Genomic DNA, 122,188 nt, shown 5'->3' on the forward strand with positions numbered 1-122,188 from the left:
GTTGTACTCTGATTTTGTATGTGACAAACTGAATTGTGAATTTCAACATAAAGAGCTCAGGTGCTACAATGACCTTCTTGCCAATCTATGAATTTCTTTAACAAAGACTTGGAGAAAATGACAAGACACTTGAAAGTTGGTCATCTTACACCTTCTGTTTAATCTTCTGAAAGTTCAGAGTCACTATGGTATTCCTCTGAATCACTTTCAAAGTTCACTTCTGTTCCAGTCAGAACTTGTATATAACAGTTCTTTGCGTGCTTTCGTATTCTGTTGATGGCTTGTGTTTTCTTCATGGTTAAGCTCTGTAGACCTTGGATTCCCTCTGTACTCAGGCCCCACATCTCACCTTATATACAGGAAGAAACAACATTATTGCAGACTTTCAGAAACATAATGGTAAATATAATGCATGTGAAGTATAACTTTAAATACATACTTGATGTCCCACTGCAAAGCTGGGATGACATCTCCTTCAGGGTGTCTGCACGGGTGCAAAGAGTTGTCCAATGTTTTTCCATCTCAGCAATGAGAATACTCTTCTCCTCCTCAATTCTCCTTACTGCCATCACCATGTCAAATGCCTTCCTTTTTGTCCTTAGATCTACAGAGTCTGGAATACATAAATCAGCTGATTTAAAAATTAGTATTTAAAAGTTCTTAGATTATCTGAGCAAACATCAATAAAAGATTTTGTGCTACTATGTGACTTATTTCACATCGTCAATAGACTTGTGTACATACCACCGTGTGGAAGCTGCCATGGCCAAATGATGTCATCTGAAAGAATAGTGTCCAAGTCCAGGTTTTCTGCATTAGGTACCATGGAGTTATATTGATCCACCACAGAATTTAAAAGTTTCTTTTCCTCTCTGATCTTTCTGCGTATCCGGGCACGACCTTTGCAGCCATCATTGTCTTTATAAAGACGTTGCGACCTCCTTTTAATACTGGTCACCAGCTCCTCAATTCGTCTGGCCACAGCAGCAACATTAGCATCATTCGGGGATGTTGTTGCTGATGGGAAGAGAAGTAGGAAATATGCTTCTTAATACAGTATAATTTCTGGTATATGGGCCAGTGAGCCTAAAAATCTTTTCTGTAACTGAGTGGCTACCCTACTGGATAATGCTTTGTACCCTACAGGTTGAAGGCTATGTGCATTTGCAACAAACAATAAAAAAGCTTGATGAGAAATTCAAAGGGTTGAAGATGCTAAAATAAGCTTGCGTCTATGACAACACAAAACTAGACTGAAATAACTTTATCTTTGTTTCCCATCAGGTGACACATAGTTTGTACATTAGTGTGTCAATTATAATTAAACGACCATAAAAATGATGCATTAAGCATCAAAATGCATATTATACCTTCTGCCCACTCATTGACATCAGTGATCCAGACCTCCAGTTGATCATCTGTGACTGCCATTTCAGTTTTCATGGCCTCCATATTATGCAACTCTCTTTGCAGGGCTATTGTGGCCTTCAAACACAAACAACAAATGACAATGAAGCAGAGACAGACAAGGGTAATGCCTAGAGCTGTGTATTAATAAGGAATTTAAAGTTATCTTCACTATCAGAAAACAACATACAGCACTCATTTAACATACTGTACATATATTCACAAATACAGGGACTATAATTATATGGCAATTTCATGGAAAGTGGACTTTTTGTCACATTCACAATGTCAATAAAATGCCATGGTATCTGTATGATAATGACTATACCAGGGTTTGTGAAAAATATTCTAACAATACTATGCTTGCTCATGTTCAGTCACATCCATAACCTGTAATTGTCCCTATATGGTATGCAATGATGTGTGTGTGTGTGTGTGTGTGTGTGTGTGTGTGTGTGTGTGTGCTTTTGTTTATATTACATTGTGGGGACCAAATGTCCCCATGATGTAATATAAACCTGAGTTCACCTACATCGTGGGGACCAGCCAGCGGTCCCCACAATGTAAATGGGTTTATAAATCATATAGAATGAGTTTTTGTGAAAAAGTAAAAGTTTGCACAGTTTCCTGTGAGGGTTAGGTTTAGGGGTAGGGGCAGGGTAGGGGGATAGAATGTACAGTTTGTTCAGTGTAAAATGCATTGAAGTCTATGGAAAGTCCCCACAATTCACAAAAACAAACATGCGTGTGTGTGTGTGTGTGTGTGTGTGTGTATTTTTGGATGCAGTATTTCAGTTACAGAAAATTGCAAATTTTCTAGAGGAAAAAATCTCTCAACTAATGCTGTAAACTACACATGAGAGTCAGTTGGTACTACTATACTATAGTATTAAAGGTTAAAATGAACTTATTTATATACAAACACTTAAATTACACTCAATTGTTTTTTTTAAATAATAAATAAAGTTAAGAATTACATAATCTTATTTCTACTTCAATTAATTTTTTAGTTTTTAAATATAAACATTTAAATCGCGGCTGTCATATCCGATTTATTCAAACATGCATTAAATACTGAAGAACATTAAAATGAATATGTAACGGTGCATAGCTATATTTATCAGAATGTTGCTTTCTAGAGTACACTTTTCTAGCTGACTAATGAGTTTGTGGTCAAGTTTTTCTGAGGTAAATGTGACGTTACATTACATTGATTACAAGTCTTTCCGCGGATACAGATTTCAGTAAGTTGTACTGTATATTTTAACATACCTTCAGATGTTCATGTTTATTTCACTGTAACTGGTATTAAAGTGGAGATCACATGCTTCTCTTTAACCGAGGTGCTAAAGCGATCCGTCACGTCACATTAAACAGCGCCAAAACGATATTTATTTTTGAATCTCATAATAAGATGGACGTCATTTGAAATCTGAGACTGTGCTTCATATCGCAGATTATTGCGATTTATTGGATGGGAGGAGCTACATATTCTGCTCATCCATCAACTGAAAACAGACTAGACTAATCGATTCTTGGGATTAAAGAATAGTTTACCCAGCCCTAATATATATATATGTACACACACACACATACTGAAAAATATATCAGCTAAAAAAAAGTCACTACATATAGTTTAGTGTGATGCCACTATATTTTACAAAACACATGTTGCTTTATATATTGCATAAGTGATTTTACCTTTTGATATCGGCGGGCAAGTGTGGAAGCCAAGTTGTTAAACTTTTGCTGATTCCAGCGCATGGCCATGACTGTGAGCATGTCTGTGCGTACTGCAAACAGAACAAAACACTTTATCACTCTTCTTCACAGTAGCGGTAAGAGAAAAACAGTGCACACTTTTTGGGTACCACATACTTTTCAGAAACAATACCCTGCTGTCTTGTGCCATTTAATTGCTGTCCAAGGAAAGGGTTAGTTGGGTAGTGGCACAGGATAGTGGGGAAGTAGCATGGAACAGTGACACAGGACATTACGCAAAAGGCATAGAGCACTGTAGCAGGACAGTAGGTACAGTATGGTAACAACCAACAACAGCACAGTATTTGCTCCAACTGACTCTCCTTATGATTTTCACTTCAAATAAAAATACGATGAAGGTATTGTAATCGATCCACCCATCTGTCTTAAAGATTATACATTCTAAATCTGCTTTGATTGTTCAGATGTTCAGAGTCAGCATGTACCTCATCATCAGGATCAAAATGTACAGTAGTTTGAACACTTCTCATAGCAGTGTGAGAAAGGCGAAGAATTGCAGTCCCTTGCAGATATTTCTTGTATCACTTTATCAAACTAGTGCAGTGTGTGGTTACCTTACCTGCTTTTGCCATGTGTTTTGTGGTAACAGCAATTCTCGATAGGAAGGCGTTGCATTGCTCCACCTCCTCCCCGAGAGTCAAACCAGCCCCCTCCTGGTACGCCCCACTCCATTTTACCTTCAAATAAAAAATAAAATAAATAAATCTAAGTGGCAACAATCTTATGTTTAGGTAAAGAAAATCACATGGACAGTCACATTTTCTTACCTCACATTTGAAGTCGTGGGCTTTGGCATGGAACACTGACAGAAATGGTTTCATTGAGAGCAGATCCTGAAGCTCAGGGCATCTCTCACTCACCCTCTGGAGGTAAGGCCAGTACTTGCATGCAACATCCATAGCAAAGAATTTCACCGGCTTACAAGCCATTTTTTTTTGGAGGTACAAAGGGTAAGCAAAAACCTCCCCCTGAACATATTAAGGGCACAAAGAAGAACACCATGCCGACAAACGGCAAGTTCTAGGCCCTCCTCATCTACTTTGCTGGAGGACTTCTGTGACGTTTCTCGTGCTGCTGACCACTGTCCCCCACAGACACCTCTTCCAGAGACCTAAAATATGGATGATGTTTAACAGTCCAATCAAACTCCTATGTAGGACATGGTATTTTACATGTAAATATAGTGATGTTGTGCAAGTTTACATGGCTGGTCGAGGAATGGACATAGTCTACAAATCTTGCTACATCATCGTCCTTAGCTATGAAGACACCATTAAAGATTGCTTGTTCCTCTGATCTAGATAAAGAGACACATATTGCCTTTTAATATTCATATGATTTTCATTATGATTTTCAGCAAAGTTACTTTCAAAATGATGAACTGTCAATCTAAACACTGTATTTTTTTTTAAGTACCTTGCTGCACTCTTGAATCTATAGTGCTTACGGTTTCCATCAACAGAGACCGCAAGCATGTTTGGGGTGCATGCTGGGCAGTTAAAGTGGTCTTCCCGGATGATTTTGTCCACTTCAAATCGGACAGCCTCCCACTCCAAAAAGCTTTTTCTGAAGCTGTCTGCTATGACCTTTCCAGTCTGTTTCAAAAGAGTACAGTAAAAGAGTACAGTAAAACAGATGATAAAATTAAAGGCTACTCTACATTGAAATAAGATGCTCTAAAATGGATAAACATTGGGATGTGTGTACTACTTTCATGACCTATGATAATAAACTATGAAAAGTACCTAAATTGAAGAACCTGACAGTCTACATCTCTAGCCAAAGAAAAGTTTCCAAATGAACATTTCTGTGATCAGCAAATGATATTGGGGAAAACAGATAAATTCCAAATCTTAGAAGAATGGAGTTAATGCTGTGGTCTTCAGAAGGACCCCTTTTTTCATAAAACACTCACACTACAAACTACACGACAGCATGAGTTGCTAGCTGTTTATACATCTGTGACAAAGGGTCTGAATTTAATACATGAACTTTTCCCTAAACAGTGTAAATGTTCATGTGTACTTGACCTCATACTATAATTGTGAGATTATCACCACAAATACTTACACGGCCAAAGCGGACAGTTCGTTGATCTAGCATTCTAAGAAATGCTTGGCTGGACATCCCAGGTGCTGCCATCTTCAACTCCTCAAAGGAAAATAGGATGTCTGTAGCATACACTGTTGAAAATTGAGAAGTAGCAGGCCAGTAGTCATTATGGACCAGCTCATCCACTCCAGTACTCCATGTGGCCTGACATCCCTCACATTTCAACTCTGGCAAGTTGAGATCATATCGTCCTGGGAAAAGGAAAGAAATATATATGCACACTTAATTCTGACAATGAAGTGGGAACATTTGACTATCAGGAGGACACTAGCGAGGTTTCCATTAATCTTATTTGCATTTGATATTCGCATTAATGAAAATTCAGAATATGCACATCTTAGTTTGATTCCATCAACTGTGTAATGTGAATTAAAAATGGACATTAGACAAATCAACGGACGTGTTCTGACCATCTGTGGGATCAAAATGTCTCCAGGACAACATCTATGGATAGAAACATTGTAAATGTGCATATACTCTAATTAAACTGTTTCCATTCACTTTAATTGAAAAATTAAAATAAACTAGTTTCATCAGTAAAGTGCTCGTAGCCAGTTTTTTTTAATACAAATAGATGGAGAAAAAATAGAAATCGAAAAAATAAAAAGTAAAAAAATAAAAATAAAATATAAATAAAAAGTAAGTGCTAATATTACTGGGACAAGTGTTGACAAAATAGATATGTCTTTAGCAGTTTTTTGAAAGTTGCTAAAGATTCAGCTGCCCGGATAGAGCATGGCAGGTCATTCCACCAGCCAGGAGCAGACCAGTAGAAGGTCCGTGAGAGTGATTTTGTGCCCCTTTGGGATGGCACCACAAGGCACCGTTCAAGTGCAGAATGCAAACTTCTGGAGGGATTTACAAAGAATGATCCTAAAAAGACTAATTATCTTATCCATATATTATCTTTATCTATTATAGTTTCTTGGGGGATGGCCCACAATATTTGAGCATATATTTAATTGCTGTGACAATTTGGCTCCTAAGGATGTCTTGATACAATGTTGCAGTATCGCAAGACACTCATTATGACAGAGGCAAAGAAAAGTTGAATAATTTGTGTGCTCAATCCAAGGAAGCAAAGGAAGTACATCTTGTGCTTTTGTTCTTTTATGGACAAACTCTATATTATCTTTCCATCTTCACAGGTTACCTATCTATACATCCAAAAACAATTGGCTGGGAGGTAAATATACTTTTACTTTTTTAATTCAAAACTTATTACATTTTTCATTTAAATAGGACAGTGAAGAGTGACAGAAAGTGAGAAGTTAGAGATATGGGGTGGGATCACCTCATCTGAGGGTGAAATTCGGCAGTTACTTGAGCAGAAGTGACATCCATCCCCAATGTTCTCCTTACCATTCATTGTAACCAGAGCAATGGGTTTTCCAGTGGTGACACTTAATCTCTGAGGACAGCTACATATTCTCTCTGGCATCTCCAAGGGTACAAGACGCACTTGAAAAAAAAAGAAGCATTTATGAGAATAGTTAGAGGATAGAAGACTAACATACGTATTTACTGTCAGCTTTTAAGACCAGATATTCTTCATGGCTTCATTGACTGATCAGAAATTATTTAGATTTTAGCATTTAGTTTTCCAGGTGATAACTGAAATTAAAACTACAACTTACCACACTGGGTAAGAACATTCTCCACAAAACAGGATGTCGGAGGCAATGGCTGAAAGAAGCCTTCTCTAATTGAGTCCCTGTTGTGGAAGACTTGAGCCTTGTGGATGCTGATGTCACAATGGGCACAGAGGAAGGGCTGTGGTCGACAGTCACAACAATGGATCATCGCTGGACTGGAGTAACATTTCTGGCAGACTGGACTTGCCACATGCTGCTTAGCCACCATGTTGTCCACCAACCGGGGCCTCACTTTCGCCCACCACCCTGAGACAAGACTTTTTCTCACTGACCAATCACTGGAGGCTTGTGCTGGTGTTTCTTTGTCATCTAAATCTTCACCCAGTGAGTGCTTTAGCTCTTGAAGGAAAGACTCTGTTAAAACAATGGACAGTATTAAAAAACAACAGGTTATTAAACAAAAGAGTATATCACTGAACAACAGTCATAACAGCAGTAATAACTGTGCTGTCTATCATACCAACACAAAAATATGGAATGTGTATTACATTCCTATTATTAATGAACATACTGTTTTACAGTGCAGGGACAATATAGGACATACCAGTGTTTATGTGAGAAAAGTCATTGGTCATTTCCACACTGGTTTCTGGAGCCCTGAAAAGGGAACCACCAGTCTTTCCGGTTTGTCTGTGGCTAAGACCTACTGTAGTAAAAAAAAACAAAAAACATCTTTTACAATTAGAAACAAATACATTACCATGACTGCCTTTTAAACATAATGACACAAAGTTTTAGCATTGATTTTCCTTATAGTATGTATAGTAAGTATGTTATATAATAATAATAATCATATATTTTCTGATTCAGACCCATGACTTGTGAAATGTTTATATATCATTCCAAAAGGTAAAAATAGATCTAGAGGTAAAATCTAGATCTTAATTAACATGAATGAAAAGTAAGTCTGACCTGCTTGCTTTCTGGAGAATCTTGGCCTCCCATAAATAATGTTTCCTCTGCTGTCCCTCTTAATCCACTTCACAGATGGCTGGCTGGTGGATCGCTGGATGGATGAAGCTGCCTCCTGTTGAGTGCTGATGACCTCATGCAGCCTTTTGAGTTCATCCATGTCTTCTGCCTGGTTGACAAGACTGTTGACCTCCTCCAAGAGCTGGTTCAGCTTAGGATCTGACATGGTGCACAAGAACAAACAAAAGTGCACAAGGACAAACACACCACTAAAAGGGGAGAGGAGGGAAGGGAAGGGAAGAGAGAGGAATGGAGAGAGAGAGAGAGAAAGCGAGAGAGAACAATACAAAAAAGAGAATGGAGAATAACAATACAAACGTGGCTCTTAAAAGTGCCTTTTGTAGTCAGCTGCTAATTATTATTTGATAAATTGTATTTGAGAACCTGTTGATAAAGAGAAAAATAAATCAGTATAGAATTGATAACTAAACTACACATTACAATATACTAACTAACACACACACTCATTACATCTGAAGATAGAGTATGGATTATATATGTTTACATGTTTATGTCTATAGGTTCTATGCAGACACTTTTATCCAAATTATGATTATAAATATGGCAGTAGACTGTGGCACGACTCATTAGCAACTAGGCTACTTAGTTGCAACAAAGAATATCATATTTAAAATCGGACATGCCTATCACACTATTTTAATTTTGTCACCAATAGTGCCTAACCCGTGGCTAACTTTTATCTATCAATGTGTAGCACCACGTGCACATTTCATTTGGTGCAGTGTTTCATGAGTGTTTCCAACTGGATTTTGTGAGACTGTGGTGGGTGGACATCGGTCCCTCTAGGGGGGTCAGGGGGCATGCCCCCCGTAGGAAAATTTTGTACATTTTAAATTTAAATGCATAAATCTGATGCATTCTGAGAGCAAAATGTAAGTGATTACATCAACGAAGAAATTTGTTCTCTTGTAAACAATTTTGTGCTCTAATAGTAATTTATTTATTTATTCGTGATGGTAGGGCACATTAGTCATGTACACAACATATAGTAGGCTAAATGATAGTTCATAAGTGGTCAAATTGGTTAATTTATTTCTAGAATAATTAGTGGGGGCCTGTATCTATACATCTGTATTTGTGGTACTAAACGTCACTCTTTGATTTATTAAACACAATCCAGAATGCACTGAACACACTTCTCCATTATAGAGAAAAATAGCAAATGAATAAAAATATATAATCATAAGCTGACCCAAAAATAAATAAATAAATAAATAATCTAGGTGACTATATAATTCAGAAGCTATGGAATGGCTTCCGATGAGTTTGAATATAATACACGAAAACTTAATTGGTGCATTTTTGCCGTTTAAAAGAGCGCAATTATCAATCGGTTATTTGAATATCGCGACAGGCCTACTTTGAGACTGTGGCGGGACAAAATGTGGCGGGCCGCCAGTCTAGTTAATGTATGGAAAACACCATCTCAATGCGCTAAAATATTACCAAACACAACAGCTTTATGGCATGAGCTGATTGTTTCTGATATGCAAATATCTAATATGTCTAATTCTATATTAAGTGCAATACTTACGTATGGAAATCGAAAAACGCAATGGTGCTAGGGATCGTCGCATGCAATGATGTTTTACTGCTGAAGTAGTTGATTGGCCAACGTGACGCAAGGTACAGATGCAAGAACAATTATTATTATTATTATTATTATTATTATTATTATTATCATTTTACACAACAGTTAGGTCCGGTCGAAGTAATTATACACACAAATATACATTAACAAATATACCGGGCAAATCGCTTTTTTTTTTTATAAAGAGCGCAAATCTATGTTGACCCCCTGCATGCGTCAAAATCCGACGTTGAGGGTCTGATCCGTTAAAAGTCTATCCTCTGTAGCCTAAAACCTGCTGTATTTTTTATCGCAAGATAATGCCTACATCTAGCCAAGTTATTTGTCATTATGACCACGAAAACCGAAAATTTCCAACACACGCGAGAAATTCGTTGGTTGACCCCCCCCCCCTGCGTCAGAATCCGAAGATAAGGGATTTACATTGAAGTGTATAGGACGGCCATCGACGTTGAAAAGCGACGCAAAAGGGGTACCCTTTGCTTCGGATGTCGACGCTAGGGGGCAATGACCAAACGTCGATATGTGACGATGAGGGGTGAGACCGTGTTGTTTTAAACATGTGCAGTCTGTATAATGAATAAACCCAACTTCATTCTTTATAAATCTAAAATAAATTTTTAAATCTTTATAAATTATAGAATTAGCCGTTAGCCACAGACAATAGCTTAAAACTCATACATAATCAAACGTAAACATCAAAATAAATACTTTACTCACATAATTCGAAGCATGCATACAGCATGCATGACGAACATCTTGTAAAGATCCATTTGAGGGTTATATTAGCTGTGTGAACTTTGTAAATGCACTGTATTATAGTCGAGAGCTCGGGGGCAGGGAGCATGCCATTTAAAGGGGCGGCGCTGCCAAAATCAGTGTATAGTTAATGATGCCCCAAAATAGGCAGTTAAAAAAATTAATTAAAAAACATCTATGGGGTATTTTGAGCTGAAACTTCACAGACACTTTCAGGAGACACCTTAGACGTATATTACATCTTGTGAAAAAGCATTCTTGGGCACCTTTAAATATTTATTGTGCACTTTAGTTAGATACATTTTTATAAAAAATTAGTTCCCTTGCGATACTACGAGTACTGCGTTGTTGTTCTTCTCATTAATTAATAATGATTATTAATAAGACAAGATGCTATGGGGAAAACTCCTTTATCTCTGAAGCCTTTATACAATCACGCAGTGTGAACCGCATGGCCATGGGCACAGTAAGTGCGTGTGATGTCTGGGCAAGTCCCACGCAGAAAGCCGTGCTCACTGAATCGACCTGCTCTACCCTGCGAGGGTATGAGTCCTAACCCTCTTTGCGCTCGCAGATAGTGTTCTTTTCAGAACTTGACTCCACCCCTCGCGCCCTCCTGTTTTCATCCTCCCAGGAGCGTGAGAGGAAAAAACAGCAGGGCAGAGGATCCCAGCGCTCGGATGAGAGTGAGCTCACATTGGCTTAGATCCCGCGTGATGTTCAAGAGAGGAAGAGGAGGAGGCCAAGTCCCGCCGTGGCCAGACCACCCTCCAAAATACTTCGCCCAGTTTTCCTTTCACCCTGTTCAGTTTTGGGACCTCAAGAAAAAGTGTTTGTTGCATAAAAAACAAACATACTCAAAAAGAGAGAAAATTTCCTTTTCCACCCAATACACGCACCACAGTCCCTCACAGCTACTTAGTGCCAGAACCAATTCAGCCCCTCGCCACATGGTTCAAGGCCTGGCAGGCCATCCCCTGAGTGTCAGCTTGGGTTCTGAACAAAATAAAACAAGGTTATGTACTCCAATTCACTCAAAGGGCCTGTTTTTCAATGCCGTGGTCCAAACCTCTGTGGAAAGCAAACTCTCCTTGTTTAGAGTGAACTCTTGGTATTTCTAACTGATGTCATCTTATTGATCTAAGTGATCGATTTATATTCTCTGAGCATATCTGCCATGTATTGTGGTACTTTAAAATCAATTCTAAATGCAACGAAGCCAGTGCATGAATCTGAGGACTGGTGTGATGTGTGTGATACGAGAATACTTTTTATGCACCAAAAAAACAAAATAATGATAATAATGAAGATAAACAATATCTAGTGATGGGCGATCTCAAAAAATGAATCAGTGGTTCAGAGTGTGAATCAAACTACCAAAGTCACATGAACCATTGAAATTTCGAAACAGTTATGACACAATCAAGCCTCGTTTACTGAAATCACATGACTTTCACGCTTTGAACCACTGATTCGAAACAAAAGATTTGTAAAGCTTTGATGCTTCATTGTTTTGAAATCGCCCATCACTAGATATTGTTGAATAAGGTCGTTATTTCGTTTTTTTGGTGCACAAATAGTATTCTCGTCACTTCATAACATAAAGGTTGAACCACTGCAGTCACATGACCTGTTTTAAATAAGTCTTTAGTAGCTTTCTGGACATTGAAAGTGTTAATTGTCTTGCTGGCAATGCAGGCCTCACTGAGCAATCAGATTTAATAAAAAATATGTTAATTTGTGTTCTGAAGATAAACAAAGGTCTTACGGGTGTGAAACGACACAAATGTGAGTAATTAATGGCAGAATTTTCATTTTTGGGTGAACTAACCCATTAATGAAAGAGTCATTTCTCATCTTTTGCATATGCCGACCTTCTTCTGCAATGACTTTGGCAACGTTTTTAAGCAAAGCTCCATGTGAAAAGTCAGGTAATAAACTGATGATCTAATGCTGCTTCCGGAAGCATGTGCATTCAGTGTGTTTTTGACTCTCACACTATTTGTCTCCTTCTAGTTTCACTGGAGCAGTTAAATCACCAACTTCATGTTTATACTCACAGTTGATCAGGAGTCACTGTTTTATCACTGAATTTAAGAGGAGGATCCATGGATCCGTCACTCTTCAGAGACACACAGCTGGGTTCTGCAGATGAAGATCTCTTCCTCTTTCTCTTCTCTCTGTTCTCCATAATGAGAAACTGACTTCAGACCTGCTTATGGAAACACAGAGAACAAACCACACATAATGTTTTAAATACTCCAGTAATTCTAGTGAAAATAAATCTTAATTATACACAGACAGTGACATTCTAGAGAATTTGGTGCTTCAGATTTTGTAGCTTCATTTTCTGGATCTTTTCTTATGATGTCCATAAAGTAATGGTTTACTGACTGTGGAAGAACCAGATCTGAACCCACTGAACCGCTCTGAGATGAACTGATCAGTGATTCAGACCCCATTACCCAACATCACTGTCTGACCTTACTGATGCTCTTTTGTCTTATTGAACATTGATCTTCAACATCATGAGAAAAAGCCTGAATCTCTCCTGTTCAGTGGGTTTGTGTGTTTCTGCTGCTGTAAAGTGACTGACAGATTCTGTGCCAGTGCTCATATCAACTAACTGATAATCACATCTGTTGATGATTATTTTCATTACTGATTTTAGTTGTTAAAGCACTAGTAGGGGAAAAAACAACATAAAGTGGTCCTTATTTAAGTAAATTAAAAGAATTGGCTAAAAAATTATTACTGGTTACAGGCAGAATAACTGCTTAAGGCACACAAACATATCCTGAAGGAAATAAAATTATCAAATGTAAAATAAGGTGTTCTGTTTCAAGTTCAGTCATGAAGTATTGTTTTGTTTGTTGTGGTCATAACATTTAAGAAAGTTTCAGTAAAAGGTAGATTGGTCTAACATAAATCCGAAAAGTAACTGATTAAGTCATTGTTCTTATCACATAGGGGACCAAGAGCCAGTCGTTTAAGTACAAATACATATATGCAACAGCCTATAGTGCATTCATTTTGCAAAATGATCCACTTCAAGTTCATTTTTGTAGCTTACTAATAAGTTTTTGTACACTGGACCGCTTTTTAAGGTAAATTTTTTCAATCTGTTTTATTGACGCCTTTCCACGATTGAAACACTGATTGATCATCATGACATGAGACATTATACCGCTTTCGATAAGGTGAACAGTATCTTTCAACATACCACTGATGTTCACTCATGTTTAATTCGTATTGTAACTAGTCAAGCGAAAGAGATGATCGGTTCACGTGCGCTCTGCTTGTGTGTGTGTGTGTGTTCCTTTTTGGAAAAGGATTATTGTGCCTTTAGTCTTATATATAAACAACAGATAAAGTAATATAAATGTATCTATTTTCTATTTATGTGGTAGTGCATTGCTGCTGAATAAAATTCATAAGTCATCAATATTCAATAGTCTGAAGTTACGTTTGCTGAACTACTAGCTTGAGTAATCAAAATAACATGCAGTGCGATATTTTAAAATATATAGTTGATTGTGTACATACTATAAACAGTGCCGTCTCGTGGTTTCTCTCTCCTTCTGTTTGAAAACCGCAATCTGCTCGAATGAGTGATTGACAGCGCTCTGATCCAATGGCGTTGGTTGACAGCAGGGGGCGGGGCTATCCCGTGCCACTCCTCTAGACACGCCCCTGCTCTTAAGATGAACTTGAGCTTTAAATTTATGATAGAAAGCAGAAAACAGTGTTCAATAATGTGACATGATATCAGAAGCAGATAAATAATCTTACCGTAATGTGATATTTATGACAGTTTTTACATTCTTAAGAATCGAGTCTTTACTTTCGGTTTTACTTTGCTCAGATTGCGCATGCGCAGGAGGTCTCAGGTGTCAACAACAAATAAAACCCCGCCCATCCAACGCTATCTTCTTCTTCTTTTAGTTTTCTGTCGGGTTTCAGTCTCGTTAATTGTGTTTAGCGCCACCTACTGTACTGGAGTGTGTAACATAATGACTCAATCTCTAATTACATTCTACTACACTCTAAAAAAATGCTGGGTTAAAAACAACCCAAGTTGGGTTGAAAATGGACAAACCCAGCGGTTGGGTTAAATGTTTGCCCAACTTGCTGGGTAGTTTTATTTAAACCAACTATTATTTAAAAATTGCTATATGGCTAGTTTAAAATGAACCCAAAATAGTTGGGAAATTAAAAACCAGATGCAATTAGAGACAACAATAATAGACAAAAGGTGAATGTTTATTAATAAGCTTTAATATTTTATTAATATAAATTTAATAGTTTAATAGATTATTTATATATATTTATTAATAAGCAATTTAATAAATGTTTATTGTTTAATAATTATTCATTGAACATTAATAAATGTTCATTTCCAACATACTTTGGGTTAATTTTAATTAAGCAATACAGTAATTTTTAAACAAACTACCCAGCAGGTTGGGCAAACATTTAACCCAACCGCTGGGTTTGTCCATTTTCAACGCAACTTGGGTTGTTTTTAACCCAGCATTTTTTAGAGTGTAATTAGTCCAGAAACTTATAGCCTAATAGCTGATTCCATCTGCTTATCCCTATTTTTGTTAATTTCTTTCCACTTCCTTCCATTGTGTTGTAATTTCTTTCAATTTAATTTTGTCTAAATTTAATAAAATAAAATGATAAATAATAAAATAATTAATATACATGTTTTAGGAAGGGCTTAACTTTGACTTTTTCTCTCTGAACCCGTGAACCAGTGTCTATATGTTTTTTGTTGTTGTTGTTTAAGTGTTATACTTTTGCCACATTTGTATAACGGAGAGTTTTAAGAGTTTTAGTTAATAGTCTCTTATTGACCTGAATAACCCAACTTTGCATAAAAACCCCTACAATTTAATAAACTAACATTATACAGACACTTCATATTTAATGTAAGATGATTTGTTAATTGCATTTACAGTAATAGATTACATTTACACTGTTTTGACCAGCAGGGGTCACCAGTGAGCTTGAGTCTCGAAATAATGAATCATTTTGTGAAGCAGTTGGTTCAATTGATCCCTAAGCAAAGAATATACTCTAACAAGAAGCGACACTCAATAGAAGGTTCCATAGCAGCACCGGCGCCCAGCAGCAGCCCTGCGTTTCCGCCATTCTGGGGTGAAAGCGGTTCATCAGTCTACTAGTTTCTATGGCAATATCAGCTGCTTTGATAAAACAAAACGTACATTAAAGTTGAAATCCAACCTGAATGATGACAACACAGAATAAAATTCTATCACTAGTGATCATCATATCCTTTTTACAGTTTATTTTTGTCTTCCACTTTTTTCACAAAACCGTTGCTCTCTAGAAACCCAGTCAGTTTGGGTTAAAATTATTTAAAAGGGTTATAAACACTGAATTATTACCAACATATGAAATTAAATTAAGGACATGCATCAGAAAAATTGGGAATGTTGGACAATAAATATATGAATATCTTGATTTTGCAGTGTTGTCTAATGTCCGTTAAAGCAAAAGTGTCCAAAAGTGGGAATTATGTGATAACGGACACAGCAATGCAATGTTTCTTGAGTACAAGTAATATCGGATATCATCCAGATCTGCTGTAATTTTCTTGAACTCTTGCCCATTCGCTATTAAACTTATATGAAACACCATGAGAAAGTTAATCACCTAGAGACAAATTGGAAGAGTTCAGTTCAGCATCTAATGAATCATTTCAGCTTTAATATCTTTAATCCACATTAACTCTGTTTCTTATTGTCTTGATTCTTTCACTTTTTCTCGGTTGCTGCATCGCCACGTTCACAATCTTACAGAAGATACAAAACTTGGTTAGTTATTTTGTGCTTCTGTACGTCTCTTTGAACCGGTCATCTTCCAAAAGCAGCACTGTGTTCACCACCACAGTTACAACTTCTTATTTTACCATCTTTACCACATTTACCATACTTGTCTTCCCCTCCACATCTTTGCTTTCCATTGCATCGTCCTGCAGTGTGTCGGGCTGAGATAAACTCCCTAACATCCCTAACTCAAGAAACCCTTTCTTATTTTCTTATATTGTGTTTCCAGTTGAAGCAGTTTATAAAATGAAACAACCAGAGGAGGAATATGAAGAACTGTACTGAAGGGAACAACCTGGAAGACCTGATTCTGGATGAGAAGGTATTTCCCAAGTTCACCTGCAGCGAACAAGAAAACAATGAAGTCTGTTAAGAGCTTCTTCTAACGCTGACATAACTGACACTGTCCAGCTGATCAACGAAAGCACTGATAGGATTGAGAAATCGGTGAGTGGAAATACTGAGTGGAGCAAGAACATTGATGTTGATTTTGCTGAAATGAAAGAGACGGAGAACAAGATGTGTGAGATGTAGGGTCTTTGGAAAAGCCAGTTAAAATGCTTGAACAGCGAATGGATGAGACTGAATCTTACTGCAGACGGTGGAATCTGAGGTTGTTTGGTGTTTCAGAGGATAATGATGAAAATGTGCATCTGCCACCCATCACTTTTACTGAAAATGCATTTTCAGACCCTTTTGGTAATTTTTTTATGTTTAGTTAGTAAGAATGATTTAGTTTTTATGTTGGTTGATATTTATGTGTACAAGCTTAATACAGAGAATGACAAACGTTTTGAGTCTTTAGAAGACATATATTATAGTAGTTTGGGAAGTTTGCACAGCTGTTCTTACTGGTGGGGGATTTTAATATTACTTTAAATGATACGGTTGATCAATGGACTCATAAGCATCTGCATTCATCCAATAATACTCTGAAAACATTTATGCAAAAATATGATTTGGTTGATTCACCCTAGTCAGAATACATATACCTGGAGCACCAAAAACACTCAAATAGTGTGTGAAATTACATCTCTTTCTCTGGTGTCTTCTGATAGACTCTCACCTGAGGAAAAATTGAGACTGACTGATCTGCATTACAAATAATTAGATGGAATAATTACTTCAATGAGCTCACTGTTTCTGTCTAAAATGAATACATTATGTGAGCTAACTGTTATTTGCTGAAATACATTACACACAGTCACCTCTGATAACAGATCACTCTAAACTGTGATGTAGACACATGCATTTTCTGTAAAGCTGCTTTGAAACGATATGTATTGTGAAAACCGCTATACAAATAAATGTGAATTAAATTGAATTGAATGAGATCTACAAACATAAAGCAGGAGGGCCTTTGTCAGGTCCAGAGTTAAGAGATTGGAAAAAGGTCAACAAAATCCCTCATATTTTTTCAGTCTTGAAAGACAGTGTTGTAAATGTAACACAATCCACCAACTGAACATTAATGTTCTCGTCACTGATGATTATCAAGCTCTCTCTCACTTTTCTCATCACTTTTATTCTCATCTTTATAAATCCAGCTAATGCACTGGCTCTGATACTTCCTTTCTGGATTCCCTAAAGAATGTAAATTCAATTACTGCAATAGAAATAGACTGATGTGAATAAGATTTACTCTTAGAAGAAGTAGATGATGCTATAAAACATCTCAAGTGTAACAAGTCACCATGGCAACGATGGCATTGCAGCAGAATTATATAAACATTTTTCTTCTTGACAAAATGTGTTTGTTGAACAGAAAGTGTTTCATGTTCCTCATGAAAGTGCATGACGGACCTCACAGCTACAGACAGACAGCAGTTCATGTGGAGCAGCTGTGAAATCGGCCATCACTAAATAAGTCGTTATTTTGGTGCACCAAAAATATTCTCGTTGCTTTATAATATTAATTCACTGTACTCACATGAACTGATTTAAATATGTTTTTAGTACCTTTATGGATCTTGAGAGAGGAAATGCCCTATGCAGGCCTCACGGAGCCATCGGATTTCAACTAAAATATCTCAATTTGTGTTCCCAAGATTAATTAAGGTCTTAAAGGTGTGGAATGACATGAAGGTGAGTAATAAATTACATTATTTTCATTTTTGGGTGAACTAACCCTTTAATGTAAAATGTGTTTTTGGCAACAGTGCCCATGTTCATGAACTGGAAAAGAAATTTGATCTTTGCATAGTTGTTTGCAGACAGCAATATGTTGCTTGCCAGCATGAAATATTGAATGTTGGTTGCGAATTCCATGTCCAAATATTGTGACCTCTGAAACAGAACTAAAAATAGAGAACCGTGTTTTATAAACTTAAAACTGTCAAACATCTGTCCAAAATTCATTAACCCTTAAATGCATGACTGTTTCGCCAATCATTCTTACATATTCGGGTCGTTATCGACCCGGATCAATATCTAACATGGAAGGATCTCTACCTGTCATGATAATATAAAACTCCTCTGATATTAGAGAAACAATTACAGAAGAATAAAATAAATTGTACTTTGTTACCTTTTGGAGCTTGAAAGGGTTCAGTTTGAGCAGATGTTTTATGCCATCATCACTGTCCTCGTCAGAGCTCATTTCACAGTAAATTCAGCAAATAATGGGCTAGTTTTATGTTTGAGGTCATGAATATGAGCCCATTCGGGATCTCAAACGTATTCTCAAAACTATATAATTTTCAAAATCTTTAAAATCAATATTTTGATCGCTAACAGCTTCATCAGATCCATCCAGTGACAGTTACAGTCATATTTGATTGCGTTCAGTACTTGTTCTGCAGTAAATTGCTGAGCCATTTCATGTTGTTGTTATTATTATTTCGTTTTCTATCTGAATGAGTCATCACTTCAGCATTGTGTATCAGACATTGCCACCTTGTGGAATAAAGGTGAAATGCACGTATTCTGTCATCTAAGATTAAATTATTGTTGTGCAGAAAAATACACATACACTCATAAACACCTGGGGTCGTTTGTGACCCTATACAATTTTTTACAAAAAATTAATACAAAAATAGGCATTCTTTTATAATTTTATGATTTTTTCTTGTTATATTCTTTATAATGAATTGATTGAGGAATACCAAGAAGGTTGATGTCTAACTTTAAAAAATGAACGAGGAGGAAGGTAGTGAATAACGTCCCGGGTCACTAAAGACCCGAGGTATGCATTTAAGGGTTAAACTACTCTCTGAATGAATAGTTACAAGAAAACAACCATCTGTTACAATACAGAAGGGTCGGAGACAGAAGGTAACAGATAATGGTTGTTTATTGACACAGCAGATTAAACTGCAGCAAAGTGAGTAAATGGATGATGTTGGAGTAAATGATGAGTGATAGTTAAGTGATACTGGTTTGTAGAGATGATGATCCTAGATGATGATGGTGAGACGAGACGACACTCGCACACAGACTTGGAACACAGGAGGAGACTTGGAAATGCTGGAGACAGGTAAGTATAACAACAGGAGTCCTTGATGTAAGCATGGAGGTAAGTTCTAATGCAAACGAGACTGGACAGTGACTGAGTGCGTGTGAGTGTCTTTTATGTGGTGACTGATGAGCGTGCTGATTGAGTGCAGGTGTGTGTGATCAGTACTCTGGTGATGGAGTGCGCTGTGATTGGACGGTGTTGGAGCCTGGCGTGTCTGTGACACCAGTATTATCCTTTGTAAGACTGTAGCAGTTCCTCTTGATGTAAGTTTCATTAAGAAGGGTGGAGAAGCATCACATTTTATATTAAGAGTTTTCTTTGAAATTACACATCTTCCATGGAAACTGAAGAACATTTGCAAGCATTTTTAAATTGTCATCATAAACAATAGAAGCATGCTTTCCCACAAGGTCATCCTCACAAAGAATATGTTCCTGCTCAGTGAAGGGCTAATCAACAGACTCAGTATAACCCGCTTCGTCATGCTCAGTTTCATCAAGCCCAATCACAGGAAACTCATCGATGTTTAAAGGAATACTTTGTGAACCACTCATTCTAAAAAAAAGGGAAATCAAACTTTTTAGCATTTGCTGTATCAAAATTAAAATACATGTGGCACTTTTTTTGTTTTAAATTCATAAACAATAAAAAGAACACATTGCAAACATAAAAGTGGCACATATCCTTCATCTGAGCTGTCATCAACATCATACTCATCCCCATATTTTGACAGCTGAACCATATCATTATCTCAGTTTACACTTCGTAAAAGATGAATGGACAGGATTGACTGTGAGTATGGGTAAACATTAATAACTACCTGCTAAATATTTAGTACCATAAACTACATTTTTTACTTACACGGCGTTTATCAGGTCATTCGCTTGATTGTCTTAAATTTGCAATGACTTCTCTGAAATACTCATAGATGTAAAGCTGTTATGAAACAACAACATGACACTTTTCTTGAATTTAGTGAATCAGTGTTTAAAAAAAAATAATTTGTGCTTCTAATACATATAAATCATGTGCTGGACCAAAGATCAAAGGAAGGCAGCTTATTGAAGATAGTCATGTAGCGTAGCCTTAGTTACAGTATGTGTGAAAAAACCTTACATTTGGTAACAAATGGCTGTCAAATGAAAGACAGGACCTTCTATTGGAGACCGTACAATGGAAAGAATAGAAGGAAAGAATAGGCCATCCTGTGTATATACAATACAAATCTGTGTCTTCTGTTCTAGATGTATACCACATTAGTATTATTATTTATTTCACTTATTTATTATTATCTTAGTTTACTTATTTAAATGTTCTTTCTGTTCTCATGTCATATGTGTAACAAGGTGGCAGACTCGGGGAGATCCATATGCAGCTTTATTGAATAATCGTAGTCGTACAGGCAAGGGTCAAATACCAGCAACAGTAGTGTAGTAGATAAGGCAGAATCAATAACAATACTAGTCAGAGAATCAGGACAGGCGGCAGGCAGTACAGAGTAAATCATTAGACAGGCACTAGTATCACAAGGTAGGCGGCGATCAGAGAATAGGGTTAAACGGCAGTCCAAGGTCATACACGGGATATTGGTAAACAGGGAAATAACACTCAGTAATGTCAGCAAGGCAAAACAAGACTTTGCGAAGCATGATGGTGTAATGGAGTCTTTTATAGTCTAGGTAATGGGTATCAGGTGGATGTGTAATCAGCCCAGGTACGTGGTATGGGAGTTGTAGTTCTGAGTGAGGTTAATACTCCGGTGAGGGTGCATTACATCAGAATACACTGAAGACAAACACACTTATTTATATCGAATACTGTGTATAATCAGAAAAAAATACCATGTAACTACTAGAGATAATGTACAAACCTTGCATGCAATGCATCTTCTTCATGACGTTCCTTTTCTAAAATACCCAGGGGACAGAAAAATCAGTTTCTCTGTATAAGGAGTAACAAATGAGTGTCAATTACACATTCTGATATTTTTTCATGTAAGATTACATGGTAGAGCAGTTAACACGTACAAACAACTAACTATAGTGCTATGAAATAAACGGTGTATGAACGGAATCTCTTTTATGCATGTGTTTTACATTATATAACTCTTCTGCTAACATCTTACGACAGGAAAAATTTCACTTTACTAATCTGATTCAGCTTCAGTACTTGACAATGAAGAAGGTGGGTTTGGTTTTCTTGGGGTAGCTAGCACAAAATAATTTATATTTACCATAATGAACATAGCAAAACAAGAAAAAAGGCACAACAAAGGAAACTCCATAATTGAATGGATTAAGCAAACAAGTGTGCTACCGTTACCTGTTTACCCAATAAACCATTAAAATGTCTTACCTGTCCAGCAGAAAAAAGCAGTCTCTGCATCTGTTTTGAACCACTTCAAAACACGGAGTTCACACCATCTTTCAAAAGCCCTTCCGATATTTATCCTTGTTTTCACAAGGGCCCAGGTGCATTCTCTTTTTTTCTGCAACCACTCCGAAATCTGAAGTCTTTCACTTTTTACAACGGGTGAATCTCCAGTTGTCACTGGTGATTGTCGTTTGAACCTTTCTGGATCCGCCATCAAATTGATAAGTTTAATTATATCAAGTGCTGTGAGAAAAGGCTATAAATCTCCACCTCCAACATCCTCACACGCAATATAGCCTACTAGCCCGGACACGTTCTTTATGTGTACAGATGTGACGTAATGACGCAAAGACGAATGGCCACCCACCAGTACCATGGGAAATAAAACATTATTACAAGCTTACCGTTTTGAATCGAGCTAAGGTAATCAGATAGTTTTAAACACTGGCTGGTTATGATTATGCTCAAATTTATTTTGGATAATTTTTAACCCAAAAAAGTTACAGTAAAGTTTAGTAAAGATAAAATAAAGGGCCTAATGGGTATTTAATAGTGGGAATAAAGTGTTTATTGGGTAAGGTTAGAAATAGGTGTAGGGGAGGTAATGTAAACCTAATAAAGGATAACAGACAATAATTTCAAAAGAAGAGATGCTGATGAAGGTCTTCTAGTGATCAAAGCAGCAGATTGAGCTCTGAAGCTCCTGAAAGACTGAATATTACACTGTGATATACTGTGTTCAGCAGCGATACTGTGAGTGTTTGTACCATCACCTGATCTGCAGAATTCATTTAGTGAATCTGTGCTAAATCAGCACAGGGTGTGGAAAAATAAAGCACACTATCAGGAGACGTGATTTCTGAGCGCATTGTAGCGTCTGGACCAATCAGCCACACAATTATTCATGGTATTTAATGAATTACCCATAAACTCACTCTCACTATCAAAGTTCTCTGAACTCATCCCCCTAAAACTGCAACCAACATCCCAAGTGTAGCTAGCACACAGGCACAACTAGGTGTCCTGTTACAGTTATATGGTACTTTTATGATCCATAAGAATGCTGTAGAGACTAGTGACTCATCCTTCCTGAGAAGGACAAATAAACTCTCTTAATCCTACGTATTCTCTATATAACCACTTGGGAAATGTATAAACATGTATCCAAGTTTCCCATCTCATGACTTTCCTTTTATAGGCTTTATTCTATGTATTAATTCTCTCTTTTGAACTATTTTGGTATTAATGTTCCATAGTTGCAAATGTATAGTTAACTGAGATCACATTGGCAGCATGCTTGGTATCTACGGACTCCAACTTTCATTTCCTATTTGGTAATTTATGTTACATGTTACTAACTCTGTGACACATTAGTATTATAAGAATCTAGAGGGTTCTTCTCTCAAACATCCAATCCAGTGTCTTATGCTAATATCTTGCTACAGAACAAAGACTCGTAAAACTTCCCTCCGAGGGGGCAACTCCTTATTGGCTCAGACACCTTAAGAGGGTGTGATGTCTCCACCCCTTATATTCATGGATCACAAGATAAAACCTCTCTCTTCCTGCTCTTCCTCCTCTTCTTCTCTTTTACTGATGAATGCTGACGTCAAGATGATGCTTTAAGAAGCTAGAAGCTTCTAAGGAACCCCAAGCTTGTGCCAGGCCTCGGCCTAGACCTTCCATTCACCAAAGATCCTCTGAATCCAGCCGGTTCTCTTTCGTCAAGAAAATATCAGCAAAGATTCAACGGGAGCCTCCACAAATTGCATCAGGACAGTTTTAATTCAACTTGGAGAGACATGCAAGTATCAAACTTAGTCTCATTATCGGATACATTGAGTATCCTTACCCCTTTTAAAGAAGGGCCTGTTAAAACTAAACTGATGGTTTGCTCAAGGCTGTTGATCTGCTGAATGTCCAACAATGCTGTAACTTCTTGCTTCCTGTACTCTGCTTTCTCTCTCTCTCTTGGTAAACTGTATGCATGTATGTGTGTGAATGTTAGAGTAGTTTAAGTGTTTAGTCTAGTTAATAAAGTCTTGTTCATGTCACACGTAAGGTTGTCCGTGTTTTGCGCTCATGTACGGGAGTCCCTATTCATGTCGGTCCTGACTACAGGCTTTTAGTAGAATAAGATTGTTATTTCCCATAACCTGGAAATGAACATTTCTTAGTTAATAAACAATTAACACTGTGTGTTCATTGAACAACAGGTTAATTGATTGTAATATTAATTTTATTACATTAAGTTAATTTTATTGACTGATTAAAATATTAATAATTAATTATAACTAGTTATGATTAATTATTCATATTTATTTTGAGCTAATTTGCTACAAATGGTGGAGAATGCGGGGCATGAATAAACAAATGTTATGAGCTTAAACCACTGTCAACTTAAAAGTGTGCATTTGATAATTCCAGTCAGAATATGTCAGACGATGCGCATTTTGGTCACTAATTGCTGGCTTGTTAGATGCTGATAAAGTGATGGCTTGAATTGTCATCTCTACTGTAACTGAAAGAGTCTACTCTTGACACATTTTAGCATATGTTCAAATGGTATCAGTGTAAAGTTAATCTGATTTTAGCGAAGAAATCCTGATCTCAGTATTAGAGCGTAAGCCTGTGTTGACGAAGGAATCTCAGCTCAGCGGCATGTAAACTGTACCAGAATTGATTATTCTGCTTTGGTTGGAGAAATACCAATTGCAGTATTGCTTAACCTGTTTCTGATGAATGAATCTCAGTACAGTGTTATATAAATGTAGATTTGGGTAATGCTCCCCTGTTATAGTTAAGATTGATGTCATTCATCTAAACTTTGCCTGCACCTACAAGCATAGCTACCTTTTGACCAAAACTGTGTTTCACTCGCTGAAAGGAATATCAGTATTCATGCACAAGACGGACTTAACTATATATGCTTAAACAAGCTTTGACTTACAGCAAACTGTGTAATTACCCTTTAAACAAGTACAAGACGTTGTTTAAAGTAGAGAGAAGAGTTTACATGAGTAAAATTTGCAAATGCCAAAACATATTTGCATTTTACTGAATGTAATATCAAGTTTTTGAAAATCTGAAAGTATAAGCGTCACATTTTAACTCTATACGTAACTTGTTTGAAATGAGCAGACAGTCTCTATAAACTGTTTGAATTGCCCAAATGTGCATTGGTTCCCATGACAACGACTTGTCACAGGAAGTGCTAACTCATCACCCTGTGATGCCATATTGTAAACAAACCAGGCTAGGTGGCTAAGCTAACCTCACCTAGCAGCCCTGCACCTCAGGCTAAGCTAACTAATAGCTTCTACAGTTAGTGGTTAGCATCATTTACGTGAAGCCTTTAACTATAGCTTGTGTGTATGCAGTGTGAACTGATCTAAACCAATTTCCCTTAACCACATTCCTGGTTTTCTGATTTCTTTCTTTCCTTACCTTTAATTCTTCTCAGCTAATTTCACCTGCACTTAGGTGCATTTCTCCCTGAACACTGTTCAGCTAAATCTGCAGTTACTAGGGTGATTAAATCTAAATTTAATTACATGTAAAGTGTTTAACTAAAGAAGAATTCTAGGATTTATTGAGATATTTCAATAACACGTTGACTAAACTTCTGGGAGGGACACACACATGGTGTGGTCCTGAACACGCTGCAGCTGTGACCAACTATAGAGTGATTTCCAAAGCTAATCTAATTGTTAATCACTAGTGCTATTGACTATTCCCAATACCAGGTCATTCTGCTGTTTTAATCACTTCTTTAAATATTTTATTGATTTTAATTATAATAGCAGTCAGCTATTTGTTTTTACTAGTATTTCTTTCATCTATGTGATTTATTTACATTTTCCTGTTTAGTCTTGTGTGGTTTAATTTCCCAATATAACCACAAGCAACTAGACATACTCTTCTTCTTGATTTTGTTTATTTACAACAGTTGCTTCAATTTTATGAGCCAGTTACAAAGGAATCCGAATGATTGCTATGGCATAATTTTGAGCACCACTAATAAGCACAATCTAATAGGAAAGCTCTCCTCTTCCTCTCTCTTTCTCTTTTCCATTTGTTCGGAGGTCAAGCCTGTTGTGAGCCATCAGTAAGAAATACTAAGAAATAATCTGACCACAAGAACCATCTTAAGTCATTTATTAAAGCTAGCTGTATTTTATACACCTGGCTGCTCACTGTGCCTTTAGCCCTAAATTCTGTTTGATCTTGCAGTAGTCTCTTGCCCTTACTCTCACCACAAGCGTGCCTAAATGTTGCAGATGCTCAGCCTAACTGCCCAGATGGCAGACCAAAAGGACTGGCTATGTGTCGTGAGGAACACCCTCCTAACCAGTGCTGCTGAGCAATTACGGCACCAGAGCCAAAAGCAACTGGACAAAGATGGAAGAGAAGTAAAGGCAGACGACTCAAACCAGAGGTGTGATCACAATGATCTGACTGAAGTCAACTTCTTCCTGGCCCACATCCTCGCTGTTTTGAAACAGGAGGTGAACAACCTCAAACTCCAGATCACAGAGACTCACAAGGAGCTGATGCATGCTAAAAGCCACATAGACCAGCTAGAGATGGAGGCTTGGGACAGACGCAAGGACCCTGACAAAATAGAGACACAGAAGAAAAGAGAACTGAGACTCTCTTACCTGCAGCAAACAGAACCATTGCAGGAGAAACGTCTCACTTCACCGCATGGAGTCAGCAGAAGAACCTCCCCCAGCCAAGCACAGAGGTACAGAGGGGGAGGCCAAAGCCTTCTGCTTGACACCTTATCAGCCATTTTCCTGAAATCCTCTGCAGCTGCAGAAGGAGAAGGATTAATTCAGACAGACCCAGGTACCAGACCTACCACAGGGAGAAGCCAGGGATGGGAGCATCCTCTCCCTGCAGACACAGCAGGATCTCCAACAGCAGGCAGCCCAAGGACGACTGGACACGCCTGCATCGGACCTGCAGGAGCTTCTAACGCTAGTAAGATAGCTCCTTGAACAGTTCTTACCTGAGGAGTACTCAGCAGTACAAGCTTCTGACCACTCACACAACACCAGCTCAGAGACCTGAGCTTGTCTACTGTCTACATCAACCGCAATGGAACGACCACCACTCCAGGAGACACATACAACCAGAGCCCATCACAGCCTTCCAGCCTTGTGTGCCAGTGGTGTGTCTGATCTCTCTACACCTTCAACGTCGTTTGCTGTTGTCCATAGAAAGAACAACAACGATCGAAAGGGGGGGATGTAGCGTCTGGACCAATCAGCCACACAATTATTCATGGTATTTAATGAATTACCCATAAACTCACTCTCACTATCAAAGTTCTCTGAACTCATCCCCCTAAAACTGCAACCAACATCCCAAGTGTAGCTAGCACACAGGCACAACTAGGTGTCCTGTTACAGTTATATGGTACTTTTATGATCCATAAGAATGCTGTAGAGACTAGTGACTCATCCTTCCTGAGAAGGACAAATAAACTCTCTTAATCCTACGTATTCTCTATATAACCACTTGGGAAATGTATAAACATGTATCCAAGTTTCCCATCTCATGACTTTCCTTTTATAGGCTTTATTCTATGTATTAATTCTCTCTTTTGAACTATTTTGGTATTAATGTTCCATAGTTGCAAATGTATAGTTAACTGAGATCACATTGGCAGCATGCTTGGTATCTACGGACTCCAACTTTCATTTCCTATTTGGTAATTTATGTTACATGTTACTAACTCTGTGACACATTAGTATTATAAGAATCTAGAGGGTTCTTCTCTCAAACATCCAATCCAGTGTCTTATGCTAATATCTTGCTACAGAACAAAGACTCGTAAAACTTCCCTCCGAGGGGGCAACTCCTTATTGGCTCAGACACCTTAAGAGGGTGTGATGTCTCCACCCCTTATATTCATGGATCACAAGATAAAACCTCTCTCTTCCTGCTCTTCCTCCTCTTCTTCTCTTTTACTGATGAATGCTGACGTCAAGATGATGCTTTAAGAAGCTAGAAGCTTCTAAGGAACCCCAAGCTTGTGCCAGGCCTCGGCCTAGACCTTCCATTCACCAAAGATCCTCTGAATCCAGCCGGTTCTCTTTCGTCAAGAAAATATCAGCAAAGATTCAACGGGAGCCTCCACAAATTGCATCAGGACAGTTTTAATTCAACTTGGAGAGACATGCAAGTATCAAACTTAGTCTCATTATCGGATACATTGAGTATCCTTACCCCTTTTAAAGAAGGGCCTGTTAAAACTAAACTGATGGTTTGCTCAAGGCTGTTGATCTGCTGAATGTCCAACAATGCTGTAACTTCTTGCTTCCTGTACTCTGCTTTCTCTCTCTCTCTTGGTAAACTGTATGCATGTATGTGTGTGAATGTTAGAGTAGTTTAAGTGTTTAGTCTAGTTAATAAAGTCTTGTTCATGTCACACGTAAGGTTGTCCGTGTTTTGCGCTCATGTACGGGAGTCCCTATTCATGTCGGTCCTGACTACAGGCTTTTAGTAGAATAAGATTGTTATTTCCCATAACCTGGAAATGAACATTTCTTAGTTAATAAACAATTAACACTGTGTGTTCATTGAACAACAGGTTAATTGATTGTAATATTAATTTTATTACATTAAGTTAATTTTATTGACTGATTAAAATATTAATAATTAATTATAACTAGTTATGATTAATTATTCATATTTATTTTGAGCTAATTTGCTACAGCATTCACCCAGTTTCATTCTGCTGATCTCTCATCACATTCATGATTCCTTCATACTGTCAATCAGTTAACATTCATGAACATATTCATGATTAAATCAATCACAAATTTACTGTTATTACATCTGATGATCAGTTAACAATATAAATATTAATGCAAGCTCATTATATTTATATTTTTTATTACATAGACAAATGAATTTGTCTGATCTAGATTTCTAACTTCTACATAATAATGAAACAAACATTAAAAATATAATTAATTAAAACTGTAAATATGTAAGATTTGATGACTCTGTGGGCATGTTGACATTAGAAAGATGATTTACAACTGTGTGTGTGCGTGTCTGTTGTTTAATCTGACACAGAGATACTGGAGAATCACCATAAACCCTAAATCCAGCATAGAGGGGTTCAGTGAATGTGGTGTAGAATGTGTGTAAGTGTGTGAGTGTGTGTGTGTCAGAGACGCTGTAGAAGGACAGAGTGCCGGCCGACACGTCCACATACACTCCTGCTCTCTTATAAGATGAACCGACGACAGGTATATAAGTGCTGTTCTTATTGTGACGGACACTGATTCTGTTATCATAGCAGTCCAGACTCCAGGATTTGTCATTGTATCCAAACATAGAGTCATCACTCCATCCTTTCCTTCTGATTCCTTTATATGTTACTGATAATTCAGCATGTATCCCACTCCATTCAGCCTCCCAGTAACAGCGTCCAGTCAGACTCTCTCCACACAGGACCTGACGTAACAGATCAAATCTCTCTGGATGATCAGGATACGGCTGCTTCTCTTCCTCAAGCGTCACCTTCCTGTTCTCCTCAGACAGAATGAGTTGACTGTATGCTGTGTTTGGATCCAGTGTGAGATCACAGGCATCTGAACACAAGAAGAGAGAAACATCATTAACAGGGCGGATCTATAACTATTAAATTAAAGGTCCAAGAGGTCCGGTCTCTATATTTCCTTCCCAGTGGATGCCCAGACAATACTTTTTTGAAACAGTTATACCATTTCCATCAGGGCAGCCGCAGTACTTTGTAAAAGAAAAATCCTAAAAACTCAAAATAGTCATCAAAGATGATAATCTTGGAAAACGAAAGCCAAAGCAGTGATGTATAAGAGTTTTTACCAATATTTCCTGTTTTGCATTAAAGCAACTCTGAAAATATTAATGCATGCTTTCTGGAGCACAGAAACTGTTTTCAAATAGGTAATTACGTGTCGGTGTAGCCTAGAAAATAATTGTTAATTTGTGAACAACTGTTACAGACATACTCTCTCACAAAGAGATTGAGGTTAACAGATTGTCTTTATTGACATAATTTGAGTGGAAAGTGGAAAGCAGGTAAGTTTGCAGTTCAATAAATAATTTAAATGAGATGAATAGGGTGATAACCCTTTCACCTTTTTTCCATAAAATGTAAAAACAGCTCTTACATTGTTCTCTGTTTCTGGCCGGTGATCTTATTTGCTTCATTAATTACTTGTGCTAATTTATTTTTCTGTCTCATTGTTAAATTACCATACCACGATACAATATTAGATGCTAAAATACTTTCAATCATCGATCTATAAACAATGGTAAGGACCCTCCTATCTATCCCAAAATTCCTTAGTAGACCTAAATTCCTGAGAAGACCTAACCGCTGTCTTGCTTTCTTGTGTATATGGTCCACATTTTCCTGAAATGAGAATTTATCATTAATGGTACCTAAATATTTAAAATTTGAACCTGCTCTACCTTTACACCTTTTATAGTAATTTGTTCATATGAGACACCTGCCATACCGGTCCTATTTTTGTTCCCATAACTCAATGTTTAATTGTAGGTGACTATCATCAAACCATTGTGGAAGACTTTCAATATACTCAAAATAAGTTCAACTATTCGCGTCCAATTGGCAAGAGATTAAAACCAAGTCATCAGTGTATTTGATCAGTGCGGGATTATCCCTGTTACATTGAAGTTCATTAATATAGACAGAGAAAAGCAGAGGTAATAACACATTCCTGTGGTAACCCTGAATTCTGGACTGTACAATCAGATGAGATTCCATTAACACAAACTCGTTGGTGTCTATTTCTTAAAGAAATTTCAATCCATAAAATCAACCAACAGCTAACACCTAAATCTTGCAATCTTTCTTTTAAAATTCGCGGTTGTACAGTATTAATGTTACAATCACGCCTTCCCGGACTCCAGTTCCCAGCATCCTCCTGTTCTCCACACTTGTCTGCACTTCCCTCATTAGTCTTCCCGCCATCTCCCCGGATTCCCAACACCTGTTGTCCTCGTCAGCACTCCCTTTAAGTTGGACTCACTCCCTGCACTCCTTGTCAGTCTTGTTTAGCATAAGTGTGTGAAGCTGTTCATCTGCCCCTGTGTTGTAAATAAAGCCCTTATTATTGTGGATTTCCATACTCGCCTCGTCTATACAGCACACCACGTGACAGAAGAACTGATCAAAATGCCTGGAAATCTACAAAAGATGGGCTTTTTCCTTGTTCCTGGCTCTCCTGTGTCTCGCAAGCCAACTTCAGCGGAGGATCACCTTTGTGGGTTCTGGCAGGATGGTCGCTCACTGGAGCGGTATGTGGAGGAATTTGTTGAGCTTGCTTATTTGGTGAATTGGCCAGATACCCCGTTGAACACCTGTTTTCTGGCGGGGCTGGAAGAGGACACGATCCATTTTAAAGAACCTGCCTGTTGTTTTTCCCTAGTCAAAGCAATTAATCTGATTTTGTTTCTAAATTGTTCTGATTTTGTCATTGAGGAGGTTCTGGAAAAATCGTGTAATCCTCGTCCAGTCCCCACAGAAACACAGGCGGCCTGGCCAGTTCGCCAATTGCCGCGTTCCTCCGCCTGCCCCTCCAGTGGGCATTCCCCTGGTGTCCTGCCAGACCCAAACCCTGTGAAGGCCGAAGATAGATCCTCTGCTGGGCCCAGACGGCCAAGAAAAAAGAGAATTAAGGCCGCCAAGCAACCCCAGTCTCCAGTGTCTGCTGTCTCCGAACAGCCCCAGTCCCTAGCGTTCTCCGACTCCGAGCCTGAGCCATCGCCTCTAGCGACAACCCATCCAGTGTCAGTGGGTCTCTTAATTGAGAATGAGGGGATGGACTGGACCCCGTTTTCAGACCCCTCTCCAACCCTCGACGAATCCGCTCCAGCCTTCCACGAGCCCGCTCCAGGCTCCCACAAGCCCGCACCAGCCTTCCACGAGCCCTCACCAGGTATCCATGTGCCCGCCCCAGGCTTCCACGAACCCGCTCCAGCCTTCGCCGAGCCCGCCCTGGCTGCCAACGAGTCTGCCCCGGCTGCCCATGAGTCTGCTCCAAGTGTTCCCGAGCCCGCTCCAGCAGCCCACGAGCCCACTCCAGCTCACGTACCCACTCCATTCCACGAGCCCTTCTTGCCCCCCCCCAAAACTCCCAAAAAATATTTTTTGGATGGGTGGGGGGGAGGCATGTACCCGTGGGTGGGGAACATGTGGGTGGAACACATGTGGGTGGGGCTTAGGAACTGCCATGGCTGCTCACGTCTCCTGACCCGCCATGGCCGCCCAAGGCCCCTGACCTGCCATAGCCGCCCAAGGCCCCTGACCCGCCATGGCCGCTAATATCATTACCAATAACAATATCATTTAATAACAATTAGGGCTGCAAGATTTATCGCAATTTTATCACACGTGATTTGGCAAAAGCTGCGATTGGTCCAGCCATCCTCCTGTCAGACTAGCGCGCGCTCTGTGTAAACAAGCTAGTAGATCTCCTCAGAAAGATTCAAGTTCAGTACTGTATAGTGTAGTGTAGTATACTGTGTGTAAGTTAGTTCTGTTTATTAATAATATTTGAGAAATGTCACTGTCAAAAGAGAAAAAAGTGGCCAAAGCTTTAAACTCACTGGAGGCTGCTAACCTAAGAGTGGCTAAGTCTAGTCAGTGATTTTTTTGGATCTGGAGACGTGTCATCCTCTGATGAAAGCGACAGCGATTTCACTTTGGATGCAGAAATGGAGGATGAATTTGTCATGCCTGTGGAAGAGGACGACGAGGATGAAAATGTTGAACAGCCTGTGACTGATGTTGGGGAAGTTAAGAGTAATGTCTAGTTGTGAAGCAGTTAGAGGTGACCGAGATGTCGAGTTAGCCAAAATACATGCCTTTTGCCGTAAAGGGTGTAAACTCAACGATGGAGAGCCGTGTTTTCTGTCATTTGATGAAGATTTCGTTTACGACATATGTCTGTCTATGGCCTCTCTCACTTTCTCTCTCTCTCTCTCTCTCTCTCTCTCTGTCACGCACACACACACACCCTCTCAAGCAAAAATGTAGCACCTCTGTTCAATCTTTCTGATTTTAGTAAATCTTTGTAAAAGTGCCTTATAAAATATTAATTCTAATAAATACTTTAAAATAATTTGAGCTTCAGCCTGGTTTAATAGCATTTATATATATAAAATGTCTTTTGTCAAATTAAGCTGTAAAATAAATAGTTTATCCCTTTAAATGCAATGGATTTTGAAAGATATCAACAAAAAAACGGGCAAAAAAAATAGAAATAGAGGGCAGACGACCATAATTCAAATGGGTATATCTTTAAAACCATTCAAGATATGACTTTGACTAGGATATCATTTTAAAGCCTATTGTCTCATCTTTCCATTGATACCAAAATCTCAATTTTGAAATTTGGGTCACTGTGACTCATTTTGTTGGATCAGGTCAGAAATGTTGTCTTTTGTTGGACAAGATGTTAATAAATGCTTCTCATGTCGTGTGTGTGTGTGTGTGTGTGTGTGTGTGTGTGTGTGTGTGTGTGTGTGTTTAGACCTACACTTTCGTGGTCCTGCTGTGATCCTGATCTCTCCTCCATGATCCACACTATAAACACAAAAACACAAATTATTGTAGATATGCATCATACACATGTTCTGTATGTCAGAATTAGTGTTTGACACACTTGAGTATCTGCAGTGAGCAGTTTGGATCCTTCAGTTTGTCCATCAGCTTGACTCCTGAATCTCCTGGGTGATTGTAGCTCAGATCCAGCTCTCTCAGGTGTGAGGGGTTTGAACTCAGAGCTGAAGACACAAAACCACAGCCTTCCTCTGTCACCATACAGCCAGACAACCTACAGATGGATCAAAAAGCCTCATCATCCACAAAACACACATCAACACTCAAAAGTTGAGTGAATATCATTCATAGTGTGAATTTATACAAGAGTTCTCTTTTTATGTCTCACTTAAAAAAATAGAAAAAAAAATTATATTTGAAGAGATCATTTGCAAAAACAGATAATTCCATTTTTATTAGTTCTCACAAATCATGTTTTCGTGCATTCTAAGTAATATCAATCAAACTGCAGTTTGTTGTTTTGATTAAGTAGTAGTAACTCTAAAAAAATACAGGTAACATACAAAATTAAAGTTCATTGAAAGTATATATATATATATATATATATATATATATATATATATATATATATATATATATATATATATATATTTTTTTTTTTTTTTTTTTAAAAGTTTGTTTTTTAGCAAAAGCAGATAACTCCAACAGTTGTTTTTGGCAAAAAGCAGATAAATCCACAATTCAGTTAAACCAAACCAATTGCTTTGTAATTGCATTTAAAATGCACTTGAACACGTGTGCACACAAACACACACACTAACAGATCGGCACACACATACATACACATGCACGCACGTGCACAGACACACACACACATGCAAAAGGACAACCAAGGGTTCAGCATGTAAAATGTGTATGGTGTACAATGCTTTGCAGGAGTCAAAATTATAAATCCTTGATCACTTTTATTCAGCTTTGACAAAACTCCGCTCAGCTAGCGCATCTTTTTCAAGTGACTATGATAAGTGAAATAATTAGCTGCATTTCCACTATCGGGCCAGTGTGAGTGAGGGCTAGAAAAGGGCAAACTGAGGCTAATAGCCTCCAACTGCGAGCTTTGAGAACATTATCATGCAGCATAAACTGGTATTTATCATTATTTCATGAAGAAGAAAGACATGTATTGAATCACATCTGCTCCCATTTATTTGTGGGACTATTTATTAGAATGTCTACTTTAAACAGCTCCATATTAAGGCTTTTAGCCCAAAAGATTGCACATTTAGAATGATACTGATACATTCTCATATGTTCACACCTCATTTCTTCACAGAGAATAATCATTTATATTAATTTTCCAAGAGTTTTGAGTGCTCTCTCCTGTCTTACTTCCATCACACTATAGTGGGGCAGAAATGTCTTCAAAATGATTAAAAAAAACACCCATTTAATGACTTCCTGTTTTTCAATATTTATAAAATAAAGAATATACATATGGTATAGTAGTTAAAACAAATAGTAAAAAGTATAAAAACAGCCAGACATGCCAGGGTACTGTATGTTTGCTTAAATCAGCTCAGTTTCTGGAAAATCTCAGAGAACTTAATGAAACTGTTATAACATCTAATGAAAAAAAAAGTTTCCATTCAAATGAATGAAATCTTTAACATGAACCGAATTAAACAATTACAAACCCAATTCCAAAAAAGTTGGGACACTGTACAAATTGTGAATAAAAACAGAATGCAATGATGTGAAAGTTTCAAATTTCAATATTTTATTCAGAATACAACAAAGATGACATATCAAAGGTTTAAACTGAGAAAATGTATAATTTTAAGGGAAAAATAAGTTGATTTTAAATTTCATGGCATCAACACATCTCAAAAAAGTTGGGACATGGCCATGTTTACCACTGTGTGGCATCCCCTCTTCTTTTTATAACAGTCTGCAAATGTCTGGGGACTGAGGAGACAAGTTGCTCAAGTTTAGGAATAGGAATGTTGTCCCATTCTTGTCTAATACAGGCTTCTAGTTGCTCAACTGTCTTAGGCCTTCTTTGCCGCATCTTCCTCTTTATGATGCACCAAATGTTTTCTATGGGTGAAAGATCTGGACTGCAGGCTGGCCATTTCAGTACCCGCATCCTTCTTCTACACAGCCATGATGTTGTAATTGATGCAGTATGTGGTCATGTTGGAAAATGCAAGGTCTTCCCTGATAGAGATGACGTCTGGATGGGAGCATATGTTGTTCTAGAACTTGGATATACCTTTCAGCATTGACGGTGCCTTTCCAGATGTGTAAGCTGCCCATGCCACACGCACTCATGCAACCCCATACCATCAGAGATGCAGGCTTCTGAACTGAGCGCTGATAACAACTTGGGTTGTCCTTGTCCTCTTTAGTCCGGATGACATCCCAGTTTTCCAAAAAGAACTTCAAATTTTGATTCATCTGACCACAGAACAGTTTTCCACTTTGCCACAGTCCATTTTAAATGAGCCTTGGCCCAGAGAAAACACCTGCGCTTCTGGATCATGTTTAGATATGGCTTCTTTTTTGACCTGTAGAGTTTTAGCCGGCAACGGCGAATGGCACGGTGGATTGTGTTCATCGACAATGTTTTCTGGAAGTATTCCTGAGCCCATGTTGTGATTTCCATTACAGTAGCATTCCTGTATGTGATGCAGTGCCGTCTAAGGGCCCAAAGATCACGGGCATCCAGTATGGTTTTCCGGCCTTGACCCTTACGCACAGAGATTGTTCCAGATTCTCTGAATCTTTGGATGATGTAATGCACTGTAGATGATGATAACTTCAAACTCTTTGCAATTTTTCTCTGAGAAACTTTCTGATATTGCTCCACTATTTTTCACGGCAGCAATGGGGGAATTGGTGATCCTCTGCCCATCTTGACTTCTGAGAGACACTGCCACTCTGAGAGGCTGTTTTTATACCCAATCATGTTGCCAATTTACCTAATAAGTTGCAAATTGGTCTTCCAGCTGTTCCTTAAATGTACATTTAACTTTTCCGGCCTCTTATTGCTACCTGTCCCAACTTTTTTGGAATGTGTTACTCTCATGAAATCCAAAATGAGCCAGTATTTGGCATGACATTTCAAAATGTCTCACTTTCAACATTTGATATGTTATCTATATTCTATTGTGAATAAAATATAAGTTTATGAGATTTGTAAATTATTGCATTCCTTTTTTATTCACAATTTGTACAGTGTCCCAACTTTTTTGGAATCGGGTTTGTAATTTCATGCATTAACACATTAACTTTGATAGCTCTATATTGCTGTTAATGACAAAAGTAAATGCTAATTTTATTTCAGTCATGAGCTTTATATTGAAAGTAAACGCTTAATGTGTATTTGTGCGCTTTATTTTCAACACACACAGAGCAGTTAAAATCCCCTTAATTACCTCAGTTTCTCCAGCTGACAGTTTAAACTCTTCAGTCCGTCAGAAAGATGCTTCACTCCTGAATCCTGCAGGTCATTGTTACTCAGGTCCAGCTCTCTCAGATCACAGTTTGAGGATAGAAGAGCTGATGACAAACTCTCACAACACTGACCAGTGAGATAACAGTGAGTAAGACTAAAAAAGAGCAGAACACACATCAACAGTCAGATCATCTACAAACACACATCAACATGACCAGCTGACAGTCAATTAAATCTTTAATGTTCTTAACCCCTTAAGACAGAAATGGCATAATTTATGAAATATTTTTTTGTACTTTGTACTCCAATGTGTCAAATGCATCATACAGCTCAGATCATCATTTGATATATGTCATTTGAAAGGTCTTGCGGTGTAGAATACAACAAGCATAATTGTTTTGGGCTTTGACTAAACTTGATCTAGTTTTTGTACGTGAAGCCCCACAAGACCCATAAGTAAATTATAAACTGATGCAACATTTATGCATTGCTAGGAAACTTATTTTACTATATTCACATGGCAAGTCGTGTTTGTTCTCGTTTCACCTTTAGTAAGGCATGGCCTGCTGAACTAATTAACATTGTATCAAGTGGGTATAAAACTGTGTAGTATACCATGGCAGCCCTCGTGTGAAGCCCTCATCGTGTGAAGACTGAAGAGTGTAAAGACCAGCGACTCTACCTGTGGGGGGGGGGGGGGGTATATTTTACTGTCAGGAGTACAGGGAATAAACATTGTATGGACAAATAAATATGTTTTTAAAAATCTAATCAAATCAGACTTTTGATTTATTCATCCAAAAATTGCCAATTCTGTGACATTCTGCTTTATACAGTAAGTTCTATTTGTGACTGGATTCTGTGATTTCATCCATTTTCTGCATCGCGTAGGCTCTGCAGCCTAGTTTTGTGAGTTATTTATTGTCGTGTAATAAAGTTTCTATTAGTGTAAGAAGGGTATGCAGTTAATAGAAGTCCGCTCTCTATACACTCTATATTGCGCTTCATGGCCATTGAATAGCGACAGTAGCTGTTTCAGCTATGCACCGGTATGGCGGTTTTTGAAAAATTCATATAGATCTCAAAATTGGAACCGGTATACCGCCCAGCACTACCGACAAGGCACTTGAGTATTGCTCTTTCCTTTTTCTTACCTTCCTCTTTTATACAGTTTGTTCGTGTCTGTCTATCTTGTGACCTGTTTAAGATATGTGCTTCCGAATTCCCACTATTATTAACACACGTAAATCGCATGCCACACATTGGAGGCAGCGCAATCATAACAACCTGCATATTTTACCCATGTCATCTAGTACATGATACCACCAGAATCTCAAAGCAGACTTCATTACATCTATCGCTACTCTTTCAGGTCTCCATCTCATGGCTCTGAGACATGGATCAAACCAGAGAACACTGTCACACCGGCAGCCCTCTCCAATTGGACCTCATCTACACACACTGTTGCTCCACTGATAATACACTGGTTACTCCACTACACACCTCAGACCATTTCCTCATCAATTTTAATCTCAAACTGACTCAAACTGACAAACTGACTAACTCAACACACACTCCACCACGTCACTTTTCGGCTAAACCTGCGCTCGCTCTCACCCTCCCACTGGACACTAACAATGCTACTGAAACTCTCTGCACCACTCAAATATCTTGGTTAGATGACTTCTGCCCCCTTTCATCCAGACCAGCCCGCACCACCCTCTCTGCCCCCTGGCTATCCGATGTTCTCTGTGAGCATCGGTCTAGACTCAGGGCTGCAGAGAGGAGGTTCTTTCTCTACAAATATCTCCAGTGCTAAAACCACATACTATCACAGTAAAATTCTGCTGATTGCCGCACACTTTTCAAAGCCTTTTCTTGTCTTCTTTGTCCTCCTCCCCTTCTTCCTACATCAGCTTTGCTCTCTGAGGCAGATGTTTCCAAACTCATCCTTTTAAATCACCCTATCCCCACTCATCTTCTTCAGGCCATCTCCTTCTCAATAGTACCTGCACTCACTCACATTATCAATTCTTCTCTTCACACTAGTATTTCTCCCACAGCTTTTCAGCTGGCTAGGATTACCCCACTGCTTAAGAAACCTACTCTAAATCCAGCACTTTTAGAAAACTACAGACCTCGATCCCTTCTTCAATTCATTGCAAAGACACTTGCGAGAGTTGTGTTCAACCAACTGTGTACTTATCACACACAGAACAACCTCCTTGACAACAACCAGTTTGGCTTCAAGAGTGGCCACTTAACTGAGACTGCCCTGCTCTCAGTTACTGAAGCCCCGAGACTGGCACGAGCAACTTCAAAATCATCAGCACTTATCTTGCTTGATCTGTCTGCTGCTTTTGGCACAGTTAACCACCAGATCATCCTATCAACCCTCATGTCAAAGGGGATCTCAGGAACTGCACCCCAGTGGTTCAAGTCCTACCTCTCAGGTAGGTTCTTCAAGGTATCTTAGAGAGATCATCTTGCTCAGGGCTCAGTGCTTGTCAGTCTACATGTCATCACTATGATCTGTCATTAAGGAACATGGTTTTTCCTATCACCGTTATGCTGATGACACACAACTCTACCTTTTATTCCAGCCACATGATCTGATGGTTGCAGGTCGCATCACAGCCTGCCTGACAGCCATTTCTGCCTGGATGAAGGACCATCACCTTCAACTCAACCTTGCAAAAAGGTAACTGATTGTGGTCGATGCCAACCCAACACTTCATCATAACCTCCCCATTCAACTTGGTTCGTCAACCATAACTCCTTCCAGGACAGCCAGTAACCTTCCAGTGGTGATGGATGATGGATTTAAGTTTCACAGTTCACATCGCTACAACAGCCTAGTCCTGCAGATCTGTCTTGTACAACATTAGGCAGGTTAGACCCTTCCTATCGGAGCATTCCATACAAATTCTTGTTCAAGCTCTTGTTCCAGACTGGAATATTTTGATGCTCTCTTGGTAGGCCTTCCAGCATGCACTGTCAAGCCCCTGATCCAGAATGCTGTAGCAAGAGTGGTCTTTAACAAGCCAAAGAGAGGGCATGTCACAGATGTAAATGTAAAATCAACATAATCCCATCCATCAATCACGAGTTACTCCACGTGAAATTTCAGGGGGCACCAATGGCTAAACAAAAGGGCTACGTTGGTTCCAAATACTGTAACTTTTTATTTCTTTATGCAATCACCACAAAATTTGATCCAGATACAGCTCACACAGAGAAACATCACCAAAAAATAATTGTCCTCCCAGTTATTGCATGTCAAATATGAAATATATGTAAAATTTCCCTTGAGCAAACTTTTTTTAGCTTTATCAGCAGTTTCTCAACATGAGAATGTCCAAATGTAATTATTTTTTTAATTTAAAAATATTAATAGTTTTCTTTCAAACAATACCAACCTTTTGACTCTCCTTGATAGAAATTTTATATTTTATATTATAAGTCATTATTTTTGTGTTTGTCACTCAGAAAACAAAATAAATTAAAAATGCCTACCTTTGTTCCAAATGCTTTTGATTTCTTTATACAATTAACATGAAATTTGATCCAGATACAGCTCACATATAGAGGAACATCACCAAAAAATGATCCCAATACCTTATTTCCTTCATTTTAAATTAGAAAGATTGCTGTTTATTTACAGCTTCTCAGCATGATAATGTCCAAATTTATTTATTTTTATTTAGAAATTTAAAAAGTTTCCTTTCAAATTTTACCAACCTTTTGACTCTCCTTGCTATAGTTTTGGAGTTACGAGTCTTTACTTTTTTGTATGTCACTCAAAAAAAAAAACAACAAAAAAAAAACAACTGAAAATACCCTCAGGGCTTAAGGGGTTAAATACCTCAGTATCTGCAACTGACAGTTTGGACTCTTCAGTCCATCAGAAATAAGCTTCACTCCTGAATCATGTAGGTCATTGTTACTCAGGTCCAGCTTTCTCAAGACACAGTTTGAGGATTGAAGAACTGATGATAAACTCTCACAACACTGAACAGTGAGATTACAGCCATCAAGTCTGAAAGAGAGCAGAACACATACATCAAGAGTAAGATCATCTACAAACATTATGTAGTCAACATTATGACTGTCTGACAGTCAATTAACCCTCTACCGCATAGTGTTGCCATATGGCAACATACTCTTTGTGTTCATTTCCTTGCCACCGTCTCTTTAAGGGAACATTCTAGTTTTTTTTGTTGGTAAGAGAAGACCTTAGTTTAGCCAATGATGTGCTTTGGTTAAGTCACATGACATGCAATTTTTTTTCTGTAATGCGATATCTGACAGACTGCCGTCTCTTGTCGGTAGTTGCTGAAAGCAAACTAAAACGTCAGTAACAAACAAGGACCCGCCCATGTCACATTCACAAAAAAAAAAAAATGTTAACATCATCTCAGGTAAGGTATGATGACATATTCACCACTCAAAAAAGTTATGAAATTAGTTTTTGGTAAATCGAGAAAATGTCTGTGTTGCCATATGGCAACACTGCGCAATAATGGAATGACATTATTATAATAGGTTAGATAGCTAGCAAAAGTTAGCTGCAGTCTGTTAAGCTATAACAATAAAAACATTAATGCTAGTGATATAATGTTGATTAGTCATATGTTAAGGACTGCCATGACATTTGTATTATGGATTAAATCAACATCAGAGATCTGCCATCACAGCCAGTATACTGGCCCAGACCTACCACTGGCCTGCCATAGTGTCTCAAAAAGGCAGGTGCAAGTGGCTGTAAGTGTATTGTTAGGGTGAAGAGCATCAAATGTGATGTCTACATGTGTCTCACCTCTGAAAAAAAATGCTTTTTGAAGTTTCGTACAGAAAAAAGGTGAAGTTTCAAGGATTATGGGGGTTCTTGTTCATAACCTTCCTCTCATAAGATTGCGTAATGTTGAATTTTCATGAACTGCAATGTTTTTGGTTTTATGTCAATGTTTTATGATACATGATGAACAGTATTAGATTTGTTTTTAACTGTCTACATTTGCAATTTAAATAATATTCATGAAAAATTTAATGAAATTTAAAGAATATAAAGCATTATTCAGCAAAAGAGAATGGAAAAGCACAAGATGTTGGAAAATAAGTATAAGGTATTGTTTATAATTACTGCTAAAGCTTATAATAGCACCAATTGATTCAATACAAACAACATTTCTGAGGAAAAAATATTAACTATATACACTTACACTTATTCTAAGTTATTTCCACTATTGTACGTTGTTGCCATATGGCAACATATCATAAAGTACCTTAAAATAATGTTTTTTTCCAAAAAAATTTTTACAGCACTTTAAGTTAAGCCATTCTAAGAAAAGAAAAAGAGTCAAATATTTTTTTTTATAGATTTATCATAATGCGTGCGGTAGAGGGTTAAATCATATATTTTCTTAAATACCTCAGCATCTGCAGCTGACAGTTTGGACTCTTCAGTCCATCAGAAAGAAGCTTCACTCCTAAATCCTGTAGGTCATTGTTACTCAGATCCAGCTCTTTTAGGACACAGTCTGAGGATTGAAGAGCTGATGACAAACTCTCACCACACTGAACAACGAGATTACAGCCAGCAAGACTAGAAGAGTTGAAAGAACATAGAACAATAATGAAATAACAATAATGGCATGTAAAGGATGTTGCCAGTTATCTGTCCTCAAGAACCTAGAACAAAATATTGAACATTCCAGCCTGAATCACAATAAGATGAGCTTGTGGTATCCAGACAGAATTTCTGTCCTGCAGAATTTCACTCTAACCATCTCCAAAACACCTGTCTGTAAGTTTCAATTATGCCTAGTGAGACCTTAATTAGCTTGATCAAGTGTGTTTAATTAGGGTTGGAACTAAACTCTGCAGGACTTCAGGACAGAGTTTGGACACCCCTGCTGTAGAAAGAGAGATGGCTGAGAGACATTACAAAGGACAAAAGGCCAGGGGTCGGTTGCACCAGCTGGACGTAAAAAAGTTTGGTGTAAGCTCTACGCTGGACTTAGTTACGTCCAGCTTTCCGATGAATATTTATACCTGTTGCACCATCCAAAACTATGACTAGGTTCTATGACAATGTTCTACTGCACTGTTAGTTGAGATGCCATTCACGTTACTATGGTTACAATTGTGAATTTATTAGCTCCAACGAATAAATGAAAAATGAATGACTTACTGATCATGTAGCCTGTATACCAGATGCACCATCGTCTCAGCGTTTTTATTTATCTTTATTTTCACCATGGAAACAAGTCAAGACTTCTCACTTTACACTTACCTTTGGCTAGGCATAAGATTTAGTCTCAGATATGCGCTATGCTCAGATGGTGCAACAGGTATTAATTCTATGCAGGAATTAAAACGCATTTTACGTTAATCTTAGTCTTACGACTGGGTGTACATCCAGGTGGTGCAACCGGCCCCAGAGGAATATCACTGGAAAAAGAAGGGTTATGATCAGGCAAGAGCTTTAGGACCCGTGTTAGTATTAGAAAAGCTTTCTAGCACTTGAGAGACCTAAGCGGGAAGGCCTGATAATGGAAGTAGAGGTTGGTGTTTTTGCTCTGTATGTAAGTAACACTGGTTTCACTATGTTTCACAGAAGCAAGATATGATGTTGTTGCAATGTTAGCTATAGTAACGGGACAGTTTGTTATTGTTTGTCTGGAGCTGGTGTGCTGCTGGCAACTAACAACAAATTCTTTCTTGAATATACTCTTATGTACTGTATGTTCATTTTTTGTTCTTTCTTGTCATTCACTTTTCTTCACTTCATCTATGACAAATAGAGGAGAGGGGGAGTTTCATGGCTGAGAAAGAGTGTTACATGTAACTTTGCTAACACTGTTCTACATTATAAAGAAATACTAAACCATAACATTGAGCCTTTTAAAATATAAATTATGCACTCAATATCTTGTATAAAGCTTGTTGCAGCACACCACCAAAAGTAATGATTATGAATGTGGTGGGAAAAACAGCAAGGAGGCGGTCTGAACATTTGAATGCGTTCATCAGTTATAGCAGTGGTTCCCAAACCTGTCCTGAAGGACCCCCAGCACTGCACATTTTGTATGTCGCCCTTATCTGACACACCTACTTCAGGTCTTGCAGTCTCTACTAATGAGCTAATGAGTTAAATTAGCTGTGTTAGATGAGAGAGACATCCAAAATGTCCAGTGCTGGGGGTCCTCCAGGACAGGTTTGGGAACCACTGAGTTACAGTATAACAGGGTTGTCTAAAGTCCGACCCGCAGCTTGTCTAATAAAATATATTGCATGTGACCCACCACACACAATTTTCAAATTATGCAGTTTCACAATGTCATCACAAGGCGGCAGCACAAAAATATTGGCCAGATGTAGCAGTAAACCGTCAGTGACAACAATTTGATAAATTATAAGTGCTACCATTTACATTGCATATGAGGCAAGCACAGTGGTCTCTGACACAATCCTCAAATGTCTCTCTAGTTTAAAAAGTGCTGACATTCTAAACAACACTAACATGGAAACATTGTGCCACAACAATCCAGTTAGAAGTCTTTTCAATCAACAAATCACCAACATTTACCATAGATTTACTGTAGCAGCACTAACTGTAACCGTGGTATTATGGCATAAATGTGGGATATTCATATTGAATTAAATTATTAATGTATTTAAGGAACAATAAAATATATAGTGGCATGAAAAAGTATGTGAACCCCTTGCAGAATCTGTGAAAATGACAATTATTTTAATAAAATAAGAGGGATAATAAAAAATGCATGTTATTTTTTGTTTAGTACTGTCCTGAGTAAGATATTTTACATAAGAGATGTTTGCATTTAGTTCACAAGAAAAAACAATAGCTGGATTTATTAAAATAACCCCATTCATAAGTATGTGAACCATTGATTCTCAATACTGTGTGTGGTTACCTGATGATCCACGACTGTTTTTTTGTTTTTTGATGGTTGTTCATGAGTCTCTTGTTTGTCCTGAGCAGTTAAACTGAGCTCTGTTCTTCAGAAAAATCCTCCAGTTCCTGCAGATTCATCAGTTTTCAAGCATTTTTGCATATTTGAACCCTTTCCAGCAGTGACTGTAGGATTTTGAGATCTGTGTTTTCATACTGAGGACAACTGAGGGACTCAAACACAACTAATAAAAAAGGTTCAAACATTCGCTGATGCTCCAGAAGGAAACACGATGCATTAAGAGTCGGGGTGTGAAAACTTTTGAATAGGATGAAGATGTCACAATTTTTCTTATTTTGTTTAAATATCATTGTTTTTCATTTAGTACTGCCCTTCAGAACCAACAGAAGATACTTGCATGTTTCCCGGCAGAAAAATTAAGTACAATTTACCTTGATATTTGAATTCAAAAGTTTTCACCACTCAGCTCTTAATGCATCGTGTTTCCTTCTGGAGCATCAGTGAATGTTTGAACCTTTTTTAATAGTTGAGTTTGAGTCCCTCAATTGTCCTCAGTGTCAAAAGATGAATCTCAAAATCATACAGCCACTGCTGGATAGGGTTCAAATATGCAAAAATGCTTGAAAACTGATGAATCTGCAGCTGGAGGATTTTTCTGAAGAACAGAGCACAGTTTAACTGCTCAGGACAAACAAGAGACTCATGAACAACTATCACAAAACAAAAAAACAGTCGTGGATCATCAGGTAACCACACACAGTATTGAGAATCAATGGTTCACATACTTATGAATGGGGTTATTTTAATAAATTCAGCTATTGTTTTGTCTTGTGAACTAAATGCAAACATCTTTTATGTAAAATATCTTACGCAGGACAGTACTAAACAAAAAATAACATGCATTTTTTATTATCCCTCATTTTCACAGATTCTGCAAGGGGTTCACATACTTTTTCATACCACTGTAGGCCAAATGACAGAATTTTTGGTTAGCTAGCAGTTTTGTTCATTTGTATTTATACTAAATGTGTTTATAGACTAATTACCATTAAGCCATTATAGATACCATAGAAACAATACTGTTACATTTTACCATGGTAAGAGGTGCCATGTGTGGTTTTACCTGTGGTTGTCATGATCTAAATGTATGATACTATGGAAGATGAATGGTTAAGGGACAGATTTACTAACAGCTTGTGCCAGCACAAACCCTCTTTTGGCATTAAAAATCTACTGTCAGGATTTACTAAACACACGCAGTGAGAGATTAGCGCTAAAAAAGGCATGGCCACAGTTATCTTTTCGGCTGAGCTTACTAGGGGTGGAACATTTACACAATAGGTTGAGACAGCGCCTCCTCGTGGTCAAATGTTATAATGAAATTTTAAAAAATGCTAATAGATTTATATAAATGTTTTTATAAATGTATATAAATGTATTTATAATATAAATGTATTTTTAATGCGACTGATCTTAACTAATTCAGTGGGTCATGCTGAGAACATTGATGCCAATTTTGCCACAGTCAGCCAAACTTCCTGTCAGTCATTTTGATTTTCTTTAAAAACATACTTTTTCAAAGTACTACTAGACCGTCGGTCAAATTTTCACCAAAATCGAATCGTATCATCTTCAAACCATCCTGGTAAAATGTTATGGATTTTGTGTTGATAGACGAAACCATATTCATTTACCACAGCAAAAAATTTAGAGGCTTGATGCCAAAATGACTCTTGAGGCTGTATCTCTGTAATGCTTTCACATACTTTGCGAGTGTCATTGTCACCTCACTCTGACCATACCACATTAATTTGGTCACAGTGCCACCTATTGTTTGAACGTGATAAACCAGTAAATCTTTACTATTGACGGTATATATAATTTTTCAGCTATTTTTGCCTAAAATTATCTTATTAGGTCTTTAATTGCTCAGTGTTGCAGTTGGTCTAATACTCAAAGCCATGTTAGCTCACTTCTTGTGCCTCTTTTGTGCATGGCCCCGATAACTGCTGCTTGCAGCTATATTTTCAATGTTGTTGTTATCAATTCATTTAATTTTACAGCAGCAGATTTGTTATGTGACAGCATTAATTAAAAATGTTCTTGAGCCTTAATAAACTTTAATGTCACAGCTGACAGCATTTTCTTACTGTTATCTGCATCTCCTGTGCTGCATCAAGCCACTCCCATAATATCTGTTCAAATTAAAGCACGACCCAGACTAACTGTGCATCATGTGTGTAAGACTCCAATAAAATTATTAGGTAATTATTCCTTTACAAATAAATCTCTAAGTGACTACAACTATCAGAGTCTATATAATGATGGACTACACAAGATTATGATATTTTCAAATTAATTTTTAATGTATTATTATTACAGTGAACCGTAGTTCACTGACAAGCTACGCAATATCGCGTTCATTATCGAAGGCGATTCATCTGCGATAATGAACGCGATATTGCGTAGCTTGTCAGTGAACTACGGCTGTCTATTAAATGGCGCTCCATTTGAAAGCAGGTGATGGCGATTTAGCGGTAATCAGGGAACCGGCTTTACTGACGAAATGTGCGTGACAATCGCATGCGATATATCGCCCAGCCCTACTCCCTGCTGCTCTGTATCTTGCTCTCTCATTGGCTGTCGGTCATCGGTGATGTAGTTTTCAGTCAGAACACTTTTCACACAGCAGGATTTTGAATCGCCAATAGCATGCCAAATATCTCACGGGCGTCAGCGACTCGTCTGCGATTCTCTCAGATCGCGTCTTTGCTCATTCATACTGCGTGATTGTCACTCAAGTAAACGAGCACCGATTTGCCTGTGATTTTGGGCATTTGTCGGCGACGAGTACAAGACCAGAAAGGAGACGTCCAAAATGTGCACTGTTGAGAAACACTGGCCTATGCATTATATAAAACAAATAAATAAAATATATTGCAGCAAACTGAAAGTGTGGTATTAATTTATCTTCCACACTCCACACAAACACTTGGATGTGTCTAATAGTGCACAATTATGTAGGTTAATGTTAATGTTAGAGCGAGCGGCCATGTAAAGTGGCTAACGTTAGGCTACTACTTACATGTTTCAAATGATAAGCCATTCTTTATTAATATATATGTATATATTCTTTTAAATTAAACTATTCTTCATTTCTTAATAATTAACACTCACAGAGCTTTTCTGCAGTTGATCACAGCTGGTATCAGTCTTCTTCTCCCCTCATCTGATGTGTTGTATTTCTTCAGATCAAACTCATCCAGTACCTCGTCTGATATCTGAAGCATGTAGGCGATTGTTGAGCAGTGAGAAGGAGAGAGTTCCTTCTCTGAGTGTTTTTCTAATTTCATAAACTCCTGAATCTCTCTGGACAGAGTCTGGTCTTTCACTTCCAGCAGACAGAGGAACAGATTGATGGATTGACCAGTGGAGAGTTCACGTCCAACACTGATATTCTGTTGAATGTACTGTGTGGTTTCTCTGATGCTCTCTGAACTTTTCTCTGTGTGTGTCAGTAGATCCTGTAAGAGTCTCTGATTGGACTCCAGTGAGACACCCAGCAGGAACCGCAGGAACAGATCCAGCTGTCCATTTGGACTCCTGAGGGCTTTATATACTCCTGCTGATAGTAGATCATCCAGAGAGACTTTATCAGATCTGTAAAATTCATTCAGTAGCTCCTTGTTCTTTGTTAAATAGGAGTAAATCACACAGAAAGCAGCGAGAAACTCCTGAACGCTCAGATGAACGAAGCTGTAGACTTTCTTCTGATGAATCACAGATTCCTCCTTAAAGATCTCAGTGCAAATCCCAGAATACACTGAGGCGTCAGTGACGTCTATGCCGCTCTCTCTCAGGTCCTCCTCATAGAACATCACATTGCCCTTCATCAGCTGTTTGAAAGCCACTTCAGCAAGTTTCACAATCACTTCTCTGTTGGACTGGAGGAGTTTCTCTGGATCTCTCTCTTCATACTTCTGATTCCTCATGTTGATCTGAATCAGTAGGAAGTGGATGTACATTTCAGTCAGAGTTTGAGGGATTTCTGCACTCCGATCTTCTTTCAGGAGCTTCTGAAGCACAGTGGATGAGATCCAGCAGAAGACGGGTATGTGGCACATGATGTGGAGGCTTCTTGCTCTTCTGATGTGTGAGATGATTCTGCTGGCTTGATGCTCGTCACTGATTCTCTTCCTGAAATATTCCTTCTTCTGAGGCTCATTGAATCCCTGAATCTCTGTCAGACGGTTGATGTATTTGGAGGGGATCTGATTGGCTGCTGCTGGTCTGGAGGTGATCCAGATGAGAGCAGAGGGAAGCAGATCTCCTTTCATGAGGTTTGACATCAATACACCCACTGATGAAGTCTCAGTCACATCAGAAACTTTCTGAGCGTCTGAAAACATCAGTGTGATTCTGCTTTCATCCAGACCATCAAAGATGAACACAACTTTACACTGCTCATAAATCTTTGAGTCCAGATCTTGAAGTTCAGGATGAAAGTCCAGCAGAAGTCTGTGAAGACTGTACTGATGATCTCGGATCAAGTTTAGCTCTCGAAATGGAAGCACAAACATGAAATCTACATCCTGATTGGCTTTTCCCTCGGCCCAGTCCAGAATGAACTTCTGCACAGAGACGGTTTTTCCGATTCCAGCGATTCCTTTAGTAAGAACAGTCTTGATCTGGTGTTTCTCCTCATGTCCTGGTTCAGGTGAGGCTTTAAAGATGTCATTGCAGTAGATTGGAATGTCTTGTGAGTGTTGTGATTTCTCCATCTGTAAAACCTCATGTTCTTCATTCACTCCTTCACTCTCTCCCTCTATGATGTAGAGCTGTGTGTAGATCCTGTTCAGGAGGGTTTCATTCTCTTGGAGTTTCATTCCCTCAAATAATCTCTCATACTTGTTCTTCATGCTGGTTGTGTGTCGGTCTCTGACTCTCTGTAGTTCATCATTCATTGGTTGAGGAGAATCCTGCTGCAGTTCTCCAGTCTGATCATCTCTATCCACTCTGCTGAAACAACAAGTTAACAAATATATAAAATAAAGAATTTAAATGTATAAATACAATATCTTTAGTTCTGGCTGCCGTTTCATTTATTATGAGTCAGTCCATTGTCTCTAATCCTAGATCATATCTCACCTGGGGTCAAAGGTCACTGTTTTATAATGGAAATGAACAGGAGGATCCATGGATGCCTCACTCTTCATAGACACACAGCTGGATTCTGCAGATGAAGGTCTCTGACTCTTCTTCCTCCTGGAAATACAGAGAAACACACAAAAATAATTCTCCCTTTAGATCTGCCTGCCGCTTCATTTATTATGAGTCAGTCCATTGTCTCCAATACTAGATCATATCTCACCTGAGATCAGAGGTCACTGCTCCATCACTGAAATGAACAGGAGGATCCATGGATGCGTCACTCTTCATAGACACACAGCTGGGTTCTGCAGATGAAGATCTCTGACTCTTCTTCCTCCTGGAAATACAGAAAAGCACACAAAAATAATCATACCTTTAGATCTGCCTGCAGTTTCATTTATTATGGGTCAGTCCATTGTCTCCAATACTAGATCATATCTCACCTGGGGTCAGAGGTCACTGCTCCATCACTGAAATGAACAGGAGGATCCATGGATGCGTCACTCTTCATAGACACACAGCTGGGTTCTGCAGATGAAGATCTCTGACTCTTCTTCCTCCTGGAAATATAGAAAAGCACACAAAAATAATCATACCTTTAGATCTGCCTGCAGTTTCATTTATTATGGGTCAGTCCATTGTCTCCAATACTAGATCATATCTCACCTGGGGTCAGAGGTCACTGCTCCATCACTGAAATGAACAGGAGGATCCATGGATGCGTCACTCTTCATAGACACACAGCTGGGTTCTGGAGATGAAGATCTCTGACTCTTCCTCCTCCTGGAAATACAGAGAAATACACAAAAATAATTCTCCCTTTAGTTCTGTTACGGTGAGTTGCAGGGAAGCAGATGACAAAGGAGATAATAGTAGTTCCAACACAAAGGTTTATTAACATAGACTAGAATACAGCCAACAGGAAGCAACAAATACACCTTACCAAGACGGGAACCAACAATGAACTGAAAAACACAAGGAGTATAAAATACACAGAGAACATAATGACAGACACATGAACAATATCAGTAACCAAGGAGACTAACTAGAATGCAATTAAGACTAAATAGAACTGAAGCACAGGAAACAAACACACAGGAATAAAACTAACACCAAACATAACAAAACCCTAACAGTACTCCCCCCTCCCACAAGGTGTGACCTCACGCCGAAAAAAAAGAGTCCAGCTGTGGAGGGAGGGAGGGGGTTTTGGAGGTGGGCGAGGAGAGGCTGAAGATGGGCAGGAGACTGGAGGATATGGTAGGGAGGAACACCAAGGCAGAACTGATGGAGGGAGTAGCCAAGGTGGAGTCCTAAACACTCTACTGGGCGGAGCCTAGGTGGCAACTGACGGCAGAGGAGCGGAATGATGTGGAGACCAAGGTGAAGGTGCAAGGATGACAGCACAGGATGACATCGCAGTCCTGGAGGACCAAGGTGACGTCGTTGGGAGCAAAGACCTTGGTGGAACCGGGGGGGGAAGGAGGATCCCAGTGAAGCTGGAGGGGAGGAGGGTCGAGGCGCAGCCAGAGGCCCGGATGTCCGCAGCGAAACCAGGGTGACGAGAGACCAAGGTGAAACTGGAGGAACGAGGGAGCCCGGTGGAGCTTTAGTAATGGCGGACAACGGCGAAGCTGAGGGAGCGCAGAGCCAAGACGGATCTGCAGGGCCGACAGGTTGAGTTGGAGAAATGGGCCCGGAGGCCTGAGGTGTAGCCAGTGGATCAGTATCACAGAGCCACGCTGGTGTAGAAAGAGCCCGAGATGGAGCCGACGAGCTGGCCGGGATCAGCGGCAAGGGCGGAGTCGAGGAGCTATGAGACACCAGTGGGGCAGGTAAATCCAGGGAATATGTTGGAGTCAGCGGAGATGATGGAGACAATGGGGGGGGGCAGGAAATTGGGTGGGACCACTTCATCCAAGATAGAGAGTGTTGTAGGGTGTAGAGGAATGAGCTCTGTGGAGAAATTTATGAGCCAGCACTCCTCACCTGGCTCATCTGAGAACTGCTTCACTGGACCTGACCCCTCGCTGGATCTGATCAATGGTCCCAGCCTCGGGACGGGTGGGGTGACCTGCTCTGGCTCTGGGGTGGACTCTGTGGCTGGCACTAACTCCGGGCATGGAAGGGGCTCAAGCTTGTGGTCCACGGCGGGTGCTGGCTCAGGTTCAAACTCTATAGTGGGCATCACTGGAATCGCTGTGGGAGGTCCCTCTGTCATACCCAGACACTCCGGCCTGGGACGAAGTGTTTTCACTGAAGGGGGCAGAGAGATGGCTGCTGGAGGAGTTGACTGTCTCAGGGAGTCGGAGATAGTGGTGTTGTTGTTCTCGAGGACTCCCACGGTGAGAGAGGAACCGCAGACCCACAAGGCATAGTAAACGAACTCGATGGAAGAAAGGTGATCCTCCTTCAACAGCAGCATCTGGGCCAGAATATCGTCCATCCCGCTCCAGAAAAGCTATTTCAACGATTCATCATCCCAGCGCACCCCGTGATAGAGCTGCAGATACCCCTCCACATATTCCACCAGCGACCGGCCGTTCTGTGAAGTGTTGCCCTCATAATTCATTCTGAATTATGTTACGGTAAGTTGCAGGGAAGCAGACGACGAAGGAGATAATAGTAATTCCAACACAAAAGGTTTATTAACATAGACTAGAATACAGCCAACAGGAAGCAACAAACACACCTTACCAAGACGAGAACCGACAATGAACTGAAAAACACAGGGAGAATAAAATACACAGAGAACATAATGACAGACACCTGAACGTAATCAGTAACCAAGGAGACTAACTAGAATGCAATTAAGACTAAATAGAACTGAAGCACAGGAAACAAACACACAGGAATAAAACTAACACCAAACATAACAAAACCATAACAAGTTCTGCCTGCAGTTTAATTTATTATGAGTCAGTCCATTGTCTCTAATCCTAGATCATATCTCACCTGGGGTCAGAGGTCACTGCTCCATCATTGAAATGAACAGGAGGATCCATGGATGCGTCACTCTTCATAGACACACAGCTGGGTTCTGCAGATGAAGATCTCTGACTCTTCCTCCTCCTGGCAATACAGAGAAACACACAAAAATGATTATACCTTTAGATCTGCCTGCCATTTCATTTATTATGAGTCAGTCCATTGTCTCCAATACTAGATCATATCTCACCTGGGATCAGAGGTCACTGCTCCATCACTGAAATAAACAGGAGGATCCATGGATGCGTCACTCTTCATAGACACACAGCTGGGTTGTGCAGATGAAGATCTCTGACTCTTCTTCCTCCTGAAAATACAGAGAAACACACAAAAATAATTCTTCCTTTAGTTCTGTTACGGTGAGTTGCAGGGAAGCAGACGACGAAGGAGATAATAGTAATTCCAACACAAAGGTTTATTAGCATAGACTAGAATACAGCCAACAGGAAGCAACAAACACACCTTACCAAGACGAGAACCGACAATGAACTGAAAAACACAGGGAGTATAAAATACACAGAGAACATAATGACAGACACCTGAACAATATCAGTAACCAAGGAGACTAACTAGAATGCAATTAAGACTAAATAGAACTGAAGCACAGGAAACAAACACACAGGAATAAAACTAACACCAAACATAACAAAACCCTAACAAGTTCTGCCTGCAGTTTAATTTATTATGAGTCAGTCCATTGTCTCTAATCCTAGATCATATCTCACCTGTGGTCAGAGGTCACTGCTCCATCATTGAAATGAACAGGAGGATCCATGGATGCGTCACTCTTCATAGACACACAGCTGGGTTCTGCAGATGAAGATCTCTGACTCTTCCTCCTCCTGGCAATACAGAGAAACACACAAAAATGTTTATACCTTTAGATCTGCCTGCAGTTTCATTTATTATGAGTCAGTCCATTGTCTCCAATACTAGATCATATCTCACCTGGGATCAGAGGTCACTGCTCCATCATTGAAATGAACAGGAGGATCCATGGATGCGTCACTCTTCATAGACACATAGCTGGGTTCTGGAGATGAAGATCTCTGACTCTTCCTCCTCCTGGAAATACAGAGAAACACACAAAAATAATTCTCCCTTTAGTTCTGTTACGGTGAGTTGCAGGGAAGCAGATGACGAAGGAGATAATAGTAATTCCAACACAAAGGTTTATTACAGTTTTTTACAGACGCTAGGACACATTTCTCAATACTTAGGTCACTTTTGCAAAACTCTTCACACAGTGAGCACAACAGAAGTCTGTGTGGGCTAAACTGAGGATCAATTATCATTGCTTTGGCACAAAATGCATTCAATGACTACATCTCTCAAATTTCATGAATTCTTTTCTCACTCAGACACAACAACTGCCAAAACTCTTTGTACGTACAGGCCAATTTGCACATGCTTACATACTGTTTTCAAAACTGTTAAACTTATGTTCAAAACAATAACATAATACAAAACTGAATAAGACAGCAATTTGCTACATTCCTACAGTAATATTTTAATGAAATATATTTTAAATCTGAAAATGAAATGCTATAAAAACAATTGAATTGTATCTGTATCAGTGGATGGTGTGTATACAAATTCTTGTATTTTGGAATTATAAAAAATTATAAAAAATAAATAAACGACATAAAATATTGATGAATTCTGCATCATGTCTGATTCATTCCAGTAACATATATTGCAATGAATTATAAACAGAGATGTGTCCTTGTTTTACACAAGAAAACATTGTATAATGCTACATGTTGTTAGTGTTTTTTAGGTCATTGTTTTGTGGGTGACAAAGTGTGTTTGTCGGCTGTCAACCTTTGCTAGTGTTCTGGAAGAATGAGTTGATTTGAGACCTGAATAAAGTGTTTTGGTAGTTGTAGTGCATTTTGAGTGTGAAATGAACTGCTTTGCCAAGCTGAAAGTTGGTTAGGAGAACTGTGTGAAGAGTTTTGCAAAAGTGACCTAAGTATTGAGAAATGTGTCCTAGCGTCTGTAAAAAACTGTAACATAGACTAGAATATAGCCAACAGGAAGCAACAAACACACCTTACCAAGACAGGAACCGACAATGAACTGAAAAACACAGGGAGTATAAAATACACAGAGAACATAATGACAGACACCCGAACAATATCAGTAACCAAGGAGACTAACTAGAATGCAATTAAGACTAAATAGAAATGTAAGCTCTAGCGTAAATTCTGCCGGGAAGACTCTAATGTTACGTCATTCATTGTTACATCATACATCTAACCAATCATTATTGAACACTTGGTATAAAGCATCAGCACTTACACTTATCTGAGTTCACAGATGCTGACGCCAATCTCCATATAGCGTCAGTTGCAAACCAAAATGTCATCGTTCAAACATATTGTTTGTGACTACTCCGATTCCGATGAAGACTTTGTCCCTCCATCTCCGCTTCCAGTGCGTCGTAGCACGCGCATTCAGTGTCGCGACTCGTCATGGGCTCAGTGGTTCATCAGTACTCTCCAGGCTGCTGGCATTCCTATCTCCCAAGTATTATCCAGAGAGGACCTGCTTCTCCTGGCCCATAACGCCTTGGGTAGTCCTCCTTCTACCGATGATTCTGCTCCATCTACTTCTGCTCCGTCTGGCCAGACCAAACAAGCTGGCAGGAAGAGATCTGCCAAGTCATCATCTCCTCATCAGCAAAAAAACCTATGCTATCTGCACCTATGTCATCTCCAACGACTTTCACTGTACCTGTGGATGTTAATAATCAGCTCATCCAGGTCATCCAAAGCCTTTCTGAGACTGTCAAAAAGTTAGATTCAAAGGTGTCGAAATTCGAAAATGCCTTCACAAATTCTAACTTCTCTACGAGCTCTCTTACACAGAGTTTCTGTCCTCCCCGTCGGATCAAGTTTTCCTTCATGTGTGCCGTCGACTTCTTCGGACCTGCCAGCTTCTCATCACTCGATCCAGACGCCATTTCAAGATGCTTCCACTCCATCTGCCATGTCAAACTTCACCCTCTCTACGGCCGTACCAGCTCAAGAGTTCGGTAGTTTCATTTCTCCTGCTGCAGTTATGGTGTCTTCTCAACTTAGATCTAACATAATCCAAGGTAAGGACATCAATCTGGCTTCATTACTGCTTCCTTCGCCCGCAGTCGATAGACAATCAGTTGACTGTGGTGACGTGGCAGTTTTCTTAAAAACATCTGACCCCAGATTGCAGAGAAACCTTTCATTCGCCAAATTTGTGATTGCCTTTAGTATCTACAGAGACATTCTATGTCAAGTCTTTCCCAATTGCCGGGAAGAGTTAGATCTCTACCTAACAATGATGCCAGTCTTTAACCAACGATACAGGGGTACATTATTCTACGAATATCATAAATCCTTCTCAGCAAAATCAGCCTCCTCCATCTCTTTGTTCAATACAAGGTTAAACTGGTCAATTACGGACACCGAACTGCTCGTTCGTCATTTCGGCGGTCAGAAGATCCTGGCTTGTGCCGTTTGTAGCTCCCACGGACATTCGGCTCCATTTTGCCCTAAAACATTTGCGAGCCAAGCCCCACCCGCTGTCCAAGGTGCTAAAAATGTAAGAAATCTTTTCGATGACAGAGGTCGTCCCATTGTTGAATTTAATGGTGTTTCTTTGTGTAATAATTTTAATGAATCTGTCTGTTCATATGCGCAATGTAAATTTGCTCACATCTGTAGCTTAAGCAAGGATCCACACCCGAAATCCGTGTGCCCTCGCCGGGTCAAGCCTGCTACCCGAGGGAAGGCCCCAATTCAGAAAAAATTCTGATCAGTCATCCATCCACTCCAATTAATGTTCCAGTTCTTTCTGGCTATCTCTCTTCTCATCCTGATCTGAGTTTTGTCTCAAGGGTTTGTCTCAAGGGTTTCGGGTGGGCGTCCTTTCTCATCTTACCACCTCTTATGTAGCTAAAAATTTGCAATCTGCCCTGTTAGAACCCGACGTGGTTTTAGCTCTTTTAGAGAAAGAGGTTAATAAAGGATATGTCATTGGCCCCTTTGCTTCTCCTCCTTTCTCTCCTTTCCGCATGAATTCTATTGGTGTTGCAACCCGTAAATACTCCGGTAAAAAACGTCTCATCTTCGACATGTCTTCTCCTCATTCTAATCACACAGCGAGCATTAACGAATGCATTCCATTGGCACCCTTTTCACTGCATTATGCTTCGGTCGATAACGCCATTCAATTGATCAAATTAGCCGGTCAAGGCACTTGGTTAGCTAAAGCTGATATCATGGATGCATTCAAGACTATGCCAATTCACCCCTCCGATTGGCCTTTATTCGGCGTTAAATGGAACTCTAAATTGTATTTTGCCGTGAGACTCACGTTCGGGTGCAGGAGCAGTCCTCATATTTTCAATACCCTTTCAGAAGCTCTGTGTTGGATCCTGCTGAATGTCTGTAAGCTCCCTTTCGTTCTACATTTGCTCAACGATTTTTTGCTGATCGATTTTCCTTCATCCAAAACCTCAATTCTCGATACACTTAAGCAGGTTTTTAGTGATGTAGGTGTTCCCCTCTCAGAAGAGAAAACTCTGGGTCCCTCTACTTTGTTAGAATTCTTAGGGATCTTACTCGATACCGACAAAATGCAAGCTTCCCTTCTTAATGAGAAGCTTCTCCGGATTAGGGCTTTTTTGGAATCTTTTTTCTCGTTACGTTTAGTTTCTAAGCGCGATATGCTCTCTCTGCTAGGTCACCTCAACTTCGCAATGAGTATTATTCCTCAAGGCAGGGCTTTTATATCTCGTTTATTAACACTCGCTCACTCCGTGCCAAAGTTATGCGACCAAATTCAGCTAGATGAAGGATGTCTGTCTGATCTCAGATTCTGGTCTAACTTGTTAAACAATTGGAATGGCATCTCTTTCTTTTACAATGATGATCTTGAATCGTCTGACGAATTGCAATTATTTACCGACGCTGCCCCTTCTATCGGCTTTGGGGGATTCTTTCAAGGGCAATGGTTCGCCGAGAAATGGCCAATCGATTTTCCCAAGCCAGAATCAGGTTCAATTTCATCCGCTCTCCATGAAATCTATCCTTTAGCGGTTGCTAGTGTTCTCTGGGGTCCGGCATGGTCAAGGAAACGTATCATGATGTTTTTTGATAACGAAGCCACGGTCGCTATCACCAACAAAGGTAGATCTTCCGGTCTTACGATCATGCCATTCTTAAGATGCTTAATTTGGCAATCAGTAGTTCACAATTTTATAATTAAGGCAGCCCATATTCCTGGTCATTGTAACGTTATAGCTGACGCTCTTTCTCGCTTTCGTTATCAGGCTTTCAGACGGCTTTGCCCTTCAGCCAACCTGGATCCAACACCCTGCCCCCCGTTAGCAGTGATAATTTTAAACTAGATAAATTGCTGGATTTGGCTCGATACTATATTTCTAAAGGCGTGGCTCCCTCTACTCTTAACGCTTATACATCGGCTTGGTCTTCATTTCTAATGTTCTGCTTTTCCTTTCAGATTCTGTTATTTCCTATCTTGATCTCAACTGTTTGTTCCTTTCTGGTTTATAACCATGAGCAACGCAATCTTAAAATCTCTTCTATCCGTAGATTGCAGGCAGGCATTCAATTTTACGCAAGGTATTATAATCCTAATTATCCAAGTCTTTTCTCAGTACCTTCTATTCGTCTGCTACTCAAAGGCATGGCCAAATCTTCATGCAAAACTCCAGATAAACGTTTGCCAATCACTTTGGCTATTTTGCAAAGCTTAATAAATTCCATTCGTAATGGACTTTTTTCTTCATATATTAACATCATGCTAGAATCAGTGTTTTTATCAGCTTTCTATGGTTTCATGCGTCCAGGGGAATTCACTTCAGAATCAAAACATTTCAATTCTGCCCGTGGTATTTCCTTTTCTGATCTACGTTTCTCTCCTGTTTTCTTTATGCTTTTTCTGAAACACTCTAAAATGACTCTCAAGGCTCTGGTGTAACTCTAACATTTTCTAAACTTAGTAATAGCTTCTGTCCCTACACTTCTATGGTTAACTATCTCAAAGTACGGCCTAGAACTCCTGATCATTTCCCCCTTTTTCTTTTATCTAACGGAGTACCCATCACCAAGGCTTGGTTCAAGTTTCACTTAGCTTCTGTCTTAGAAAGCTGTGACCTACCTCCTCTGCTATATACTGGGCATTCATTCAGAATTGGGGCAGCCACCACAGCTGCTGAACGTGGAGTTCCAACGTCAGCTATCAAGCTGCTGGGCAGATGGTCATCTTCCGCATTTGAATTCTAAATAAGACCAGATTCCAGAACCATTCTTGAAGCTCAAAAAGCCCTCTCAAGCAGAGTCTTGCACGGGTTCGGGTACCCGATGGGTGACCCGCAAATTTAGCTGAAACGGGTGAAAAATATCTAACTGTGTCGGATACGGGTGCGGGTCGGTTCGGACACGGGGGAAACACGGGTCTAAACACGGGTTCAAAACAGTCACGTGCAAACGTAAAAATAAATGCATATTTTCAGGAACACTTCTACAAAACTATGCCTGTATTTCAAGTTGGTAAAATATTTTTTTTGTTTATTTGAGCCCGCGCCCTCCCAGGAGTCTCTAGGCCACTTTCCACTTTTAAAAAATCACAACCGCGCGAACTGCTGCATGAGTCGTCGAGATGGATCCTGAGGAGTTGAAAAAAAAAATAGCTAGAGGAGATTGTAAAGTTGTCGACAATACTTCATCAAAACTCAAGTCCAGTGTGTGGGAGAAATTTGGAGTCATCTCAGATGAAGAAAGCAATATTGTGAAAGGCTTTGCTGCATGCAAAACCTGCCTTAAAGTTTTCGTTTTCGATAGCCGCAAATGTGGAACTTCGTCGCTGAGGAAGCACGCAGATACCTGTGCCGGTAACAAACTAATCACCAGTTCTAACGAACAGTATCTTTCAAAGGGGACAGAACTGAAGGTGCCTCGTAGAGATGACAAGGACACCATAACCAGGCTGTCTGTGAACTTTGTATACAATGATATTAGACCCTTTGATGCAGTACACGGCGAGGGATTTTTTGCATTAGCACAAGGGTTGATAGATGTTGGTGCTCAGGCTGGCCGTGTGGATGTTAAACAACTACTGCCTGACCCTACGACGGTTTCTCGTGGTGTCAACAAATATGCAGAGGAGATTCGCCAAAAACTAATCCCAGAACTTAAAATGCAGTTGGAGGGGAGTAATGGAGCTGTTACATTGGACATGTGGACTGACGATTACAGAAAAACCAGCTACCTTTGTGTTACTCTGCACTACATTAACAATAAGTGGGAGCTTATCGAAAGAGTGCTGTGTACCTCTGAGTGGGACAGTTCACTGCGTAAAACGGCTGACAACATTAAACCAGCCATCATCAGCGCATTGCGTAAATTTGGCATTGATGAATTCTACTCCAAACTGGTGTATATGACAGATAGGGGCGCAAATATAGTTGCGGCCCTGCGTACAGTGATTGAGCTGCGCTGCCCATATTTTCAATACTGTCCTGTACACTACATTCAAACCATCCCAGGAGGATATGTATGGAGAAGAAGTAACTGTAATGATTGACTCAGCCAAGTCACTGGTAACATATTTCAAGCAGACCAACCTCCAGACTCGCCTGAAAAAGACTCTTAAAAACTCTGTAGAGACACGTTGGAATTCCCTGCATACAATGCTAGAGTCTATCAGCAGTCAATATGAAGACATCCGCACACTTCTGGAAGAGCGAGGGGAAGTTGACCGCCTCACAAACTTGGATGAAAAGGCCCTCTCCGAGTTTGTTGCATTCCTGGAGCGATTTAAGGAAGCCACTAAAGCATTAGAGGCATTGAAAACCCCGACCCTCCATCTAACCATTGTTTGGTATGAGCGCATCAGACGCCACTTGCGAGCTTCTTAAAATGATAGCATGATCATTTCCTCACTGAAGGAGAAATGCCTCAGTATTCTCCAGGACAAGTTCGACATTCATCGTTTACACAGGCTTGCAATGTTCCTGCATCCTAAACTGAAAAGTATGAAGCTACTTGCTGACATTAGTGAAGTGGCAAGCGTGCACAGTGAGATGCGGCGCCTTGTGAAAGGTCAGTATTAATGCAAACACAGCCACAGGGGGGTTGGATGAGAGAAAATAAAAGTGAGATTTTGAGGGGAAAAATGTATTTTTATTAAATAACATTTGAAAAACCTGTATAAATTGAACACCAAAGAACAATATTAACTATGAGCGATTGTGACGCGTTCATGAAAAATGTCACAAAGAACCGGCAAAAGTAGCCTAATGATTATGAATATGTCAAATATTGCCAGGACACATTTCAATTGTTTATTAATAAACAAGTGTTTTCTGTGTCGGCTGCAAAGATGAAGTTGACGATGCCGACTCGCGATCTTCGCAGTAGTGAACACGCCAGAGAGAAATGCACATTTCATACAGATTACATAAGCAGAGAGCAGTCTGTTTTATTTAGTTTTGAATTGTTTTGTTTAAAAGTACACATTTCAAGCTTTCTATATATTTCTCAGGTCTGTGAGGCATGTAGCTTATACACTGAGTTTTGGTTAATTTATGAGAACTAGCTCCAGTTCACGCGCCGGCGCCTCCGCTCCATGTCCTGATTATATTGCCTGCTATATTTACTTCTTATTTATTAAATCCAGGAATTTGGTTGATGAAACATTGATTAAAATTAAGATACAATTAATACAAAACGAAATTCACTTTAAAGAAAGGCTTAACAAACTTAATGAAGTGGTCAAAATCATGTCTGCCCACTCTGTCTCCCGACATATTGCGCAACTTATGATCTTCTTTTCACTTCTCATATAATCAACATAGATGAAATTATTATATATATATATATATATATATATATATATATATATATATATATATATTAACATAATTGTGAAAATCGTTTTCTTTAATGACTAGGCTACCACACGTAGAGGCCTAATAAACTACAGTACAGAGAAGTATATAATGTCGGAGCGGGATTTGAGCGAACGAAAAATGTTTTGCCACCTAAAAGTTAAAGATTTTTTGTGTCACGTCACATGTGTATTTCCCTCATATTAAATATAAAACGCATGTGTAGACTGATATTTTTCTAATGTCTGGACTCCTTTCAGACGTTTCAATATATTGGTATTAAATGCATTTTCTGAGAATTTATATTTCGAGTTTTGACTGCAAATGTCACGTCCATAAAATTACTGCGCTACAATGTTTGTTTACATTTATTATAGACCTTAAGGATAAGCGTGGAAGTCCTGAGGAGCAGTGCCACCACCCCCCACCGGAGAAACGAGTTCGAGTGTCGGCGGACACTTTATCAGACGTAGAAGATTCCAGTGATGAGGCTCCGCAGTATCAGGACGAAGTGGCTGCTTACATCGATCACAAAACGCCAAAAGATGACCATTTTGACATTTTGTCATGGTGGCAAGACCATGCTCACCTTTTCCCTAATATTGCCCAGATTGCGAGGTCTATCCTCGCCATCCCTGCATCCAGCGCTGCAAGTGAGCGAGACTTCTCTTGTGCTGGATACGTTATCCAAGAGCGGAGGAGTCAGCTGAAACCGTCCACAGTGGACGATGTGCTTTTTTTACACAGCAATTTAAAATACCACACCACAAATAGGATCTAATCCCCTTGCACGGCAAAAGGTAGGCCAAAATTGCCCCCATTAGATCTTGGATTCATAAACGGGACAGTTTCACGTCTCAGCCCTAATTGTAACCTATACCTAGGCTGTATGGTTAAGTAGCATAATTCACAGGCCGGTGTATGTAGCGTTTGTTAGGATTCACATACAACTGGACTTTTCTTTCATTTAAAAGTAGCCTATCACATAGCCTACACTGTTGTTGTTATTGTTTATTTTAACACTGTTAAGTAGCCTATGTGTGGTGTGCAGGGCGTGTTTGAACCCGAAATTGTCTGATGTAGGCTAGACGAAATTGCATTACTCAGTTTTGTGGTAACGTTAGCCATGTTCTTTATGTACCGGCTTTTTGACAACTTCGGCTGAGGTTGTCCTTGTGTTAAGGCCAAAGGCCTTGTAATAACTTCTGTATTACCTGGCAATAAAAATTTGAAAAAAGTGTGTCTATAATGTGATTGGCTAAACTGATTTGATTTCGGGTGCGGGTCGGGTGTCGGTTCTATTTTAAGCGGGTCGGTCGGGTGCGGATTTTAATTAGTGCTGCTTTTGGAAAACGGGTCGGATGCGGTTTTAAGCACTGCGGGTACGGGCGGGTGCGGATTTACAAAATCGGACCCGTGCAGCTCTTTTACTCTCAAGTCTCGATTAAGGTAAAATCTGCATATACTGGTGGTGGTGTTGGTGCTATGTTATCATTAGAAATCTTAATCGCTCTCGTCTTTTGCTTAATCTTCAATGACTCTCGTGGCCTCGTCTCTGTTATTTATATGGTTGTCTCAAAATATTGCTGCTTATGATTATTGCATCTGTCGGCCTTTCACGGTCATTCTAACTATTCAAGGATATAGTGTATGAGTGGCTATCGTGTCCGCTGTCGCCGCTCAAGGCTTCATGTCTGCCTGGCCTAATGTGGTCATCGGCGCCGCTCAAGGCTCATGTCTATGTGGCCTAACGTGGCCGTCGTCACAGCTCAAGGCTTGTGTCTATGTGGCCTAACGTGGCCGTCGTCGCCGCTCAAGGCTTGTGTCTATGTGGCCTAACGTGGCCGTCGTCACTGCTGAAGGCTTTGTGTCTATGTGGCCTAACGTGGCCATTGTCGCCGTTCAAGGCTGTCGTGTATATGTGGCTTTACATAGCTGTTGTCGCCACTCATGGCTATCGTGTTTATGTGGCTTATTGTGGCCTTTTTCTTTATGTGATATTGTCTTTTCTAAATCCTTTCATGCCTAATTATTATTATCTCTGTTTCAGGATTGCAAGATTCATCACTGGTGCGTATACATTCCTCTCACCTCTTTTGGGGGAGTAGGCTCCGTCCAGTTGTGATATCTATTTACCATCCTTTGGGGGTCGGCTTCGCCCCTGCCTTCATTCCGGGCAGGATATGCCGAGCCTACAACCATTTGGATGCATGCTACGGACGGGGCCTACGCCAAAGAACTTTATCTCGTTGTATAACTTTCTGGTTGTTAATAAATTGTGTTAAAATCATTATGTTATTTTGCCTCCTGAGTCTTTCTAGTAGAACTGAAGCACAGGAAACAAACACACAGGAATAAAACTAACACCAAACATAACAAAACCCTAACAGTACTCCCCCCTCCCACAAGGTGTGACCTCACACCGAAAAAAAAGAGTCCAGCTGTGGAGAGAGGGAGTGAGGGGGGTTTTGGAGGTGGGCGAGGAGAGGCTGAAGATGGGCAGGAGACTGGAGGATATGGCAGAGAGGAACACCAAGGCAGAACTGATGGAGGGAGTAGCCAAGGTGGAGTCCTAAACACTCTACTGGGCGGAGCCTAGGTGGCAACTGACGGCAGAGGAGCGGAATGATGTGGAGACCAAGGTGAAGATGCAAGGATGACAGCACAGGATGACATCGCAGTCCTGGTGGACCAAGGTGACGTCATTGGGAGCAAAGACCTTGGTGGAACCGGGGGGGAAGGAGGATCCCAGTGAAGCTGGAGGGGAGGAGGGTCGAGGCGCAGCCGGAGGCCTGGATGTCCGCAGCAAAACCAGGGTGATGAGAGACCAAGGTGAAACTGGAGGAACGAGGGAGCCTGGTGGAGCTTTAGTGATGGCAGACAACGGCGGAGCTGAGGGAGCGCAGAGCCAAGACGGATCTGCAGGGCCGACAGTTTGAGGTGGAGAACTGGGCCCGGAGGCCTGAGGTGTAGCCAGGGGATCAGCATCACAGAGCCACGCTGGTGTAGAAAGAGCCCAAGATGGAGTCGACGAGTTGGCCGGGACCAGCAGCAAGGGCGGAGTCGAGGACCTATGAGACATCAGTGGGGCAGGTAAATCCAAGGAATATGTTGGAGTAAGCGGAGATGATGGAGACAATGGGGGGCAGGAAATTGGATGGGATTGCTTCATCCAAGATAGAGAGTGTTGTAGGGTGTAGAGGAATGAGCTCTGTGGAGAAATTTATAAGCCAGCACTCCTCACCTGGCTCATCTGAGAACTGCTTCACTGGATCTGACTCCTCGCTGGATCTGATAAATGGTCCCAGCCTCGGGACGGGTGCAGTGACCTGCTCTGGCTCCGGGGTGGACTCTGTGGCTGGCACTAACTCCGGGCATGGAAGGGGCTCAAGCTTGTGGTCCACTGCGGGCGCTGGCTCAGGTTCAAACTCTATGGCGGGCATCACTGGAATCGCTGCGGGAGGTCCCTCTGTCACTCCCGGACACTCTGGCCTGGGACGAAGTGTTTTCACTGAAGCAGACAGAGAGATGGCTGCTGAAGGAGTTGACTGTCTCGGGGAGTCGAAGATAGTGGTGTCGTTGTTCTCGAGGACTCCCACGGTGAGAGAGGAACCGCAGACCCACAAGGCATAGTCGACGAACTCGATGGAAGGAAGGTGATCCTCCTTCAACAGCAGCATCTGGGCCAGAATATCGTCCATCCCGCTCCAGAAAAGCTGTTTTAACGATTCATCGTACCAGCGCACCTCGTGATAGAGCTGCAGATACACCTCCACATATTCCACCAGTGGCCGGCCATTCTGTGAAGTGTTGTCCTCATAATTCATTCTGAATTATGTTACGGTGAGTTGCAGGGAAGCAGATAACGAAGGAGATAATAGTTATTCCAACACAAAGGTTTATTAACATAGACTAGAATACAGCCAACAGGAAGCAACAAACACACCTTACCAAGGCGAGAACCGACAATGAACTGAAAAACACAGGGAGAATAAAATACACAGAGAACATAATGACAGACACCTGAACGTAATCAGTAACCAAGGAGACTAACTAGAATACAATTAAGACTAAATAGAACTGAAGCACAGGAAACAAACACACAGGAATAAAACTAACACCAAACATAACAAAACCCTAACAGTACTCCCCCCTCCCACAAGGCGTGACCTCACGCCAAAAAAAAAGAGTCCAGCTGTGGAGGGAGGGAGGGAGGGAGGGAGGGAGGGAGGGGGTTTTGGAGGTGGGTGAGGAGAGGCTGAAGATGGGCAGGAGACTGGAAGATATGGCAGGGAGGAACACCAAGGCAGAACTGATGGAGGGAGTAGCCAAGGTGGAGTCCTAAACACTCTACTGGGCGGAGCCTAGGTGGCACTGACGGCAGAGGAGCGGAATGATGTGGAGACCCAGGTGAAGGTGCAAGGATGACAGCACAGGATGACATTGCAGTCCTAGAGGACCAAGGTGACGTCGTCGGGAGTGAAGACCTTGGTGGAACCGGGGGGGAAGGAGGATCCCAGTCAAGCTGGAGGGGAGGAGGGTCGAGGCGCAGCCGGAGGCCCGGATGTCTGCAGCAAAACCAGGGTGACAAGAGACCAAGGTGAAACTGGAGGAACGAGGGAGCCCGGTGGAGCTTTAGTGATTGCGGACAACGGTGGAGCTGAGGGAGCGCAGAGCCAAGACGGATCTGCAGGGCCGCCAGGTTGAGGTGGAGAACTGGGCCCGGAGGCCGGAGGTGTAGCCAGGGGATCAGCATCACAGAGCCACGCTGGTGTAGAAAGAGCCCAAGATGGAGCCGACAAGCTGGCCGGGACCAGCAGCAAGGGGAGTCGAGGAGCTATGAGACACCAGTGGGGCAGGTAAATCCAGGGAATATGTTGGAGTCAGCGGAGATGATGGAGACAATGGGGGGGCAGGAAATTGGGTGGGATTGCTTCATCCAAGATAGAGAGTGTTGTAGGGTGTAGAGCAGGGATGGACAACTTCCGTCCTGGAGGGCCACTGCCCAGCAGAGTTTAGCTCCAACCCTAATCAAACACACCTAAACCAGCTAATCAAGGTCTTTAGGATTAGTAGAAAGTTATAGGCAAGTGAGTTTTTATCAGGAATGGAGATAAACTCCGCAGGACACTGGCCCTCCAGGACCGGAGTTGCCCATCCCTGGTGTAGAGGAATGAGCTCTGTGGAGAAATTTATGAGCCAGCACTCCTCACCTGGCTCATCTGAGAACTGCTTCACTGGACCTGACTCCTCACTGGATCTGATGAATGGTCCCAGCCTTGGGACGGGTGCGGTGACCTGCTCTGGCTCCGGGGTGGACTCTGTGGCTGGCACTAACTCCGAGCATGGAAGGGGCTCAAGCTTGTGGTCCACGGCGGGTGCTGGCTCAGGTTCAAACTCTATGGCGGACCCGGACACTCCGGCGGGCAGAGAGATGGCTGCTGGAGGAGTTGACTGTCTCAGGGAGTCGGAGATAGTGGTGTCATTGTTCTCGAGGACTCCCACGGTGAGAGAGGAACTGCAGACCCACAAGGCATAGTCGACAAACTCGATGGAAGGAAGGTAATCCTCCTTCAACAGCAGCATCTGGGCCAGAATATTGTCCATCCCGCTCCAGAAAAGCTGTTTTAATGATTCATCGTCCCAGCGCACCTCGTGATAGAGCTGCAGATACACCTCCACATATTCCACCAGTGGCCGGCCATTCTGTGAAATGTTGTCCTCATAATTCATTCTGAATTATGTTACGGTGAGTTGCAGGGAAGCAGACGACGAAGGAGATAATAGTTATTCCAACACAAAGGTTTATTAACATAGACTAGAATACAGGAAACATGAAGCAACAAACACACCTTACCAAGACGAGAACCGACAATGAACTGAAAAACACGGGGAGAATAAAATACACAGAGAACATAATGACAGACACCTGAACGTAATCAGTAACCAAGGAGACTAACTAGAATGCAATTAAGACTAAATAGAACTGAAGCACAGGAAACAAACACACAGGAATAAAACTAACACCAAACATAACAAAAACCCTAACAAGTTCTGCCTGCAGTTTAATTTATTATGAGTCAGTCCATTGTCTCTAATCATAGATCATATCTCACCTGGGGTCAGAGGTCACTGTTTCATCTCTAAAATGAACAGGAGGATCCATGGATGCGTCACTCTTCATGGACACACAGCTGGGTTCTGGAGATGAAGATCTCAGACTCTTCCTCCTCCTGAAGATACAGAGAAACACACCAAAATAATTCTTCCTTTAGATCTGCCTGCCATTACATTTATTATGAGTCAGTCCATTGTCTCTAATCCAAGATCATATCTCACCTGGGGTCAGAGGTCACTGTTTTATCATGGAAATGAACAGGAGGATCCATGGATGAATCACTCTTCATAGACACACAGCTGGGTTCTGAAGATGAAGATCTTTTCTCTCTGTTCTCCATAATGAGAAACTGACTTCAGACCTGCATATAGAAACACAGAACAAATCATACAATTGATAATGTTATTTTTAATTAAAAATAATGTTTTAACTATTCCAGTAATTATTAATTCTAGTGAAAACAAATCTTGATGCTACACATTACTTTTTAGTTGAAGCACTAGTGAATAAACCCTGAAGGTTTAGACATGTAATCTGTTAAACTGTTCAAATTCTCAAATAAACTGTTCAAGTTTCAATATAATATTAAACAAACAAGATAATTGAAAATTCAAATCACGCTGACTCAAATTTCATTGTATTTATTTTATTCAAACACATTCATTCTTTTTTTAAGTGGAAAAACATGCACTTTGCATATTACAATAATTTGATTGTAATAGATCTACTAATTTCTATGAGGCCAGAATCATACCCTAAACACTGCATCTCAGATAAAACATTTCTGGAAGTAATGAATACTTCAGGAAGCTGAAAAAAAAAAAAATAAAAAAAAAACATAAAGCAATCATAATTTAGATAAATTAATTACAAATTAAAAGAAATGGCTAATTGGTAACATTTTACAATAAGGTACATTAGTTATAACATTAGTTATTATGAATAATGAACTGCACTTCTACAGCATTTATTAATTTTTGTTAATGTTAATTTCAACTTTTACTAATACATTATTAAAATTTTGTTAACATTAGTTAATGCACTGTGAACTAACATGAACAAACAATGAACAACTGTATTTTCATGAACTAACGTTAACGAAGATTAGTATATACAGTAACAAATGTATTGATCATGGTTAGTTCATGTTAGTTATATTGTAGTATCTGAGGAACGACAGACAAGGGAGGCTTCGTTCTGAACTGTTTTAATCGGAACGCAGAACAACTGCAACACACCCGCATCAGACTAACTAACTCTCTGTCCGCCTCCCTTCCGGGCTCATTCACTTCCTTCCTTAACCCTAGAACTGCGGTGCAAAATAATAAACAGCAATTTCAAAAACAATTACAAAGATTCTGTGTGCTACAATATTAACAAATGTTTAACTAATGAACCTTATTGTAATGTGTTACTGGCTAATTACTGGTTACAGACAGAATATCTGCTTAAGGCACATGAACATATCCTGAAGTTGTTCTTTAGAAATAAATACAATTATTGAATTTAAAATAATGTGTTCAGTTTCAAGTTCACATATTTGACAGTCTATGAAGTCTGATATCGTTTTGTTTCTACACACACACTGAATGTGGAAATCCTGGATCGTATTTGTAGACATTAAATGTTTACATTTCCACCTTTGTATATTTCAGATAGTAAGAATCGATAAATTAATCTAAACTAAAAGCATAATCTCTAGAGCTCGTTATCATTATAATCCCTGCAGCCAGTTACATAAACTAAGTGTACTCAACTGTGCTATTTTGAGACAGCATTAAATATGAAATAAAATGTGCTTTTAATATACTATCTCTGTATTTAAAATATGTAGCTACCACTTGTAGTACACTATCAGTTCAAATGCACTATAAGAGGTAGCTAAATATTTTAAATACAGAGATATTAAAAGCACATTTTAGTTCATATTTCATGTTGTCTCAAAATGGCACAGTTGAGTAGTACACTTGGATGTTCTTAAGATGATCTTAAGAAGTACTAAAGAATAATTTTTAGTATATTAAGTACAAAATTACTGCACGAAAATGGAGCACTTTAAATACATTATAGAAGTGAACTTTTTTCACCTGGGTAGATTAGTCTTACAAGTTAGTTTAGTTTTTTTCTTCAAGACAACATTTAAGTCAACAGTAAACAGTCTTAAATTAGCGGTTGTTTATGAAACTGCCTCTGAAAAACTTGCCTCATTTTACATCACAACTCCCTAGCTATACTGAGCTTTAAATTTATGATAGAAAACAGAAAACAGTGTACAATAATGTGACACGATAAATAAACTTACCGTAGCCTGATATTTACGACCGTTTTTACATTCTTAAGAATCGAGTCTTTACTTTCGGCAAAGAATACACACTAACAAGAAGCGACACTCAATAAAACGATCCATTGCAGCACCGGCGCTCAGCAGCAGCCCTGCATTTCCGCCATTCTGGGGTGAAAGCGAGTTGCAGTCCACTAGTTGGCAATATCAGCTGCTTTGTTAAAACAAAACGTACATTAAAGCTGAAATCCAACCTGACTGATGACAACACAGAATCATCACTAGTGATCATCAAATCCTTTTAACAGTTTATTTTACACACTTTGTGTTACATATTCTACTTTTTTCACAAAACCTTTGCTCTCTAGAAATTTTTGCTCTCTAGAAAAATATTTCAATTCAGACCTAGATATTATTACTATTACTCCACTAGGTCTGAAATATAGCCTATTGTTCACTGCAAACATGATAATCTTAAATTTATCATTAACTAACTATTAATAAATGTGTAAAGTTGCATAAAATGGAAATACTCAATAAAGTAGGCTATGTTCAGATGGATGAATGTTTGGATTCCACAACTGGTAAAATAAAACATATATAAGACAATAGCCTACAATATTTACTGTAGGATCATACAATTTACTGATGACTTAATTAAAAAAAAAACAAAAAAAAAACTGTTCTATTACGCTTCTGATTTGGCAGTGAAATTCACATATTTTGTGTGTAAGATGTGAAGGATTCAAAGGTCCAGTTAGTATTTTCACCCCATAATGGAGGCCGCGCTACCGGAGCGCCCTCTAGCGGCGTTTACCCAAAAATAATTAGAGTGTTGAGTGTTGCCTCTTGGGTTCTGAGCTCTTTGCTTTCGGTCCGGACCTAAAAAAAGGTCAGAGCTGTGTCCGAAACCGCTTCCTTCCTGTCCACTATATAGTGCCCTATACCCAGCAAACACATTTACGTTGTGGCAACGTCTGTGGCACGTTGGAGTTCTACTATGGCAACGTCGCGGTCTACGTGCCTACAACGTTATGACAACGTAGAATTGTAAGACGCCACAGGGCTGTAGCAACGTTATAGCGCAACTTTGAGCAACTGCGACAGGATGTTCTGACGTTTTTTTTTTTTTAAATGGTAGATTATAAATATTTCCCATTCAGCGTGTTATATTTTGTAGTTATTTTTTAATCACTCGACATTAGATCCCTAATACTAACTTTTTTTAATATATTGTTTATACTTATTATTTATGGGCAACAAATGAATCAATTCAACACCTGCAAATGTCCACTTTAAAGAGTAAAAATGACATACAAGGTTATATAATTCAACTTTATTAAAACTGCATATGATATTCTAATTATTCTTCAAAAGGTATGCATTTGTAATAGCATGTAATATGTGACAGCAAGTATAAAAATGTTTACTAAATAAAAAAATAAACAGCAAAGGCAGTTCAGAACATTTATTGAACAAAATTGGGCTCTGTACATGGCTGACAGGTGAGCATAGTCAAAGGCCAGGTGAAAAGTTTGGTAACCAGAATGAGTCCAGGAAAGATCAACAAATCCAGAGGAGGGATGCAAGCGCAGAAACCTTGAGGCATGAGTCCGAAACCTGTAGACATTCTGGGACCAGAGGGTTGCACTGCAGGCACAGGTGAACTGGGCAGAGAACAGAGCAGATCGGAGCTTGATATGACAGGACTAGACCGGGACTGACCAGAGTGACTAGTGAGCAGACAGGAGAAATCAGTCTTCTCAAAAGGTCCTGTGTGTGTGATCTCAAAATGGTAAAATTCTGAGTATTTTTCATAAAAAAGCTCTATTTATCTTACCTTAAAATTGATGAGCCATAACCTTGTGTTGCAGAAATCTAAAAAAAAAATTATGTTGTGTTAACAAGAAAAAAAAATGAACAGCCATATTATTATTAACTGACATGTGTAAAGATGAATAATAAAAATTTATCAAATGTATTGCTTATTGTTTGTTACCTTTACATAAACTAATGTTAACAAACGATACTTTAAAAGGTTTGTTCACCCAAAAATGATATTTCTGTCATTAATTACTCCCCCTCATGTTGTCCCAAACCCGTAAGACCTTCGTTCATCTTCGGAACACAAATTAAGATATTTTTTATGAAATCAGAGGGTATCTGATTCACATATCCACACGAACGCAGCATTGTCATTGCACCTTTTGAGGTCCTGTGCCCGGTTTCATAAAGCACCTTAAGTTTTTCCCTTAAGTATGACACTTAAGGCGTGATTTCCCCTTAACTAAGGGAATGACTTAAGGGTGTTGCATATAATCTCTTAAACTGTTCTCTTAGGTAAGGGAAACCGTTAAGTGTTTAACGACAGCATCCCAGGTTTTGCCGTTAAAAAATTCTACTGTTGCCATGGACACGTTATTTGTTAATACGTATCGTGGTAAGTTTTCACAGAAAACAACATAATATGGATAAGGAAAACAAAAAAGAAAACCAAATATGAAAGAGACGAGAAACTCAAATTGATTGTTTACTCAAAATTGAGATTTCTGCCGTCATTCACTCACCCTGACACCCTCATGTCGTTCCAAACCCAAAAGACTTTCATTCATCTTTGGATAACAAATAAAGATATTTTTAATATTCTCTCATCATTTATGTCCATTTATTGAAAGACATCCATATGATTACGGCTGTGTCGGAAGCTCAAATGTGCGCGCAAGAACCAATGAGGTTTGTTTTTGCGTGTGATGCACGCACGTTTGCGCTTCCGTTGACCATATAAGATATGTTATAAGATATGTTATATTTCATCAATGTTTATGTGAATAAACCGCTAAAGTACAATTTGTCTATTATATAAAGCGGCCGATCGTGGCACGTTATACGGCTTGGATTGAACCTGCTCACTCTGTGTAACACTTAAGGTGAAGTTTTACGAACCTTACGATATACTTAGGGAAATGAAGGTTAAGGGGCTGTATGCAACACTTACGCATTACTTAAGTGAAAAATATATACTTAAGGGAAATTCTTAAGGGTTTATGACGTTTCGCCTAAAGAAACCCTTAAGTAACACTTAACGGTTATTTTCTGCAACACCCTTAAGTTTAAGGGAAACATAAGGGCGATCTTAAGGGAAAATTACACTTAAGGTGCTTTATGCAACCGGGCACAGGAAGGTAGTTAAACACATGGTTAAAATAGTCAACGTGACTACAGTGGTTCAACCTAATGTAATGAAGCAATGAGAATACTTTTGTGTGCCAAAACAAAAATAAAAAATTTACTGGCGAATACCGAACCCGCGTTCAGACCTAAACACGGAACCGCTGAATGTAAACATAGCAGAATGATGGGACACACAAATTTATAAAATAAAGTTATCTTAGTTTTGTTTTGAACAAGTATTCTCGTTGCTTCATAGCATTCAGGTTGAACCACTGTAGTCATGTTGACTATTTTAACCATGTGTTTTAACTACCTTTCTGGACGTCAAAAGATGCAATGACGTTGCTGCCTATGTGTGGATCAGATACCCTCGGATTTCATCAAAAATATCTTAATTTGTGTTCTGAAGATGAATGAAGGTCTTACAGGTATGGAACGACATGAGGGTGAGCAATAGGCCTTTAAAGTGTTACCAAAAGAAAGATTACCTTAAAAGAGAAATGGCCTAAATGTTGCTGTGGTAGTTGCTCCGTAGTCCCCCCTAGCATCTCTGGATCAATGACATACAGTATTAGTAAATTATGACCATTTTTGATATGTAATGTATTGTGTAAAATCTGCATATCTATATATACTTGCCAAAAAATACAGCTCTTGGCAAGGTGTCATGTCTGTGATGGCTCGGGTGCTGAAAGTAGTATGCAGAATCATATTGTTAATAAAACTACTATCTGCTGTTATAGACAAACGACAACAACATTATAGTTCACAGTAAAAATAAATAAAATAAAAATCTTTTTAGATAAATTCATACTTGTTCTTGGTGAGGAGAGCAGGGCCTGTTGTATGGTGTTGATATTGCCTAAAAAAGAAAAAGAAAAAAGAAAGAGAGAGAGATTTGTATCTAACAACACTTTCACACAGTACTTACCTTATCTAATGCATCCATACATCAGGAATTACAGCTACACTGATCTGAGGTGAATTCCACAAATGAAAACATTCTGAAAGTGTTACTTTTTTATTGTTACTTAATCTTTAATTGTATTAAATTTAATAGATTAATTAAAAGACCCATTCGATTGTTTACAAGAAAATACTTAAAATAGTGTATACAGGCGGGCAAGCAGATGAGCCTAGAACACACAGAACGCACAGTTTGTCATTAGGCATTGCATTTATGTTCTAGGCTCATCTGCTCGCCTGTATATAGTATGCAACATCAATAAGCTGTATAAATAATTTGATCTTTTAATTCTACTATTTTATTATTTTAAGGTACTTATAGTGAATACTCTACAGTTTAGTGATTGAAATACTGCTGCAGGTGCTGTATATGGACCACAAGTGCCCAAAACGTGCATTTTACTTTCATATTTTGTTTACCTTTTTTTGAGACACAATGTAATATTTGTTGTTTGAAACAGGTGGAAAATTGACAGGCCCGTCCTCCAGTTCTGTGGGTGTTTTGCCCTCCAGGTCTCTGCTCCAGTCGCCTGACTGAAAGCTATGAGTAAGAACATAGCCTGTTGAGCAAAGAAATAAAAGAAAATCAATATAAGAATAATTGTTTTATTTCAACCCTAGCAAAGATTTACATGTATAACATACAATACCATTCATAAGTTTGGGTCTGTAAGATTTTTTTAATGTTTCTGAAAGAATTCACTTACTTTCCAAGGGTTCATTGATTGTATTTGATCAAAAATACAATATAAACAGTAATATTTAAATTATTAGAATTTAAAATGTAGTATTACAATTTGTAATTTATTCCTGTGATCAAAGCTGAATTTTCAGCATCACTACTCCAGTCTTCAGTGTCACATGATTCTAATATGATGATTTGCTGCTCAAGAAACATTTATGATTATCATCAATGTTGAAAACAGTTGTGCTGCTTCATATTTATATGGATTACATATCTTAACTGTCATATTTGATCAATTTGACGTGTACTTCCCTGGATTAGTGTATTTATTAATGTACATTACGTATAAATTCATGCATTCATTCATTAAAAAAATAATCTTACTGACCCCAAGCTTTTAATGTGACAAGCTACACTAATGAACAGCTTCTGTAGTAATAAACAAGGTAAACAATACAGTTTCTCGATGGATAGCACTTAAGATGGTTTGTGTGTTTATGTTAGTTTCACAAAAATGGACTAACTTTAAACATTAACAGTGGAATCGCTGTCTGTTCATATGTGCTAAAATGTCAACCATCACTCAAGTAATTTTTTCTTCACTATGGCGTATAACCTTTGGCGTAATGTTGAAATATTTTTAATGTTACCTGACCAGAAGACGTTTTAACATTCTGATCTGTATAACGTTACTTAAAAGACAACATTAGCTAGAATTACACTGGTAAATTTTGCATTAGATCGCAAACACTTTAGTTCAATTTATAGACAACAAATAAATGTAACATTTAGGCCGTGTTTGAACATTTGCCCATCTTATTTATAGAGATAAAATAAAAGCAATACTCACGTATCCTGGCTCGATGAAGAGACGGTTCAACGGTCGTTTGTAATTTAAAATGCGCGCTCCAGAGGAACCGGAGCAGTGACGAGCACACGTCGTCCAGTAGTGGTCCAGACAACCTAAGCGCAACCTTGAGCGGTGGAACTGAGCGGTGGTCAGATGTCAACATTGTGACAACGCTGTAACAACGTTCACAACGCAACGTAGTTATAGCAACCTTTTGGCCACGTTGTTAAAACGTTGTTAGAAGGTTGGCTACGTTGTGCCAACGTTCTGTTTGTTGGGTATCGAGTGTCGGCCATTTCGTATTGGTGTCCGAATTCTGAGTGAACGACTTCATTCCCTACGTTCGTTCACTACTTTATACTTCATGCAGTGTGTTACAAGTGTGATAAGTTTCGTACTAAAAGCTTTGAAAATGTTTGCACATTGTGAAGATAACAGCTGTAAATAGGGTTAATTTTGCTTTCATGCTAACTGTAAATTATGAATAGTTTCACCAACACTGATGTAATAGAAAATTCAGTGAATAATAGCAATTACATTTTATTTAGTTTGAATAATGTACATTTATTTATTGAGGACATTTGAAATATATATACCAAGGTAAATTATGTTATACCAAGGTAAATTCCGTGAGTGTGTAAGCACACTTATATAAATCTCTTTCTGATTCAGAAATATCTGCCTAAAAATAAACCGACTTTTATTTTGAAATGTCGCCTCGCGTGTGCGCGCACCCGGAAGTGCCTGTCTGCTCCTGGTGACGGTGGCTTGCAATCTTCATTCGTCTGGGAAACAGAAATGCAGACAGACGTGTTGATCAGAAGATAGCTGATCGATTATTATTATCATTACTGTGTAACCGACAGAAATCAATCATGGCGAGCGGTAAGTTGAGCTGCACTGTCTCTCACTCTGACCAGCCGTGCTGTTAACATAAGACTCTATTAAATCACAACATGTTAGTGTCTAATTAATCACAACAACCTGTAATATCATGCAGCTTGTGCTTTATATGACTTAACAAGCCGATGAAGCAGGTGTTAATGGTGTTAAGTGTGCAGTGGTGCTGATGCTGTGTCTCGTGTCTCAGAGTCGGTGAGTGTGATCTTCAAGATCTACTGCCTGACTGTCATGACCCTGATCGCTGCCACATACACTGTGGCCCTCAGATACACCCGGACCGTGTCCTCGGACCTGTACTTCTCCACCACTGCGGTGTGTCTGGCTGAGGTCATCAAGCTGCTGCTGAGTCTGCTGATGCTGGTCAGGTGTGTGTTGACCTCTGACACTGACCGCTGTCTCCTCTGTCTCATGTCTGATCTGATCTGCTGTCTGACGCAGGGAGACCGGAGACCTGGGCCGCTGTTGGACCGCAGTGGTCACTCACATTTTCAGAAGTCCCAAGGAGCTGCTGAAGCTGAGCGTGCCGTCGGTGGTGTACGCCATCCAGAACAACATGGCCTTCGTGGCTTTGAGCAACCTGGACGCCGCTGTCTACCAGGTATTATGAAAATCCGTACAGATTCTGTCATCACGTACTTGCTGTCATACTATTTCAGTAACTATCTGTAAGTCTCACATAACATCATACATCAGTATGAGGAACACAGACTGAAATATGAGTCGTTATTCCCTGAAAATCGTCCCGTCTGATGGGAGAAATTAAGCTTTGTAAAACTTTGAATCAGTTAAATCAGGTGTTTTGTAAATGATTCACTGTTTCAGAACGCTTCAGGTCAGAACGGCGTAAATTCAACACCTAAACATGCATAAAAACACCTTTTACAAAGCAGTTGCAAATGTTTTACTCAAAGTGAATAGCATTAATAGCATGTTATAAATACCATTAAATTAGAGCTGCATGATTAATCATTAAGGGCCAGTTGTTCAAATAGTTTAATGTGGATCAGAATGGTCTGGATTGGGAAATCCCATGTTTTGCTATCCAGGATCAGGTATTCCATCTTACTTTTGTGCTGGTTTTTCAAAGAAAAATTGGATTGGATCACCATGAATCCAGATATACACTTTTCCAGATTACCAAATCTGGATTACCAGTGCTTTACGGAGCCCCTAAAGGGACATGATGATAGAAAGAATATGGGTTTTGAACTGTATATATATTTTGTTGGATATTTACAGCTGTTTGGGGATTGTTTTATTGCACCAAAATCTTTTTTACTTTATAGTAGGTTACCAAAAGGCTAAATATGTAGGTTAATGTCTACTTCTAATTTGTTTAACAGTTAAACTAATCAAGAGCAAAATAAAAAAATGTGTATGCATATTATATGATATAAATGTTGTATTTTTTGACCAGTTTTCTCATGGAATCCACCTTGAAATCCTACCCCTGTTGGGATCAGGATAATCCTGTTTTTTTTGGATTATCCAAATCCTACTGACAAGTTTTGAACAACACAAACTGAAGGTTTGATCCAGATTATGGATTTTGTAATCTGATTTCAGAATCCTTTTTTCCTTTTGAACATCCCATTTTCAAGACTTGATCCAATCCGAAAGCCGGAATCTGATCAGATTACTTTTGAACAACTGGCCCAATAAGATTGCAATCTTATTCCTAAATGACAGTGATTTGGCTCGCTGTCTATTAAAGTTTAGACAAGTACGATCAGAGCGAACTTTCAGATCTGATCCAGAGAGAGCCGTTATCTTCTATAGATATGAAAGAGCTTCACAAACAATTTTTACAACATCACAGTCTCATTATTTCTGTCTTGCAATATTTTAAAATTACACCGTTACACCAGTAGGTGGCGACAAGTGACTGTTAATAAAGTACTTGTCATTGAATCATTCACTCGAGATTGATTGAAAAACACTGACACTGCATCAGAAATGACGTACTGTTGAGTAGGTACTCGATTTGAGTTTAAATTTACTTCACGATTATTGATTATTCTATATAGTACGAATGCATTTGGTATGAATGAAATCCAGACATACTACATCCGCCATGTTGTTACTGTCACATGGCCTACCAGTGCCAGTTGCGTCCCTTCAACTCCATTCACAAATCCTCGCCAGTGGCCTCATGGGATAGTAAAGTATCCATCGTATGCGCACTTCAGGAAGTAGTAAGTCATCCGGGTTCTTTTTGCCTACTGTTTTTCGAATACTATGATTTCGGACATACTACTCTGTTTGCATACTATATAGTAGAGAAGTATTTGATTTCAGATGCAGTGTGATTCATACAGTAATGAAGCAAGTGAGTCATTGAATCATTCATTCAACCAATTAAAAAAATTAGTAAACACAGACTGCAGCAGTTAACATTTTGTCAGATGCTCTAGTAAACTACGGTGCTTTTAGTTGTCTGTTCAGAATCATATGATCTCTGATTGAAACACAAAACATGATTCTCAGTTTATCTAGAATGGTGCAGCTGAACATTAAATATGACGTTTCTGTGTATTATTTTCATTAGATTGTAGTGCTTTGGAGAACTTGGTAAAGCTTGGTTTTTAACTGCAACTCCTCCTTTGTATTATACAAGCGTATCATTAAAAATGTCTACAAATAAATTAAACTCATCTGAGAAACACTGGATCATGTGTTCACGGAGATCAGCCACTAGCCATGAAGACCCGTTGAAATTTTCAAAAAACAGAAATCTGGTGATTTTGGCAGTTTAATATGTACTCTGAATCACTAGTTCAAAATAAATGCTTTGCAGAAGTTTCCAAGCTTCACTAGGCAGAGTTTTGTGTCCATCACTAGCTGAAACTCACATCTTGCCACATTTGCATCATGTTCAGTTCTGCACAGGAGAAGCAGTGGTGTTTTTATGGCATCAGTGATGTCGATCCACCTTATTTAATCTGAGCGCCTGATACCTATTACACACAAAACTCACTTAATCATCCAGCAGGCAGCGGCGCACAGGTTTCTATCAGTCTACCAGGAAACAAAGTTTAGTTCCCAGAATGGTACAATCAGCGTTTGTATCCAACCCTTTGGCTTATGATAGATGTGTGTGACATCTGAGACTTTACATGCCTAAGTGAATTGTGGTCAGTAACTATACATTGCAATCAGATGGTGTCGTCTGTCACTTTAAATGCTCGAGCTCTTTAAAGCAAATTCACGGCTATCGATGTTTTTATCACTCATCAGCTGGAAAAAAAAACACTCAAAGTGATTTCAACAAAAGCGCTTCTCTGTGCTGTTTTCATGACAGTTGTGGTGTTTACTCTGCTGTTTATATTTATATTGATTTATCATTATCATTACAATTATCATACTTTGTGTGGACAGATCTTTATTCTGGTCAAAAACCAAACAACCCTTTTAGACGTTAAAGGTGCCCTAGAATCAAAAATTGAATTTATCTTGGCATAGTTGAATAACAAGAGTTCAGTACATGGAAAAGACATACAGTGAGTCTCAAACTCCATTGTTACCTCCTCCTTATGTAAATCTCATTTGTTTAAAAGACCTCTGAAGAACAGGCGAATCTCAACATAACACTGACTGTTATGTAACAGTCGGGATCATTAATATGTACGCCCCCAATATTTGCATATGCCAGCTCATGTTCAAGGCATTAGACAAGGGCAGCCAGTATTAACGTCTGGATCTGTGCACAGCTGAATCAACAGACTAGGTAAGCAAGCAAGAACAATAGCGAAAAATGGCAGATGGAGCAATAATAACTGACATGATCCATGATATTTTTAGTGATATTTGTAAATTGTCTTTCTAAATGTTTCGTTAGCATGTTGCTAATGTACTGTTAAATGTGGTTAAAGTTACCATCGTTTCTTACTGTATTCACAGAGACCCGTCGCTATTTCCATTTTTAAACACTTGCAGTCTGTATAATTCATAAACACAACTTCATTCTTTATAAATCTCTCCAACAGTGTGTAATGTTAGCTTTAGCCACGGAGCACTATCAAACTCATTCAGAATCAAATGTAAACATCCAAATAAATACTATACTCACATGATCTTGTAAAGATCCATTTGAGGGTTATATTAGCTGTGTGAACTTTGTTTATGCACTGTATAATTGCACTTATAGTCGAGAGCTCAGGAGGGCAGGGAGCATGAGATTTAAAGGGGCCACAGCCTGAATCGGTGCATAGTTAATGATGCCCCAAAATAGGCAGTTAAAAAGATTATTAAAAAAAATCTATGGGGTATTTTGAGCTGAAACTTCAGACACATTCAGGGGACACCTTAGACTTATATTATATATCTTGTGAAAACTGGTTCTAGGGCACCTTTAAAAGACATTTCACTTATTAGACATTTCACCACAATTCACTTATTTCAACATGAAGTTCAGGGGAGTAAATGACATTTTATGAACTGCTGTTGTATGGAAGAGAGTGTGAAGATTCTTCAAAAACCACAAGAATTGAAATCTCACGATCATGAGTAAATAATGTCAGACTCCAAACTGAATTCAAAGTGTTTGTAGTACTCTCAGCTCTGTTTGAAGTCAACATGATGTCAAAACCAGCTGTTTGCTTTTGTATTAATGATCCTATTCTCATTGTGAACGACTGATCAGTGTCCAAATAAAAAAAAAAACCATTTCCTTTCAGCTGACATCATCAGTCCCTCTTATTTGTCAAGCAGCTGTCATATGGAGTCCCGCCCTATACCTGTTTATCTCGTTGAATGTCCTGTTTGACTCAAGAAGATGGTTTCATGTTATCAAACACACTTTTCCTCATGAATTATTCCTTTCTGCTGGTTTTAGCCTTAGAGAATGAGTGTGTTTTTCATGAATCAGACCTGCCGCTCCAGTCTGTGTGTGTGTGTGTGTCAGGTGACGTATCAGCTGAAGATCCCCTGTACGGCGCTGTGCATGGTGCTGATGCTGAGCCGCTCTCTGAGCCGTCTGCAGTGGTTCTCGGTCTTCATGCTGTGTGGAGGCGTCACGCTGGTGCAGTGGACCCCGCCGCAGTCCACCAAAGTCCAGGTACGAATCTGCTGTTGCTGATGCTGCCTTCACATGCTATCGGAATTATCATAAATATGATTTTCCTAGTTGAAAATTGTACATGAATGCCAGCTCAAGTCGTATTTACTACTGGGAAGCTCTGAGATAATTTTGATACCTGATTTGAGCGGGTCATAAACTTTAAACATGCAGAAGGACGAATGATTGCTGCTATTCTTATATCACTATATATACTAGTATTTTCCACAAGAGCTACAACACGTTGTTTTGTCGTTAAATAAGTGCATATTTACATACACCGAGCAGCCACTGCTCGTTAAGTTATGACATAAAGTATGGGTGCAATAAATAATACTACCATAATAAATTGAAGGCTTCAAATAGACCCACTGGGGTTGTTTAAAATCAAGTTTTTAATGTTGTTTATGTCTATGTGGTGTTTTTAATATGCTTTAAGATGCTGTTATTTTAATATGCTGTTTCAAAAACGCGGTTTGAAATTGCTGGTGTCTGTGATGTCACAAACTACCTTGTAACCAATCATGTCAGTGTGTGGGTGGGCTTTAGCATATCATTAACTATGACCGATCTGAAGCAGGAGAGTAACATTAGCAACACATTATTAGTCAAGCTAAAGGCTAATCTTACTTATTACCGTTGTAATGTCTCCAACGTTGTAAAAAGCGATACCGTCGTGCAGCGTTTACATCAGTAAGTTGACCGAGTGGATCTCTGAGCTGGCGTGAGCGAGTGGAGGCGGAGCTAATTTGCATATTCATAGAACTGCGTATACTAAATGAAGCAAGAGTGTAGTTACATTCAAGCTATTTTAAGGCATGAAGAATTCTTTTTCACAGGAAAAACATTTAAATATGTCATTTTGGTGAGTTTTAAGGGATAAAATGATTGACTACTGGGGGACTTTAACAATTCTTTACAACAATGTATTTTAAGTATAGAAAATGAAGCGATGGGAAAGTATCATGAATTGACAACTCATATTATTTATTTGCAAGCAGCAACAAATACCATTTCCTCTTTTAAAGGTGATTAGGAACAGCTCAGAGCTGAACATATATAGCACTCCTGTGTAATAAATAATAAAAATAAAAAACAGAACAGTCTTTATCAACAGAAAATAATCAAATGTAAAACAACACTGCATAGTATTCACTGAATAAATTGGTCCCACTTCATATTAAGTGGCCTTAACTACTATGTACTTACATCAAAAAATAAGTACAGTGTACTTATTGGGTTCATATTGAATTGCAAAACACTTTTGCAGCTATTGAGGTGGATACGGGTAAGGTTAGGGAAAGCTTTGGTGGTATGGGTAGGTAATTATATTAAAATATAAGTACAATGTAAAAACATGTATGTACACAATAAGTGCCTTGTATCAAATGATTAATTTAAATGTAAGTACATAGTAGTTAAGGCCACTTAATATAAAGTGGGACCAATAAATTAAATATAGATTAATCCTACTAAATCTACTATAGAGCAATGAGTGATTTTCTCTGATTAACATTAATGACACAGACGGCAGCAGGTTTAGTAGGCTCCTGTCACTTTTAGACCAAATGCACGGATCTATGCTCGTTGATCCCGTTCACTGCTATTATAAAGCTCGGATGCGTCAGGATATTTATTATATAATCGCTGATTGTGTTCATCAGAAAGAAGAAAGTCATATACTTTTAGGATGGCTTGAGGATGAGTAAAGTCTAATCCTTTAAGTTTGGGCTTTTAGAGAGGAATGAATGCACACCGATGTGAACGAAAGAAATTAACTAAAATCATTATAGGCCAAAGCATCTTTAACTAAAGTGTTAATGTGTGGCTCTCTGTGATTCAGGTTGAGCAGAACCCGTTCCTGGGCTTCGTGGCGATCGCCGTCGCGGTCCTCTGCTCCGGGTTTGCAGGTATTGTGTGTTCAGTCGTGTTATTGGTGGATTCTCACATTAGGGAGCATTAGTGACTCTCTGTTTTGGATCAGGTGTGTACTTTGAGAAGGTCCTGAAGAGTTCGGACACCTCTCTGTGGATCCGAAACATCCAGATGTACCTGTCGGGAATCGTCGTGACCCTCATAGGGGTCTTCATGACAGACGGCGCCCAGGTCTTGGAGAAAGGCTTCTTCTACGGATACACGCCTTGGGTCTGCTTAGTCGTCTGTGAGTAACGCCTTCATTTCTGATGCCTGCAGTCATGTAAATTAGGAAGATACAGCTCACTGAGCATGAACGCCCTGCCCATGTAAATTTAAACAGATGCCGCATGCCTGTGTCATTGTAAATGTAAAGCTTTTGAATGCCATTGATGATGTGGTTTGACTGGTTTCTCCTCTGCTTTATGCCTGCAGTTCTGGCGAGTGTGGGAGGAATGTACACGTCTGTGGTGGTGAAATACACTGATAACATCATGAAGGGCTTTTCGGCGGCCGCCGCGATCGTGCTGTCCACCGTGGCATCTGTCATCCTCTTCGGCCTGCAGATCAGTGAGTGCATCGTTCAGTCATGACATCACATGATCGGGAGGCAGTAGACCTGAAGCAGACGTGACTGATGCTCAGCAACAGTGTATCTCTGTAGGAACTGAGACATGAGTCTTTATGAGGCACGTCCACCTGTGTGTTCCTGCAGTCAAGCTGCCGTCAGGTCCTGCAGACTGAGAAATTGCATAAAGACAGGAAGCTTTTTGGTGCTTAAGTACCAAAATAAAGAGATAACGATGCGTTTCATCTAGGGCTGCCCCATAATAATCCACTAAACGTTAGTCAACTAGAATCAAAATTTGATTAGTTGGTTAGTCACAGAGGATAAAAAGGTGAAGTCTATGAGTGACAGATGGTTAAAGGATTAGTCCACTTTATCATTTAAAACATGCAAGTAGTAGCAACTTTACATAACATTATCGGCAACCCGCGGCTCTAGAGCTCTTTAGCTTTATTGTCCAGCCCTAAAACATATAGTTTTATAGTATAGTTTTTGTCATTGTTTATTTTAAAACACACAATTATGCAGAATACAAGATGGAAAATATTTAATTGATGATTTGTCAACATAATATATAACAATACAATATATATGGAATGATTTTACCTCAAAATCCAACAATTTGACACAAAGTGATAACTGCAAATCCATGTTTCTCTGCTGGAGTCCAGCTCATTTTGATAGTAGGCTAATATAGCTAATATACACTTACCTCCTGTTGCGTTCATATAAGGCTTATATAAGGCTTTTAATTTTTTGCGGCTCCAGACAGATTTGTTTTTTGTTTTTTTGGTCCAATATGGCTCTTTGAACATTTTGGGTTGCCGACCCTTGACCTAGATAAATGTGCGCTATTTTTAGGCACATATCCAGGTGTTTGTGCGGAGTGTGAAAGTATTATCGCGGTTACTGCAAGACATGGAGGTGGCGGAGCGATCGCTGGCATTTTTTCAACTTAAAATACTCCGTCGTTTTTGGTCATACGGATAAGAGTAAGACATCATTCTGAACTGCAAACTGTCTACTTTTATTTGTCAAAACTCACAATAACATGAAAACATTGTGCTTTCGTAAAATAAAGAAAATATACAGAATGCGCTTTCTGCCGTCCCTGTCTCTGTGGAATGGAGCGCGTCACAAAAATGAACCAAAACTCAGCGTATACTTTCCTCACAGACATGATATATCTATAGAACGCTTAAAATGTTTGCTTTTAAATTCACAAATTCAAATTGAAAATAAATACTCTTCATTTATGAAAGGTACATTTCTGTCTATAGACGTGTTACTGCAGAGACGGCGAGGCAGCGTCGTCAACTTCATCTTTGCAGCCGACACAGACTCAGAAAACACTAGTTTATTAATAAATTATTAAAATGTCTGCTTGCTATTTTTTTCCCTGATACATTCATAATCATTACTTTTAACGGTGCGGCAAGCTTTAGGTATGCGCTTGAGCTTGAAATAGGCATTTATATTACTCCTATTATGGTTTAGTATTCACCTCAGTATAAATGTAAGTAATTAAATTAATATAAATGTGATTAGTTGACAAATGGCTTAAATAAACAGCTGCTAGTCGACTAGAAAAATCTTGGGGGCAGCCCTAGTTTCGTCTGTATTTGATGAAGGGAAATCTAGTCTCAAAATTTAACAATGCTTGAAAAAACAATGTTTTTCCAGTAGTTTCTTACCTTAAAAATATATATAACAGATACAACTTTTGATTTTAATAATGAATTAGTAAATGTTGAAATTAGGGCTGTCAAAAGTTAACACGATAACGCATGCGATTAATTCAAAATCCTTAAAGCGTTTAAATAATTTAAAGCAAATAAAGGGGACCTAAATTTAAATCTTTAAAGGGGACCTATAACGCCCCTTTTCACAAGATGTAATACAAGAACAACACGCTGTTTTTGTGTGTGTCCCTTTAAATGCAAAAGAACTGCTGCTCCCGCCCACTTTCCAGAAGAGCTCAACAACAACAAAGCTTGAGAATCTCATGCAGTTGGGGGCGGGGTTTATGTAAATGTATGTAAATTTTAGTTAACAAGCAGAACCCTATTGTAAAGTGATGTTTTAGAGGAGTATCGTGTCCTGTTGTGCTCATTTACTGTTTTGGTCTTTGCAGCGACGACGTTCATCACGGGAGCCCTGCTGGTGTGTGTGTCCATCTACACGTACGGCCTGCCCAAACAAGACACCAGCAAAGTGCTGAAACCCAGTTCAGACAGTGAGGACACACAGAAACTCATCGCCGTCTGACACGAGTTCGGTGGGCAAGACAAACTGACACGACGATCAACACACGACTCTAGACGCTGCTGTTCGAGCAGCTGGACGTGAACTGAACCCAACAACACTACGTCAGGAAGAGTTTTGATCCGTCTGTGCTGCTGATGAAGGAGGGTGGAGGTGGGGTTATGGGAATGACAGGCCAGATTTGGTTTTATGTGGTTGTTATTTCTATCTATAATATCATTTATACTATTGGACTTGCTGGAGATCGTGAGACACTGCCACAAGTAACAAACACTGAAGCCTAAACCGTAAACTGAATATGGGACGGGTTTTTTCTTTAGATTGCCAATTTAATTTGCTCAAGTGTTTTAAAATATTTGCATAAGCTGAACGTAAAAAGGATCCCTACAGACCGACTAAATCTCAGAGCAAACTGAATCCAGTGGTACGTCTCATCGTCCAGTGAATGTGATTATGAGGTGCTCTAATGAACTGACGTGTTTCTGCAGACATGATTAAAGTCAAGCTCTCGTACTGTTACATGCATCAAGCATGCTGAATCCAACACAGATGGATAAAACGGTACTGTTCACATGTGAACTGTGCAATCCGATTCATATTCTTTTACATGTGCATTGCATGTATTCCGAACAAAACATCGTCATAATTTCTGTTCTTGCCTTGATGATTCATTTCATTGTTTTTTGCAGGTCTTAATTCACTCTTACACAAATTAAGGCCTTAAAAAGTTATTAAATCAGAGCAGAAAGTGTCATGACATTAAATGTTGCATTGCAAAAAATTAATATCTTCCTCAGTATTTATGTCCTGTTTTTCGATACACATATTTAAATGTCTTTGAGATGCAAATGTAAAATTAAATTTTGAAAAATCAGAACTAGTTTGTACTTCTGTCAATTATGAAATTATGAAAAAATCTTTTTGAATTAAGATGATTTCTTCTTGTTTTAATCATAAACTCAATTTATTTTGATCAATTTCACAGAAAAAATGACTTTATATTTTATGTCCAGTAAATGCGTCTTGATTTAAGAATCTTTTTATACAGTTGTACTGGAAAACAAGACAGAAATACTGAGGAAGAACATGTTTTTGCAGTGTGATCAAAAGCTACAGTAAAAGAAAGTTCCATATTCTAGTGGTTTGGAGCAGAATGATTGAAGCTACTTTTGTAAAATGAATTAAAAAGTAATGGAAAACTCATTGTGTTTCTCAGACATTTATATTTAGAGAACATATTGAAGTATTGTGTTCACTTTGATTTATTCCTTACATTTTCATTACTTGGTCTTAAATTTACCTGCTGAAAAGCTTGTTTAGATAATAATTAGTGTCCTCCAGTGACCAGTTCGTAATACATACATAAAGATCCACATCACAGTACTGCACAAGTTCATTTTAAAGGGTTAGTTCATCCAAAAATGAAAATAATGTCATTAATTACTCACCCTCGTGCCGTTCCACAGACTTTTGTTAATCTTCAGAACACAGATTAAGATATTTTTGTTGAAATCCGATGGCTCAGTGAGACTTGCATAGCCAGCAATGACATTTCCTCTCTCAAGATCCATTAATGTACTAAAAACATATTTAAATCAGTTCATGTGAGTACAGTGGTTCAATATTAATATTATAAAGCCACGAGAATATTTTTGGTGCGCCAAAAAAACAAAATAACGACTTATATAGTGATGGCTGATTTCAAAACACTGCTTCAGGAAGCTTTGGAGCGTTATGAATCTTTTGTGTCGAATCATGATTCAGATCGCGTGTCAGACTGCTGAAATCACATGACTCTGGCGCTCCAAATCATGATTCGACACACTAATTAATTTATGCTCTGAAGCTTCCTGAAGCAGTGTTTTGAAATCGGCCATCACTATATAAGTCGTTATTTTTTTGTTTTTGGTGCACCAAAAATATGCTCATGGTTTTATAATATTAATATTGAACCACTGTACTCACATGAACTGATTTAAATATGTTTTTAGTACATTAATGGATTTGAGAGAGGAAATGTCATTGCTGGCTATGCAGGCCTCACAGAGCCATCGGATTTCAACTAAAATATCTTAATTTGTGTTCTGAAGATGAACGAAGGTCTTAAGGGTGTAAAACGGCATGAGGGTGAGTAATTAATGACATTATTTTAATTTTTGGGTGAACTAACCCTTTCATTCTGATTGAGAAAGGCTTTACATGGCTAAAATTTTCCTGTTAAACATGTGATTTAATTGTTTACACAAAGGGCTCAGTGTGGATGGTCCATCAGCCTGTTTATTAACAGATTATTTGGTTGCAAGAAAACCTGTTTCTTTGTCAGTGGTTTGGAAGTGAAGGTCTCTGTGGTGCTGATGCAGCACTACACTTTATTTTATACAGGCTCAGATGCTACAAAACCAGACGTCCTGTTCTTGTGTAGCGTCATTTAAATATGGGCAATAAATGCATAAAACATCATGGTGTGTGTTAAACAAGAAATTAACAGACACTAATAAAAAAAGACTTTTATTATTTAGTGATTAAACAGAAATTCACATTTTATCAACCGGCGTAATACCCAGAATCCTCATCCCATTGGCCAGAACTGAGCGGACAGCACTGAACAGACCGAGTCGGGCCTGAGGAAACAAACACACTGTAAGCATCATTTCAGTCTGATGATAAATGCAGCAGGTCAAATGCGTGTTTACCTGGGCCGTCGCTGCTGGACTTCCCTTCACGGGCAGCTCTCGATGAGCCGAGGCCACCATGTGACTGAAAACACAGTGAAACCTCATCAGAACAAACATGCGCCTTCTGTGGGACTCACAAACCAGCAACACACCAGTGGTTTTCAGACTCACCGCTCTATACATTCTGTAAAGCCTCATTCAGACTGTTAATCCAAACCTGTTTTTGTGTATATCCGATTGGAATCTGATCATATTTAACAAGTGTGAACGGCAATAAAATAACATGAAATGTGAAGGGGGAGGCTACATGTTGTCGTCATGTATATGACAAAATTTGTATTGCAAACCCTCTCTTATGTTGTTGTTGTTTTTGCCGTATACCTACCAACACAACATCATTGCCATGAAACCAATGTATATATTCCAAAAAAAAAAAAAAGAGGCATGGACCCACAAATTAGATCTGAACAGTTGTGATACACAATGTAAACAGTCAATCATTAAGATCAGATTCCAATCAGACACGCAAATCAGGTTTAGACTGTCAGTGTGAATGTAGCCTAAGGGTATGTTTATCCGACAAAGATGTACTAAAAACAGAAAGGTTTTTCTTTTTCATTTTCCATGTACAGATGACAAAAAAATCTGCGAAAAAGCAGTTTTCTGCTGCCAAACCAGTAGATGGCGATGTCACAATGTAAAGAAACACTACGCCTATATGCGTATGACATAATTATTTTCACAAATTTACATTTTTGTAACAGTACAATAACAGTATTGTTTTCAAAAACGTGCTTTTTCAGGCCCCCAAAATGCTGTTATCGTGTAAATGAACGGCCGCTCAGTCTCTCTAATCTCACACACTCGAGTTCGTTTTCTCTCCTGACGAGCTGATGATCTGAATCAGGTGTTTAATCTGTGTTTAGGTCAGGTTTATGTGTTCAAGTCATGTCGGAAAGATCACATTTATGAGTTGAATGGACATGAACATCATCCTGATTTCATTTATTCACAAGATTGATTTTTTTTGTCTTTATTGTGTTATTCTTTTTGTTTGAATTATTAGCCATGTTAACAACTAATTAATTAATTAACTAACTAGCTTTATAATCATTGCTATACTATTATAGTTTTTAATATATTTTTCCGTCTTTGGTTTTCATTTTAATTTTAGTTAAAAGTTTAATAATTTTGATGTGTATTTTTGTTAGGTTTTTAATGTCTAAATAGTTATAATTATTTATTTCAGTTCTAGTTAGTTTATTTTAGTACTTCAAGTTAAGCTAAAAATTAAAAAAAAAAAAAAATTCAATATCAAGTTACATTGATTTTTTCCATGTACAGATGACAAAACGATCTGCGAAAATGACTAAAAACGATGTATTCTGCTGCCAGACCAGTAGATGGCGATGTCACATTGTAAAGAAACACTTCACTTATATGCATATGACATAATCGTTTTCACAAATTTACATTTTTGTAGTTTACACAGAGTTCATAACAGTATCGTTTTCAAAAACGTGCTTTTTCAGGCCCCCAAAATGCCGTTATCGTGTAAATGAACGGCTGCTCAGTCTCTCTAATCTCACACACTCAAGTTCGTTTTCTGTCCTGACGAGCTGATGATTTGAATCAGGTGTTAAACATGACCTGAACACTGATTAATGATGCGTTCAAGTCATGTCGGAAAGATCACATTTATGAGTTGAATGGACATCATCCTGATTTCATTTATTCACAAGATTGATTTTTATTGTCTTTATTGTGTTATTCTTTTTGTTTGAATTATTAGCCATGTAAACAATTAATTAATTAATTTATTAACTAACTAGCTTTATAATCATTGCTATACTATTATAGTTTTTATATATTTTTCCTTCTTCAGTTTTCATTTTAATTTTAGTTAAAAGTTTAATAATTTTGATGTGTATTTTTGTTAGGTTTTTAATGTCTAAATAGTTATATTTTTTTATTTCAGTTTTAGTTACTCAGTTTATTTTAGTACTTCAAGTTAAGCTAAAAAAAAAAGTGAAAATTTTAGATTTTTTTTTTTTCAATATCAGGTTACATTGATGTTTTTGTGTACAGATGACAAAACGATCTGCGAAAATGACTAAAAATGATGCATTCTGCTGCCAGACCAGTAGATGGCGATGTCACATTGTAAAGAAACACTTCGCCTATATGCATATGACATAATCGTTTTCACAAATTTAATTTTTTGTAGTTTACACAGAGATGATAATAGTATTGTTTTCAAAAAAGTGCTTTTTCAGGCCAAAAAATGAACGGCCAAAACGCATAAAAAGTTTTCAGTTTTTAGTTGAAAATGGTGTTGTGTAAATGGCTGCTCAGTCTCTCTAATCTCACACACTCGGGTTCATTGTCTCTCCTGATGAGCTGATGATCTGAATCAGGTGTTAAACATGACCTGAATATGGGTTAATGATGCGTTCAAGTCATGTCAGAAAGATCACATTTATGAGTTGAATGAACATCATTCTGCTACACACTCAATAGTATGTACTTTTTCTTCTTCAGAAGAGTGCACACTTTTATAGTGTGGTGTGTACGTGATGTTAGGATGTTAATGTTTACCTGAGAGTCATGAGGAAGTTGACCAGGTGTCTGGGCTGCAGGTCATTCGCCGACTGAAGAAGAACTTCATCATATCTGCAAACAGTCAGACGTCACTGTGGTACAATTACACAAAGTCTCCATTTACAAATAATTATTTGGAACAAATAAACTGTCAGCATTAAAGTCACCGTGAAATCAAACAAACAATTCTTATTTTTTAAGGAAAGAAATGTGACCAGGAACTACTTCTGCACACAACGCCTGACAGCATGTGATCCAGTGTTGTGTCATTCATTGATCTGAAGTCAACTGACAAACCCAACACATAGTCTCCATATCGATACAATACGGTATTTGTCTGGGTGTAGCGTCACTGCCTCCTCCAGTAATGTCGTCGGACCAGCTTCACTGATGTCATGTATGTGAGGTATGTGTGATGCTCACCTGAGCAGGTGCTGGAGAACTGAAACACTTCTGCTGTCCGTGAGAGGAGAGACGTCACGGCAAGAGTACGACTCACTCGCGTGTCTCCTCAGCAAACTGTAACACAAACACAGCAGCGCTACAGCTAAACACATTCATGAACACCGCCGTAGAAAAACGTTTTCTCTTAGGATTAGGTTATAGTATTCATAACTAGCTGTCCATGCATGCACTGTCTACTATATAGGTAGGTGTGTGTGTGTGTGTGTACCTGCAGAGTCGGGCGTGTGTGTACTGCAGAAACACACCCGTGTCACCTTGAGACTGCAGGACTTTGTCCCAGTCAAATTTATAGTCTGATATCAGAGGCCCTTTGAAGTCCTGACAAACACATTAGATAAACATCATAAACACACCGACAGCATGACGCTATAAAACACACAATGACACACACTTAGCCTGAATACGACCACAATCAATATGAATTCAAGCCTGCCGGGGCAGATCAACACAATAAAACACACCCTCAGATGTGAAATGCAGTCAGTCAGGCTTGTGTTCAAAGGAACCACTCAAGTGTGTGTGTGTGTGTGTGTGTGTGTGTACCTGTATGATTAAAGCGCTGATCCCCACCCTCTCGCCCGTCAGCTCCGGCTCCTCCAGCACTTTTGAAGCTACACAACATACAAAAAGAGCCTCAGGTCAACTAAACTAGTTAGTCGTGCCAGAAGACAGCTGTGAATAGAAGAGAGGTTGAGAGATTGTGTGTTTTGCTTTGATTTCATTTCATTCTTTTGAAGCTGATTTCACTGATTCAGAAGATTGATTTTTATTGTCTTTATTGTGTTATTAGCCATGTTTTAGCACTTCTGGACAACTGTGTGGATTTAAAAGAATTAATTAATTAACTTTAGAATCATTGTTATACTATTATAGTTTTTAATGTAGTAACTGATTTTAATGAATGAGACCTTGTTGTAAAGTTACCGATCCTTCAATACATTTTCTTGTAGTCCACGGCACTAACATGTTAAAAAACATTTAACAATCAAATTTAACAATGACATTTTTTTTTTTTTTTTTTCATTTTAAAATGTTAGTGTTTTGCTGTGTATTTTTGCCTTTTTTTTATTTTTTATTTTTTTTTCAGTTTTTGTTATTTTAGTACTTCAAGTTAAGATTAACATTTTTTTATTTATTTATTTTTCATTCCAGGTTACATTTATTTTATTTCAAGTAAAGATTTTTTTTGTTTTAATTTTAGTTTAGATAACGCTATCATATACACTACCGTTCAAAAGTTTGGGATCGGTAACATTTTTAATGTTTTATAAAGAAGTTTCGTCTGCTCACCAAGGCTGCATTTATTTAATTACAAATACAGTAAAATCAGTAATATTGTGAAATATTATTACAATTTAAAATAACTGTGTACTATTTGAAAATATTTGAAAGTGTAATTTATTCCTGTGATCAAAGCTGAATTTTCAGCATCATTACTCCAGTCTTCAGTGTCACATGATCCTTCAGAAATCATTCTGATATGCTGATCTGCTGCTCAAGAAACATTTAATGTGTACAATTGTACAAAATATTTGTGTACAGTAATTTTTGTCAGGATTATTTGATGAATAGAAAGTTCAAAAGAACAGTGTTTATCTGAAATCTAATCTTTTGTAACATTATAAATGTCTTTACTGTCACTTTTGATCGATTTAATGCATCCTTGCTGAAAAAAAAATATTAATTTCTCTAAATTCTTCTAAAAAAAAAAAAAAAAAATTCTTACTGACCCCAAACTTTTGAATAGTAGTGTATAATGTTACAAAAGCTTTGTATTTCAGATAAATGCTGTTCTTTTGAACTTTCTATTCATCATGACAAAAAAAGTACACAACTGTTTTCAACATTGAAAATAATCATAAATGTTTCTTGAGCAGCAGATCATCATATTAAACTGATTTCTGAAGGATCATGTGACAACTGAAGACTTGAGTAATGATGCTGAAAATTCAGCTTTTCCAACACAGAAATAAATTGCATTTTATATTATATTATTCCAATAGAAAATAGTTATTTTAAATTGTAATAATATTTCACAATATAAGTGTTTTTACTGTATTTTTAATTAAATAAATGCAATCTTGGTGAGCAGACAAAGCTTATTTTAAAAATATTAAAAATCTTACCGATCCCAAATGTTTGAACGGTAGTGTATATATCATTTTTTTTTGGTTTTAATTTTAACATTTTTGAAATTTTGCTGTGTATTTTTGTCATTTTTGTTAGGGTTTTAACAGTTAGTTTTATGTCTATATACTAATTATTTAATTTAGTTTTAGTTATTTTAGACCTTCAAGTTAAACAAAACATTTTTTATTTCAAAAAATGCATTTTGTTTGTTTTAATTTTAGTGTAGTTAACGATAATAACCCTGGTCTGACTGGTCTTACAGGTTTTTTTTTGCTCAGCTAGTGAAGAAACTCTTGTCATTATTACTGTACTTTTCACAGATTTAGATGTTTCCACAGTTATTAATGTTGCTTATATTTTCATTATTATTATATTCATCTTTTATAAAGTCATAGAAACACTATCATAAAATTATCATCTTATTTTGCTACTGCAGGTAATGAGAACGCAAATATTATATTTGTTATAGTTTACACAACTATAAAGACTTCTGCTTCTGAGAACGCTACAAAAGGGTCCATTAGAAATCACACATTAATTCACAGTGTCTCCCACAACAACAAAAACAAACAGCCGTCACATGATTGTTCCAGAGCATGTGTGCAGAAGCTATAAACGGGTGTAGCTCTAGAATGAGGGTGTGACGCGGATCATCCGCGCTCTTGATATGATGGTCAGACTGAGCGTCTCTCACTTCTCGACTGCCTCATGTTGTTGATCATCCGGCTCCGCGCCTCCTCCAGCACATCCTCCAGGAACACCACCTCCCCGCGGCGCGTGCTCATGCCCTGCACCAGCCCGAACGCCACATGATGACACCTGCCACGCACACACAAAGTCACATTAAAGTCCCTTTAAAGGTGCCCTAGAACCAGTTTTCACAAGATGTAATATAAGTCTAAGGTGTCCCCTGAATGTGTCTGTGAAGTTTCAGCTCAAAATACCCCATTTATTTTTTTTTTTTACCTTTAATGTTTGTAAATAAAAATGTTCATGTTACGTCACAGTGCATTAACTAAACAGACACAAGTTTTGATCTTAATGTTTTATTAAATGTTGAAATTTAGATAAACAAAGGCTAATAAATGCTGTAAATATATTGCGCATTGTTAGTTCTTGTCAATTCAGCTAACTAATTTTAACAAATTAAACCTTAGAAAGAATCTAAGGACCTGTTTCAGAAGTAACCATATCAAAATAGAATATATTGATCTTTATTTTATGTTTTCTTAAAGTGTCAGATCTCAGAACAGCTCGAGAAGAGCAGATAACCAGTGTTTCAAGTTCTTTCAAAGATGCAAAAGAAGACATCTAACACACATAACACTGCGAGGTGTTTAGTTAGTAGGTGTGTCAAACGACAGAATTACTACTTTTTACAGCCATTAGGTTTTGTCAAGGTATATTTTGACAAGGCGTGTCTCCGTCCTGAAGGGGAAGGTACCTCTGGATCAGTGTTTGAGCAGCAATAATGATGTTTATGGAGTCAGACAGCTGACGAGTCATTGATGAACGCCATATGACATGCTATACTCGTAAAGCATGAAGTGAAAATAATAAAAATAAATAAATAAAAATAATAGCTAATAGATGTCATCATACTTCCTCTGTTCACTGATTACATTAAGAATTGCTAACATTTTCCATATCACAAGTTCTGCGATGTTATGTTAAAATGAGGCACAATCTAATTAAATTTGCACATCCGGTAGGTTGGGACGGAGTGAGTGTGTGTGTGTGTGTGTGTGTGTGTGTGTGTGTGTGTGTGTGTGTGTGTGTGTGTGTGTGTGTGTACCTCTCTGCCCACTGGTGTCCCATGGCTGACAGGATGTGAAAGAGCTGCTGGAAGTGGACGGTCTGACTCTTATCGGTCTTAAAGAGGGAACGAGGAGCAGATGCAGAAGGTGAAGGAGTCACATGATTCAGCGGTGATTTCAAACCATGACCGTTCTTACCACATAGATCATCTCATCGAAGCCAAACCTCTTCTTCCTGTCCAGCGCTGCTGCAACGTCTCTGAAAGCACACAGAAGTGAGATCCGTCACGGCGCCGCTTTACACTCAACACGTGTGTGTGTGTGTGTGGGTCAGTGTGACACACCTGGTGATGTACAGGGACGTCCCATCACTGCGCACTAATGTGGCGTACGACGACATATCACCCGTCGCAGACAGATCCACCACACCTGTGCCCTTCCTGTTCAACAACCAATCACAGTCAGTCACCGCAAACCATCACATACAGTCCAGTCCAAAAGTTTGGAACCACTAAGATTTTTAATGTTTTTAAAAGAAGTTTCGTCTGCTCACCAAGGCTACATTTATTTAATTAAAAATACAGTAAAAACAGTAATATTGTGAAATATTATTACAATTTAAAATAACTGTGTACTATTTGAATATATTTGACAAAGTAATTTATTCCTGTGATCAAAGCTGAATTTTCAGCATCATTACTCCAGTCTTCAGTGTCACATGATCCTTCAGAAATCATTCTAATATGCTGATCTGCTGCTCAAGAAACATTTAATGTGTACAATTGTACAAAATTTGTGTGTTCAAATTTTTTTTTCAGGATTATTTGATGAATAGAAAGTTCAAAAGAACAGTGTTTATCTGAAATCTAATCTTTTGTAACATTATAAATGTCTTTACTGCCACTTTTGATTGATTTAATGCATCCTTGCTGAATAAAAGTATTCATTTCTTTAATTTCTTTCCAAAAAAATAAAAATTAAAATACTTACTGACCCCAAACTTGTGAACGGTAGTGTATAATGCTACAGAAGCTTTGCATTTCAGATAAATGCTGTTCTTTTGAACTTTCTATTCATCAAGGAATCCTGAAAAAAAAGTACACAAATGTTTTCAAAATTGAAAATAATCATAAATGTTTCTTGAGCAGCAGATCAGCATATTAGAATGATTTCTGAAGGATCATGTGACACTGAAGACTGGAGTAACGATGCTGAAAATTCAGCTTTGATCACAGGAATAAATTACTTTGTAAAATATATTCAAATAGTACACAGTTATTTTAAATTGTAATAATATTTCACAATATTACTGTTTTTTACTGTATTTTTAATTAAATAAATGTAGCCTTGGTGAGCAGACGAAACTTCTTTTAAAAACATTAAAAATCTTAGTGGTTCCAAACTTTTGGACTGTACTGTACATTTTAAAAACATCAAATTTAATTAAATATTAAGTTTATTTATAAACTAAATTTAAGATTTATGTATTTGAATTGAATATAAAATTTCTATCAATTTGGTTTACAGTTTTAACATAAATTATGTATTTGCTAATTTGCATATTCATAGTTCTGCGTATACTAAATGAGGCAAGGGTGTAGAGTTACAGTCAAGCTATTTTAACGCATGAATAAATTATTTTCACAGGGAAAAAACATTTAAATATATTATTTTGATTATCAAAGATGAGTTTTAAGGGATAAAAATATTGACTGCAGATGAGCTTTAAATACACAACAAGCTTTATATATTTATCATCAGAAAATCCTATTTGTTTCAATGTTATACATTTGACTGTTCCACAGTCAGTCATTTGAACCATGTTCATACATTTTAACTGAATGAATGCAATTGTTTTCACAATGAACAGATTTATGCGGATTCTAAGCTATTTGAATAAACAGATTTTGAAAACATGATTTAAATAAAATCAAACTGATGCAAATAAACTATGCAAAGTTTTTCGAGTGCAGAAATCTGACCCGTTTCATTTATGTATGACTGAAAAATATGCATAAGATTAAGTTTATCTGTAGTTTGTTAAAAGTGTAATCCAAATGTATGTGATTCAAACACATAAATCTTTAATTTAGGCAGGAAAAGCTCTGCTCTGCAGGAGAGGAGCGGCTGTACTCGGTAATCTTCAGCAGGCGTTTGGTCTTCAGCTCTTCCAGCACATTCTGGGTCTGACCGTCATGAAACGACTCTCCAGAGTAATGGTCAAAGTCAACGCCTAAACGCTGAGAGACGACAAACACCGTCATTTTTTCACCGTCAAGTTCAGCATACAATACTACAGGCTCTACACAAACCCTACTCTTCTTCTCTAGATGCTGCTCTTTTTATTTACTTGACAGAAAACAACCTGTTGATTAAATCTTTCAATGTTCAACTGATTAAATTAAAGCAATATAACAAAAGTTCACTGCCCATTCAGTGCACTTCTTTTTACTTAACCTCTTAATAACTTAATGTATGTTTGTATACATGTTATAATAAAATGTTTATATGGCAGCCACTGTTTAAATGTTTATTTATTTATTTTCAACAACAAACTGGAGTAGATTATACATGTGTATGTTCATGAAAACTGCTTTATGTGCAACTCGAGTGTTTGTGAATTTAAAGTGTGCATAAAAAACCTAAATGGAAATGCTTGAAATGTGAACAAACTGAAAATGTGATATTACACATGATATTACCTGATAGATGCGTTTGTATTCGTCCACAGTGATCTCTCGAAACTGCCTCCACAGCTCCAGGGCCTGATCCTCCCGCTGCACCAGACGCCTGTAAAACTCTGCAGCGGCCGAACGCACGCTCTCGTCACTCTCGACCTCACGGTTCACCTGGACGTACACCTGCAGACCCAGTGAAAACAAATCAACTAGTGACAAAGAGTGTAAATGAGACACACACAGACGTCTCTGTAAGGACGGACCTCAAACAGGTGCTCCAGCGGCCGCGTCTTCAGCTTCTCCTGAGAGCCGAAGCGCTCAAAGCCGGCGCCCAACAGACCTGCGAACACCAGTGACCGACTCAAACCAGCTGACACATAACCTCATGCACTTTTATCAGGTGTAGGAAAGTGTTTTTAAAGTGTCCTTATTATCATTTTATTCCACTTACTGACTTCTCCAGGTTAATAATGTTCACTCACCAAACTGCATTCCCCAGTCGCCCAAATAATTGACTCGAATAACATCTTTCCCTAAGGCCTTCTTTAGATTTGCAATGAAGTTTCCTACAAAAAAGCAAATAATTTAACCTGAAAATGTTGTTTTGTGAAGAAACACTTTCAAACATCAAGCTAAGATGATCTTGTGTTCAAGCGCTCCATCTGCTGGTGACCGAGATAACTAGTTTAACAGGAACTTTCTGCATTTGACATTTCATTTATCAGAGTAAAAATGATCTCACCGATTATAGTGGAGCGAAGATGTCCGGCATGAAATTTCTTAGCGATGTTTGGAGAGCTGTGAGAGAAGAGAGGTGAGTGGGTACCGCTGCAGAGACAACTAAACGAACGGCTCGTGTGTTACCCGACCTGAACTCCACAAGCGTCCGGCCGCCCTGAAGATGGCGCAGAAGGTCGCTCTTCACGCCGAACCCGTCAGGCTCCGAGTGCAGCTGCTCTAAGAGCTTCTGTGACACACATCAGACATGAGAAATTAAAGTCACACTGAAACTGAAGCAGGGTGTTTTCTTCTGCACTGAGACATGCATCTGAGTGAAACAGATTATCGAAAAATAAAAATAAAAGGACTTGGTTCCATGCATCAGTTGTTGATTGGATGCTGAGATATTTTTGATAAAATCTGATGGCTCAAAAATATCTTAATTTGTGTTCTGAAGATGAAAAAGGTCTTAGGGGTGTGGAACGACATGAGGGTGAGTCATTCATTTTAATTTTTGGGTGAACTAACCCTTTAATCAGACTAAGTGACTGTCTGTTGTTTCACTGGAAGATCCAGTTATTACAATTTGATTAAACATTTTGAAATCAACACATTATTAAAAAATTAAACATGCACAGATGAATTGTTCACAGTAAGATCTATAATATAAATGGAAGCTTGTTTCTGCCACAGAATCTTAAAATTGTGACTTTTTACCTTGCAATTCAGAATTATTTGTCAGAATTGCGAGATATAAACTCACAAATACATGAAAATGTGAAAAAATTTTGCAATTATGTTTTTTTATTATGTGGCGAATAATAAAGCAAGCTTCCATAATAATATGCATTTAGAAAATAGATGAGATGAATCTTCATTTCATGTCGAATTTAAAGGCAATTACTATTATTATTATCATTATTATTATTATTATGCCATATCCCTACATGTAGCTATGGCCTGTCATGATCATGAATTTTGTTAATTTAATTTAATTCTGCTTTGTACATCAATTACAGTGTAAGCCTGATTTTTTTTTTTTTTTTTTTTTACGTTGGAATTGCATATAATAATAAATTATAACAAAATAGGTCCATAAGATTAATACTGTGAATATAATATAATATAATATAATACAGTACAGTCCAAAAGTTACATTTATTTAATTAAAAATACAGTAAAAACAGTAATATTGTGAAATATTATTTAAAATAACTGTGTACTATTTGAATATATTTCACAAAGTAATTTATTCCTGTGATCAAAGCTGAATTTTCAGCATCATTACTCCAGTCTTCAGTGTCACATGATCCTTCAGAAATCATTCTAATATGCTGATCTGCTGCTCAATAAACATTTAATGTGTACAATTGTACAAAATATTTGTGTACAATATTTTTTTTCAGGATTATTTGATGAATAGAAAGTTCAAAAGAACAGTGTTTATTTAAAATATCATTTTTTGAAACATTATAAAAGTATTTACTATCACTTTTGATTGATTTAATGCATCCTTGCTGAATAAAAGTATTCATTTCTTTAATTTCTTTTCAAAAAAATAAAAATAACAATTCTTACTGACCCCAAACATTTGAACGGTAGTGTATAATGCTACAGAAGCTTTGTATTTCAGATAAATGCTGTTCTTTTGAACTTTCTATTCATCAAGGAATCCTGAAAAAAAAAGTACACAACTGTTTTCAACATTGAAAATAATCATAAATGTTTATTGAGCAGCAGATCATCATATCAGAATGATTTCTGAAGGATCATGTGACACTGAAGACTGGAGTAATGATGCTGAAAATTCAGCTTTGATCACAGGAATAAATTACTTTATCAAATATATTTAAACAGTACACAGTTATTTTAAATTGTAATAATATTTCACAATATTACTGTTTTTTACTGTATTTTTAATTAAATAAATGTAGCCTTGGTGAGCAGACGAAACTTCTTTTAAAAACATTAAAAATCTTAGTGGTTCCAAACTTTTGGACTGTACTGTACATGTCTGATTAAATCCTCAAAGGAAAACCTTTGACTATCTTTATGTATTTTCAACTGCGTTTTTTATATTCTTTGGCAAATTGTGAAATTTAAACTGCACAATTATTGCAGTTCTCAAATAACTGTGATTAGATTGAAAAAATATTAATCAATTAATCAATAATCGCGACAGGCCTACATATAGCATTGACTTAATTTCAAGCTGACAAACCACAAAACGACAAAATGATAAGTTATGTACATCAGCAATGACTGGGGACGATTATAATGTAATTTGTTTCCTCGTGTCTGTGAGTAGCGTCTGTTCACCTGCGCCAGGATCAGTCTGTTCAATCTGAAGTGAATCACTCCTCGACCAGCGATGACCTCCTCCACGACAGCGTCCCGCTTGATCTAGAGCGGAGAACAGACACAAGATCGCTCCAGAACATGAGCATACATAAAAACATTCATAAAAAGAGTCAATATCAATCCTTCCCGAGCGTCTGCTCACCTGATTGGCCAGCGCTTGTGTTTGGGTCTGCAGGTCTCCATCAGGAGGAACAGCTCCTCTCTGCAGCAGACTGTTGACCGACACACGCAGGTCAGAGGTCGTCCTGAGGTCACAAACACTGCATCAGTGCATCAGACAGACCTGATCAGACACCACAGCTGGAGCTGATGAAGTGACTTCATCCTGACACTCTTAAAGGTGATATATGAGGGTTTCATTTGACTTATTTTTGTCTTATGGATATAAAACTTTGCTATATAACTGTCAGGGGGAATTCTATCCTGAACAACATTTATTGAAGAAAGACTTGGCTGTTGCCCTACAGATTTAGCATTTTAATTATTGCAACATAAGTTATCATTAGCTTATTTCTTAAATAGAAATTGAGATGGTTTATATGTTCGCTCTTACTGTTTCTTCGACACTGGCACAGCAGATATCAGGGGTATCAAAGCATCTTCAGACACTCCGACCACCTTTGAAAGCTGCAACACAAGTCAAATGAGAGCCAGCGCGACTTTATTAATGTTACAATGTATCATGAGGTGAATCAGACGCGCGCTGCGCGTACCTGCAGCGCAACACTCCTCCTGAAGAAGCACGCCATGTGCGCGCGCGATATTCACATTAAACTACATCAGGAATGAAACAACAGTGAATGAAAGTGAAGTGTCATTGATCAGTATCCGCGTGCTCTTACTGTGAGGACAGAAGTTTGAGCATCCTGAAGTCAGCTACTGTCATTCCTGCGCATGTTTTCAAAATAAAAGTCATCAGTAATTCTGTTTTCACAGCTGATTATTAGAGGAGTTTTTTTGTGGTTATGGTCCTGTCCCGATGTAATTTCCACCAGAGAATGTATTGTGTTTAACAGCATTTTGTTGTGATGAAATAAAATTAAATTTCAAACATGCAATACAAAATATATAACTTCTTTGTATTGCTGTAGCCAATTTAATTATGTCTGAGTTGTGAGGCTATAAATTTGTGAAGGTAGCAATGGATCATGCTTTACAGTCCTCCATCTTCTTGAGTCCTTCTCTTTGCCAGCAGAGATTCCAGGCCGGATGAAGCCTCTTCCCAGACTAGTGTTTTTCAGGATGAGGATCAAGTGGAGTGAATGGAATGATGGAGGAGCCTCTACTGTGCTGGAAAGCTGAAGACACAGTCGGATGTGAACGCTGGGATGATCATATGCTCCTTCAAAGCTGGAAAGCAAGTCAAAGTAAAGACATCATCCGGCATCTGACCCCGCACTGGCAAAGATGGACCCCGAATGTTTTGTTGACCCTGAACTTGTCCTAACTGAAAGAAAACAAGTTGATTAAAAAGATTGAATCCAAAATTTGGTAATAAATAGCATTAAAAGAGATTTATAAGAATTTTTTGCAGTCATTTTTGACAAAATCATAAGTGTAAAGGCCCATTCACACCAAGAACCATAACCATACAGATATATATATATATATATTAGCATGCTGTTTTGTCATCTGTCACTTTAAATGCTCTTTAAAGCAAGCTAGATTCTGATTGGCTGTCAATGTTTTTATCATTCATCACCTGGAAAAAAAAATCTCTCTGAAAGTAATTCCCAATATCATTCCTGTGTGCCGTTATCATATTATAATTGTGCTATTCTATATTTTATAACTTTATTTCGGCACCAGAAATGTTTTATAAAACCTACAAACACTTTACATACAGTACCGGCCAAAAGTTTGGACATTATTTTTTATGTTTTTGAAAGTCTCTTCTGCTCGTCAAGCCTGTATTTATTTAATCAGAAATACAGAAAAAAAAAAAAAACCTAATATTGAGAAATATTATTAGAGTTTAAAATATCTGTTTTCTATGTGAATATATAGTAAAGTGTAATTTATTCCTGAAATTTCAGCATCATTACTGCAGTCTTCAGTGTCACATGATCCTTCAGAAATCATTCTAATATGATTAATATACTGATTTGATACTCAGTTATTATCAGTGTTGGAAACATTTGCGCTGGTTAATATTTTGAATCTTTGATACTTTTATCAGGATTCATTGATTAATAAAAAAAGTTAAAATAACAGCATTTATTCAAAATAAAAATATTTTCTAACAATATAATCTTTATAACTATAAATTATCAATTTACATTTACATTTATGCATTTGGCAGACGCTTTTATCCAAAGCAACTTACATTGCATTATACTATACATTTGTATCAGAGTATGTGCAATCCCTGGGATCGAACCCATGACCTTGGCATTGCTAGTGCCATGCTCTAACCACTGAGCTGCAGGAAAGCTTTACAGGAAAGCTACAGGAAAGCTTTAATTTAACACATCCTTGTTGAAAAAAAGTACTAATTTCTTTCAAAAACAGAAAAAATACTGACCCCAAATTTTTGAACGGTATATTGTTACAAAAGGTTTATTTTAAACTTTTTATTCATCAAAGAATTAGGAAAAAAGTATCATAGATAATAAAAAATTTTCAACATTGATAATTCATGCTGATGAAAATTCAGCTTTGCATCACAAATTATATTGTAAAGTATATTAGTACACGAACAATAGCAAGAAGGAACACTAGTTATGTAAACATTTTTATTTGTGTATACTTTTCCCAACATAAAGTCATTTGAACTACAGGAGCAGTAAAACCATAATGCAGAGGAAAGGGGCAAAAAAAAACCAAGAAAAAAACACAAAAAACCAAGAAATAAAAAATTAAAATAAATACAAAGCATGAAAACAGACTAATCAAAATAAATGCTGTATTCGATTTGTACAGGAAAACTCCAGATGAAAGCCAGGATGTATTTACACAAAGCTATGAACAGCAGTCTCCGAGATACACCCTCCCAAAGTTTATTTCACACAGTCTCACATTTATCATCATTTGCAATGAATAAAAAGGCATTTTACAAAATCAAACAAAAAAATGAGGATGAAATGACAGGTGACTGTATAAAAGGCATCGTCAAAGCCTAATAAATATCCAGGGTTCAGTAAGAGAGACACAAGAGCCACTGATTTGAATAATAGTTGCAAAGGTCCATATATGGGCGTTGACGACGGCAGGAAGCACTCAGCTGCTGCAGAGAGAGAGAGTGGTTACGCACTGACAGAAGCCTGACACATACTCTGTGCCCAGCGGGGGAAAAGATGCGATTGGCACTGCTGGAGATCCAGCCGGAGCCGGTCTGAGTGTCAGGAGCTCACACAGGCAGAGATCCACTGGACACGGCACCAACCACAGGACACGAGGACGCCCGACAGCACGGCCACTCAGGACACATCTGCACAACGACAACATCGGCATCAGCGTGTGAGGCAGACAGAGAGAACAAGCGTCTGAATGAGACGAGAGAGGACACTTACAGCTGGCAGGCTGCTCTCCAAACCGCCTCATCAGCTGGTCATGGGTGAACTTCACGAAAGCATCGTACTGTTCTGGAACGACAAGAGACAACTCCGTCACGCACAAACACACACATACAGAGGAGATCGCTTCTGGGATTCGCCAATATTTTTTTAAACAGCTGAAACCTGCAAGTTTGGGTTTTGGTAAGTAAAATATCCATATTAAAAACTTTATAAACTATAATAATTGGGTTAAACGATTAATCACAAGCAAAATAAAAGTTTGTGTTTACAATATATGTGTGTACTATGCATATACACACACACACATACACACACATATATACACATATATATACGAAAAACATAAATATAAAAATAAATATTTATATACAAGTTAAATTATATATAATTATATATATATATATATATATATATATTTATTTATTATATATATATATATTCAGGGCTGATAGTGAAAAAAATTCCTGAGCCTGAACTTTTTTTCCTTGCCCCCCCGAGAGGGTACTATGTATGCGACGCACTTTTAACACAACTTGTTGGCCCCTGGGCCCAAATATATAAACAGCCTAAGTATGTATAACCCTGATCATCATTATTGACAAGTGGCTCTTTTTTAGATATTTTCATATTTGCATTATGCCCTCAGTATTATTCAAGAAAACACAGCATTTTCTTCTCAATATGTTCAGTGCCTACATTGACCTTATTAGCCCATCTTAGTACAATCACTGTAAGTAAATGCTGCAGATGCTACAGTCATACCAAGACAGGTAAATGGCAATAATAGGGCTTTCCGTCGCTACCCACATCCTCAATCCAAGCCCAGCGCCATTTATTCTTTATGCTTTTATCAATGTCTTTAATGTCTTCCCCTGGCTTCATAAACATAGCCATGACTTACGTTTTGAGTTGAGAAATATGAGACACAATTGTAAACATCTTCGCGCATGGAGCATTGCCTTAACCTGTATCAATCTATTTGACAAAGACACGAGGCCCGCCCCTTAACTACTTCTGATTGGCTCATGAGTCGTTGAGCGTTAAAGCTGCTCTCTGACCTGCGCATCTCAGATCTAAATGACAGATCAATACGACGACATAAAAAAAAAAATATTTAATAAAAAAAATCTAAGTTTCCGAGATTAAAGTCGAAACTCCGAGATTAAAGTCGGAATATTCAGAGAATAAAGTCGAAATATCTAACATCTGCAAAAAATAATAATAATATTAATAATAAAAATAAAGTCGGAGAATAAAGTCGAAATGTTCCGAGAATAAAATACTTTATTCCGTGCGGAAACAAGGCTATGGTTGTGACGATGACGCGCTTGATTTATTAGCCTATGTAGCCTACTGCTGTTCTGTTTGCATAGACAGAACATAGCAAAACGTTTAGATATCGTTTCAGCTATTAAAACAGTTCCGTTTTGTATGTATGACACATTGATTTCGTTTCTGTTTTATTAAGTTCAGTTCCGCAGTAAAGAGACTTCTGCAGATTTCGTTTGTCTGTAAATACACGGTGCGCTGTCATTGATGAAAATAAAACTAAATGTCATTCTCCATGATTTCAATGAATAATCCACCTGGTCAACATAATGTTTTATTCATTGATACTTTTAATTGAATAATGCCTATCACTTGAAACAGTTTTGCTGATTTGTATTTATTAAAACGATGTATTTTAAATTTATATTACTCTACATCAACTTGTATTCCTTGTACATAACAATGAATGTGTCGGAGGGTAAGGGGATATTTGAATTATTTATGAATGTATTCTAAATCAGTGACGCAAGATCCTTAATAGAAATCTCCACTTTGACGCGAGAAATGCATCTTTACAGATATAATGAAAGAGTTTTTGGTTTGATTTGTTTTATTTCGTTAAGCAATAATTTAAATCTCTCCATCTATTTGATGTCGGTAAGGCATGTATTGTTTTGAGGATAATTCGTTTCCACTGGATAAAAAAAGTGCAAGTGACGGCTCTGGCGCCTCTGTATTGCATTGTGCAAGCTTCCACTCTCCGCACAAACCAATGGATATGCGCCTATACCTTATTTATATCTGACGAATAAAAAATCTTCCCATTACAACTTAATTAATAAAAACAGAAACGAAATCACTGCCATACATACAAAACGGAACTATTTTAATAGCTGAAACGATGTCTAACAGAACAGCACATATTCTCTTCCGTGCTTTTAAAAACAGACATCAAATAAACATTAGACAATCTTTTTTATTATTATTATTATTATTATTATTATTTTTTTTTTTTTTTTTAACATGGCACCAAAACACCGCAGTAGACCAATATAACCAGATAATTTTTTTTTTTTTTTTTTCCCGCAGCCACAGTAGCCTACGCCGGAAATCCGGCGTGGTGCCGGAACGCTTGGTTCCAAAACGCGATAAACGCCATTTAAAAAAAGAGTTTCCGCCAAAATCAGTATAGTATCTGGTCGGTATTGAAAAGTCATTTATCAATTTTGCGCAAAATGTGATATCCGTCATGTTATTCTGTCATGTTTTCTCCCTTTCTTTCCAAAACGCGACAAACGCCAGTCTCCTTTTTCTGCAGAACGTGATATATCCGCTCAACCAATCACAGCGCACCATTCCACCCACTGTAAACATTGAAGGCTTTTTTAAAAAGCCGTTTTAATACCAATGTACTCGGCAAATGTGTTTATTTAACCGTGCGGTGGCGCCAGATACTCGTTAATCGGTGATGACAAATAATTTATAACATTAACAAGATGATCCGTTGAATTCATTTTGGGAGCAACGGCTGAATGTATTTTTAGTAAAATGCCTGTATATAAAATAAATATTGGCAAAGTTTAGACTCAGTCATATATGTGAATTAACTTGCTTTGTTGTGTATTTTCAATTTGAAAAATAACTTTTATATTGATGGATTAATTGCATTTTGGAAAAAAAAAAAAATGTCATGGATTTATTGCATTTTGGGAAAAAAATTATAAGTTTTTATAATAAACTTTTTAAAATCAAAATGTAGATTTGAATTTTTAATGTTTTTATAACCAAGAGATGCTATGTGAAAGTTTGAAACTGAAAATAGTGGTTTTCATCTTGTTTTTCATCTTTGCATGCGATTAATCATGATTAATCAATGAACAATCCTTTAACTAGCTTCCGGCAGATGCACGTACACAACGATTTGCGGCAAAGAGTGACCTCTGACCCGACGCATGACAAATGCAGAAGTGCAAAACAAAACAGTCTAAAATAAGAAGTTTTAAAGAGAAATATTGGAGGATTCAATATAAGAGGAGCTCGAGTTTGATGCAAAGCCTTATTTGTTTGAACTGTGAGAGGCGTTGAAACTTACGATACTCCTAAATCCTGCGTGTGTCACACATTGTGTCAAGGGTTACTCTTGTGGCGCAAGTCGACTTGCGGAGTGTGTCCGGCCATCCGCCGGAAGCTAGTTATTTGGATTCATAAAGTTTTAAATATGTATATTTCTCTTGCAGAAACCCATCGATTTACTTCAAAAGGCCTTCATTAACCCCCTGGAGCCGTATGGATTATTTTTATGATGAATGAATGAATTTTTTTGGGTTTCAAACAACTATTATAAAGCTTGGAAGAGCCAGGATACTTTTTAATATAACTCTGTGTTTGAAAGAAGATAGTCATATACACCAAGGATGGCTTGAGGCTGAGTAAATCATGGGATAATTTTCATTTTTGGGTGAACTATCCCTTTAAGAGCATGTGATCCTTGGGGGAAAAGCAAGCGTCAAGCCCTGAAACTGTGGACGTATTATTACGAGGGAATGAATTTTTTTTAAACAGCTGATACCTGCAAGTTTGGTCGTCAGGATCTCGTCGTACTCTTCCCGGACCTTCTCCTCGCGCTCCTTCAGCAGACGCTCACAGATCATTCCCACCTGCTTCAGCGTGAACAACGGCTGCTCCCGTCTGGAGGGGGACGCCGATCCAGAGGAGACGCCTGCGGGAGAGAGAGCGCCTGCGTCAGTCAGTCCAGCCGGAGAAAACAGGGCCGTTTACGAATGACGGCCGCTCAATCCACACTTTATTCCTCATCATGAGCCATTCACTGTATACTGGATAAAATATTGATATAGTTTTTAATGATGAAAATAACATTAGCCTTAAATTAGGAAAAACAGACAATAAGAAATATTCCGGCCATTTTCATTTGTTTTTCCCTGTCTTGAATCAAAAGGTTTCAAGGGATACACCGGTAGGATTTTAGTTTTGGCAATTTTAATAACTATTGGCCATTAGCAGTGTTTGTAACTTGCTCACTTATTTGAATTTGTCATAAAAATAGATTAGTGTTTTGATCATGTTTTAAATTAGTAAAGTTCAAAGTATTACTACTAGCTAGCTCATTGCTGCATCATCAAACAAATTGAACACTGATTGCATCCATTGATCTGTTTGTCATGTTATAGCGATAATATACGGCTTTAAATTGATCAGAATTATAAATATCAGTGGCAGGTACATCAGTGCATCTCTAATTTCAACAAAACAATCAATTTATATGTCCTTATATCACTTCACAATCTTTTAAGGTTTTTCCTAATACTTCTATCATCAAAAGTCAGTTCCTTTTTGACACCCTTGTCCAGGAAGTGACATAATTTTGTATTGGATTTGATATCAGATGAATTGTGATTCTTTCTTCAATGATTCTGAATCAAACATTTTAGAATCGATTTGGTTATTTATTTGGTTGTTTGTTAGTTTTTATTTTTAACAAATTTAACTACCAACCACTAAAAAGATTACTGGATTACTTCAGACAACCTGCTTTATGGTGCTTTCTAATTTGATTAAAAAAAAAAAAAAAATGATTCAGTGACTCACTCAAAGATTTTCATTACTGGATGAATTGATGAATCAATTTTGGAATGAATCTCTTGAATGAATGATTCAATGACTCAAACACATTTTTAAACAGTCACTTGTCTCCACCTACTGGTGTAACTTATACAACCTTTATTTGAAGCATCAAGTTACTTTCAAAAGGTAATTACTCTATTTTGATCACTACTGTAGACGTCAGTGTTTATATCTGAACTATAAACCTTTATCCCAGTACTTCTGTGATAATATGAATTGTTGTAAGACAGAAATAATGATTCTGTTTCACATCTATACACGACAACGCCTTTCTCTGGCTCAGATGTTGGCTGTAATCATACTTGTCTAAGCTTTAATAGAGGCAAATCTCTGTCATTTAGGCATAAGATCGTGTGAGTGTTTGAATCTTTTAACGAATAATCAGGCAGCTCTCTACATTTGCAATACGTTGCTTGCTTAAAAGTTTGGATCAAATCAGGGCCGGCTGATGTCATCCAGCAGTGACCGCTTCAGAGCAACTGATGCCAGCACACAGACTGAACGTGATTTCAAGTAAGACGGTGGCGAGGCCAGTATCTGAACGACTTGCAGCCTGAGCGTATGCATTTGGAGTAAGTTACAGAGCAGCAGGACCCAGGGGTTTTCTGCGGGACGCTGCAGTACCTGGCAGTGCGGCTGTGCTGCTGCTGATGGAGGCGTGCGGCTGAGAGTCGAGGCCGCAGCCGGAGTCGCTCTGCTGGAAGCTGCTCTCCAGATGTCTCCTCTTCTGCATGCGCTTGTACTCCTGCTTGATGTTGCTCAGGATTTGCTCTGGAAAAGTGAAGAAAAGCATTCAGAAATCCTACAGTGACTCGAGAACATGATCAGAAGCAGCGGTGAGAGATACACGTTCACAAATTGAATCTTTCGGTTTCATTCACACCAGTTTGTAGAAAGCCAACGTGACAACTTTAGTTTCTACTATAAAGCAGCCAGTGTTTACAAAACAAACATGTAAAGACTAAGTCAAACTACCTTTACAAAAAGAAGGTAAAACAACAATGTTGGATGAGAACATTTTTGAAATTGAGTTTTTTGGTACTTCCGCCACGCGTGACCTTTCCGACGTGATTACGTCATGCGTGGAGCATCACAGAGCAGTGCAAGACGAGCATTTGTGGTTAAAAAGTATATAATTTTTTAGTAAATGTCCAATGGTTTCTCTAGATAAGACTCTTATTCCTCGTCTGGGATCATGTAGAGCTCTTTGAAGCTGCACTGAAACTGACATTTGGACCTTCAACCCGTTGAACCCCAGTGAAGTCCACTATATGGAGAAAAATCCTGGAATGTTTTCCTCAAAAACCTTCATTTCTTTTCCACTGAAGAAAGAAAGACATGAACATCTTGGATGACATGGAAGGAGTAAATTATCAGGAAATTTGAATTCTGAACGAATCCTTTAATAACACTGGTTAACATCAAACACGTCCCACAGATTAGCAACAGACTGCATTTTACATCACTCACTCATTCGGCTGATTTGGATGTTTAGTTTGGGCTTTTTAGGAATGAAAGCACACTGCTGTGAAGGAAAGGACGGAATGCGACAAACTTTTTACATTCTCTTGTTTTCATAATAATCGCATTCAAAAATCAATTACAATTAATTGCACAACCTTAGTTTCAGCACAATAAGACACAAAAGATAACTTAATTCAGTACTCGCATGCTGTTTGACTCTTTTAGTGTGTGTGTTGCTCACAGAACTGAGCGTGAATAAATTGTTTAAAACACATGCAAATAATAAACTTTTGTGATTGTGAATAACTACAATGTCACGTGTGCGTAACCCTACTGCTGCATTGCTAAAGTTGTTGGGATGCTGTACAGTATGTTGGGACAGAGAAGCCAACCAACAGAATGTGAGCTGAAGCATATTATGATCTCTCTTCAAATGCAGATCGTGTAGACAATTGAATCACTCAAACTTAAACTGTGATATTGCACACCCTATATAAAAAAGTTTAGCCTATATAACAGACAGAAACAATAGATTTTCTATTTATTGCAAAATATGCATATTACATAATTTAACAGCACAGGGAGAGCTCCTTTTCCCCCAATTAGCTTGTTTTTATTCTGTGATTTGGTGTAGATTTCTGCAGAATCATGGGTAATGTGTTTCACCTGGAATTCCACTGTTGAACACGGTTATTTAACAAACAATTTAAAATAATAATGTGGGCAAATGGCTTCATCAAAAGCACTCGTAGCTCACAGTAGGTCTCCAAGTTGTTAAAAAAAATTCCCCTATGGAAAAATGTAAAGTCATTTTAGAACCAAAATACACAGTTCTTGTTTTTTTTTTAATGTAATATTGCAATATTTATCCTATTGCAACCTCATATATACAGTGCTTCCCACACGTAGACTTTACTTGGGCAGGCCGCCCAGGTATATTTGGAGACACATTTTTGCTTTTATTATTTTTTATCCTCTTATATCCGCCCAAGATAACGAAACCATCCGCGATCGATTAACTCGTTATGTGTGCGTCAGAACGGTTTACTCCCGCCGTCATTCCCACGGGCACTGCATTTTGCAAAGTCACAGGGTGTCGCTGTTGCGCGTTCTACAAGCTCATGCAACAACGCTTCAGTCTGCTTCAAAGTGATTCTCAATCAATGAAAAGCGCAGGTTTATGCCAAACGATTGCTAATGAACTCAAGTTGATGAATTATTACAATGTCTACTTTATGGCCTTTATATAAAATGTTTTAGACGATTGTAAGAATCTGAAGGATCAGCCTGCAATAGTACAGACATTTCAAAATAAGAGTCCCGGTGTATTTCGGGCTTGTTTATAATTAAAAGTCACAAGCTAAGTTTTTTTTTCTTTTTTTTTTCTGAGCAATATTGGCATTTTGGTTGCAAAATAAATTGTATTCAATTTGATTTCCATTTAATTCATAGTAAATTATTGTAGTCTCCCCCACAGGAAGAAAAGACTAAGAACATTATTTGACACGCATATTGTCATTTACATAAATTTTGACTTTATGACAGCAAGGAGAACATAGGAAAAGGAGAACCATTTAAATGCTGTCATTTTGCATAATTTACAATGCATAATATTAGTATGTAATTTAATGTAATAGTATGCTATGTAATTAAAATTAACTTCAATAAATAAAAATGCTGTTAAAAATCACATTATTTGTTTGTCACATGTAGCAGACCATTTTTGTGCCGTGGGTAATAGGAGGATTTTTCACCCGGCTACCACCACAAGTATATTTCAAACCTATACATAATATAATATATATATATATATATATATATATATATATATATATATATATATATATATATATATAATATGTATATATATGTGTGTGTGTGTGTGTGTGTGTGTGTGTATGTATGTATGTATGTATGTATGTATGTATGTATGTATGTATTGTGATTAGGGCTGCAACGATTAATTGCGATTAATCGTTTGCAAAATAAAAGTCTGTGTTTACGTAATATATATGTATGTGTTCTGTGTATAATAATTATGTATATATAAATACACACACATACAGGTATAAAGTTTAGAAATATATGCATGTATTATAAATATATATATATTTTATATTACATATAAACAAATATTTTATATATAAATATAAAATTTTTCTTAAATATATACATGAATGTGTGTGTATTTATATATAAATAATTATTATACACAGAACACACACATATATATTACGTAAACACAGACTTTTATTTTGCAAACGATTAATCGCGATTAATCGTTGCAGCCCTAATTGTGATTCAGGTTGAATCAAAATGACCTCCCCTCCCTCTTGCAGACATTCTTCTCTGATGACGTGTTTACTGGCGCGGGGGTGGGGCAACTGGTCACTCACATGAGATCCACCAATAGCAAACCACAACCATCCAATCAATTCCCCACAGACAAAATCAAGCTCCGCCCTACATTTGTTTCACTCGGATAAACGTCACAATAGGGAAGAAAACGGGAGCGCAACTTCCGTTTCAGGCGGACTTTAAAGGCATTTTTACTTCCGGAAACCAACTGTTGCACTAAATCTGCTGTTTACAAATACTAACATTAACACTGATGCGATTTCTCGCCTACTGCACAGATATTTATCAGGTAAAGCGAATGAGCTTCTCAAAACAAAAGTCACCCTGTCATAATCAGACCCACCAGCAGGAAAAAACAGTTTGACATCACTTCCAGTCCATGACGAACACACAAACCCTGATCAATATCACAAACAATAATGCTACTACACCGATGATAAATATTTAAAAACAAAATACTTTAAATGTACTTCATAAACACGGTCGATAATCGTGGCAAATAACAAAAGCCTTGCGAGATCCGAAGCCTCAGACTTCATAACCGTCTGTTTGCAGCATTCCTGACCCACTTCGATCAGAAAACAACTTTTATATCATATTTGATGTTCTAACACAAAGAGTTTCTGCGATCAAGAGCTTCACTCGGACACAGCTGGCTGTGTTCAGTCGAGTGTTTGATGTCGCCAGATCAGACACCTCCGTCCAGACAGTTTAGCATGATTTCACCAGAGTACACTCATATATTCTCGAGTGTTTGATGGAGAGGAGCTGGACTGACCTGTGGTGAGGGCTGAAGACACTCTGCCGAAGGGCGACGGCTCCATGCGCAGGTACTTCTGCGGGGACGCGCTGGAGCTGGACGGGGACATGGGCGCGCATCTCCTCCTCTTCGGAGACGCCGGGTTCATCAGAGGATCGAAATCCATAGTCCTTTTAATAGTGGCTCCACAAGCCATTTTATCGAAAGATTGTGTTTGGTAAAAGAAATAATCCGCTCGAACAGCGAGAGCCCCTGCTAGTCACGGTCCTGCTCTGATCTCAAGGGAACACGACTCAGTCGCTTCGCTTTTATTCAAAATCTGCGCTGACCTTCAGGCCAAAACATGGACTAAGGAAACACAGACGCGTGTATTCACTGAATGATGTAGTTATGGAGTCGATACTCCTCATGAAAGCACCGATGATTTCGGATTGTGCCGAGATCCCGTCCGACGCCTCTGGAGCGAGCGCTAGCCGGCTAACAAATATGGCGTGGAAACAAAACATTTGACGACGCTGCTTCCCTGCGCATGCGCGGAGGGTTTCCGGTGAAGCCGGTACTTGTAGTTTATGCAAGATTCTTCCTCACACTCGTTTCCTGTCAAGGCTTGAAATGACAACTACATATCCCAGAAAACCCTGTTCGCATTTCTCTCCGAGTGAAGTCGCCCATTGGTGGTTTTGGATTGTTTGTGGATTTGAAAAAAGCCCCTAAATATCCGCCTGAAGGACTCAAACATCATGTCTATTAATACGTTAAACTCTGAACTTTGAACATTCTAACGTTTAATTGATATGAAACTGATCAAACTGAAGGAAGATTACAAATTCAAACACTGATCTACTTGCCATTATAATATTTTTTTTTTTTTAAAAAAGTCCACTACAGCTTTAATTTCATTGACTGGACCGTTCCTAATATTCGGCATGTTTTCATCACATATCCATCATCATACACATATGTGACCCTGGACCACAAAACCAATCATAAGGGTAAATTTTTTTGAAATTGAGATTTATATATCATCTGAAAGCTGAAAAAATACACTTTCCATTGATGTGTGGTTTGTTAAGATAAAACTATTTGAAAATCTGGAATCTGAGGGTGCAAAAAAATCGAAATATTGTGAAAATCGCCTTTAAAGTCGTCCAAATGAAGTCCTTAGCAATGCATGTCCACTCACAAAAATGAATTTTTTATATATTTACGGTAAGAAATTTACAAAATATCTTCATGGAACATGATTTTACTTAAACGATTGGTTCACTTTGAAATAAAATTTTACTCACCTCCATGTCATCCAAGATGTTCATGTCTTTCTTTCTTCAGTGGAAAAGAAATTAAGGTTTTTGATGAAAACATTCCAGGATTTTTCTCCTTATAGTGGACTTCACTGGCCTCCAGACGGTTGAAGGTCCAAATGTCAGTTTCAGTGCAGCTTCAAAGAGCTTTAAACAATACCAGACGAGGAATAAGAGTCTCATCTAGAGAAACCCTCAGCCATTTTTGAAAAAAATACAACTGTATATGCTTTATAAACACAAATGATTGCATTGCACGTGCTTCCGCTTTTCCGAAACTGGCGCCGTGTTCGTTCCATAAGTAGAATAGGGAAGGCGTAGGACATACAGCGTAAGCTTTTTGAAGAATACGGAAGTGCAGTATACAACATATACAGTATAAAGCATATACAGTTGTATTTATTTAAAAATGTATTTAAAAAGTGGACTAATCCTTTAATATCCTAATGATTTTTGGCATAAAAGAAAAATCGATAATTCTGACCCATACAATGTATTGTTGACTATTGCTACAAATATAGGGTCACATATTAGTTTTCTTTCATCACAATTAAAGGGTTTGTTTGCCCATAAATGGTCATTCTGTAACCATCTACTCATGTTGTTCTAAAATTGTATGACTTTCTTTTTTTCTCTGGTACACAAAAGAAGATTTGTTGAAGAATGCTGAAAACCAAACAGTTTTTGTGACCATTGATTTCCATTGTGTAGACATTTCCCTCAATACATTCTTTATGTTCCACAGAAGAAAGAAGGTCATACAGGTTTGAAAGACATGAGGGTGAGTAAATGATGACAGAATGATATTCTGGGTGAATGATCCATGTAACTACAGACAGATTATTTTATGTTTACATAAATCAGAAACTCTAAAAAGCCTTTAATAAACACAAAGAGCTTTGAAAAGTCTGCACCATTCACAGCTCCTCTCCTGTGGCCTCATGGGATAGCAAAGAGTCCATTGGCTGAGCACTTCAAAACATCAGCAGAAGTAGGTCATCTGGTACTTTTCACCTACTGTTTTATGAATACTGTGAATTCAGACATACACATTTCATATACTGCTCTTCATGTAGTATATATAGTCCATAAGTTGATTCTTCTTGTGTTTATTCAGGATGTAAACAGATAAATGATGCTGTTTCCACCTGGTGTTAAGATGCATTTTCAGCGATCTGATCACTAGTGGTCAGCCCGAGACACATTCATACGCATTCAAACACTACTCTACGAAAGCAATCTGGTTGAACGTGGTTTGGACTACCTCTGGATGTGGTCAAGCTCCACCATTTATACCTATTTAGGATCATCCACTTCTGACTGGATTGACGAAAATGCATGTTTTTGAATTGACGAACCAGTGGAGTTCATAAATGAGGAGACAAAGTCCTCACTTAATGATTATATATATATATATATATATATATATATATAATATATATATATATATATATATATATATATACACACACACATTTATTTAAATCAAATGCAAATTCATGTCCCATTTACACTTAATGTTGTCATATTTTCCTCGTATAAAAATCACATTTTCCTGGTCCAGTATAAATCTCGAGTTTTATTCCAAAATAATAACTCAATGCAGTCACAATTTAAGCAATACATTTTATTTGTGAACTGATGTTCAGCTGTTCCTTTTAATAGTCGACTTATTTTCATCAGTCATCAAAGCTCAGTAAACACTGGCCACAGACATGAAGATGTGTCTTTAATTTCACCAATGCTGCTTGCTCACTAAAACCCCACAGTCATCATGTTTTCAGGCCATTTCATTTTTGATTTTGACGTGACATAAAGCAGTGATATCTAACTGGGTCAGTTGTGTACTTACTTTTTAAAGAGTCTTGCCTTAGACCTCATTCACAGCAGCGCCATCTTTGATTTTTTATGTGAATGAAAGTGAGGCTGTGAGGGATAGACATACATCTCTTCAGTGGGTTGTACTGTTTTATAATGTGTTTTTGGAATGTTCTGCTGACGAAACACTGCAAAAATATCTTTCCAAGAAATTTCTGTAGACAGAAAACTCCAGACAACATGAGCTGTGGAAAATTATAAGTGATCTAGGAGCTTTATACAGCGGATGCCATTGAAAACATGGTAAATCTATCCCTCACAGCCTCGCTTTCATACCTGTCATGGTGCTGCTCTGAATAAGGTCTATTAACATTATCATTTTGTTCATTCAGACCGATTTGCGAACGTGCACGAAAACAAGAGCCGGGATTTATCGTACAAACCCGCTGCAAGCTTTAGGGTGTCTGTTAAAACTCAATTGCCTCAGGGGAGGCAAGAGAGACACTGCCTCCCGCTGTAACTTTACCTGCTGGTGTCGCTGTTGGACAGTGTTACTTTAGAAAAACTACTGATTTACACACTGTCACATTCTGTAATATTTGCATTTCTTTATGTTTGTAATATGGATTATTTCCTCATCTAGTCTTTTTGAGGAGGCACTGCCTCCCTCGCCTCCTCAGAGGAAACACCTCTGGTGTGAACAGGGCCTCAGTTCATTCTTAATAAGAATCAGCTTCTGCTGACCAGTCTCTAGTTCTCAGGATCAGGTGGGCCTCAAACCTTTTCCTGATACTATTAACCTCACAAGGTTATGATGCTTATCCAGGTAGCGGTGAATTCAGGTTGATCTGGACTCTTTTTTTGTCATTGAGATGACTGGGAAAAAGTGTCCCAATTCACCCCTTTATTTGAGCTTACAGTTGGAGGCACATCTTCTCACCTCTTTTCTCCACTGGGTGTTAGATCAGTATGGATAAGAACTGCTCACTCAATGCATAAACATCACACATGCTTGCCTTAAATAGACTTGATGACCGCAGTGTCAAACAGTACATTCTCAATTAAGCTGAAGATATACTGAGGTCTCCTGGTTTCCTATGCCATATTAATGAGACGGTGTAGTAAGTCACATGACTATGCCATGAAGGTTTAATGTTCATTGTTATGCAGTCAGTTTCAGCTTTTGATTTTGTTTTAAATTTCATAATGAATTCAAGCAACCTCAGTGTCGGCTCATTTTCAGCCCTTTTGACCGTGGATTGGAATGTGAGCAAAGAATTGCGGTTGACTAGAGGACACAAAGAATACACTTGATGTATCCTTCAATATATGCAGCATGAAGGCCACGAAACGCCAAAGATCTTTGTGTATACTCATCTTTTTCTTTATGTTTTGGCCTTCTGTTCACACTGAGATGGCGTTTTTGTCCTGCGAAAACTGAGCTTTTTGAAAGCGATTTCCCAAGTGGATAAATTTGAAAACACCATTTTTGCTTTGTAGTGTGGACTGTGAAAATGTAGGTATTTGACACCACTATTGTGTGCTATTCACTTTCACACTGGTGCTAAAGATATGCTTTTTGTACACTATTCATATCGCAGTCCTGCAAAGATGACAGAAAATGTACTCGCAATTGTTGTCCTTCGGCAAAACATGAGGGCATTTGTGTTTTAGACCAAACATGTAAAGGTGACCGAGTGCAACCTGCATGCATCAGTAAATGTTGAGACATTTTGCTAAATAAAATTATCCTGCCAATAGCAATAGAACTTGATTATGCCTGTTCTGTCTGTATCATCTCAGTGAACTTTTATGACATTTTATGCGTACGCAGTAAGATGAATTTAGTGTTTTGCAACGTTTCAGTGCGGATGAGAATTTTTTGCAAAATGCTTGAAGGATGGAGAGTGTTTTGAAATGAAGACGCCATTTTCAAATATATATCCGGATTAATGTAGACGTAGCTTCAGTGTGTCAAAAGTCTGGCTACAAATAAAAAAAAAATATTAGCCAATAGTGATTCTATTACCAATGTGTCCATAAGGTATGTCCACCTACTGGGATAGAATGTGACGAAAGCATATGAAGGGGAAAAAAGAAAAGAAAAAAAGATCAGATTCACTTTTCCCCATGATAAAGATATAATTAAGGGCAGTGCTGAGTCTGGTTGTATGTGCAAGCTCATTCGTCTCAATGGCAGCTGGTCAACTGGAGCATGCATCTGCCATCTTTGCTCCTGGACACTTATGTGTCCTTCACGTGGAGTCGGAAATATTGCAATTATGAGTTCAGAGCACAAGAATGACGTTGTATAGTGAGGAACTCTCAATTCTAGATGATACACAAGGTTGCCAAGTTGTTACGTTGGAAGGCGACTTTATTTGAAACGTTGCGGCGGAAACACTGATCTGTTATAATAATCTATAGATCATTGAGCATAAAATAAGTCTGTAGAGTATTATAATGAATGATTTTGCCATAATTTTTATGTATTTTACATATTGTAATTTTAATTTTACATATTGTACCATGTCAAATATGTATGGGATAGCTGATAAATAACTAGTTAATCACTCAACTTTTGCGGTTTGCTTAAAGGTGCAATATGTAAGATTTCTGTCTGCTAGAGGTCGCTAGAGGCCTATTCAAAACAAAGGCGTAGCTTGATACCTTGAAGTTTGAGTGTGGAATCTTGGGACATGTGGTCTCGGGATAGGAAAGAAATCATGTTCATGGATGTGATTATTAACATTACTGTAGTGTGAAGCAGAGCAGGAGCGAGTGTTGTGGAGCTGAACGAGGAGCTGGAGCGATTGATCAACACACACCTCACGAGCAGCGGGACTTTTATTATGACACAGTCACCGCTTCTGTTTTTCCGGTCATGAGTATGAGGTAACACAGCTCTGTTTATCATATTAGATACATTTGAGTGTGTTGAAAACTATATTATAACGTTACTCTGTGCGTTCGCTCTGCAAATTAATTTTAAAACATATTGTATGATGGAGAAAATTCTGTATTACCGTTACTAAAAATAAAGCTGCATCTGATTATGCTATGTTAGCTACTTGACAAAATAGGGTTTTTCTCTGAGGCATGGTAAAGCATGGTACTCGCAAATAAAAAAAAAAAATTAGATTTAAACAATTAGACTAAACGTGTTGAGCTATATAACTATTAGTTTTCTGTCTATAAACTTAACCAAACAGTTGTTCCCTTGTCTATTACACGTAATATATTAAAACGACTTTGGTGTTTCCATGGTTTCTACAAAATAAAACCGGAAACCAGGGTAACGCGGGTATGATGCAATCGACCCTTCGCAAAGACCCGCCCCCCCCTTAGTTACTGTTGCTTTGTCCTACAAGATGTGGCACTTTGCTCATTGCAGACCAAAGAGGACACTGACAACACGTTGATAGACAAGACAGAGTAGGTACTTATGATATTAAACAAAGTCCCAGCTTTTTAAACTGTGTAATTTCTTAAGAAATTCTAACAATAAAACCATTTGTGGCTCTTTAATGTGTCATGACAGATCGCTGTAGCGCCTCAGCTCAAGCGGCTCGAGAACTGATCATCTCTTCCTACTAGTTAATTAATAGCATCAAATAAACATGAATGAACATCAGAAGGAATGTTGTTTCAAATGCAGAAAGACGTAAATACACACCATTTTTCAAGTTCAAGTCCACCGAGGTTAATCTTCAAACTCCTGACTGCTTTGTCAGACAAAATGTCGGATTCGGGGTTATGACTGGTTAGATCGCTTGTCAATCAAACTCCTGACAAAGGGTCAATTGACAGGCGACTCCTCACACGTCCCGGAGCTTTGGTTAAAATTGCAATTTTCTCAATATTTACAAATAGTTGCAA

General features: G+C 38.3%; 6 protein-coding genes across 12 annotated transcripts; 2 read left to right on the plus strand and 4 right to left on the minus strand.

Moving 5' to 3' along the window:
- The first annotated feature begins 24,080 nt into the window (after positions 1-24,080).
- Positions 24,081-28,121, plus strand: LOC137019451 (uncharacterized). The gene is made up of 2 exons (XM_067384911.1): positions 24,081-27,279; positions 27,987-28,121. The coding sequence occupies exon 1, from the start codon at positions 26,259-26,261 to the stop codon at positions 26,988-26,990; it is 732 nt and encodes a 243-aa protein (XP_067241012.1). The 5' UTR covers positions 24,081-26,258; the 3' UTR covers positions 26,991-27,279; positions 27,987-28,121.
- Positions 28,122-28,578: 457 nt separating this feature from the next.
- On the minus strand, positions 28,579-70,550 carry LOC137019449 (NACHT, LRR and PYD domains-containing protein 3-like). Of its 6 annotated transcripts, none has more exons than XM_067384909.1 (19): positions 70,436-70,550; positions 68,355-68,494; positions 68,132-68,248; positions 55,172-55,198; positions 54,065-54,181; positions 53,842-53,958; positions 53,307-53,423; positions 53,084-53,200; positions 50,795-50,911; positions 50,572-50,688; positions 50,349-50,465; positions 50,126-50,242; positions 48,155-49,996; positions 42,469-42,642; positions 40,903-41,076; positions 37,018-37,191; positions 33,684-33,854; positions 33,558-33,604; positions 28,579-29,600 (listed from the first exon to the last, which is right to left on the minus strand). In XM_067384909.1, the coding sequence occupies exons 2-19, from the start codon at positions 68,471-68,473 to the stop codon at positions 28,975-28,977; spliced, it is 4,407 nt and encodes a 1,468-aa protein (XP_067241010.1). In that variant the 5' UTR covers positions 68,474-68,494; positions 70,436-70,550; the 3' UTR covers positions 28,579-28,974. The 6 variants fall into 6 exon arrangements, 1 of the variants encoding a protein (XP_067241010.1); XR_010895017.1 differs by lacking the exons at positions 28,579-29,600; positions 33,558-33,604; positions 33,684-33,854; positions 70,436-70,550 and adding exons at positions 37,653-37,719; positions 68,888-68,943; positions 69,372-69,442; positions 69,531-69,596 and having other exon boundaries at positions 37,121-37,191; XR_010895016.1 differs by lacking the exons at positions 28,579-29,600; positions 33,558-33,604; positions 33,684-33,854 and adding exons at positions 37,653-37,719; positions 68,888-68,943 and having other exon boundaries at positions 37,121-37,191; positions 70,436-70,545.
- Positions 70,551-71,867: 1,317 nt separating this feature from the next.
- Positions 71,868-76,249, minus strand: LOC137018321 (uncharacterized). Its single transcript, XM_067382924.1, has 7 exons — positions 76,087-76,249; positions 74,972-75,111; positions 74,400-74,447; positions 74,225-74,273; positions 74,074-74,135; positions 72,255-72,292; positions 71,868-72,147 (listed from the first exon to the last, which is right to left on the minus strand). The coding sequence occupies exons 1-7, from the start codon at positions 76,247-76,249 to the stop codon at positions 71,883-71,885; spliced, it is 765 nt and encodes a 254-aa protein (XP_067239025.1). The 3' UTR covers positions 71,868-71,882.
- Positions 76,250-76,297: 48 nt separating this feature from the next.
- Positions 76,298-88,169, plus strand: slc35a1 (solute carrier family 35 member A1). Its single transcript, XM_067384912.1, has 8 exons — positions 76,298-76,971; positions 77,177-77,354; positions 77,428-77,587; positions 81,893-82,045; positions 83,889-83,955; positions 84,030-84,206; positions 84,395-84,529; positions 86,662-88,169. Exons 1-8 carry the CDS (start codon positions 76,962-76,964, stop codon positions 86,793-86,795), a joined length of 1,014 nt encoding a protein of 337 aa, XP_067241013.1. The 5' UTR covers positions 76,298-76,961; the 3' UTR covers positions 86,796-88,169.
- Positions 88,170-89,284: 1,115 nt separating this feature from the next.
- rars2 (arginyl-tRNA synthetase 2, mitochondrial) lies at positions 89,285-103,042 on the minus strand. 2 transcript variants are annotated; one of them, XM_067383512.1, is made up of 20 exons: positions 102,893-103,042; positions 102,733-102,806; positions 102,322-102,424; positions 102,138-102,221; positions 99,968-100,065; positions 99,841-99,896; positions 99,581-99,664; positions 99,362-99,438; positions 99,123-99,281; positions 98,554-98,660; positions 96,765-96,860; positions 96,619-96,679; positions 96,459-96,535; positions 95,358-95,482; positions 93,077-93,144; positions 92,742-92,851; positions 92,492-92,587; positions 92,066-92,140; positions 89,486-89,549; positions 89,285-89,413 (listed from the first exon to the last, which is right to left on the minus strand). In XM_067383512.1, the coding sequence occupies exons 1-20, from the start codon at positions 102,926-102,928 to the stop codon at positions 89,327-89,329; spliced, it is 1,737 nt and encodes a 578-aa protein (XP_067239613.1). In that variant the 5' UTR covers positions 102,929-103,042; the 3' UTR covers positions 89,285-89,326. The 2 variants fall into 2 exon arrangements, 1 of the variants encoding a protein (XP_067239613.1); XR_010894941.1 differs by lacking the exon at positions 89,285-89,413 and having other exon boundaries at positions 89,512-89,549; positions 92,066-92,160.
- Positions 103,043-104,900: 1,858 nt separating this feature from the next.
- On the minus strand, positions 104,901-115,697 carry akirin2 (akirin 2). The gene is made up of 5 exons (XM_067384913.1): positions 115,209-115,697; positions 111,233-111,379; positions 109,536-109,685; positions 105,692-105,763; positions 104,901-105,609 (listed from the first exon to the last, which is right to left on the minus strand). The coding sequence occupies exons 1-5, from the start codon at positions 115,384-115,386 to the stop codon at positions 105,599-105,601; spliced, it is 558 nt and encodes a 185-aa protein (XP_067241014.1). The 5' UTR covers positions 115,387-115,697; the 3' UTR covers positions 104,901-105,598.
- Between the last annotated feature and the right edge of the window lie 6,491 nt (positions 115,698-122,188).

Source organism: Chanodichthys erythropterus, chromosome 4 (genome assembly GCF_024489055.1).
Source record: "Chanodichthys erythropterus isolate Z2021 chromosome 4, ASM2448905v1, whole genome shotgun sequence".
Classification (NCBI taxonomy): domain Eukaryota; kingdom Metazoa; phylum Chordata; class Actinopteri; order Cypriniformes; family Xenocyprididae; genus Chanodichthys; species Chanodichthys erythropterus.

Coding starts and splice junctions, on each gene's coding strand:
- LOC137019451 (XM_067384911.1), top strand. CDS start 26,259: ATGTTGCAGATGCTCAGCCTAACTGCCCAGATGGCAGACCAAAAGGAC.
- LOC137019449 (XM_067384909.1), bottom strand. CDS start 68,473: ATGGAGAACAGAGAGAAAAGATCTTCATCTTCAGAACCCAGCTGTGTG. Junction 53,424..53,841: donor GCAGTGACCTCTGACCACAG/GTGAGATATGAT, acceptor CTGTATTTTCAG/GAGGAAGAAGAGTCAGAGAT. Junction 50,466..50,571: donor GCAGTGACCTCTGACCCCAG/GTGAGATATGAT, acceptor CTGTATTTCCAG/GAGGAAGAAGAGTCAGAGAT.
- LOC137018321 (XM_067382924.1), bottom strand. CDS start 76,249: ATGTTGACATCTGACCACCGCTCAGTTCCACCGCTCAAGGTTGCGCTT. Junction 75,112..76,086: donor TCTTCATCGAGCCAGGATAC/GTGAGTATTGCT, acceptor TTTGCTCAACAG/GCTATGTTCTTACTCATAGC. Junction 74,274..74,399: donor GCTCTCCTCACCAAGAACAA/GTATGAATTTAT, acceptor TACTACTTTCAG/CACCCGAGCCATCACAGACA.
- slc35a1 (XM_067384912.1), top strand. Junction 77,355..77,427: donor AGTCTGCTGATGCTGGTCAG/GTGTGTGTTGAC, acceptor TGTCTGACGCAG/GGAGACCGGAGACCTGGGCC. Junction 83,956..84,029: donor CCTCTGCTCCGGGTTTGCAG/GTATTGTGTGTT, acceptor GTTTTGGATCAG/GTGTGTACTTTGAGAAGGTC.
- rars2 (XM_067383512.1), bottom strand. CDS start 102,928: ATGGCGTGCTTCTTCAGGAGGAGTGTTGCGCTGCAG. Junction 102,807..102,892: donor GGAGGAGTGTTGCGCTGCAG/GTACGCGCAGCG, acceptor CTTGTGTTGCAG/CTTTCAAAGGTGGTCGGAGT. Junction 96,680..96,764: donor ACGTCCCTGTACATCACCAG/GTGTGTCACACT, acceptor GTGTGCTTTCAG/AGACGTTGCAGCAGCGCTGG.
- akirin2 (XM_067384913.1), bottom strand. CDS start 115,386: ATGGCTTGTGGAGCCACTATTAAAAGGACTATGGATTTCGATCCTCTG. Junction 111,380..115,208: donor GTCTTCAGCCCTCACCACAG/GTCAGTCCAGCT, acceptor TCACTTTTCCAG/AGCAAATCCTGAGCAACATC. Junction 105,764..109,535: donor CCTGACGACCAAACTTGCAG/GTATCAGCTGTT, acceptor TTGTCGTTCCAG/AACAGTACGATGCTTTCGTG.